At 42.7% G+C, this 144,179-nt stretch overlaps 1 protein-coding gene across 1 annotated transcript; it reads right to left on the bottom strand.

Annotated features, from left to right (window-relative positions):
• Positions 1 to 29,162: 29,162 nt before the first annotated feature.
• Positions 29,163 to 125,607, bottom strand: LOC126106832 (galactoside 2-alpha-L-fucosyltransferase Sec1-like). The gene is made up of 4 exons (XM_049913229.1): positions 125,456 to 125,607; positions 47,487 to 47,640; positions 44,538 to 44,762; positions 29,163 to 29,410 (listed from the first exon to the last, which is right to left on the bottom strand). Exons 1-4 carry the CDS (start codon positions 125,470 to 125,472, stop codon positions 29,174 to 29,176), a joined length of 633 nt encoding a protein of 210 aa, XP_049769186.1. The 5' UTR covers positions 125,473 to 125,607; the 3' UTR covers positions 29,163 to 29,173.
• Between the last annotated feature and the right edge of the window lie 18,572 nt (positions 125,608 to 144,179).

Here is a 144,179-nt window from a genome sequence, read left to right as displayed (position 1 = left end):
AACAATATTTTGAGTTTCAGTACAGTTTTTCAATATGAATGAACATTATAAAACAGAATTTTGTAGATCTATAAGTTTCAGTGTTTAATTTAGAACAAAACAGTGAAAATTTCAAGGCTCTAGCTTCAAAACTAATGATTTTGCTTCAAATTTGGTAAAAGCATGCATGCTTTAGTTACATCTTAATTGCCCTCGGAAATACAATTAGCCTAAACCTTTAAACGGTTATAACTCAGAAACTGCTTGTTAGAATTGGATGAAACTTGAAATATTTTCTTGTCTTTATACATACAATTCAAATATAAATATTCATTAATATCTGTGACAGGTGGATGTAAGGCCCTGGATGACTCAGTATGGAATGACCCTCCTCTGTTCATTATGCTTTTATATTATTTTTTTCTAAATCCTTTTTTTTACTTTACACATTCAACATGTTGTGACTTCTTATCCCACAAATATTTGAAAATCTGTTTGGGTAATCTGATGTTTTGTTATCGGTATAAATGTCCAAGAAACTCCAATCTTCTTTTTGTCATTTCTTCTGATCAGTTTTTATGTTTCAATAAATCTCATCATTGCTTTGTAATTTCCAACTTTCCATAGATTTTTATTTGCCTAATATTTTCTTAGTAATACACTTCTGTAGTATTTCTTTCTAACTAAATTATAGTTTACAGTTATCTTATTGTAATGACATATTTTGCATTTTTAGACACACATTTTTTATATTGTGATTCTTGAAGTTTTCCTGGTATACTGAATATTCTACGAGGTTTCAATATTGCAGCTGGATCATATTGACTTCTGTGGTGTGTGTACTGTAAGACCTTCAGTACACACACCATCAGATTATTTGACTTGTCGCTCTATGCAAGTGTCAGCAATATGTCTCGTGGTCTTATCTTCTGCCGTTAGGTCAGATGATAGAAATGCCACTTGCACACTTAAAGTAGCAGATTGACGGTGACCAACTTTAAACAGAACTTTAATTTTCACATACATTTATTAAAATAATAAAAAGGATAGATATTACGTAACTTGATTCTGGATGCTGTTTACAATTGACAATCTCAAGTTCCTTTGGTCTTGGTACATTAATCTTATTCTCACATATCTCTGACACTTGACAAAGTGTCTATACATTTATCTTCATGGCTATGTACAGGAATATGATTATCTTATTAGGCACAGACTGAAACTTGACTACAGACTAAAGCAGACTAATGCACACTGATGCAGACTGACTAATCGGAGGTCTGTACACTTGTTATAATACCTCGTACATTCAGGTATCGCTGTGTGATCCACGAGGAGAAAAGGTTCTACATTAACAGCAATCTCATTGGCTGCATTACATATTAATACGCGGATCGGCAGAAGCAGAATTTGGTCCTTCTCTGAGACAGCGCCATCTTGTAGTGCGGAGACGGACGAGCCCTGCGCCTGCGCTGTTGTGCTTAGCGGGGCGCGCTCTATTGGGAAAGTTGTGTAAGCGCTGACTACATGGAACTATGTACACAACAACTTCTTGCCACAGTATTTCAGCTGGCAACCGTTCAGCCATCTTCAGGTGTCCACCACTGGAGACTACTAGTTCACAGTGCCGGCTTTATAGCAAATATTGGCATGTACAAAACCATGCACATTGGTGACCCTCACAGGAGCGTCCTCTCTCAAAGTCCACACCATCTGCAAGTACTGTTCCATCTGTGGCACACAGCTGCATATGTAAAGGTGAAACTACATGTCTGCCCTCTGTCAGAATGCATATTTGTGGTACTAAAAACAAACATCAGATGTCGCCAGATGTGGCATTATGAATAAAATGTTTCCTCTCAGAAGAAATTAGAGAGATCAGTGGGTTCCAAACAATGTCCAGCAGAAAACCACCATCACGATGTACAAGATCTGATGCTAGTTGTAGGAAAGATCATATACACTCCTGGAAATGGAAAAAAGAACACATTGACACCGGTGTGTCAGACCCACCATATTTGCTCCGGACACTGCGAGAGGGCTGTACAAGCAATGATCACACGCACGGCACAGCGGACACACCAGGAACCACGGTGTTGGCCATCGAATGGCGCTAGCTGCGCAGCATTTGTGCACCGCCGCCGTCAGTGTCAGCCAGTTTGCCGTGGCATACGGAGCTCCATCGCAGTCTTTAACACTGGTAGCATGCCGCGACAGCGTGGACGTGAACCGTATGTGCAGTTGACGGACTTTGAGTGAGGGCGTATAGTGGGCATGCGGGAGGCCGGGTGGACGTACCGCCGAATTGCTCAACACGTGGGGCGTGAGGTCTCCACAGTACATAGATGTTGTCGCCAGTGGTCGGCGGAAGGTGAACGTGCCCGTCGACCTGGGACCGGACCGCAGCGATGCACGGATGCACGCCAAGACTGTAGGATCCTACGCAGTGCCGTAGGGGACTGCACCGCCACTTCCCAGCAAATTAGGGACACTGTTGCTCCTGGGGTATCGGCGAGGACCATTCGCAACCGTCTCCATGAAGCTGGGCTATGGTCCCGCACACCGTTAGGCCGTCTTCCGCTCACGCCCCAACATCGTGCAGCCCGCCTCCACTGGTGTTGCGACAGGCGTGAATGGAGGGACGAATGGAGACATGTTGTCTTCAGCGATGAGAGTTGCTTCTGCCTTGGTGCCAATGATGGTCGTATGCGTGTTTGGCGCCTTGCAGGTGAGCGCCACAATCAGGACTGCATACGACCGAGGCACACAGGGCCAACACCCGGCATCATGGTGTGGGGAGCGATCTCCTACACTGGCCGTACACCACTGGTGATCGTCGAGGGGACACTGAATAGTGCACGGTACATCCAAACCGTCATCGAACCCATCGTTCTACCATTCCTAGACCGGCAAGGGAACTTGCTGTTCCAACAGGACAATGCACGTCCGCATGTATCCCGTGCCACCCAACGTGCTCTAGAAGGTGTAAGTCAACTACCCTGGCCAGCAAGATCTCCGGATCTGTCCCCCATTGAGCATGTTTGGGACTGGATGAAGCGTCGCCTCACGCGGTCTGCACGTCCAGCACGAACGCTGGTCCAACTCAGGTGCCAGGTGGAAATGGCATGGCAAGCCGTTCCACAGGACTACATCCAGCATCTCTACGATCGTCTCCATGGGAGAATAGCAGCCTGCATTGCTGCGAAAGGTGGATATACACTGTACTAGTGCCGACATTGTGCATGCTCTGTTGCCTGTGTCTATGTGCCTGTGGTTCTGTCAGTGTGATCATGTGATGTATCTGACCCCAGGACACTGTGAATTAGCAGTCTCCAGTGGCAGAAACCTGAAGATGGCTGAACTGTTGCCAGTCAAAATATTGTGGTAAGAAGTCAACATGATCCGGCTGCAGTGCTCAAACCTCATAGAATAATTTTTATAATAAATGTCTTTAAGAATACTACATTCTCTTCCCAAGTTATGTAGCATTTCTTCTTCTGTGGCATTTTCCAAATCATTTTCTTGCATTGCCACCTCAAGTAATTTATTTTTTTAACCTTCTCTATTTGTGCCAATATCTGTTTTCAAAAATTTCAGTGCAATTTTAACGTTTGTTAAAAATATTGCTCATAAGCCAGTTCTACTATCTGTTTCTTCTAAAACATTAATTTGTATTATAGCAAATACCACATTTTCAGAAAGTATAGCAAAATTGTCTACAAATGTGGGGCAATTTATTCTAAGATTTTTGTTTACTCTTGAAAATCTTTTTGGTGAAACTGCATGTTTATTCAGTTTCTCCTTCCAGATTCTCACTATTATTTCTATAATACAATTAAAAAGAATTGGTGATAGACCACAACTTGTGTTCACACCTGTGTTTATTTCTCAGGCCTGAGAATTTTTCACATAAATCCACTTCAGATACTGTGTCTATATGTGTTTCACAAATGAAATTTGCTAATTCAGATTTTACATCAAACTCTCCGATTATTTTATCTGTAGTTTGTTTGTCAACATAATCAAAGGCCTTTTTTGAAACCAACAGACGTTACTAAAATATACATGGAATTCAGTAATCTTCAGTGAATGACTTACTAGATTAAATATTTGTTCAGAATATGTCAGCCTTTCCCAAAACCACCTTGACATTCACCTAAATTACTGTCCAGGGTTATCTATGTGTGGTAGACTCTTTGATATTTTGTATGAAACTGGTAGCAAAGAAATTACTATGTACTAGTTAAGCTCTTGTTTATCGTGTTTCTTATGTAGTGGGTGTATCAAGCTATCTTCCACCCTACTGGAATGTTTTTTTGTTTGCCAGAGTTTGTAGAAGATTAATTTTAGCCAAAGATGGTCTTCATTGGAATAGGTTGGCTTAAAAATATTCAGTAAGATGTTCAGCCAAAGCCAAAGATGGTCTACATCTGAATAGGTTGGGTTCAAAATTATTCAGTAAGATGTTCATAGATACTTGCCAGATAATAAAAAAATAAGGGAAACTTATAAGTAGTGATTAGGGTGAAAAAACTTGTGTAGCATTGAGAAAGACAGAACCAAACCATTATCTGGCAAGAAATCTGCTAAATCCTGTAAGTGATAGTCAAAGTAGGTATGTTATCCACTGGAATATAAATGGCTTAAACACTGATGCTTCTAACAATAAAAGCTCCAAAATATATTAATTGGAAATCATCCTGAGAGGATGTGCAAGTATTGAAGTTGTTTGTTTAAATGAGCACTGGTTTACTAAGGATACAATTAAAATTCTGAACAAAATAGGGAACTTCAGATTAGCAAGTAGCTTTTGCAGAAGAAACAAGTCATGTGGAGGCTCATGTATACTTCTACATGGTGACATAAATTATGGGACCAGAAACTGTTTTAATTATTTAAATGAAGAATGTGTGTTCGAGAGCTGTTGTATAGAAATAGAGGACTCACTAGCAAATGTTATAATAATCTCAATATACAGAATTCCAGGGACGTCAACAACAGAACTATTCTTATCTAAGCTTCAAATTATGCTAGAAGACCTTTGTAGAGAAAAAAGAAAAAAGTTATAACAGCTGCTGATTTTAATATTGATATCACATGTGATAGCAGACACACTTCAAGATTCACTGACTTAGTAAAGAAATATGGTAACAAATTGAATTTTTTTGAATCTACCAGAGATAATGTTCCAACTAATTATGTACATGAAGATGTTTTTAAATTTTGTCTAGATCTAGGTATTTCAGATCATTGTGCATTGTTCATTAAGCTGCCACAGACAGACAGGAACATTTCACGTATGAGAACCCATATGAGCAGGAACTTTAGCATAGAAAACTTGCTAACATTTAGTGAAAAGCTAAGAGATAAAATGTGGCCTTTTGATTATTGTAACTCAAGTGACGAAAAGTGTGAGAAATTCCTAAATAGTTTTCTTGGAGTCTTTAATGAAACATTTCCACCTAGACTCTGCAGCAGTAAAATAACAAATACAGTAAAGTGAATTACCCAGGGCATAAAAATTTCCAGTGTAAGGAAAAGGCAACTGCACAGAGAACTAAAATATGATAAAGATATTGATTTCATTAAATATATTAGACTCTACAAAACTATATTTAAAAGAGTTTTCAAGACAGCAAAACAACTAGCAAATAACAGGCTAATTTTAAAACATAAAAATAAGACAAAGACTGTGTGGTCAGTCATTAAATCTGAGTTAGGTGTTAAAGCCTGTAACCAAGAAATTTCAAAAATTGACATGGAAGGAAATACTATTGTAAATTCAACTGAAATACCAGTTTACTTTAATGAATTCCATATAAATGTAGCAAAATCTGATGTAGATGTAACAGATTATCACAACCAAGTAAATCCCTTTGGCCTAGGCGAAAACTCTGAAAACTTTACAAAATTTTCAAAAGTTTCTGTGGAGGATGTAGAAAATACTATTCTAACATTAAGAAACAGGTTGGGATGGAATACCCACCTAAGTTATTGAAGTGGTACACAATAGAATTTCAAATTCACTAACTCAGATAATAAATCAATGTTCTGAAGAGGGCTATTTCCCAGAGGTACTGAAATATACTGAAGTCAAACCATTCTTCAAGAAGGGATCAAGAGAGATCATGGGAAATTATCATCTGTATTAATTTATATATTTTCTTTTGTGCTTTACATAGTTCTGGTACAAAGTAGACTTAGAAAGTATTTTCGTTCATGTATATTATCTTCAATTTTTCTTAATATTTTACTTTTGTGCTTCCATAATGGCACTGAACTTTATCAATGCATAAAACACAATGTAATGCAAGTAATTGTTCACTTAAAATTTGTTATGCTGAATCTTGGAACATGAAAGCATATTTAGTTAGTGAGTTATTTATACAAAAATGTAGATTGCTTTTAAAAAAACTAGAGCTAAATGTTTATGAAGATGGTGATTTTGTATCATTTTATACTGAAATAAACAGAACTAACTCAAAATCATGCAATTTACACACTTTCACTTCAAATTTGTTGTTCAGCTTAATGTTTCTTCATAGTCAAGACACAGTGTTTTAAAGTCAAGCTGAATGTAGCACATGTGTATGGAAACAGTTGAATGTGAATCAAATAAATAAAAAAAATGCATTCTTATGATAAAATTGAAAACTCACTTTCAAAAATCTAGCTTAATGTGGATCTTATGTGCAAAGAACACGTTTTGTATGTTTTTCTATGCATGCCACTTCTGTGTTTCAGGCTTGTTCAAACTGGTTCAAATTTTGTAAGAAGGTAGACAAATACATATAATTAATTGCCGTTCTGTTGTTTTGTGAAATCTTTATCCACTGCCACAATATAAATAACATGATTCGAAAGACACTAAAGACGCCTGCACCGGGATCAGTCGTCACCTGAGACAATGAAAAACAACTTTAGTCGCCAAGGTATGATGGTCTAAAGTCAACATTATGGTAGAGTTAGGAACCAGAATGAAAAATGCTCCATCATAGCACAAAAAAGGTGAATATGTACTGGACAGAGGTATGGATGTCAAAGAAGGGAACTACCATTTTGTCTTATCTAGCATCTTCAAACACATTTAAATCAAAACATCTTGACGTATTCAGGCTTTATGAGTTAATCTTACTTCCCCAACACAGTGAGCTGTCTTAGCTTCAAGGTGTTGGCACACATGCATCTTGCTGAAGTCCCTAATCCTGTGCCCATAGCCCAGAAGATTCACCAGCCATAGTAAGCAATATACAAGGTGTTAGAAAAAGGTACGGCCAAACTTTCAGGAAACATTCCTCACACACAAATGAAGAAAAGATGTTATATGGACATGTGTCCAGAGATGCATAATTTCCATGTTAGAGATCATTTTAGTTTCGTCAGTATATACTGTACTTCCTCGATTCACCGCCAGTTGGCCCAATTGGAGGAAGGTAATGTTGACTTCGGTGCTTGTGTTGACATGCGACTCATTGCTCTACAGTACTAGCATCAAGCACATCAGTACGTAGCATCAACAGGTTAGTGTTCATCACGAACGTGGTTTTGCAGTCAGTGCAATGTTTACAAATGCAGAGTTGGCAGATGCCCATTTGATGTATGGATTAGCATGGGGCAATAGCCGTGGCGTGGTACGTTTGTATCGAGACAGATTTCCAGAACGAAGGTGTCCCAACAGGAAGACATTCAAAGCAATTGATCGGCGTCTTAGGGAACACGGAACATTCCAGCCTATGACTCATGACTGGGGAAGACCTAGAACGATGAGGACACCTGCAATGGAGGAGGCAATTCTTCGTGCAGTTGACAATAACTCTAATGTCAGTGTCAGAAAAGTTGCTGCTGTACAAGGTAACATTGACCACGTCACTGTATGGAGAGTGCTACGAGAGAACCAATTGTTACCGTACCATGTACAGCATGGGCAGGCACTATCAGCAGCTGATTGGCCTCCACGGGTACACTTCTGCGAATGGTTCATCCAACAATGTGTCAATCCTCATTTCAGTGCAAATGTTCAGTGCAAATGTTCTCTTTACGGATGAGACTTCATTCCAAGGTGATCAAATTGTAAATTTTCACAATCAACATGTGTGGGCTGACAAGAATCCGAATGCAATTGTGCAATCAGGTCATCAACACAGATTTTCTCTGAACGTTTGGGCAGGCATTTTTGGTGATGTCTTGATTGGGCCCCGTGTTCTTCCACCTATGCTCAATGGAGCATGTTATCATGATTTCATATGGGATACTCTACCTGTGCTGCTAGAACATGTGCCTTTACAAGTACGACACAACATGTGGTTCATGCATGATGGAGCTACTGCACATTTCAGTCGAAGTGTTCGTACACTTCTCAACAACAGATTCAGTGACCGATGGATTGGTAGAGGTGGACCAGTTCCATGGCCTCCGCGCTCTCCTGACCTCAACCCTCTTGACTTGCATTCGAAAGCTCTTGTCTACGCAACTCCGGTACCAAATGTAGAGACACTTCGTGCTCGTATTGTGGACAGCTGTGATACAATACGCCATTCTCCAAGGCTGTATCAGCGCATCAATGATTCCATGCAACGGAGGGTGGATGCATGCATCCTCGCTAACGGAGGACATTTTGAACATTTCCTGTAACAAAGTGTTTGAAGTCACGCTGGTACGTTCTGTTGCTGTGTGTTTCCATTCCATGATTAATGTGATTTGAAGAGAAGTAATAAAATGAGCTCTAACATGGAAAGTAAGCGTTTCCAGACACATGTCCACATAACATATTTTCCTTCTTTGTGTGTGAGGAATGTTTCCTGAAAGTTTGGCCGTACCTTTTTGTAACATCCTGTATAATATCATTTGGCTGAAGAGTAGACATATAATAGCTAAAAAAGTTTTCGAGAGGGGGGAGGGGGGGGGGGGGAGGGTAAAATTTCTGGGTTGGCGTAGGATTAAAAGTGTGATTAAGTCATGATGTTTGCATTTAAATGTCTTTGCAGCTACCAGATAAGTTGAAAAATTAGGTCCCTTCTTTCACATCCCTACTCTGCCTAGGATATACTTACCTGTTTTGTGCTATGATAGGAGCCTTTTTGATTCTGGTGGAAAGTCTGTCTGTATTAACAAGTGAGAGTTTTTGGTTCTTGCAATTTGTTGATAGGACAGATAGTCTTTCTGAAGCAGATTTAAATGACGTCCCATTCCTTACATTCTATATTATATTTTTATGAATATAAAAAATTGTACCAAATAATGACATCCCTTTCATAATACTGATTGCTTATTTGCCCTTATGAAGTCTGTAGTTGCAAGCATCAGTTACATTTTCTTTTGGGAGTCTAGCTGTTTGAACTGCTAGAAGTTTTTGATTTTCTTATTTTATTTGTAACTTTTCCTAGACAACATTACTTTGTTGCATTTTAGCCCCTCATTTTGGTGTTGATGATATTAAATAGATACATTTTGTTTGATATTCTTGTTATCATCATCATCATCACCATCACCATCACCACTATGCTGTCATAGCAGGGAGCATGTCCTAGGTGGTGCACAAAACGTTCCTCACTGACTTACCAGTGGACTTCAATGAAATAAAATAGCTCTTCAGGACCAAACACACACTCTGCAATTAACAACTGGAATTACAAATCTATGCTTGATCCAATTAAGGTAAACTACCTTGGAGGTAAAATATGGAAATGTTTGTTACGATAAAAATATCACTGTCCTGCCCAAAAAGGTATGTAAAGCCTGTGACAGATCAAGAGGATAGCCAACTAGAAGATAGCAATGAATTGAAGGGTTTGCAGTCTCCCAGATGCAAATTAATGCACAAAATGGAGATTAAACATAAAGAAAATAAACCATGTGGTGACATGCCAATAAATTCACTACTTAAGACTGGAAACCTCATAATTTTCCACAGATGATAAGATAAACAAAAAAACAAAAATTTAAAAGTGGGGCTCCAGGAAATGAGAAACACCATAAAAGACATGTGAACAACAAGGATACAGAATTTATAATGGAAAACTGGGGCATTAGGTCATGAAGCAATGTCCTCAATTTGAAACAAGATTTGTAGTAAATGTATATGTAGTAGCCACCAGAAAGATCGCGGGAGGCGCACATTGGCACGGCGCGTCACGAACGGTAGTCGCCGCCAGTAGAGTCCCGTCCACCAGAGGGCACGCGAGAATTCAGACGCGACCTCTGCCGGCGTAACAACAAGAACAACAACAACAACTCCAGCAGGACAGGCCGTGCGCAGTCAGTCAACATCGGGCATGCCTAGGACACAGTCCCAGTCTACGCTAAGTGAAGTGCGACGTAACGTGAACAGTGTTACTACACAATTGGCGATGAGTAGGGTCGTTCTTTCGCGTGTTGCGTCGTTGTTCCGGTTTCGCAGTTTCTCCACGGCATGGAGGATTTGGTGCGGGTTTTGGTTGCACAGAAGACGGAGCTCATGGCCACCATGAAACAAGTGCTTCCGGCGTTGCTCTCCGCGCCGTCTGCTCCGGCGCAGTTCCCTCCTCCCTTTCCCCCATATGATGAGACGGCAGAGGATTGGGACGCATATGAACATCGCCTTCGGCAGCATTTCCAGGCGTTTCATGTTGCCGATGCGGAGGTATGTCGTGCTCTCTTCTTGTCTTGGATATCTCCCTCGCTGTATCAAGTTTTGCGGCAGCTAGCGCCGTTGCAGGAACCCTCGTCCTTGTCGTTTGACGCATTGTGTTCATTGCTGTCTTCATATTATCGCCGCCGCACGCATGTTGTGGCGGCTAGGGTCGAGTTCTATCAATGCAAGAAACAGCCCCATCAGTCTTACCGGGCGTGGGCCGCTACCCTGCACGGTCTTAGTCGCAAGTGTCATTTTGTCACGGAGCAGTCGCGGGAGTCGTATGCCCATGTTATGGTCCGCGACGTCATTGTTCGTTCAGCCCCTGATCGGGAGGTCCGGCAACGGGCCCTGCAGTTAGAAGACCCTTCCCTCGAGGAAGTCCTGTCCATTGCTCAATCGTATGAAGTCTCTCACGCAGCAGGTCAACAGCTGGAGGCGTGGTGCAACGTCGCAGAGGTTCAGGGCGGCGCAGCCGCGTCCACTGTGTCCGGGGTGGACGACGTGCGAGCGGTACAATCCGGCCATTACGGCCGCTCCCGCGCGGCGCGTAAACAGAATTCCGGCCGCCGGCCCCTGTTGACGTCCTGTGCGTCGTGCTATATACATCACGATCGGTCAAAGTGCCCCCAGCGTTGGGCCATTTGTCGCAAATGTCATAAAAACGGTCACATTGCTAAAGTTTGCCGCTCCGCCTCAAAGGAATCGAAGGAAGCAAGTACAGAGGACATGGACGTTGACATTCAGGAAGTTTCATCGGGCCAGACTCCCGACGCATCGGCACGCAAACTCTTTATCGAGGTGTCGGTTCGGTCGCGCCGGTTACAACTGCAGGTAGATATGGGCGCGGCAGTTTCGTTGTTGAATGCACAAACGTATTCCGACCTTGGATCGCCCCCGTTGGCGCCAGTTTACCGGCGTCTACGCGGTTATGGTAAACAGTTCATTCCCCTCCTGGGTCAATTCACTACCGATGTGACTTACAAATCAGTCACTCGGCCTATTACTTTTATTGTTGTCAGTGATGCGAGCTCCGCTAACCTTTTTGGCCTGGATGCCTTTCAAGCTTTCGGTTTTTCTATCGCTGACACCATACAGTTGGTCTCCGAAGACGTTCCCTATCACTCATTGGAATCTTTGATCTCAGACTTTCCAGATATTTTTGAGGAGGGCCTGGGGCGTGTTTCAGATTTTGAAGCTCACTTAACGTTGAAGGCGTCTGCTCGCCCGCGTTTTCTACGCGCGAGGCAGATCCCCTTGGCTCTCCGCCCTCAGGTAAAGGAAGAGCTCGACCGGCTGACAGCCCTGGGGGTCGTTCTTCCCATTTCTTCCAGTGAGTGGGCTTCGCCCCTCGTTATTGTCAAGAAGCCCTCGGGAAAATTACGTCTTTGTGGCGATTTTAAGGCCACCATTAATTCCCAATTGGTGGTGGACACCTATCCTTTGCCTCGTGCTGATGAATTGTTCTCCGCCGTGGCGGGAGGCCACTATTTTTCGAAAATTTATCTGTCAGAGGCTTATCATCAGATACCACTTGATGAGGACTCCAAACGGCTGGCAGTCGTCAACACCCCGTTTGGCCTTTACCAATACCAGCGGTTGGCTTTTGGGATATCCAGTGCCCCGGCGATATTCCAGCGTTATCTTGAGCATGTCACGTCGACAATCCCTCATTGTATTAATTACCTGGATGACATCATTGTCACGGGCCGCAGCACGACGGACCACTTGCACAACCTTCGCACCCTCTTTCTCAAATTCAGGTCTGTGGGCTTGCGTTGCAACCTGCATAAGTCAACCTTCTTCCAACCGTCCATTGAGTATGTGGGCTACACCATATCTCGGCACGGCATCCAGCCACTAGGAAGTTTGGTCCAAGGTATCGTCAACCTTCCTCGGCCCACTTCGCTGAAGGAGTTACAAGCTTTTTTAGGCAAGATAGCCTATTACCACCGGTTCATTCCCAGGGCTTCCACTATAGCCCACCCCCTGTACTGCCTTCTGCACAAGGGTGTTCCTTTTGATTGGTCGCCTGCATGCGAGCGAGCGTTCACCTCGTTGAAGGGCCTCCTCACGTCAGCCCCTTGTTTGGCTACTTTTGATCCCCATAAGCCGTTGGTCCTGGCTACGGATGCTTCGCAGTATGGGGTGGGGGTGGTCCTGGCCCATCGCAACGCAGATGGTTCCGAGCAACCACTGGCGTTTGCGTCGAAAACGCTTAGTCCCGCGCAGGCCCATTACTCCCAGGTGGAAAAAGAGTCTTTGGCCATTGTCTACGCTGTTACCAAGTTTCACCCTTTCTTGTATGGCACGAAGTTTCAGTTAATCACTGACCATAAGCCGTTAATATCGTTATTTGGCCCCGCCTCTCAGATTCCGGATAGGGCAGCCCACCGACTCCAGCGCTGGGCCTTGTTCCTCTCTAAGTACCATTATGACATTCGTTTTCGCCCTACAGGCCAGCATGCCAACGCCGACGCTCTTTCCCGTCTTCCGGTGGGCCCCGACCCTACATTTGATCGAGAGGAGATTATGTGTTTTCATTTGGATGTTGCGTCCCGCCAAGCAGTTGATGGCTTCCCGATCACTAGTTCTCGAGTCGCCAGGGAAACGGCGGCTGACCCGGTTCTCCGGCAAGTAGTTCGCCTCATTCAGCAGGGGTGGTCGTCCCGCCCTCCGGGCCGGGCCTCGGACCCTCTTCGTAATTATTTTCTTCTACGAGACCGTCTCTCGGTCTTGGAAGGAGTTCTCCTTCTGGCTACCAATGATACAGCTCCTCGCGTGGTTGTTCCTGCAAGTTTACGAAGGGAGGTCCTCAAGTTATTACATGCGGGGCACTGGGGTGTTTCCCGTACTAAAACCTTGGCTCGCAGACATGTGTACTGGCCCGGTATTGACAGAGAAATTGAGCACTTGGTGGCCGCCTGTTCCCAGTGTGCGAGCCAACAAGCATCTCCCAGGGCAGCGTTCTCTTCATGGCCACCGGCAACCCAGGCATGGGAACGTGTTCACATCGATTTTGCGGGCCCGTTTCTCAATGGCTTTTGGCTCATTGTCCTTGATGCTTATTCCCGATTCCCATATGTGGTTCGCTGCTCCTCAACCACTTCAGAAGTTGCAATCCAGGCACTAGCAAAAATCTTTTCTGTGGAAGGTCTGCCAATCACCCTGGTCTCGGACAATGGACCGCAGTTTCTTTCGCAGACCTTCCAGGATTTTTGTAGGCGCTTCGGTATTCGGCACGTTTGCTCTCCCCCCTTCCATCCACAATCGAATGGGGAAGCTGAGCGCATGGTGCGCACCTTTAAGACACAGATGAAAAAGTATGTGCACGAATTTCCTGCAGAGGAAGCATTGACGTTTTTCTTGACGGCATACCGGACCACACCAATGGGAGACCGCAGCCCCGCAGAGCTCCTCCATGGGCGTCAACCTAGGACTCTGCTGCACCTCCTCCAGCCTGGTCCTCGCCAGTCTTCCCAAAACGGAGTACCTGGCTTTCCACTGGGTATGTCAGTCTGGGCCCGTGGGTTTGGTCGCAATCCACATTGGATACCGGCGGTGGTCCTGCACCGCCATGGCCGCCAGCTCTATACCTTGCAGGCGGGGGACCGGGTGGTACGTCGTCACCAAAATCAGCTCCGTCCATGTTCGGGCACCCACCCTCCGACCTCTCGGACACCGGCTTCCCCATTGCCGGCAACTGTATTGGTTTCACAGGGGACGTTACCTCCTCTCCCCGCTGTGACTCTGCCGCACTGCGATGGTTCTCAGCTTTGGCAGCCTCCAGTGGCTCCAGCACTGGCATCGCCGTCATTCGAGATGCCCCAGCAAGAGCCGGACCCCCTAGCCGGCCCGGTTTCGCAGGGGGCTAGTTCCCCTGTGGTCGTCCCTTCCCCTTCGTCCCCGCCACTAGGTCTTGCCCCTCCTGAGGTGGAACAGGATCCAGACTTTGACAGCTTGTCGCCTGTGCTGTCCCGGGCTCCGGTTGTGGGACGATGGGGGCCTCTTCGTGTGGGTCACTTCCAGCCGTATTCGAAGGTTCCGGCTCGAGGGTTGGCAGATCCCCTCGACTCCGGCCATCCAATGGATGTGGAGGTCATCGCTCCTGCCCGACGCTCCACCTTCCGACGCAGTGGATCACAGTGGCTTCACCCCCCGAAGGAGGAGGAGTGTAGTAGCCACCAGAAAGATCGCGGGAGGCGCACATTGGCACGGCGCGTCACGAACGGTAGTCGCCGCCAGTAGAGTCCCGTCCACCAGAGGGCACGCGAGAATTCGGACGCGACCTCTGCCGGCGTAACAACAAGAACAACAACAACAACTCCGGCAGGACAGGCCGTGCGCAGTCAGTCAACATCGGGCATGCCTAGGACACAGTCCCGGTCTACGCTAAGTGAAGTGCGACGTAACGTGAACAGTGTTACTACAGTATATGAGAAAAAGATTCAGTAATTGATTTTCAAGCAATGTCACAAAGAATTATTTTGCGACTTTAACTTTTAATGCAATAAATAGAACTTGATCATTAATAAATGTTCACGCTCCTGTAAACATTTTTCTAACAATAACATGGGAAGCGGTAGATAATTTTGAGACCCTCTTGAAGAAACAGTGGACAGAATAGGTAACAGAAATGTAAAAATGGTAGTGGGAGATTCAATGCCCATTTGGGAACAGAAATGAAATATGAAGATACAATTATTGTAAAATGGGGTGCCAAAAACTTGTAGAACTGTGCAGAGAACACAGCTTTATATCTGAATCAGCATACTTTGAGAGGAAGCTAAATAAGCTTAAAATGGGGGACATAAATTAAAATGAAATTTGCTCCATTTTAAAAAATTCAAAAAAACAATAAAACAAATATGAACTATGACACACATCAGCTAGATAAAAGTGATAGACATCAACAAAAAACAAACCACTAAATTAATTAGCTGAGATTCAATCTCCCATGAACCCACAAAGAAAACATGCATTCTGGACACCATAATGTCACAGATTCCATGAAGAAAGGCAAAGAAGCATGATTAAATGTTTTTAAACAAACAATAATGCTGTCATAGGCATAAATTAAACTAAAAAGGATTTCATAAAGGTGTAATAAATTAAACCAGATAATTACATCACCTGTTCCTGGAACTACAACAAAATCTTTGGGAAACAACTACAAAAAAATGGTCCCCTATGCTAATGCTGAAAAGTGATGTTGGAAGAATGACACACAGTAATGAAGAAAATTCTGAAATTATCACAAAATCATTTAATAAACTTTCAAACTGTGATTAACCCAAAGAATTCTTATACATAAATGTAAATACTAAAAAGAAAAATGACCAAACCCAATAAATCAGAACCCCACCCTCACCCACAACTTGCAAACAAGTAGAAACAGCACCCTAAAGAGAGAAAAAATGTAAGACAAGTAGAGATCAGGTTTTATTCAAATAAGCAGACATTTTTAAGTGACACAGTTAAGACCTGCTTACACATGGTGCTAATAAAAATTTGGGTAACTGAACAATTACCCAAACAGTGGACCATGGCGATCATCTACCCTACTATACAAGAAGAGGAATAAGAGCAATGCTGACGATTACGGAAGAATGTCTCTTCTGCACTGTACACAAAAGATTTTATTCGAGGAGGGTTTACACCATGGAGAAGCTACGCAGAGGACATCATTAGTTTAAAATTAATCATGTCTTCTTACAGGAAACAGAACAATAAATAACATTTGTAGACTCTGAGAAGTCGCAGAAGAGAATGTACAAGGAGGATAAACCAAACAACATAAGAATGGGAGTTCCCTGACATAATTTCAAACTGCTTAGGATTTACAGATGATCTTGCTCTCCTAGTCAACAATGTTCAAGAAATAAGATAAGAGGCTAAAACGCTACAAGAATTAGCACAAAAAATTGTCTGTAGAATATTGTTTCAAAAAACAGATATTATGCTAATTCATCAACCACTTGATAAATAAACTGCAATAGAAGAAATCAAAGGTTTTGATAAATTTAAATGTTTAGTTGATATAACAACATAAAATCTAAATGAGAAACTGACATTACAAAATAGAATAAAAACCAGAACAAAGCAAATTACATTACTGAAAGCACACACAATAAAAAAGCCTATTCTAGCTGCAAAATCATATCATTACAGAGTACTTTACTCATATAGAAATATCATATACAGATGATACATCTCCAAAACAACTAATACATCTATACTGTGCAAACCACAGTGAAGTGCATGGAAGAGGGTACATCCCATTGTACATGTTATTAGTATTTCTTCCTGTTTCATTCACATATGGAGTGCAGTGAGAATGAATGTTTGAACACCTCTGTGTATGCAGTAATTATTCTAATTTTATCCTCACAATCTCTATGTGAGTGATACATAGGGGGTTGTACTATATCTCTAGAGTAATAATTTAAAGCTGGTTCTGGGGTTGTAGTATACCCCTAGAGTAATCATTTGAAGCTGGTTCTTCAAACTTTGTTTGTGGGTATTTTTGTTGTCCTCATCATTTCATCATCATTCATGAAAGTGGTAAGACTGGACCGAGCAAAGGTTGGGAATTTGTAAGGGCACTGATAACCATGCAGGTGAGTGCCCCACAAACCAAATCATCATCATCAACATTATCAAACTTTGTTAATGGACTTTCTCAGGATAGTTTATGTCTGTCTTCAAAGAATCTGCCAGTTCAGTTCCTTCAGTATCTCTGTGACACTCTCCCATGGAGTAAACAAACCTGTTACCATTCATGCTGCCCTTCTCTGTATGTGTCCAATGTCCCTGTTAGTCCTATCTGGTATGGGTCCCACACACTTGAGCAATATTCTAGGATGGGATACATGAGTGATATGTAAGCAATCTCTTTTGCAGACTGATTACACTTCCCCAGTATTCTACCATGCAGACATATTCTTTAACCAATTAGAAATATTGCTTAACACTCTGTTCACTGATAGAGCCACTATAGTTGTGTGTGGTGACTTCAATATTAATCTTATGAGTGAAAGTAGGCTAAAAGACCAGTTCCTAAATCTGTTATGTAGTTTCAACCTGCTCCACACATACACACACCCACAAGAATAACAAATAATACAGTCAGTCTTACTGATAATATATTTTCAAATGTAGGACACACAGAAGTTGAAGTAACAAATACTGATTTGGGATTGTCAGACCACAATGCTCTTGCCCTCAAAATTCCTTCAAGGCCACTGAAAGCAAAAAAAAAACACACTTCATGTATAAAAGAAATTTTTCTACAGAAAACTGTGTAGAATTCATAAATATGATAACTAATGAGGCTTGGGCAGAGGTACTATCCCTGACAAATACAAATGATGCATATAACACATTTTCTTCCATTTTCATGGGATATTTTGAAATGTGTTTTCCGAGAAAGCTGTCAAAAATCAGGTCACATGGCAATACAAAGCCAAGTTCTTGGATCACAGCTGGCATCAAAACTTCCTGTGGAACTCTAAAGAGACTAATTTCTAAAATGAAAACATCCACAGACCCACAATTCATAGAATATGTCAGGATTTACAAGAGGGTATGTAGAAAAGTAATTGCTAAAGCAAAATTCATGAGTAATGATAGTTTTATAAGACAGTCTAAAAACAAATCAAAAGCCATATAGGGTATTGTGAAGACTGAAATGGGGAAGAGTTGGTGAAAACTAGGACATTAGCCTCAAAAATTTAAAAAATGTCAATATTAATAAACAAGATCTGCCAAATTATACTAACAATTATTTCATAAATGCAACAACTTCATTAAGCTTAAAATTTACAAACGAAGAAAAACCTGAATATCCAGAAACAGCTTGTAGGATGAGGGTAGAGCCAACAAATGAGGGGGAAGTGTTGAAAGTGATACAAAGCCTGAAACCCAAAATGTCGGCTGGCATAGATGAGGTGCCTGTGTCAATCATAACAAGGACAGCACCACAAATCGCAAAGCCCTTTGCACACATAGCCAATTTATCATTCAGTGAAGGAGCTTTTCCAGAAAGGCTGAAAATTTCAAAAGTGAAGCCTTTATTTAAAAACGGCGACAAATATAAGGTAAAAAACTATCGCCCAATATCTCTCCTCCCAGCATTTTCAAAAATATTAGAAAAATTGATGAAGAACCAAATCAACAAATATCTAAATGACCATAATTTACTAAACAGAAATCAGCATGACTTCCAAGCACGTAAAAATACCGAAACAGCAGTAATGTGCTAAACTGAACAAATAATCAAAAATCTAGAAAAAGATTACAGTGTAGTAGGAGTAAATTTAGACCTCTCCAAAGCTTTTGACACTGTGAACCAGGACATTCTTTTAGAAACATTTTGAAGCGTTGGGTGTACATGGGATAGGAAAAAAATGGTTTGAATCATACCTAAAAAACAGAACACAGGTTGTAGGACTGACATCACCTTACTCCAACCACAAAATAAATTCAGTATCAGAGGCAAAAAATATAGAAATAGGAGTACCACAAGGCAGCATCCTAGGGCCCATATTGTTTCTTGTCTATATAAATGATTTTCACACCTCAGATGATACAGCCAAAGCAGTAATATTTGCAGATGATACTAGTGTGATAATAAGTGCACCAATGCAATTGCTAAATTACATCCACTCTAAGTTCAATGCAAACAGGTTGACATTGAACGTAAATAAAACAAATTATATGCAGTTTGGGAAAAGATGTCAAAATGTAAATCTCGATCAGGTGTGGGGTGACAAAGCCTTAGACAGAGTGACATCCACAAAATTGCTGGGGATTCACTTGGATGAAATTTTAATGACCAAAAATAAAACTTGCACAGAAACTTAATTCAGCCTGTTTTGCCCTCAGAATTAATGCAAATGTTTGTACCTCAGAGGGTGCCAGAATGGCATATTTTGGCTATTTTCAATCTCTTGCCACATACGGAATAATATTTTGGGGTTCCACAACAGGGTGCCTAAAACAAATTTTTTTGTTGCAGAAGAGGGCCATCTGAATAATAACTCACAGTCATCCACAGACACACTGCAAACCCATATTCAAAAAGCTTAGAATACTTACTATACCATCATTATACATATACAAATGTGTATTGTATGTCAGGACCCACATTGCAGATTTTCAGACAGATGCCGACTTTCATAACTACAATACCTGTAATAGCACAGCACTCCATACTCAGTGAACAAAAAGAACGAACACACAAAGGCATCTGAGCCATATTGGTGCAAAACTGTACAACGCACTGACAGTCAACACCGGGCAGTTAGAAGATGATAACAAAATTAAAACAGAATTTAAAAAACTTCTATTAGAACAACATTTTTATTCTGTAAATGACTATGTAGGTCAATAAATTTTTTCTGATGATATTTATAAAGGCATAATGGAAAATACTCTATATGTACATAATCATTCATTACCTAATCAATCATTACATTTACTTACTTAAAGGACAGCTGTTGTGTGATGTAAATATATACTTAAGCAGTGTTGTGTATATAAGGACTTGCTGTTTAGGGATGACAAAACTAAAGCCTTATGAAAAACAGACTATGCATTTAAAATAACAAGCAGGGATGTATATAGGCTATATTAATTTTGCAGTATTATTATTAACTTCATTGTATTATTTTGTTTTGTACTTTTTTACGCATATATTGTTTGTGTCCCATTTCTTTGAAATGGCTTACATGTACCCTTGACAACATCCATACAATATTTATTGTCAACAGAGGGATAAATAAAATAAATAAATAAACCAAAGTCAAACACCTGCTTTACCCATGACTAAACCTATGTGATCATTCTGTTTCATCTCTCTACAAAGTGTTACACCCAGGTATTTGTATGAGTTGGCCAATTCCAACAGTGGCCCATTGATATTATAGTCCTAGGATACTATGTTTTATTTATTTTGTTAAGTGCAAAATTTTAATTTTCTGAACATTTAGAGCAAGTTGCCAGTCTTTGCACCATGTTGAATTCTTATCAAGATCTGAAAGAATATTTATCCAGCTTCTCTACGATCATCTGCAAAATTCCTAATTTTACTGTTAATATTGTCTGCAAGGTCATTAATATACAAAATGAACAGCAAGGATCCCAACACACTTCTCTGGGACACACCCGAAGCTACTTCTACAACCCAGTCACAAATTTCACTTGATACCCCATATGATTGTACTTTTGACAATAATCATAGGTGCAGTACTGAGTCAAATGCATTTCAGAAATTAAGGAACACTGCATCTGTCTGGTTGCCTTGATCCAAAGCTTTCAGTATGCCATGTGAGAAAATTGTGAGCTGTTTTTGAAATCTGTACTGGTTAGCTTTGAGGAGGTCATTCTGTTCAAGATACTGCATTATATTTGAACTAAAATATGTTCTAAAATTCTACAATAAACTGATATCAAGGATAGCAAATGGTAGTTTTGTGGATCACTTCTATTACTGTTCTTGTAGATGGGTGTGACCTGTGCCTTTTTCTGAGTAATGGGCACAGGTTGCAGTTTGAGGATCTATGATAGATTATAATTAGAAGAGGAACTAACTCAATTGCAAATTCAGTATAGAATCTGATGGATTCCATTGGGGCCTGGAGCTTTGTTCAGTTTCAACAATTTCAGCAGTTTCTCAACACCATTGACACAAATAATTGCTTCAATCTTCTTTTCAGTAGTATGAAGATTATATTGGGGCAATTCTCCTGGGTTTTCTTTTGTAAAGGAACATTTGAAAATGGAATTAAGCATTTCAGCTTTTGCTTTGCTATCCTCGATTTCAGTTCCTGTCTCATTCACTAGGGACTGGACGCTAATTTTGGTGCAATGAACAGCCTTTACACATGACCAGAATTTCATTGGATTTTATGAAATGTCATTTGACAATATTCTGCTACAGTAGTCACTGAAGGCATCACACATTGCTATCTTGACAGCCAAATGCATTAGATTTTTTGATTTTTATTTATTTATTTACATTTTTCGCGTGTAGGCCATCAAGCTGGTGCCTTTTTGCAAACGTCATACACAGGTGAGCAGATTACTATAAATAGCAATTATGTACAGTAATGGTACATACATTTGTCTTAGTATTCTAATTATATTATGTGTTATAAGAGAGGGCAAGTAGATTAGAATTCACTGAATGAATATAAACATTTATTTGCTAATAAGGCTTTCTTCAGAAGAATGATATACAAGTTATAGCAGTCCAGGAAACATGATTCTTAGCTGACAATGTAGTTGATACACAACATTAAAGACTTTATAAAGAAAAACCAGCAGTAAAGAATAATGGAAAACATACCGATGTTTTAAACAGCATTTTATCCTGTAGACAGTGTAACAGAATTTAGATCAAATTCAGAAAGTGTGTCCATGTTACCAATAAAGTGCAAGAATAAAAGTTACACCCTCATAACCTGTCATGCACCTATAAATGCAGACAACAAAGGAAATCTGGAGAAAGTAAATCAATTCTGGGATCTTTTAGAATCTGAAATTTCTATCATACCTAAAAAGAACGTTAAAATACTTCTTGGTGACTTCAAAGCACAAATTGGGAGGGAAAAGAAATATAGGACTATTGTAGATGAATATCCAGCTCACTCAAGAACAAACAGAAATGGTGAAAGACTGATCAATATGTGTAAAATGTTCCAGTTAAAACTCATGTCCACACATTTTCACAAACTACCAAGAAAAGTCAAAACTTGGAGACATCCAAATCCAAACCTAGGAGAATTTCAAGTGGATCACATAGCTATATTGAAAAGGTATATAATGCAGGGGATTGATGACCTTAGAAGTTAAGTCCAATAGTGCTCAGAGCTATTTGGACCATATATAATGTAAATTATGAATGTTAAAATAATCAGAAATGGGGAATGTGATTCAGATCATTCTCTCTCTAAGATTAAAATAAAATTTCACCCATCTAAAACAAAAAGGTAACCAAGAAAGTTATCAGATATAACACCACTAAGCTAATATTACAAAAGAAAATATAGACAAAATTTAGAGAAGAAATTGAGACAAATAACTCAAGCAGCAGAGAAAACTTTAGGATTAGCTAAGAATAAAAAGAAGACATGGTGGAATGATGAGGAGCTCAAAAATTGAGTAAATGGAGATGTTTGAAAACACAGGAAGACCTTGAACAATTCAGACAACAAAGAAAAGAAACATCAAAAATAATCTGGAAAATCAAAAGAAACTTAAAAAATTCTCAGTTTATGGAAATAGAAGAAAATTTCACCAAAAATATTTATTTATTTAGTGCCCGTATTATCACATTCATTATATTGGACTTGTCAAAGTACAAAATGGTATAAAATATTACATATTTAAATCTTATCATTGATATCAACACATCTTTATAACAAAAATATTATTCTGCTTATGTACATACAGATAGAAGAAAAGCTTGTGAAACCCCTTAGTTGATTTTCTCAAGCTATTAAATACCACTACTTTAGTTAACTAGGCATACTAACATACAGCACAAAAGCTAGGTGTATAATTACATACATATATGGATGAAAGAAGTTTGGTTTTATCTAGGTATGGTTGATAATTATGAACTTTTGTTTAGAGAGTTATGAAGTAGATCTACAGATTTGAGCAAAATTCCAGGTATTCGTTAATGCTGTAGAAGCTGTTGTTTATTAGTAGATTTTTTGGTTCTTTTTTGAATGTATTACTGTTTAGTATTTTTTGATGCTACCTGGCAATGCATTGTACAGAATGTTTGGTTTGTAAACAGCACTATCCTGATATATTGATTTTCTGTGCACATCCCTATGATAGTCGACCCTGTTCCTTGTTTGATAATGGTGGATCTCATAATTCAAAGGTGAAACTTTATGGTTTTTAACGAAGCATATGCTTTCAAATATAAATATAGATGGTAAAGTTATGATTTTTAATTCCTTAAAGATACCTCTACATGGTGCTCTGTAAGCAAAATCACTTATTAATCTTAAAGTTTTCTTTTAGAGCTTAAAAGACTGCTTTGCAAAAGAGGTATTTCGCCTGAACACTATTCCATACTTCAGCAGACTGTGCATGCATGTGTAATAAGCACTTAACACTGTTTCGTTATTGCACCAATCTTTAAGCACTCTTAACATCTAACAGTACTCGCTTAATGTTTTGTTAAGCAATTCTACATGTTTTTCCCATCTTAGATGCTCATCCACCCATAATCCTAAAAATTTTATCTGATTCTTTTGCTGGATTTGGCTATTCAATAATGTGAATTTTACATTATTCCTATTTTTGTTCCTTATATGGTTTAGTTCATCCATACAGTTTTCTTGTCATTGACAACTAGACAGTTATTTTTCAACCATTTATCTGCCAGTTCTGTTGTTTTGTCGATTTTTTGCTGCATCTCGTAATCATTCTTCCCTTTTATAATGAAGCTAGTATCATCAGCAAATAATATGGTATCAGGTGCTGAACACTGTTGAGGTAGGTCATTAATAAAAATCGAGAATAACAATGGTCCCAATACCAAGCCCTGGGGCACTCCATAATTAAATTTTTTACATTCAGAATTGTACACATTTCTATCCTGAGTAATTTGTACTCTTTGTTTCCTTTCAGTTAAATATAACTTGAACCACTCATAGTAAATACCACGGACACCGTAATTATTCAGTTTTAACATCAGTAGATTATGATTTATAAGGTCACCACTTTGGAAAGGTCGAAAAACAACCCACAGATCAGTTCCTTGTACTCAATAACTTTGTAAACAAGTTTTAGGAAACAGAAGACAGCTATCTGTGCAGACTTGCCTTTTGTGAAAACATTCTGTGCATTTACAAGAATTTTATTTTTGTTTAGGAAGTCTAGCAATCTGTCATACATTATTCGTTCAATTATTTTCAAAAATACAGATAATGAAGCATTGAAACTGGTACCGACAAAATAAAATAAAATCATAAGCACAGCTATATGTGTTTTTATTTATTTGTCACAATAATGATAGAGAGAGACATTTTTAATGTCAAACTTGTCACCATTTTTATAAACTGGTATTACTGTTGACTGCTTAAGTTTACTTGAAAAAGCACCAGTTTCAAAGGAGTCATTGATTATGTCCACAAGTTGAGAGACAACATTATCAGTACTATATTTAATAATTTTGTGAGGGATACCATCAAATCCTCAGGACATTTTATTCTTTAATTTGCTGATAGCCGATTGTACTCCTTTGGATGTTATGAGATATAGGTACATTGTCCTTTCATTTATTGGAGTTGTTACCTTTGTCTTTGGATTACATTTAGTGGTGATCAGGTTTTGGGCTACATTAATACAGTGGAGCTCCGTTAATTCGAACTAATTGGGACCGGACCTTGTTCGCATTACCGATTTGTTCGGATTAGCTGGAATTATGGTGACGAGTTTCTAGAATGAAGTATACCAAGCAGATAAGTAGGTACACCACGGTAACAAGTGTGGGAACAATGGCTCAATCTCATTCCCTGCCCATGTTGTTGTACATTTTTGAGACCTCCATAGTGTGTGCAGTCAGTGCACTGCCAGTGGGCTTGCAAAGCACTTGGTTACATTAATTATCGATCACTTGCACGCGTAACAGTTGAACTGTATTCGTTCAGGTGTAGTGGTGTATGTATTTTTGTCGTGAGTAAACGGAAACATACAACGTTAACTCTCAAAGAAAAACTGAATGCTTTGAAGCGGATGGACATTGGTGAGAATGTATCTAAACTGCAATGGAACTGGGTGTTGGTAAAGCAACCATCAGCGATTGGAAGAAGAACTGGGTGAAGCTTGAACAGAAGCAATCGCCATCCCCGAATTGCTCTTGAACAGTGAGAAGCAACAAGGTGCGTAAAACGCCAATGTAGGCCTTTGCTGCAATAGTGCCACGCAAAACAACAAGGCGTGCAAGCCCCCTCCATGAAAAATACGACCACACCACAACACCACCACCTCTGAATTTTACTGTTGGGATTACACAAGCTGGCAGACGTTCACCGGGCATTTGCCATACCCACACCCTGCCATCGGGTCGCCACATTGTGTACCGTGATTCGTCCCTCCACACAACGTTCTTCCACTGTTCAATCGTCCAATGTTTACGCTCGTTACACCAAGCGAGGCGTCATTCGGCATTTACCAGCGTGATGTGTGGCTTATGAGCAGTCGCTCGACTATGAAATCCAAGTTTTCACACCTACCGCCTAACTGTCATAGTACTTGCAGTGGATCCTGATGCAGTTTGTAATTCCTGTGTGATGGTCTGGATAGATGTCTGCCTATTACACATTACGACCCTCTTCAACTGTCGGCGGTCTCTGTCGGTCAACAGGCAAGGTCGGCCTCTACACTTTTGTGCTGTACTTGTCCCTTCACGTTTCCACTTTACTACCACATTGGAAACAGCGGACCTAGGGATGTTTAGGAGTGTGGAAATCTCGCGTACAGACGAGTGGCACAAATGACACTCAATCACCTGATCACGTTCGAAGTCCGGAAGTTCCGCTGAGCGCCCTATTCTGCTCTCTCACGATGTCTAGTCAGTACTGAGGTCGCTGATATGGAGTACCTGGCAGTGGGTGGCAGCACAATGCACCTAATATGAAAAACGTATGTTACTGGGGGTGTCAAAAATGGTTCAAATGGCTCTGAGCACTATGGGACTTAACATCTATGGTCATCAGTCCCCTAGAACTTAGAACTACTTAAACCTAACTAACCTAAGGACAGCACACAACACCCAGCCATCCGGATACTTTTGATCACATAGTGCAATTCTGTTCAGCACTATATGTAGACGAGAAGTTTATTTTAAGCTTACATAACAGCAGGAAAACATTATGTAACATTTCCAGTGCATCAAATAATACCACTTCTTGGCAACTAAGAGAGGAAAACGGTAATAGTAACAGGAATACTAAAAAAGTCAAAGCAAATTATTAAATTCATGGAACGCTCGTTGCAGCAAGGAGAAAGTTCCTCACAGCGCTCCTGGCAGTCAGAGCGCGAACCCTTCGATCTAAAAAGCAAATCAAAATTTAAATAAACTTAGTTACAGACCACTGTTGATGCTTTACCTCAATAAAGCGAAACGCGTGTGGTGAAAAAAATCATTCATTTTTGTAGTTGCAACGACGGATCAAAAACACCCTCATGAACTCTGTTAACACAAGCCGGTCGCTGGTTCGCTGGCATCTGTTTCGGCTGATGCCCGACCTCGCTACGAATTCTTTGATCAGCTGCAAAATTTCACAGAATTCATGCAAGAAAAAGAAGATGATTCCGGCTTCAAATAGCACTTGCCACATGCTTAATTTCATACCACAGCGTAATGAAGAATTTTACTAGGAGTAAATGCAACCAGCAGAATATTATTTTGCAATTCTCGTCTACAATTCCAACGTTGTAAGGTTGTTCTCTTTCGTAAATGCCCAGTGGACAAACAATAAAGCGCAAATCGACAGGATCGCAAAGATGATGTTGACGTTGTTGTGCAATTTAAAATTAGCCTGTCAAGAGTCCTAGAAAATGATTTCTAAGAAAAATAATGAGAAATATTAATACTTATAACAACATATTATTTTTATTTCTTTATAACTCTAATGGAAATGAACAAAGTCATTGAATATCTTTCGTCTTGTTCAAGTAATTGTTTGGTGAAGAATCTCCAGTTTATTTTGACAAAAATAACCTTAGAAAGAAGACAGAGCAATTAAGAAGGGTGTGAACTTAGTTATCATAATTGCCAAATCATAAGGCTGCTTACTGATTTATTCATTTACTAGCTGACGAGCCCGGCACTACCCGGGTATTCATGGGGCCAATTTTCTGTTAGATACGAAAACAAACTGTGAACTGTGTTTGAGCATAATATTAAAAAATTTCATTATCGTATTTTCGTGAAAAGACATTTAAAATTCTGGAACATTTTCTGTAAGCTGGTTGCAGCTGCTTCGCGTGTTTACAACATGATTTCGTGAAAGTCTGTGGCACTGTCTCTTCATAGCTCTATAGGCGACTGTTGTTTCGCGTACAGCCGTTCGCGCTTTGCAGTTGAAAGCTGTCAAAAGCCTTACCAGAAGTCAGGGATCTCCTAAACTTGACTCGATTGGGGACATGTCTTAGCAGTAAAGAAGAAATGCACTAAAACGTCTTACATTGACGTGGCATTTTTTCACACATCTCAGTGTTTATGACGTTATATGTCTCAAAACACGTCTCGTACAATGATAAATTTGTGTAGATGCATTCAGTAGCATTTATGGATACTTCTTGTGAAATATGTTGCGAATGGTGTTTATAGCAAAGAAGCAATAAATTTAAACGTCATGAATGACGCGCTAGCTTTTCACGTTTGTGATGTCATATCTTCTGAACTATGTGTGGTACCATGATATAAATTGTAGGTTCATTTAACGGCGTATGTGGATACTTTCAGCGAAATTTATTACGAATAATGTTAGAAGCACAGAAATAATAAATTTAAACATCGTGCTTGATGTGGCAGATTTTTAGGCATCTCATTGTTTATGAAGTGATATCTATGATAAGTAGACGGTTCTTACCACACAGCAACTATTTCCTGACAGTAAGTGATACGTGCACCAAGTTCGGCTGAAATCGGTTCAATGGTTTAGAAGGAGATGTAAAACAATTAAAATAGGTAGTATGAATTGTAGAGCAAAATTTATGGCTAGATATAATGCCGAGTCTCACTGGTCTGTTTGTGCGCATGGCACCTTTACACAAGCATCAAGGTGAGTGAGGGAACTTTTGGATCCACACTGTGCGGAAATCGAATTGTGGGGAACGAGTGCCTTTGCCACCTCTATTCCTCATTCACTATGGCTGGATAGTTAATTTCTTAATGGTGGGAAGCATATATTACTATAATCTCTGTTGAAATTCACTTATTCTTGCAGATCTCAACATTCGGACACTCCATTTACAAATATTACATTATTTTGTTAGAACTCTTACATTATCAAAATGTACATCCTGACCACAATGCTCCTTGTAATCCACTAGTGACGATTTAACCCTCTGTTTGAAACTTGAATGGCTTTCCTGTTTTTCACTGTGTTCTTTTATTGTTCCCATAGTTTTTTAAAGTCTGGAGAAGAAATGGAAGACGATTACAGCGCGGTCTAACCCTCAGAAGATTTTTTTATGTTTGATAACAGATTAGAAGTCCACTTACTTTAAGAAATTGGGGAACAAATAGAAGTTTTCACAGTGCTATGCAGTCCGCAGACAGGGGGCCCAACAGGTGACAAGCCATTGTGGGAACAACGACATCATCCTCCGTGATGATGCGGGTGGAGGCACCATAAGACGAATTCGTTAGTGCGGCACTAGTGATGTCACCTTCTGGGATAATGCAAACAATGGTCACTGGGAGATGAGGCACCAGTATACTATTAGTGATGTCATCCTTTGGGATGAGACAAACAGGAGCTGCTATGGGACAACGTACCAGTGTGAGGTCAGTGACTTCATCCTTTGGGATGGAGCGAGTAGCTGACTCTATGGAATGAGACGCCAGTGAGGGACCAGTGACGTCATCATCTGAGGGGCAGGCTGTGGGTGAGCGCCGTGTTGGGCTGTGTCGTACATGATGGTCCGGCCGCCGGAAAGGATGGCCGCGGTCATCCCGAAGGTGCCGTAGGCCATGATGAGGTGCTGGCACGAGGACAGAAGGCACAGGTCGTCCGCAGGCCTCTTCGATGACATCAAGAATCCCACGCTGGCGGCCGCATCTGCCTGGGACAGAACAATACCCGACTGCATAGATCACAACAGCAACTCAGACGAAGTAGAACTTCAGTTGCTGATTACCAACCTTAACCAAATAACTTATTTAACTCAATCTCAAACTTTACAAGAAGCGTACTGATATCTGTCTACAGTTCGTTGTTCGATATTTGTACAATGAGGTGACAAAAGTCACGGGATAGCTGTATGGACATATACAGATGGCGGTAGTATCGAGTACATAGACTGTAAGAGGGCAGTGCATTGGCGGAGCTGTCGTTTGTACTCAGGTGATTCATGTGAAAAAGTTCCCATCATGATCAGTTTAGGGAATTCAATATTCCGAGATCCACAGTGAAGAGTGTGTCGAGAAAGGAAACGTTAGCGACAGCCCCGGACATTTGCACAAGCCCCTCCCATTTACCCCCCTCCACACCTACCCCCCGCCACACCAACCAAGAGCACAGCAATACGATCTTTGGTAGTCCTCGTCGCTGTCGTGTTTTTGTTCGTCGTTTTTTGTTTTACCGCAGTTGTTCATACTAGCAGTGTTGTACTGTTAGTACTTCTTAGCAATTTGTGTAATACTGTCAAAATGAAACGTAGATATGCACTCTCAATAAAGTTATCATACACAAGGTACCTAATCTTGACTGTTGTGGCCAACTGCTGTCAAAACTGATATCTAACAGACATTAAAGTACGATAAGATGTGTTGGAATGACACTGACGAAATTATGTACATATGTTTAACAATAGGCAGCTCTAAAGCTCTCAAACACTGAAGAAGAACTCAAAGTAATCTCGTGTCTGCTATAAGCAAGCAGTCATAAGAGTTCACAAGTAAAAATTCACCCATTATACAGGCAAATATTAATGAAGAATGTCACTGTATAAATATCTGACAGCTTGCATTACGCATTTCTACATTATCCCACTCTTATATTCTTTAGTCTTAATGAGGTAATCAGAAACAAACCAAGACATCGACTTTGCATTTTTTATGCACAACATTGACTTTAGACAATCGAGATAATGGACAGCATCCTTGGCGATACTACCAATTAACATTTCCCAACAGAATTTCTTACACTACGCGAGGTGACGAATATTTGCGCTCACTGCAGTTAACAAATATCAGATTCTTTGATATAGTGCAGATGAAAGCTCATGAAATAAAAAAAGACAGTGTGGATACCATTTTCATTTTTCATTCTTATTGATGATTTTTCAACTCGCATATTCAATAAATATATTTCTAATTCTTTTCACAATGGCACCGGAAAAACTGTATTTCGTACTAACTACTGATTTTCTCTCTTCTTATGACTGCCATATCTGTGATACGAAAAACTTTGATATTGGAACATGCGGCAGACCATGGGCGGAGCTTAGGATATGGATTGGTGTGTGTGTGTGTGTGTGTGTGTGTGTGTGTGTGTGTGTGTGTGTGTGTGGGAGGGGGGGGGGGGAGGGGGGTGATTGGGCGAAACTTGTGCACCGTCCGGGGCTGTCGCTAACGTTACGTTGTCGAGTATACCAAATTTCAAACATTACCTCTCACCACGGACTTGACTTAACGACCGAGAGCAGCAGTGTTTGTGTAGAGTTGTTAGTGCTAACAGACAAGTAGAACTGCGTGAAACATGGCATCGCCTGCAGCAAATCTCCTCAACTCGTGACCATATCAGCTGGGCCCTAGAGGACCGGAAAGCAGTAACCTCATCAGATGAGTCTCAATTTCTGTTGGTTTGAGATGATGGTAGGGTTTGAGAGTGGCACAGAGCCCACGAAGCCAGGGACCCAAGTTGTCAACAAGGCACTGTACAAGCTGTGCTGGCTCCACAGTGGTGTGCACTGTGTTTATATTTGAATGGACTGGGTTCTCTGGTCCAACTGAACCGATAATTGACTGGAAACGGTTATGTTCGGCTATTTTGAGACCATTTTCAACCATTCAACGATGAAATTTTTATGGGTGACATTGTACCATGATACTGGGCCACAATTGATGGCGACTGGTTTGAAGAATATTCTGGACAGTTGGAGAGAATGTTTAGGCCACCAAGATTTGCCGACATGAATCCCATCGAAGTTTTATGGCACACAATCGAGAGGTCAGTTCGTGTACAAAATCATGCACTGCCAACACTTTCGGAACTATGGACGGTTATAGAGGCAACAAGGTTCAGTATTCTTTCTAGGGACTTCCAAGGAGTTGTTGAGTCCACCCCACGTCGAGCTGCTGCACCAATCTGGGCAAAAGGAGGTCCGATACGACATTAGGACAATGTCCCGCGGCCTTTGTCACCTCAATGTATGTGGCAGCCTGTAGTGGTTCGAATATTTCGGTTCACCACCAGAAAGCTGCATGCGTCATGTTGAAGAATTAATAGAGTTCTTTGTTAAAACTTGTTGCCAGAGGAACGGACAAGCGAATATTTGGCGTCACGTGACTCATGGTCCCATACAGAAGGGAATTTTGTACAATGACGGCTTCTTGGGAGAGAAAATAACATCTAGGCCATTAGGTTACAAGTTGAAAGAGATATTTTCAGTCCCATGCCTCGTGTGAAACCGATCTTGTCAGGAAACTTAACAGAGACAAGTTCTTCTGGTGAAACTGCGGAAGGAGCGAGTCTATGACACCAATTGTATGGAAAGCAGTTTCTCTGAAGTTATTTAATTTTCTTTTCAAATTTGTTTCGTTAATTGCATATTTAGGTGCCTTTTGCTTAGCATTAAAAAAAAGTTTTATATTTTGCAATTACTCCTTGTGCCAAGCAAATATTGGTTTCAGAAATAAAAAAAGTCAAATAACAGGTTACAAAGAAAAATTCAATCAGTTAACAGTAACGGAGGATGTTTGTTGATGCGGTGATGTCCTACAAGGCCTTTCTAAGGAAAGCTCACAGTGCCTGGAACTGGCTGTGAAGATGACGGGAAAGACAAAGATAAGCTGTAGATTACCACCACCAAAGGCTAGTGGAGTATTGGAGGACATCTCGGAAAGAGATCAAGCCATGCACCGATTGCTGGTTCTTGGTGTTACTATTCTGTTTGGCTATATACAATGTTCAGGTTTTACCTGTCACTGGTTAAGTACTAGGTGATTTGGACAAGGACTTCCCCATCATCATCATCTGTGCTGTCGTTTGAGCCTCTGAAGTGTCTATTACGTTGATTGTCTGTTGCGTCCTGGTTCTCATGTCAGGTCTATTTTGCCGTTGTTTTTTACTGGTGGTGCAGGGCCTTTCAGATCAAGTCTGTCGCACCGTCGACGTCTTTCCACGATATTTCGTTTCTAATCGCATTGTACCAGTACCCGACTGTGTGCTCTAGTCGTCTGGCCTTTGTGAGAAGTGTTTAACGTGTTACGAGTGTGCTCTGGGGAGCCTTTCTGCCCATAAGTAGGGCCTACATTATTCTCTTCCATTCTCACATATGGTGTAAATGCATTCGTTAAGGGTTATGTCCTCTCAGGAAGTACATCATGCCTTTGCTTGGGTCTTTGTAGATAGATATTTGGATTAGACTGAGAACGTACAGTAAGTACGTTGTGAAAGAAGGCCTCAGAATCACCATGTCCTAGAGAAAAAAAAAAGAAAAAAAAATTCTTCCCTCTTGACCTGAAAAAGAAACTTGTTCAAACAATTATACTCCAGTTATCTACCACATCGATGATATCCTACAAGGCCTTTCTAAGGAAAGCTCACAGCGCCTGGAACTGGCTGTGAATGCCTCTGTTCGTTATGTTTGTGATGTTTGACTATTTGATCACATTTCACCACCATATGCACAGCCGTCGTGAAGAGAGTTCCATACTCCAGGTCTTCTCTACTGTTCTATCAGTGAACACTGTCCCCATATCTCCCTCCGGCCTTAACGCTTTTGTCTGAACAAGATGGCAGAAACACCTGTTTACGTCAGAGCAAAATGTTTACTGTCCCACCCCATCGCACAGCTATTTTCTCGAAACCCTTCTCAGACACCAACTCTGGAATAATCTCCCGCATTATATAGGAGAAATTAGTAACATTCCCAACTTCAGAAGATAGTCAATGAGATACCTGCTATGACAATAGTAATGATTACCCACGTACATCCCTCTGTGGAACCTGATCTTCTTCACTTCTTAGAACTCTTAGTGGATGAAGTCTCTTAAATTTCCTTTTGTCGGAAGTCAATGCATCACAAAACATTTATTCGGTACACCTATAAATTCTTTTGATACCTGCAACGATCATCATTGTTATTACTATCGTACTTATTGTCACTATTATTATTGTTGTTGCTGTTATTACTACTATCACTATTAGTTGCAGCAGCTGCACTAGTAAAAGTACTACCACCATTAGCTTCGGCAACGGCTTTGCCGCAGTGGATGAGCGAAGTTAAGCGCTGTCGGACGTGGCCGGCACTTGGATGGGTGACCATCCTGCCGCCATGCGCTGTTGCCATTTTTTGGGGTGCACTGAGACTCGTGATGCCGACTGAGGAGCCATCATAACGACCGGGAGAGCGGTGTGCTCACCACACACCCCTCCTATCCGCATCCTCAACTGAGGATGACACGGCGGTCGGATGGTCCCGATAGTCCACTCGTGGCCTTAAGACGGAGTGGTCACTATTAACTTCATTAGTTCATAGTCAGTATTATTTACTCACGCTGCCATTTCAGACACTCAAATCATTTTAATACTAGTTATCATTCTACAATTGTTATTTCTTAGGTAACTACGATGTAAAAAAGGTACTGGTCCCATGTAATAGAACCTGACAGCCCTAATGATATTAGGTTAAATAAATAAGTAAATAAATAAACAAATATTTACTAACGGTGTAAACCCTTTTGCCCTTATTACTGCTGTAGCATTCCCGATGCCAGCTATCTGACAGCCCTCTCTTTAAGTGGCGTTTATCTCTTTATTTCTTCGCCTGTTGCAGCAGTTGTCTTGCGCAACCTTCCCTGCGGCCCAGTGTCTCATGGTATAGTCTACTGGGTACACTCCCAAGACCACACACAATGTGACCTCAAAAGCCCCTAAATGCCTGAGTAGCGCACTTCTTTGCCTTCATCAACTGTGGAAGAAATGCCAAAGGTTTTCTAGATGTAACCAGAGCCACTTGTAGATGAACAGTGTTAGAGAGGAGACGAGTTATTCGGTCATGTCCATACAGGATACGCCTCTGCCTCAGACTGCAGCATTGCAATTTAAGTTGCCCTCTTAGGGCCCTGCCTAACCACACCCTCAGAAATCGCGAAAATTCGGGAACAAACGGCCAAATATTTGTGACAAGCAGGGAATATAAATGCCATTCCTGCTCACCCGTGCGGCACTCCGGCCATTGTCGTCGAAGCAACGCAAATTTTCGACATGGATGTAAACCCTCCATGTGTAGCAAAATCCTGGCACAAACGGTCCTCCGTTTCCTCCAGCGCTTATTAACCCATCGTTATTGACTAGTGGATTATACCCTAACACTTTAGTATAGTTTGACCGCGTGCAATGGATAAAAGCTCTTCGGTTAATATTTGCACGGGAGTTGTTTCGTATCAAATCCAACAAAGCTAATTAGGATGTCAGGTGGCAATAATCGGTACATACTTTGTTGTTAAGTTTATATATATATATATTGTCTAAACAGCACTAATGAGGCAGTTACTCCCTTCTTCTGACAAAGTAATAATGGTTAACTCATCACAGGTCGCCTATTAATGGCGTCACACGCCAATATTCTTCTGAATGCACAGTCCTGACTGCGATTCAAATCGTGGGTGCACAACGCGGTTGTCGCATAATCACGTTGTACAAATTAACACTTAAACACATCAACAAATCGCTCAGTTAATGCCATTTACTTATTTGCTAGAGGTCAGGCGCACGGCTTTGGGTGACACAGCCGTTAAACAATTGTAAATGCGGTCGGCCGTCCTGCCGAAATCCGCCCTGCTCGCTTAGCAGCCAACAACTTACTTGCTCGGAGTCAACACTGACCACCTTCTGGTGCACCGGGCTCTCCACTATCGATAGTACCTGCTGCGACCTGCGTGAGGCAAAGATATATTGTTCAGCACACGTAAGGGGCGCTGACCCCTTACAATCTGATTTCTGTGCGTTTCTACCATTAAAAGTTGTGTATTCATGTGCATTAAGAATGTATGCAGGTTTCACCAGTAGTGCTGTGTTTATAAATTCTTTTGCATACTCAGTGAAAATCATAGATTCTGTGTTGCTACCCCACTCATTTTTCAGCTCTGGAACCCGTCCAAGGTCACAATACTGGTGTCTAACCCTTCAAACACAATCGAACAGCAGCTCTTTGATCCAGAGGATCTCTGATACGATTAAACTATGCCGTTTTTCTTGTAGAAGAATCGTGCAGTTACTTTAATCCGGCGACCGTGTTTTAATGAATTATTACAGGTACCAGGTATTGGCGCAATCAGTGCCATGAAATATTGACTGATCTCAGGCGGAGACCTAGAAAGCGTTCTACAACAACTCCTTTCATGTCCCATCTACATCTATAATGACCTCAGAGAGTTTAAGCCAAACTTTTTTTCCATTGAGATTTTCACATCCATTCTAGTGTTATGCCTCCCCATTCCCTTACATGACCTTCCAACCTGCTTCTAGAAGCTAGAGATGTGCTATGTCCACAGTATTTTTGTCAGCCAGTAAGTCTTATATCTATACTAAGTTTGATTGAAGTTAATCCACACCTACTAATGGTGGTGATGCATCTGTTATTGAGCTCAGTGTGCCAGATAAGGATTATATGTTCCCACTACATAAAATAAAAATGACTTGGGGTAACTTAAATAATGTATCACACAGAATGATGCACAGTCACATCAATTAATCTTTCCAGACAGGGGCAACAATATCGCGACATCAACTCAGTGGTTCATTTTTTGCTACATCTGCATTTTCGTAATCGACTTCTCAGTAATTTAAGGTGTCTACTGGGCGCGCAAAAACTCTTTACAAACAGACAGGGCAAATCAAATTAAAGAAAAAGTAATGGAAGATGGAGATGACAAGTGTAAATAATTAACAACAACGTAGGGAATCAGACAAGGATGTGATATGTCCCCAACTATTTTGAAGATCTACACTGGAGAACTGGACAGGGCTTGGGAACAAAATAGCACATACGGCATAAAGATCAACAGGGAGAACCGTTTTAAAACGGTATTCCACACTTATGACGCATGGTCAAGGGGTGCCGGCACGGTAGCTCAGAGTGTTCGGTCGGAGGGTTACCTGCCCTCTGTAATTAAAAAAAAACTGAGTTGATGGAGCAACGAACACGCATGAGGGACGTCCGCTCCAAACTAATACAACGACCATTAACGATCAAAATGAGATAAAAAAAGAGGGCAGCGTCAAATCAAATTGTCGTCGGTCGCAGATTACAACACTGCCACCGCTCAAATTTTGAATAAAAATTATCAAAATTGGCACCCAAAGAATTCCGGCATAAAAAGACACCCTCATTCTGACAACAGCTTTGTCAAAGAGGGCAGAGGAGCGGACAGAGGTTCAGGGCACTCTCTTGCCCTTGGGTTTAGAAACTGCTCCTAAAGACGGAAGAATCAACAATTGTTAACGACATGATGTTTCCAAAGGCGATGATATCAGGTTTTGGGGTGCTCAACTGCACGGTCATCAATACCCGTACGAAGTCGCAGTTTCTACACAGTCCAATTTTTTTGCACAGTCCAATCTAGCTACCGTCACGAATTACGATGATGATTACGATGATGAAGACAACACAAAAACCCAGTCCCTGGGCAGGGAAAAATCCCCAACCCGGCCGGGAATCGAACCCGAGACCCCGTGATCCAGAGACAGCAACGCTAGCCACCAGACCACGAACTGCGGAATTCAGAAGGCAATGGAAACCACTGCATTGAATATAAATAATGTGTATCCACAGGAAGTGTAGCCTGTAACTGGAAAAGTGTCATGACGATCTCCCCGTAGTCAAAAGATTCTGGAACAGTTCCCCATTCGGATCTCCGGGAGAAGACTGCCAAGGGGGATGGGGGAATAACCAAAGAAGGGATAACGTTCTATTGGTTGGGGCGTGGAAGGCCAGACGTTTGAACGTGGTAGGGAAGCTAGAAAATCTGAAAAGGGAAATGCTAAGCCTCGGTACAGATATAGTGAAGGTCAGTGAAGTGAAACGGAAAGAAGGCAAGGATTTATGATGAGGTACGTATAGGGTAATATCAACAGCAGCAGAAAATGGTATGACAGGAGTACATTCGGTATGAATAGGAATGTAGGGCAGAGAGTGAGTTACTGTGCAGAGTTCAGTGATAGGGTAGTTCTCATCAGAATCGACAGTAAATCAACGCCGATAACGATATTTCAGGTATGCATGCTGACGTCGCAAGCTGAAGATAAAGAGTCACAGAAAGTGTATGAGGACGCCGAAAGACTAATTCAGTACGTAACGGGAGACGAAAATCTAATAGCCACGGGGGATTGGAATGCAGTTGTATAGAAAGGGGTAGAAGGAAGGGTTACGGGAGAATATGGGCTTGGTACTAGGAGTGAGAGAGGATAATGGGTAATTAATTTCTGCAATAAATTTACTAACAGCAAAGACTTTGTTCAACAATCGCAAGAGGAGGAGGTATACTTGGTAAAGGCTGAGAGATACGGGAAGATTTTAGTTACATCACGATCAGGCAGAGATTCCAAAATCAGATACGTGTAAGACATTCCCAGGAGCAGATATAGACACAGCTCACAGTTTAGTAACGATGAAAAGTTGGCTGAAGTTTAAGAGACTAGTCAGAAAGAATCAATATGCAAAAAAGTGGGACACAGAAGTATTAAGTTCTCTACAGATATAGATACTGTGGCACAGAACAGTTCAGCAGGCAATTCAATTGAAGAGGAATGGACATCTCTAAAAAGGGCAATCTCTGAAGTTGGGAAGAGAAACGTAAGTACAAAGACGGTAACTGCGAAGAAACCATGTGTAACAGAAGAAATACTTCAGCTGGTCGATGACAGAATGAAATATAAAAATATTCAGCGAAATTCAGGAATGCAGAAATATAAGTTGGTTACAAGTGAAGTAAATAGGAAGTGCAGGGAATCTAAGACAAAATGGAAACATGAAAAACGTGAAGGAATGATTGTTGGAAGGACAGCATATAGAAAAGCAAGGGTGGTAACATTAAGAGTGCAACGGGAATTCCACTTTTAAATGCAGAGGAGAGAGCAGAGAGGTGGAAAGAGTACATTGAAAGCCTATATGAGGGGGAAGACTTTTCTCGTGTGATAAAAGAAGAAACAGGAGAAGATATAGAAGAGATAGGTGATCCAGTATTAGAACCAGCATTTAAAAGAGCTTTGGGAAATTTATCATCTGAGGTCATCAGTCCCCTAAAACTTAGAACTACTTAAACCTAACTAACCTAAGGACATCACATACATTCATGCCCGAGGCAAGATTCGAATCTGCTACCGTAGCAGTCGCGCGGTTCTGGACTGAAGCGCCTAGAACCGCTCGGCCACAACGGCCGGCTACACCAGGAGAGGAAAGAGAGCTCCACCGCTGTGCCTCGGGACCGTCCGACCGCCGTGTCAACCCCTGCTGCTGGTGTCGCCCACAGGGCCACGGGGTCAGCACAGCGCACCCAGCAGACCTTGGAACTGCTACTTCTCACTTAAGTAGGTCCGAAATGGCATCGTGAAGTTGAGTGTATTCCGTTCCAATCCTACCACCGAGGAAAATTCCCTGGCAGTATCGGGATAAGAACCCGGATCCTCTGCGTAGCTGTCAACTACTGAGTCAGACACCTACACTTGGAGGATTTTTCCGGTATTTATCTTGTTCAAGGTTTTTCATGACTTGACAACTTTAATTTGTATTGTAACTTTTTGTCCAAATGCTGTCATTCCAAACAGTCGTCAGTTGACTAAAAACAGAAGGCAGATAATGGTTCATACGGTAAAACAGCCTACAAAGTAGATTTCTTACAAAACACTGGTGCCACCCATCCTAGAATCTTGCTGAAGCGTACGAGATCCATATCAAGGGATACTGAATGTGCACAAAGAAGGGTAGCACAAATGGTCACAGTTTTGTTGGACCAATGGGAGAGCATCACGGAGATTCTCGAAGAACTGAATTGGCAAATGGAAGAAGATGGATGCAAACTATTCCACAAAATCCTCTTTAGTAAGTTTCAAGAACCAACTGTAGGTGACGAATCTACGAACATGCTACAACCTCCTACATAATTCTTCTATGGGAACATCAAGACTAGATTAGACTAGCTAAAGCGCGTACAGAGACAGTTTAGTAATCATTCTTCCTGTGCTCCATATAGGAAAGGAACGGGCACGTTTTCTAATTGCTGGCATATTGGGAACACCCTGTGTCACGGATGTCCAGTGCTTTTGCAGAGTACGGTTCTAGGGTGTAGGCGGAAGTAGTGTGAGTCATCTGTACGTGAATCACGTAAATTATGATCTGCATTTCATAGTATTTTTCGCTGTTTGTAGATGATATTTTCTTGGTCAGAGATTGGTGTACACCCCAACATTTACGTAAACGACCATGGAAAACCGCCTAAAAACTACATTAGACCATCCACTGTACCAGACAGATAATACTTAACCTAACACATGGCCCTAAACAGCCATGGAACAGCTCCCCATGTAACGAGCTAGCACTCTACATATTAAGCTATACAAGCGGGTTAGACCACTGAAAATAACAAACACTTGCAGCGAAAATTTTGGGAAAGAGACTTTTATAAATCGGACTTAATATACCCCAGTGTCATACTTGTTACGTGATATAAGAAACATGAAGAGCATCAATAATGAACTACGGCGTTTTATTGAACGACATTGCCCACAGTAAGCTTGTAGCCGCTATGTACACATACGGCTCTAAAATAGAAGAGCGACTGGGATGCGCCTTCTTCATCCCCTCTAATGACACGTATGATTGTGCTTCCACCTGAATCCTCTGCCTATATAGCGCAACTACTGGCCATAATAGAGGGCATTTGTTATGCATCACAGATATTTAAGTTCATATTGATACTAATGAACATTTTGCAGAAATTATACACTACTGGCCATTAAAATTGCTACACCAAGAAGAAATGCAGATGATAAACGGGTATTCATTGGACAAATATATTACACTAGAACTGACATGTGATTACATTTTCACGCAATTTGGGTGCATGGATCCTGAGAAATCAGTACCCAGAACAACCACCTCTGACCATAATAACGGCCTTGATACGCCTGGGCATTGAGTCAAACACAGCTTGGATGGCGTGTACATGTACATCTGCCCATGCAGCTTCAACACGATGCTCATAGAAAGACAAATACTCACAAAGAACGAAAAGCTATGTTTTCCGCAAATCTAAATAATCACTTTTGTGTTGTGCATGGTAATTCTTTGATCATGATCAAAATGGAAGAAGACAAACTCTTTTTATTATAACAAGGAGAGCTCTGCAATAGAGGTTATCTTGGATGTTGACTGGAAGACTGAAAGTTGGTGACAAAAGAGGAAAGGGCCAGGATTAGGGTTATGAAAGAACATGAACCACAAGAAAGCAGGGTATCAAGGCAGTACTCGAGAACTCTTTATTCAGTGTCAATTAAATAAAGAGTTCTCGAGTTTCCAACTGAGTCAAGCAATTAAAACTGCACGAGCTTTTTGCCCAGTACTTGTTGGGCATTGTTAAGTGATATGACAATAGCCAAGGTGTACTTGACCGAAAGCTCGTGCAATTTTAAGTGCTTGACGCAGCTGTCAAGAACTCTTTATTCAAGAAGTATGAAGAGTTATAACAGCTCAGAGTTTTTGGAAACTACTACTGATACGTCTGAAGAAACTGTTGAAGTGAGTGGTTCTGATGCTGCTGGGTTTTTTCAGAACTCTCCACGAGTCCGATCCAATAACATCGAAAGCAATTCAGAAAGAATAAGGCAGAAAGTATTAAGTATTCGTTTAAAGAGAGGAATCCTAGTTTTGTCACTGTTCATTGTAACAGAAAGCTGGTACCAGCATTAAACACGAGGGATTCAAGAACTGAAGGATAATTAGTCATCATAATTTAAGGAAATAGAGAACAATTAATTGGTGTGCCTGCATTACCGAATTATAGCAGGAAAGAACAAAAATGTAAAGTTTCGAATGCCATAAGAGTTTGAGGACTGGTAGAGAAAGTTCAGATTCTTTGTTGTGACACCACCGCATCCATCACAGGTTGATTCAGTGGGGACGCTATTACTTTCCTGGAACAGTTTGCAAGAAGAGAGCTACAGTTTTTCCGTTGTTGTCATCATATGTAGGAGCTAGCGTTATGGAGTGTGTTCGAAAATGAGTTATTCCAAATAGCACTCAGTCCCGATGTAACATCTTTAAAAAACTTAGGGAAAAATGGAATGTGATGGAAAAAGCAAATTATGAGACAGACATGAACATTTACTTGAGGGTTTCAGCGATGTAGGAAGTGATGAAAAGCTTAACTTATTCCGAAAACTTCTACAACAAGAACATATGAAAGATGATTACTGTGAACTTCTTGAATTCTGCAACAAATATGGACTTGAATCCATAAGCAAGCTTGCCTGGAGCTTTGTATCATGCAAGGTAGAGAATCAAAGGAATTATTAATTGAAGATGTTCTTCTTTATTTCTCAGCTATCCCTCAGTGTTAGTGAATTGGATGGCCTAAAGAACTGCGCTAAAAGTATAAGCAGAATAGTAGTTTCTGAGTTGACCATCAAATGGGGAACCTTATGAGGACTTCTATTTTTTAAAATAATTTAAACTGTAAAGAGTAAATAGCAAGGGTTACTTCAAATGTTCCAAGGAAGTTTTCTCAGCACTTATAGTATTTAAATGAAGGTCTTTGTCTGTTATCACTGTTTGATGACAACTTTAACAATGACACTAAAACGCTCTGGCTAGAAATCTGCAGTGGGGCAACTTTGGGGACCAAAAGGAGGTTCATTGTTATACCTATTGCAGTTACAAAGCTTTTCAGCAAGTTTTTCTTTTTGACCAAACATAATTGTATAAATACAAATGTAGTAGTTTTGCAACGGTTATTCAGAATCTATCAAAATATTTTCTAACTTGTAATCCTTTGAATCCCTTTATCATCACAGAGAAGGAAACTGATGAGTTCATTTTAGTTAAGAGTTTTCACATGTTGAAGAAGTTAAGCATTGATTTAGATTTGAAAAGACAGAGAGGAGTGAGGATGATGAAGAACAAAAAGCATTCATTTTGCGTGCAAGGTCACCGGAGATAATACCCTTATCCTGAAATAAATACACAGAAAAGAAAATTGTGCTAAAACTAGTATTGATTTGTGTTGCATTCACACATTTTGTACTTTTTGCTACTTAGTAATATTTCAATTTCTTCAATTTAAATACATTTAAGCATATTTGTGAAACATATATAGCTTTATTTCAATTGTTTGTGCCACACACACTGTTTTCAGTATTTAATTCTTTATCAGATCTTTAAGTCTGTTGTACCATGGGTTAATATTAATCAATTGTAATGAAATTGGACATGTTATAAAAAAAATGTCAAGAGTTAAAAACGTAAGAGATGCGCACTTAAATCACTTGATATTGTTATGTAATACCCATTTAAGGACCACCCTAATATACACTGAAGGGCCAAAGAAACTGGTACACCTGCCTAACATCGTGCAGAGCCACCGCGAGCTAGCAGAAGTGCCGCAACACGACGTGGCATGGACTCGACTAATATTTCAAGTAGTGCTGGAGGAACTGACACCATGAATCGTGCAGGCCTGTCAATAAATCCGTAAGAGTATGACAGGGTGGAGATCTGTTCTGAAAATCAAGTTGCAAGGCGTCACAGATATCCCAGATATGCTCAATATTGTTCATGTCTGGCAGTTTAGTGGCCGGCGAAAGTGTTTAAACTCAAAAGAGTGTTATTGGAGCCTCTCTGTAGCAATTCTGGACGTGTGGGGTGTATCATTGTTCTGCTGGAATTGCCAAAGTCCGTCGGACTGCACAATGAACATGAATGGGCCAGGTGATAAGTCAGGACGCTTACTTACATGTCACTTATCAGAGTCGTATCTAGACGTATCAGGGGTCCCATATCACTCCAACTGCTTACGCCTCACACCATTACAGAGCCTCCAACAGCTTCGACAGTCCCCTGCTGACATGCAGGGAGCATGGATTAATGAGGTTGTCTCCATAGCCGTACGCGTCCATCCACACGATACAATTTGAAACGAGACTCGTTTGACCAGGCAACATGTTTCCAGTCATCAACAGTCCAATGTCGGTGTTGACAGGCCCAGGCGAGGCGTAAAGGGTACACGAGTGCACCTTCGATTCCGAAAACCCATATCGATGATGTTTCGTTGAATGGTTCGCATGCTGACACTTGTTGATGGGGCAGCATTGAAATTTGCAGCAATTTGCGGAAGGTTTGCAGTTCTGTCGCGTTGAACAATTCTCTTCAGTCATCGCTGGTCCCATTCTTTCAAAATCCGGCCGCAGGGACGTCGGAGATTTGATGTTTTGCCGGATTCCTGATATTCACGGTACACTCCTGAAATGCATACGGGAAAATCCCCAATTCATCGCTACCTCGGAGATGCTATGTCCCATCGTTCGTGTGCCTACTATATCACCACGTTCAAACTCACTTAAATCTCGCTAACCTGCCGTTGTAGCAGCAGTAACCGACCTAACAACTGCGCCAGACACTTGTCTTATACAGGGGTTGCCGACTGTAGCGTCGTATCCTGCCTGTTTACATATATCTGTATTTAAATACGCATGCCTATAGCAGTTTCATTGGCACTTCAATGTATATCTGTCCGCTACTGTACATAGGCCTCCTCCATATGTTTCCACTGTTTTAAGTAAGATACTCCACACGCAGTCATTAAAAAAACCTTTCATATATTTCACTATTCACAATGTTGAATATATTCTGTCAGTTTCGTGTAACTCGAAGTTTTATGTTAACTCCCTACAGTTCTAACAACTGTGTAGTCAATGCATAAACTAATAAAATTTTATAAAGGTCTCATGAAGTGCACCACTCTGTAACTCACTGAGGCCTTCCTGGTGAGGGCAGGCAGCAGATGTTGTTGGCACCACTGGCTGTCATCGCTGGTGACTGCAAAGGCGACGGCGGCGCACTCGCTGTGCAGGTCTGCCAACATGGCTGCAGCTGCGGCCTCATAGTAGGCGGGGCCGGCCTCCTGTTGCAAGTGGAACCGCTCCCTCATGTATGGCCCGTAGTCCGTTCTGCGTACGTGAACCCCGACTGTGCACACCTGTGGGCAACATCTCCATCTCAGAAGTGAGAAGGTCTAAGTAAAGGCACTCGTCAAAGCGTATCGCCGGCCGCGGTGGTCTCGCGGTTCTAGGCGCGCATTCCGGAACCGCGGGACTGCTACGGTCGCAGGTTCGAATCCTGCCTCGGGCATGGGTGTGTGTGATGTTCTTAGGTTAGTTAGGTTTAAGTAGTTCTAAGTTCTAGGGGACTGATGACCACAGCAGTTAAGTCCCATAGTGCTCAGAGCCATTTGAACCAAAGCGTATCGTAGTCTCTGCTGTAGGAGGAAATAATTTGCTGACTGGCTTAGGCTGAGTGTGAACAAAATACGTTCCCTGACAAAAATAGTGAAGCACTCGGAAGACACCATCAGATGTAAATGTAACTTTGTACAGGTACACATCATCAGCGAGTACATAAATGATCAGATGAAATTCTCTGTGAGATGTAGAACGGCCATTACAGCGCATCAGTGTTGCTTGTGTTTAGTGCTGTTGCCAAACTTGATGGAATATACACTATGTGATCAAAAGTATCCGGACATCTGGCTGAAAATAACTTACAAGTTCGTGGCGCCCTCCATCGTTAATGCTGGAATTCAATACAGTGTTGGCCCGCCCTCAGCCTTGATGACAGCTTCCATTCTCGGAGGCATACGATGAGTATGGTGCTGGAAGGTTTCTTGGGGAATGGTTCAAATGGCTCTGAACTTCAGAGGTCATCAGTCGCCTAGAACTAATTAAACCTAAGGACAGCACACACATCCATGCCCGAGGCAGGATTCGAACCTGCGACCGTAGCGGTCGCCCAGTTCCAGACTGTAGCGCCTAGAACCGCACGGCCACTCTGGCCGGCTCTTGGGGAATGACAGCCCAGTCTTCACGGAGTGCTGCACTGAGGAGAGGTATCGATGTCGATGAGTGAGGCCCGGCACGAAGTCGGCGTTCCAAAACATCACAAAGGTGTACTATAGGATTCAGGTCAAGACTCTGTGCAGGCCAGTCCATTACAGGGATGTTATTGTCGTGCAACCACTCTGGTACAGGCCGTTCGTTATGAACAGGTGCTCGATCGTGTTGAAAGATGCAATCGCCATCCCCGAAATGGTTTTCAACAATGGGAAGCAAGAAGGCGCTTAGAACATCAATATAGGTCTGTGCTGCGATAGCGCCACGCAGAACAACAAGGGGTGCGAGCCTCCTACATGAAAAACACGACCATACCATAACACCAACGCCTCCGAATTTTACTGTTGGTACTACACATGCTGGCAGGTGACGTTCACCGGGCATTCGCCATACACACAACCTGCCATAGCATCGGCACATAGTGTATTGTGATTCGTCACTCCACACAACGTTTTTCTTCTGTTCAATCGTCCAACGTTTACGCTCCTTACACCAAGCGAGGCGTCGTTTGGCATTTACGAGCGTGTCCTAAGTGTCATAGTACTTGCAGTGGATCCTGATGCAGTTTGTAATTCCTGTGTGATGGTCTGGATAGAAGTCTGCCTATTACACATTACGACCCCCTTCATCTGCCAGCAGCCTCTGTCAGTCAACAGGCGAGATCGGCCTGTACGCTTTTGTGCTGTACGTGTCCCTTCAGTATGACATCGGAAATAGCGGGCCTAGGGATGTTTAGGAGTGTGGAAATCTCGCGTGAGCTAATTTATCAAGAGTTTCTTGACACCACCTTCTTCCTCACACGTCCGATTCTCAGGGATTTTTTTTTTTACAAGCTTGAGTAGCCACCCTGTCCTGCTTAATTTTGTTTATTCGTTTATTTACCAACTATTATTCATGAACACTTTGGTCGACGATACTCAATAATAGTGGAACAAAAGTATCGATACCAAAAGTACTGTAAGGTGTTGATGACTTTGTTACGAATTTTTAAGCCTTTATTTAAGACAGATGATCTTTTTAGAACACAAGGGGGTATACATCGACTGTCCTATATTTGAACGAAGCGCCTTGGGTATAAAAACAAATACAAACATAATAAATAAATGCCAACATTTGCAAGCAAAATAATTGTATGTTTTGCGATATGTTATTATTACAATGCATTATTACAAGCATGTCTTTCAGAGAAAGACATTCGCTCACGAAACACTTTTTCTTAAGACAAACGGGTGATCTCATATCAGGAGGTGATTAAAATCACAAATTCTTTATGTGAGTTGTATCATGATTGTAAATTAACTTTGTGCAAGAGGCTGATTAAACTAAAACGCCAATTTGCCCCTAGTATCATCACTATCCTCACGTCATAAGACGCAGCAACTTACAGCAGCATCTTTGATTTTTAAAGAAATTGGAACTTGCACATGAAAATGACTGTCCATTCTCACAGAGATGTTCTTGACAATTCTACGGTGATACTCTCACTACTATGTATAGGATAATCTTTGCCCCATGGAAGTGATCACTTAACCAAAAGTTCATATGTTAATAAAATTTTAGAGTAAATTAATGAATTTTTACTGTTCTGTACCTTATTTTTCCCAATAATATAAGAAAAATGTATTTTTTTTTTGCGTGCTGCCATCAGCTCTAATATACTGTCATCGCCGGGTGTGTGTTTTGTATGTACTTACCAAACTTTGTTTCAACTGTCAGATGTGTTTCTGGCTGTACGCTATGAGCCAGTACATTAAATGCTAACAAATAAATAAATAAATAAAATAGATTTTCAGAAAGTCACGTACTGCTGTTACCTGAGTCTTGTTGAAACCAGTTTTGCGGGCCGTTTCGCTTCTGATCTTATCCAGTTTTTTGTTGGCTGCGTATTGTATTATCGCCCGGAAACGGAGTTCCTGACGGAGGAACTCCAACGAGGAAGCGATGTAGTCTGTCAGAATGATCCAGCGACTGAAAAGTATAAGGAGAGCAGAAGGCCAGCTTAATAACAATGAAAAGTTTTGTTCAGGTACACGAGGAAAAGTCAAAAAGGAAAGTGTTGTGTACATAGTTCCGCATAGTCAGCACGTACACAACTGTCCCACTAGAGCGCGCCCCGCTAAGCACAACAGCGCAGGCGCAGCACTCGTCCGTCTCCGCACTACGAGATGGCGCTGTCTTAGAGACGGACCAAATTCTGCTTCCGCCGATGCACATATTAATATGTAACGCAGCCAATGCGATTGCTGCTAACATAGAACCTTTTCTCCTCGTGGATCACACTCACGCAGTGATACCTGAACGCACAAGGTATTATAATGAGTGTACAGACCTCCGATTAGTCAGTCTGCATTTCTCTGCACCAGTCTGTTCCAGTTTACATTAGTCTGTACCAGTATATAGTCAAGTTTCAGTCTGCGCCTAATAAGATTACCATATTCCTGTACATAGCCATGAAGATAAATGTATAGACACTTTGACAAGTATCAGAGATATGTGAGAATAAGATTAACGTACCAAGACCAAAGGAACTTCAGATTGTCAATTGTAAACATCATCCAGAATCAAGTTACGTAATGTCTACGCTTTTTATTATTTTAATAAATGTGTGTGAAAATTAATCAAGTTCTGTTTAAAGTTGGTCACCGTCAATCTGCTACTCTAAGCATGCAAGTGGCATTTCTATCATCTGACCTAACGGCAGAAGATAAACACGCCACGATAAGACCACGAGACATATTGCTGACACTCGCCTACTTCGTTAGAGCGACAAGTCAAATAATCTGATGGTGTGTGTACGGAAGGTCTTACAATATGCACACCACATAAAGGCAATTTTTTAACACCTTCAGCACTATGGCCGTACGCCAGTATGGTGCTCGTACACCCGTCGTGAGGACGGCACCCATAATCCGTACGGGCGTTGGTTTTTCATTCCCTGAAACGTGTTTTCCCGCCTGCTACACAACTGAGGGCTATAGGACAGTCGAAGTAGTTTACACTTTGTCCATCACATGCAGTGGGAGTTGGTATACACTGAGGTGAGTAAAGGCATGGGGTACTCCTAATGTCATATCGACTCTCCTTTGTTTCAGGAGTAGTGTAGCAACACGACGTCCCATGGACTCAACAGGTTGTTGGAAGTCTCCTGCAGAAATACTGAGCCATGCTGCCTCTGCAGAGGAAACGTTAGCGACAGCCCCGGGCATTTGCACAAGCCCCGCCCATTTACCCCCTCCACACCTACCCCCCCACCACACCAACCAAGAGCGCATCAATATTATCTTTGGTAGTCCTCGTCGCTGTCACGTTTTTGTTCGTGGTTTTTTGTTTTACCGCAGTTGTCCATACTAGCAGTGTTGTACTGTTAGTACTTCTTAGCAGTTTGTGTAATACTGTCAAAATGAAACGTAGATATGCACTCTCAATAAAGTTATCATACACAAGGTACCTAATCTTGACTGTTGTGGCCAACTGCTGTCAAATCTGATATTTAACAGTCATTAAAGTACGATAAGATTGTTGGAATAACACTGACGAAATTATGTACATATGTTTAACAATAGTCAGCTCTAAAGCTCTCAAACACTGAAGAAGAACTCACAGTAATTTCGTGTCTGCTATAAGCAAGCAGTCATAAGAGTTCACAAATAAAAATTCACCCATTATACAGGCAAATATTAATGAAGAATGGCACTGTATAAATATCTGACTGCTTGCATTACGCATTTCAACATTATCCCACTCTTATATTATTTAATCTTAATGAGGTAATCAGAAACAAACCAAGACATCGACTTTGCCTTTTTTATGCACAACATTGACTTTAGACAATCGAGATAATGGACAGTATCCTTTGCGATACTACCAATTAACATTTCCCAACAGAATTTCTTACACTATGCGAGGTGACGGATATTTTCGCTGACTGCAGTTAACAAATATCGGATTTTTTGCTATAGTGCAGATGAAACCTCATGAAATAAAAAAGACAGTGTGGATACAATTTTTATTTTTCTTTCTTATCGATGATTTTTCAACTCGCATATTCAATGAACATATTTCTAATTCTTTTCACAATGGTACCGGAAAAACTGTATTTCGTACTAACTACTGATTTTCTCCCTTGTTATGACTGGCATATCTGTGATACGAACAACTTTGACGTTGGAAGATGCGGCACACTGTGGGCGGAGCTTAGGATATGGATGGGTGAGGAGGGGGGTGATTGAGCGGGACTTGTGCACCGTCCGGGGCTGTCGCTAACGTTACGTCCTCTGCAGACTTCCACAGGCCCCATCATTGTAGAATGTGTTGCCACTGAAGGATTTTGGGCACGAACTGACCTCTCGATTATGTTCCGCAAACGTTTGGTGGGAATCACGTCGTGCAATCTAGGTGGCCAAATCATTCGCTCGAACTGTCCGGAGTTTTCTTCAAACCTGTCAGAAATAGCTGTGGCCCAGTGACACGGCGCGTTGTCATCCATAAAAATTCCATTGTGGTTGGGAATATGAAGTCCAAGTGTGGCTGCAAATGCTCTCCAAGTAGCCCCGAACATAACCAGGACCCAGTCCATTCCATTAAGGAGCGACCACCAGCTTGCACAGTGCCTTATTGACAACTTGGCTCCATGGTTTCGTGGGGTCTGTGCCTCAATCGAACCCTGCCATCAACTCTAACCAACTGAAAACGGGATTCAGTTGACCAGGCCGCGGTTTTCCAGTCGACCAGCGTCCGACCGATATGATTACGAGCCCAGGAGAGGAGGTGCATGTTAACAGCAAAGGTACTCGCATCGGTCGCCTCCTGCCACAGCCCATCAACACCAAAATTTCACCGCACTGTCCTAACGGATACGTTGGCCCTATGTCCCACATTGATTTCTGCGGTTATTTCTCTCAGTGCTACTTGTCTGCTAGCACTGACAACTCTATACAAACACTGCTCCTCTCGGGCGTTAAGGCAGCCAGCCATTGCGTTGTCCGTGAGACGTAATGCGTGAAATTTGGTATTCTCGGCACACTCTTGACACTGTTACTCGGAATATTCAATTCCCTAACGATTTCCGAAATGGAATGTCCCATGCGACTAGCTGCAACTACCACTCGCGTTCAAAGTCTGTTAATTCTTGTCGTGCGGCCATAATGACGTCGCAAACCTTTCCACATGGATCACCTGAGTACAGACGACAACTCTGCCAATGCACTGTCCTTTTATGCCCTGGTCCGCAGCTCGGGGTCGTGCGGTAGCGTTCTCGCTTCCCGCGCCCGGGTTCGATTCCCGGCGGGGTCAGAGATTTTCTCTGCCACGTAATGACTGAGTGTTGTGGGATGTCCTTAGGTTAGTTAGGTTTAAGTAGTTCTACGTTCTAGGAGACTGATGACCATAGCTGTTAAGTCCCATAGTGCTCAGAGCCATTTGAACCATTTTATATGCCCTGTGCACGCGGCACTACCGCCATCTGTATATTTGTATATCGCTTTTGTCACGTCAGGGTGTAACGGTGCCTTTACTGGCCAAGTTGTAGCAACTTCAGACACTAGCTATCGAAAGTGTGATAAAGAACAGAAGGTGCCTGACAATAAGCAAAGAAGCTAAAGCAAAATGCATTTTTGTCTGAGTAAGGGAACATCTTTTTTGAGGCTGGGATCGTGGTGTGTATTGTCTCTCCACAAAACATCAGGCTACCACGAAACAGGTTTCTGTACGTCCAAAAGGTGCTTTTTCAAGAACTGTAAAGACAGACATTGTCATAGGTTATAACAGGAACATGACTGGTATAGATTATGTCAAATAGCTCTACAGCTACTACCCATTCGCAAGCAAAACAATGAAGTAGTGGAAAAACTTTTCTTTCACGTTTTTCTAATGGCTAACGCGAATGGTTTTTTTTTTTTGTACCTTGATGTCATTAAGCAAAAAAATCTCTAATCGAATTTATGAAAAAAAAGTTGGCCTGTACATGATAACTGCAGGACGGAACATTCGATAGTTGGAACCAAGAAATTTTTATCGGCATTTTCCAGAAAATGTACCACCCACTCCCAATAAAGTGGACTCCACGTGCTATTGCAAAGTTTGCTCTGAAAAAGGAAAGAAAGAAACTGGCAAGCGGATAAGGTAAGAAAGCAGGTGATGGTTCAAAGACTCCATTGTCGGTTTTCGTGTAAGACAACATTTTGAAGACTGCTATACCAAAATGTATCATTTTTATCATAAAATATGAAATAAAAATGCACGTGCGGAGTTTTTTTGTTTGCACTTGAATTCTTCCTGAGAAAATGTAAACTTCTTCCGGAGGAGAGTTTTTTCAAGTTTTTGGCATCGCTGATAACACCAGTACCGATGCGAACATATACAGGATGGACCGGTTTAATCTATAATGGGAATAACTCGGGATAGAGACGAGATACAGTAAAACGTTCTAGATAAAAGTTATAGATAGCAAAGAGGGTCACGTGTTGCTTGTAATGTCCACGACCTTGAACGTGATTCTCAAGGTTATTTGGAGGCTAAAGTGATGTTTTTAAATGGGATATTTAAGATCTGAAAATAGCAGCACATTACTCAAGGACATGGGAAAGCTTATCGAAGGTCAAATAAGCAAATATGTTTTTGGTTATGGCACAGATTAAGTCGGAATAGAGGAGGGATACAGCAAAATACAATGTTAGATACAAATTCGAGGGGGTATAAGGAATCAGGTATCATTGCCAGTAACCATGATCTTGAAGATAATTATCGAAGGTCATTCGAAGATTGAGTTTTGTGTCATGGAATCCCCTATTTGTGAAGTCGGATTTGGAAAGAGTAGAAAGAGAATTAAACTTCAAGTTTCAGTTAACGTGTTTACTGGCAAAAATAAATATATCGCAACGTATAAATGTTATTTCGACATTATCAAGCAAGAACAAAAATAAACATGAACTGTCCCCTTAGAAAAATTAATGAATTACTGTGCTGATAAACCTCTTACGTTATTTGATTTTCAAACAGCTGAGCAGAACTGAACTTACTCAGACATTTCTCTCTTTACCTATTCTGATCAACACTAAACTGACACACAATATTTTTAGCGCAACGCAATCTGACTTTCAATAATCCCTACAAAAGAATGGCCCTGACTGACAATACCTATACCTTTCATGAATCACTTACCTCACAAAAATCTTCGTTACTCGAACTACTGCAATACAGCGAGCGCCAATACTGCCAGCTAAATAAAAGCTTCTAACTGCTGAAGGCATAGTTAGCAAATGAAAGATTTTGATAGAAAGATTTTGATAGAGAGCAAACAATGTGTTTACCTTAATAGTGTTCAAAAGTCATTATATATATATATATATATATATATATATATATATATATATATATATATCAGTTCATGACACCCAATCTTACAAATTTACTCTCTCTGATGGACACATGTCCAGATCATCCGCTCTCAAAACTCCGCCATCTCAATCCCCACATCCACCACTGCTAGCGGCTCACCTCCAACTGCGCAACGCTACGTGCTGTTCACATCCAACTGCCCAACACTACAATAGCGACTGTTCCAACAATGCCAACCACCTACAGACTTCACACAGCACAGTCAGTGATTTTCATATAGAGCGCTACGCGGCGTTACCAACATAAAAACCTAAACAGCCTACTTACAGAGCTATTATTGAATAACAAGTCGCTGAGTGTGCCCCCTCGCCTCTCATTCCTCGGGATGCCCCTTCCAACTAGAATTAACACTGTTGTTTGCTGTATCCCACCTCTATTTCGAGTTCGTTCGTAATATAACTAAAAACATATTTCACGATAAAGGATGACAGCCAAAAACAGTTGCAGGATAAAAATTTATTAAAATTCTTGACCAAGGTTTCGGTACATGTAAATATACAGAAGTAAAAAATCTAAAATTACATCATACAATGGAGATTATTAAAACAATTGTGCCAAAGGCGTCGTCAATAATTAATGTCAATGTTTTTGGCTGTCATCCTTTATCGTGAAGAATTTCAACAGTTGCTGTTGCAGCCATGTTTAAAATCTTGAAAAACATATTTGCTTATTTGGCCTCTCCATGACTTTGAATAATGTATCAGTTTATATGTAAAATTTGCCGCTCTTTTCAAATCTTAAATTAAATAATTAGGGTCGTCATTTAAAAATTAAAAAAAAACCTATTTAACCTCCTAACCACCATGTAAATCACTTTCAAAGCCACAGCCATTAGTAGCAATGTGTGATCCACCTTGGCGCCTACAACTTTTACATAAAACATTTTATCGTATCTCATATCTAGCCCGAATTATTCTCTATTATGGATTAAAATGGTCCACCCTTGTGTATAAGAAAGCATACTTACTCGTCTATAAAGTATGACATTCAAAATGATGCTAAATGTGTAGCTCCAAGGTGCTTAACTACTATCTAATTATTCTTTAAATTTAACGACTGAAAATTCTCTAATTATTCTTTAAATTTAACAATTAAAAATTGCCAGTTCACCTACGCAGTAGAAAAGGAAAGGTAGCAATGTTAAAAATGGTTCAAATGGTTGTGAGCACTATGGGACTTAACTTCAGTCCCCGAGAACTTAGAACTACTTAAACGTAACTAACCTAAGGACATCACACACATCCATGCCCGAGGCAGGATTCGAACCTGCGACCGTAGCGGTTGCGCGGTTCCAGACTGTAGCGCCTAGTACCGGCGCAATCTTAAATGTGCAATAAAGTTGTTTTTGATGGAAAATTTGCGAGGCATTTCTCCGCATAATTACTCTTGACCTCCCAGGAAAACTTGTACCCACGCAAGTGCTCCTTCGTAGGACCATGAAAGGCAAAAATCACTTGGAGCTGGGTTAGAACTGTACCGTTGGTATTCCAGCAATTCAGAACCAAGATTCAAATCCATTGGATTGTTTTCCCAGGTGAGTGAGGGCAGGTATTTTTGTGAACCAAGATCACACCTTTTGATGCTTCTCTCTGCTTAAAATTTAGATTTTGCATTCAGATATCGCAGTAGCTAACAAAAATGGTTCAAATGGCTCTGAGCACTATGGGACTCAACATCTTAGGTCATACGTCCCCTAGAACTTAGAACTACTTAAACGTAACTAACCTAAGGACATCACACACACCCATGCCCGAGGCAGGATTCGAACCTGCGACCGTAGCAGTCCCGCGGTTCCGGACTGCAGCGCCAGAACCGCTAGACCACCGCGGCCGGCGCAGTAGCTAACAACTTTCACTGTTCGACCGTTAGGAGTGCAGTACAGTCAACTTTCGCATCCCAGGATACTGTCATCATCTGCTCTCCTGCAAATTTTTGTGTGGTGTGCGTACTGTAAGACCTTCAGTACACACACCATCAGATTATTTGACTTATCGCTCTAACGAAGGAGCCGATTGTCAGCAATGTGTCTCGTGGTCTTATCGTGGCGTGTTTATCTTCTGCCATTAGGTCAGACGATATAAATGCCACTTGCACGCGTAGAGTAGCAGATAGACGGTGACCAACTTTAAACAGAACTTGATTAATTTTCACACACATTTATTAAAATAATAACAATCATAAACTTTACTTAACTTGATTCTGGATGCTATTTACAATTGACAATCTGAAGTTCCTTTGGTCTTGGTACGTTAATCTTATTCTCACATATCTCTGATGCTTGACAAAGTGTCTATTCATTTATCTTCATGGCTATGTGCAGGAATATGATAATCTTATTAGGCATAGACTGAAACTTGACTATAGACTAATGCAGACTGATGCAGACTTATTGCTGACTGGTACAGACAGGTGCAGATAAATGCAGACTGACTAATTGGAGGTCTGTACACTTGTTATAATACCTCGCGCGTTCAGGTATCACTACGCGAGTGTGAACCGCGAGGAGAAAAGGTTCTACGTTAGCAGCAATCTCATTGGCTGCGTTACATATTAATACGCAGATCGGCGGAGGCAGAATTTGGTCTGTCTCTATACAGCGCCATCTCATAGTGCGGAGACGGACGAGTGCTGCGCCTGCGGTCTAGAGGGAAAGTTGTGAACGCGCTGACTACGCGGAACTATGTACACAACAGTTAGGCACCTGAACATTTTCACTGTAAGTGAAGACGCATGATTCTGCGTCATGCTCTTCCTCTTAGGCTGCGGTTACAGTGGGACCCATCTCGTTGGCTTCCGCCGACTACCGACATCGGCCGACGACGTTCGATCTTTTCAAATCAGCGTGCCACAACGTGCACGGTGTTAATGTAGGAGATCTCATCGCCCGAACGTACAGACTTCGGACGACAATCGGTGAAATTCAAATCGGTTTGGTTTCTTCTGTCTTGGCCGTCACAACACGAAAGATGGACTGTGAGAAACTGACAAGTTCGGTCAAAGAAGGAGTTGGTGGCATTCTGAGGATGAAAAATATAATCAGGATATGGTTCGTAATCTATGAACTGTAACCGCAGGTTTATTGCAAATCACAAGTAGACAAAATATATACCGGAAATTTTAGATGTAAATTATAACCTCATTAAATTTGTTCCTCTGACAAATGGCTCTGAGCACTATGGGACTTAACATCTGAGGTCATCAGTCCCCTAGAACTGAGAACTACTTAAACCTAACTAACCTAAGGACATCACACACATCCATGCCCGAGGCAGGATTCCAACCTGCGACCGTAGCAGTCGCGCCGTTCCGGACTGCGCGCCTAGAACCGCTAGACCACCGCGGCCGGCCCTCTGACAAGGATGGTGTATTTTGTGCTTAAAGCTACTGTAGTGGACCTTTTTTGGGTTGTGGTAGATTGACATTAGGTTCAAATGGTTCAAATGGCTCTGAGCACTATGGGACTCAACTGCTGTGGTCATAAGTCCCCTAGAACTTAGAACTACTTAAATCTAACTAACCTAAGGACAGCACACAACACCCAGCCATCACGAGGCAGAGAAAATCCCTGACCCCGCCGGGAATCGAACCCGGGAACCCGGGCGTGGGAAGCGAGAACGCTACCGCACGACCACGAGATGCGGGCTGATTGACATTAGCTGTGTACATATATTTGTTACTGCTTGCTGGCTTCGTTGTGCCAGTAGGTTGGTGACTCTTACACGAAGTTGTTTGCACATAAGGTGTCTTTTTATTTTTACATTTTTCAGTGCTCTAGGTGTTCATAGTACCTTATTCTATACCTCATGTTCGTCTTCCACAGCCGCCGCGGTGGCCGTGCGGTTCTAGGCGCTACAGTCTGGAACCAAGTGACCGCTACGGTCGCAGGTTCGAATCCTGCCTCGGGCATGGATGTGTGTGATGTCCTTAGGTTAGTTAGGTTTAAGTAGTTCTGAATTCTAGGGGACTGATGACCTCAGAAGTTAAGTCCCATAGTGCTCAGAGCCGTTTGAACCATTTTGTCTTCCACACGTATGCTGAATAATGGTCATTGAAGATTAACTGACGTATGTCTGGACAACTTCAGATAAACTGAGTAAAACAGTGTCCGTAATCTTGCTTTGCAAGCTTGGTAAGAAAGTAACAGAACGTTTCTCCCTTCGTCTCATACAATCTTAAGACTTGTCTGGTATGCGTAATTTCGATAACTGAGGACATACAGTACCCGCCGCGTTCTTTTCGAGACAGATACGGCTCACTCATGTGCGTTCGGTGTCTTTTTAATAGCAAAAGCCGCATCACGATTAATGAAATATTCCGGGGTATTATGCCGTGGTCCAAGGGACCCGACGCTTCGTCCCCATCTGCGGAGGATTTTCAAGGGGGATCGTAGGTTTGTTGAACGTCCGATTCACACCCTGGCTCGCTACTGACTTCAGCAAAATTACGCTTCCGCGGAACATCGCGGCAATTTACACACCCAAACGGAAGATACAAGATCATCTAAAATCGGCCAAGGACGCCCGCCAACCGCTGGAGAAAGCTGGAATTTTTAGGATTCCGTGTAGGTGTGGGGAGGTGTACGTGGGTACTACAAAAAGAACTGTCAGAAAACGACTCGAAGAGCACGTGGGCAAATGCAGCACAGTGGAGAGTTTCAGATGAGCTGTTGTGGAATGTGCTTTACAGCCAGGAGACCACCACATTCGTTTTGACCGGACTCAAGTACTGGCAGCCACAAACGGGTACGACCAAATGATATACGGAGAGGCCATAGAGACTGTGAAACACCCCAGGAATTTCAATAGGAGGGAGGAGGGCGTGAAATTGAATGAAATTTGTATTCCGGTGCTGAGGAACATGTGTACCTGTCTTCCATCGTGGGATGATTGTAACAGCAGACGATGGCAGTCAACAACGGCCAGTTGTGCTCGAGTATTCAAAACGTGTGACGTCACGCCAATACGCGGAAGCCCGCAGAAGCGGGATTTTACTGTAGTCAGTTGCGAGCCAGGCTGTGAATCAGACATCCGACAAAGCTACGATCCCCCTTGAAAATGTCCTCCGCAGATGGGGACGAAACGTCGGGTTTTGAAGTGAAATCCCTTAAGAATTTTTAACATTGTGTAGCCCTGTCAGCAACTGTGATAATTGAACATGTCAGCCTCAGTTGGAAATAGAAACCAAACTTTACCCAGGTTTCAGCCAAAATAATTTGGCCTTCTTCAGAAGCGAGTGACACTAAACAACTGGATGCCAAAGTTTGACCATGTCAGTAAAAAACTGGGTAAAGTTTGGTTTCTATTTGCAACTGAGGCTGACGTGTTACATGTAGAAATCCCTTAGACCACGGCATTATAGCCCAGAATATTATATTAATTCTGACAATTCCGGCCATGAAAGTTTACATTTTACAAAAGCCGCATCGCAGCATTCGTCTCCGAGCACAGAGGCGCCGTAGTGTGGACCCCACACCTGGAGGTGAAAACCAAACCCATTTCGTACCTTCTTGACCCCGCCAAAAACTGACGAGGGAGGTCGGACGCACTGTGGCCAAGCCGTCAGCCGATGTGTTGTGTACATAGTTCCGCGTAGTCAGCGCGTACACAACTTTCCCACTAGAGCGCGCCCCGCTAAGCACAACAGCGCAGGCGCAGCGCTCGTCCGTCCCCGCACTACGAGATGGTGCTGCCTTAGAGACGGACCAAATTCTGCTTCCGCCGATCCGCGTATTAATATGTAACGCAGCCAATGAGATTGCTGCTAATGTAGAACCTTTTCTCCTCGCGGATCACACTCGCGCCGTGATACCTGAACGCGCGAGGTATTATAACGAGTGTACAGACCTCCAATTAGTCAGTCTGCATTTGTCTGCACCAGTCTGTACCAGTCTGCATTAGTCTGTACCAGTCTACAGTCAAGTTTCAGTCTGCGCCTAATAAGATTACCATATTCCTGTACATAGCCATGAAGATAAATATATAGACACTTTGTCAAGTATCAGAGATATGTGTGAATAAGATTAACGTACCAAGACCAAAGGAACTTCAGATTGTCAGTTGTAAACAGCATCCAGAATCAAGTTACGTAATGTCTACGCTTTTTATTATTTTAATAAATGTGTGTGAAAATTAATCAAGTTCTGTTTACTGTTGGTCCCCATCAATCTGCTACTCTAAGCGTGCAAGTGGCATTTCTATCGTCTGACCTAAAGACAGAAGATAAACACGCCACGATAAGACCACGAGACATATTGCTGACACTTGCCTACTTCGTTAGAGCGACAAGTCAAATAATCTGATGGTGTGTGTACCGAAGGTCTTACAGTACGCACACCACACGATGTTACGGGGCGGTCTCTGGCGACGGCGTCCGACGACCGTCGTCTGTACCACCGTGAACGCAGCCTTATTCTGTGCATTGTAGTAACGGAACCACCTGTCGTTAAAATTACTTCAACTACCTCTCGAAACGTCTCCAATGTGATGTAGCCATTTCCAAACGTTACTTTTCGTATGTCAGTTGGTGTTGGTATCCAACGAACACAAAGTTTGGCATAGTTCAGAACACGGGTAGGCAACCGCCAACTTGCGGGCCACATCCAACACGTTGTTGCTGGATGGATGCTGGTGGGACAGAGAGCGAGGCGTTTACTTCGTACTCCGCCCGGCTCGCGACGCATTTCCGGATATTCGCGTCTATTGTTCGCATTTTTCCGCGTTGGCTTCTGTACAATACAGCCGATTTATGTCAAGTTCAAGAGCTTCCAAGTTTAAACATTTTAAAACCAACAAAGACGTGATGGCTTACTTTACTTACAAGGAAACCTCCCCATCGACCCCCCTCAGATTAAGTTATAAGTTGGCACAGTGGATAGGCCCTGAAAAACTGAACACAGATCAATCGAGAAAACAGGAAGAAGTTGTGTGAAACTATGAAAAAATAAGCAAAATATACAAACTGAGTAGTCCATGCGATGATAGGCAACATCAAGGATACTCTAAGCTCAGGAGCGCCGTGGTTCCGTGGTTAGCGTGAGCAGCAGCGGAACGAGAGGGCCTTGGTTCAAGTCTTCCCTCGAGTGAAAAGTTTTTCTTTATTTTCGCAAAGTTATGATCTGTCCGTTCGTTCATTGACGTCTCTGTTCACTGTATTAACTTTAGTGTCTGTGTTTTGAGACCGCACCGCAAAACCGTGCGATTAGTAGACGAAAGGACGTACCTCTCCAATGGGAACCGAAAACATTTGATCGCAAGGTCATAGGTCAATCGATTTCTCCACAGGAAAACACATCTGATATATTCTATACGACACTGGTGACGGCATGTGCGTCACATGACAGGAATATGTTGTCGACCCATCTAACTTATACACTTAGCGAATGGGTAAAAAGATTCTTCTACCTTGCTCGATTTAGGTTTTCTTGTGGATGTGATAATCACTCTCAAAAAAGTGATGAAAACATAAAAGTTTGTCACATAAACTGCAACAAATGAATGCAACAGTTTCACAGTCGCACAGTTTTCCCTGTACTTTGTCAAAACATATGTTTTTAATGTTTTCAAATTTTTCCGTGTGTAGACCGTCAAATCCTGCATATGTACAAGCAAATCTGAACATGTCCTGGAATTTTGGAGAGTGAAGTTGATTATGTGTGAGTGCCTGGACTTTGACAATTGTCTGAAAATAAAACATTAAACTTCTCGCCCGAGGGAAGACTTCAACCAAGGACCTTTCGTTCCGCAGCTGCTCACGCTAACCACAGGACCACGGAGCTCCTGAGCTCACGCGATCCTTTACGTTGCCTATGTATCGCATGGACTACTCAGTTTGTATATTTTGCTTATTTTTTTCATAGTTCCACACAACTTCTTCCTGTTTTCTCTATTGATCTGTGTTCAGTTTTTCAAGGCCTATCCACTGTGCCAACTTATAACTAAATCTGAGGGGGGTGCGATGGGGAGGTTCCCTTGTTAGTATTACAAAAACAACTCACGCCTATGCCACAAGTCATCATAAGTATTTTTGAAAATAAGTGCTTGCCAACAATGTTTGCGGATATTAACACAGTACATTTCAAACACACAATGACCTGGCTCTGGCCAAAAATCGCACAGTTACTCATAATTGCTCGTCGACTGCGATTGCCATATTTAGTTTTTCTGTTCAATCTTGTATCAGCATTAGTAAATAATTCTTGTCCATTGTGCCGTATTTCTTTTTAATTCATGTCTTCTGACAGGTTTGATGCAGCCTGCCAAAAATTCCTCCCCTCTGCCAACCTTTTCCTCCCAGAGCAGCACTTGCAGCCTATATCCGCAGTTATTTACTGGATGTATCCCAATCTCTGTCTTCTCTACACTTTTTACCTTCTACCATTCCCTCTAGTACCCTGAAGTCTCAACAGATGTACTTCTCCTTATCAGTGTTTGCCACACATTCCTTTCCTCTCCGATTCTGCGCAGAAAACCCTCATTCCTTACCTTATAAGTCCACCTTATTTTCAACATTCTTCTGTAGCACCACGTATCAAATGCTTCTACTCTCTTCTGTTCCGGTTTTCAGACACTCCAGTTTTCATTATGGGCCAATGCTGGCTGCAGACGCACATCCTCAGAAATTTCTTCCTCAGATGAAGACCTATGTTAGATAGTAGTAGACTTCTCTTGGCCAGGAATGACCTTTTTGCCACTCTGCTTTTTATGTCCTCCTTCCCACGTCTGTCATGGATTTCTGGCTGCCTAAGAAGCAGAATTCCTTAACGTCATCTACTTCGTGATCACCAATTCTGATGCTAAGTTTCTCACTGTTCTCGTTTCTGGTACTTCTCATTACTTATATTTTTCTTCGATTTACTCTCAATCCATTTTCTATACTCATTAGACTGTTCATTCCATTCAGCAGACGCAGTAGTTATTCTTCGCTTTCACTTTCACTGGGGTTAGCAATGTCATCAACGATGCTTAATATTGATATCCTTTCACATTGAATTTTAATCCCACTCTTGACACTTTGTTTTATTTCAGTCATTGCTTCTTCGACGTATAGATTGAATAATGCGTGTGAAAGACTATACCCTTTTTAATCCGACCACTTCGTTCTCGGTCTTCCATTCTTATTACTCTCTCTTGGTTCTTGTACGTATATAACTCGTCTTTCCCAATAGCTCTGTCCTATTTTTCCACAGGATTTCGAATACCTTGCACGATTTTTATATTGTCGAACGCTTTTTTCCCATGTCGATAAGTCCTATAAACGCGTCTTGATTTTTCTTCAGTCTTGCTTCCATTACCAACCGAAACTTGTCTCTGGCGCCTTTACCTTTTCTAAAGCCAAACTGATCGTCATGTAACAGAACATCAATTTTCTTTTTCGTTGTTCTGTATGTTATTATTGTCAGCAACGTGGATGCATGAGCTGTTAAGCTGATAGTGCGATAATTCTCGCACTCGTCGGCTCTTGCTATTCGGAATTGTATCGAAGATGTTTTTCTGTGAGTCTAATGGTATATCGCTATACATTCTACACACCAACTTGAATAGTCGTTTGTTGTGTCTTCTCTCAATTATTTTAGAAATTCCAATTAAATATTATATATTCCTTGTGCCTTCTTTGATTTTAAGTTTTTCAAAGCTCTTCTAAATTCTGATCCTAATACTTGATCCCTTATCTCTTCCCTATCCACTCCTGTTCCTTCTTCTATCACGTCATCAAATAAGTTCCACCCCCCCCCCCCCCCCTGACAGAGGCCTTCAGTGTACTCTTTCCACCTATCTGTTCTCTCCTCTGTGTTTAACAGTATAATTCCCGTTGCACCCTTAAACATACTGGACGTATTAGAACACTGAAACTGTTGAAAATGAAGTTCATTTATGATGAATCAGCTGCAGCATGGTACTTTTATAGACATCTATTTTTCCATGATGACAATGCAAGATGCCTATCTTCAGATGTTTACATTTGTTTACGTGTCGTAAACATTGTTTCTTTACTAACGGCGTTGCAAAATTTTTCAGAGGACGTTTTTAAAACAGATATTGTAAAATGTAGTAGGTAAAGAAATAATGTTCACGATACATAAATAAATGAAAACATCTGAAGATGAGGTAAATGTACAAGGGCTGTTCAATAAATAATGATCATAATTTTTAATGGTCATAATTTGTCGCGCTAAAATTTAATCTTATGATATTCTGTTAGCTTAATGTGCAACAAACGCGCCGTAGTAGTTTCATTGTTGGGACTCCTGGTTCCCGCCTGTGAGAGGCAGGCAAGGTCAGAAATGTTCAGTATCGCCTACCGCTGCAGTGGAGGTAACACGCGAGGAACAATGTGCGGCTTTGAAATTCTAATTCGTCTCAACAATCTTCAGCTGAGGCCTGTACAATGTTACTGGAGGCCTATGGAGAGTCTGTTCTTCCCTACAGCACAGCTCGAAGGTGGTTTAAAATGTTCAAAGAGAGGAGGTTCAAATGGGTCAAATGGCTCTGAGCACTATGCGACTTAACTTCTGAGGTCATCAGTCGCCTAGAACTTAGAACTTATTAAACCTAACTAACCTAAAGACATCACACACGTCCATGCCCGAGGCAGGATTCGAACCTGCGACCGTAGCGGTCGCTCGTCTCCAGACTGTAGCGCCTAGAACCGCACGGTCACTCCGGCCGGCAAAGAGGGGAGACAATCAATTTCGAAGGGAGGTGGACCCGGTGCTCCAGTTACTTCTCTTACGGAAGAAAACATCAACACTGCTGTTGTCATTGTGAGAGAGAATCGACGAATTACCTTAAGATCACTTTCTGAAATACTGAACATTTCGTTGGGTGCCACCCACGTTGGTCACAGAGAAATTACACATGACACGTGTTTCTGCGCAATGGGTTCCAAGACTGTTGATTCCAGAACAAAAGGACATTCGCCTTCAGGTCTGCATGCAGTGAAAGTTGATGTTAGGGGAAGATCCGGAGTTTGTTTCAAATGTAATCACTGCTGATGAAACTCGGCTACAACATTTTGATCCTGAGGGCAAACAGCAAAGCTCAGTGTGGAAATCTCCATCACCAACGCCGAAAAAAAGCAAAAGTGGTTGCTACTGCTGAGAAAGTTATGGTCATCTCATTCTTTGATATTCATTGAATAGTTCATCAGCATGTTGTACCTACACACATATCAGTAACTGGACAATATATTGAAAACATTGAAAGTCCATAACAGGTGCAAAAGACCACATTTCCGTGAAGCTGACTGGATGCTGCACCACGATAATGCGCGGCCGCATATTGCCAATGTTGTTGCTGGATATCTTGCAAAAATCAACGTGAAGTGCATCCTTCACCCTCCCTATAGTCTGGATTAGCCCCATGTGAATTTTTTTCTATTCCCTAACATGAACAAACGCCTTTGTGGGAGGCATTTTCGATCACCAGAAGCAATGCTGAAGGCAGCGGAGGCGATTTTGAAGGACCTCTCAAAAAATGGTTTCCAACATGTATTTGAAGACTGGCAGAAACGCTGGGACAAGTGCATCGCATTCATGGGACACTACTTTGAGAAGGACCATCAAAATTATGGGGTTGAGCAAAAGTATGTTGTCACAAACAAATTATGAGCATTCTTTATTGAACAGGCCTCGTATAATAAATGCATTTTCAAAAAAGGAAGTTTTGAGACATGAATTCGTTGGCGTCGCACGATACCAACATAGGAAAGCAGTGGGCTAGGAAACAGTGTCATTCACTGATCAATTAGAATTTCAAATATTTGGATCTAAACGCCGCCAATTCGTACGCCGTTTGGCCTATGAACGCTTGAATCCTCACTGCATAATTTCAACTGTGCATCATGGAGATGATTCTGTGATGGTACGGGATTCTTTTGGAGGTCTAGTGAAAGTAGATGGAAAAATGAACCGAAAGGATTATCACGTAATACTCCGGCGACCTGCCAAGACGTGGGATATGCTCCTGATTGGGAAAGGGTTTGTCTTGCAGTAAAGCAACGTCCAAAAACATACATCCTGCTTGTGTCAGAACTATGTTAAACCTCTAGAGGTTCAGAAAATTTTGAAAAACATGGAATGACTTCCCCAGTCCCCTGATTGTAACCCAACTGAGCTACTGTAGGTTGAGTTGGACAGGACGATCCGAAAACGGGAGAAGACGAGTGTGGACTCGCTTGTGGGCGGTCTCGCTGCAAGAGTGGAGACTCATTCCAACAGAAACACTGGCAAAATTTACCTATCGTACGTCCAGAGTATGCAAGGCTGTGATTAAAGCAAGGGATGGCTATTCTGAAGAATCTAAAATTTAAAAATTGCATTTATCTCTGTATTGTTTGAGCTTAATAAAATTTAGAAAATCATTAAAATGTAATTTTGTAATATATTTCCTTTCCTTTGGTGTTTCCCATCTTATGGAGAGCAAAGTACTTCAAAGCTAAGTGAAGTCGAACGTGGGCAAGTTGTTGGTGTTCGTATGGTGGGTAATTCCATAATCAAGGTAGCCGAAGAGTTTCAAGAGGGACCGTACGCAGGGGAAGCAGAGGTACCTCATCAGGAGAGTCACCCCACAGACCAAAGCTGTGTTGACTGATCGTGACAGGTCACTGGAGAGGATTGTGATGGTAACTAACAGGACAACAGCTGCAAAAATCAATGCAGAACTGAATTTCATACTCGCGAAACCTGTCGGCACCAAAACAACGGGAAGGCAGTTCCATGACCAGGGAATTATAGGACGAGATGGAAATCCAGAACCACTCACCAGCAGTGCAAGTGCTCTTAACTGGAAAACGTGGTGCCACAGGCATGAAACCTGGACTATGGTGGAAGAAAGGCATTTGCTCTGATGAGTTGTTTCATGCTGTTTCCATCTTCTGGCCGAGTTCACGTGCCAAGAGTGAAACATGTCGCTGATTCGGTGGTGTTTTGGGCAGCCATATCGTGTTGTTCCATGACTACTCTGCATGGCCGCGTTACTACCAAGGATTTTGTGACCATTTTGGGTGATCAGTCCCATCCCATTGTACAGTATTTGTTTCCCAGTGGTTCAAAATGGTTCAAATGGCTCTGAGCACTATGGGACTTAACATCTGAGGTCATCAGTCTCCTACAACTTTGAGCTACTTAAACCTAACTAACCTAAGGACATCACACACATCCATGCCCGAGGCAGGATTCGATCCTTCGACCGTAGCTGTCGCGCGGTTCCAGACTGAAGCGCCTAGAACCACTCGGCCACAGCGGCCGGCCGTTTCCCAGTGGTAATGGTGTTTACAAAGATGGCGGGGCCCCTGTTCACACAACTAGCATCGTCTACAACTGGTTTTGTGAGCCAGAGGATGAACTGTCGCAGCTACCCTTGCCCCGGCAGTCAGCGGATCTCAATATTATTGAGCGTTTGTGGTCTATTTTGGAGAGAGGGGAGCGTGATCGCTATCATCTCCATCGTCGTTACCTAAACTTACCACTATTTTACAGGAAAAAATGGCATAAGATTCCCTGAAAAATAATCTATGACCTATATTTATCCATTCAGAGACTACTGGAAGCTGTTTTGAATGCTAACGGGTTGTCTATCCCGTATTAAGCGTGCTACTGTATTGTGCTTTTTGGTGTTTCCACTTTTTCGTCCACTCCCTGTGTATCTTTGTTATAATCAGAACTGAACAGTGCTGGCAGTGAGAACACTGTTGACTTGAAGCTGTGACTGCTCTGTTGGCTTTCGTGCGTGAGAACACGGATGTATGTGCATCGCATTGGTGTGAACTGCAGAGGTACAGTGATTAATATTGAGTAATCTGTGCGCCCTGCTCTGATGTGTGGGTGAACTAAGACACTCTTCACACGTGGAGTACACACAAATCTGTGGGTTATGTTTGAAACAATGCGTGTGCACGGTATGAGGTTTCCATCATTTCCACGACTGTGCTTGGATGGGAATAAGCCTCTAAGTGTCTCGTATCAATCAGTAAACTCAAAGTAGGAGACTGTACATAGGTATATACTCTGTCAATATGTCAATGCGCAATATTTCGAATGGTGCACACTCTGGAACTTCATTCCCGCGACATTAAGCTCACGACGACAGGTGCGATGGTACAGGCGCCCTTCCATTACCTTCAACGGATGTACAGTGGACTTTCTCTTCTTTTTTTTCTCTATTGTTATTACATCACCCGGCCCCATATGGGCAGGGATGGGCTGTCAGGGGATACAATTTTCCGCTCTTCGGTCACATAAAAGGAAAATTTTAAAGAACACAATATAAAAATCGGACACCGCTTTGATAAAAATAAACATTTGGACAGTAAAAAGAAAGATCGTCAGTTGCGTAAGTCAAAATATAAAAGGTTGATTCAGTGATGAATTACAATATAGACACAGATGAATGGAAAATGACTGTCGCAAACGAAGGTAAAAAAGCAGGTTGACAGTTCGACAGATGCATCAAGTAAAACGGAAAGGCCAATGTGTGACTTATTAAAAGAGATGCATGGATGGGTGAAGAGATGAGTGTAAATAGACCGCGAGGGAGAAAGATATCAGGGGAACATAGTATTTAAAGGTAGTGTGTAGGAGGGGGTTTGTAAGTGAATGTTTGGAGAAAGGTCGGGAGAAGAGTGGAGGGAGATGTAGTTTCGAACCAAGACTCAGGAAGTGAGTGGAGAGAACTGGAGGGAAAGGGAGCCCTGATGATAGATCTGATAGCGCGGGAATATATCAGGCCGGAATTCACGATGGTGTAAGGGAAGGTGGTTAAAATTTCGTTGTTAGAGGATGCGGAGATTGTGGAGGTGTAGTGTTGGGGTAATCTGGTGGTAGTGGAGTTGCAGAGTACCAGGAGCCGTGAGCACTGGGGAACTGGGGGGTGTGTAGTGTCGGGTTTACAGGTAATGTAGGATATTCAGAGGTGTTCAGGATGGATGCGGCTCGCATTGGTGTTGTTTGTAGGTTTCTGCCCTCCGTTGGAGGCCAGACGGTACCGTTTAGTTGGCATGGTTGCGGTTGTTTGTCTTCTTGTGTTGACTGGCGCCACTCGGTTTCGCAAGCATTGCCTAACCACTAGTGGCAGCAGCGGTGGTTATCGATATGTAGTAACTGTTGCCCTATCTTTGGAGCGACGTTGTTTTTCCGGATCGTGTGAGTAGGCCAGTTAGGTTGCGAACTCAGGAGGAGCCAGGTCCGCAAAGTGCGGGAACACGCCGGGAGTGCTGGCGGCATGCGTGGATTGCTGGGTGGAAGGGCTGTGGTCACGAGGCTGTACGACCTCGTCGTAAACCGGATCCAGCAAGCTTTAAGACGAGTGCATTTCAGTCCAAGTAGAGAAACCTCCACCATTGTGATATCCCGCGATTCTCCAGTGGCTTGGGTTCGTGTTGCTGCTCGTTGTGCCGCCGAGGCGAAGAGCAGCGAGTGGAGTGCTTGGGGAAGGCGGATATGATTAGCTTTCCTGGACTTCTTATTATTATTTACTGCGTTCAACTTGTTACAACCTGTTAAGTTCAACCTGCGGTAATTTTTCTTGCCTCGTGGCCGCTAAAGCCCCAATTACCTGCCCTGGGGGTAAGTGTATACAGGGTGTTACAAAAAGGCACGGCCAAACTTTCAGGAAACATTCCTCACACACAAATAAAGAAAAGATGTTATGTGGACATGTGTCCGGAAACGCTTAATTTCCATGTTAGGGCTCATTTTAGTTTCTTCCACCTACGCTCAATGGAGCACGTTATCATGATTTCATACGGGATACTCTACCTGTACTGCTAGAACATGTGCCTTTACAAGTACGACACAACATATGTTTCATGCACGATGGAGCTCCTGCACCTTTCAGCCTAAGTGTTCGTACGCTTCTCAATAACAGATTCGGTGACCGATGGATTGGTAGAGGCGGACCAATTCCATGGCCTCCACGCTCTCCTGACCTCAACCCTCTTGACTTTCATTTATGGGGGCATTTCAAAGCTCTTGTCTACGCAACCCCGGTACCAAATGTAGGGACTCTTCGAGCTCGTATTGTGGACGGCTGTGATACAATACGCCATTCTCCAGGGCTGCATCAGCGCATCACGGATTCCATGCGACGGAGGGTGGGAGCATGTATCCACGCTAACGGAGGACATTTTGAACATTTCCTGTAATAAAGCGTTTGAAGTCACGCTGGTACGTTCTGTTGCTGTGTGTTTCCATTGCATGATTAATGTGATTTGAAGAGAAGTAATAAAATGAGCTCTAACATGGCAAGTGAGCGTTTCCGGACCATGTCCACATAACATATTTTCTTTCTTTGTGTGTGAGGAATGTTTCCTGAAAGTTTGGCCGTACCTTTTTGTAACATCCTGTATAATGGCAGTGTACGTTTCCTCGCCTTGCCGCTGCTGTCCGGTAAGGCCTGTAGTTTTGACAAATTTCTTGATCGTAGGCCGGTTGGTGATTCTTCTACTCCAGTGGTAGTGATTCCTTTCTCGTTCTGGGCGCTCTAAACACAGTATTCTAGGGACGTAGTGCAGACCCCCGGTTCTGGCCTTGGTGTATTGTTCCCTCGTTTTATTTGGTTTATCGGACGTTAGGTAACTTCAGAAAGATTATCATTAGTCTGAGTTACCATCTTGTGAAGTGAATGCAACTCTTGGCTGCCTATCTCATCGCTTGCGAAAGTGTTTGTTGCCGGACCTTCTCAGAGGTCGAGTCGGGGAGCACCGTCTGTGGACCCTTGGTTCTTGTATTATATTATTGTACTATTTATTACAATACCTTTTAAGGGAAGTAGGACGTCAAACGGGCCGACTTGGAGCAGGAGAGGCACCACACGACGTTTTAATTTCTACTGTCTATACTTTTACAAATAAATTCATAAAACTTTGAAAGCATGATCAGGAAGGATTCAGGATTCATACTCATAGTAGCGGAAGCTCAAAAACGTAACAAAATACATTTTTTTACATGTGGAATTTCATCATTTTTTCACTTACTACTTTCTGCATTTGTTGCTATAGGTACACTTTTCTTCCTAAGTAAGAGAGATTCTTCGATGACTTTTGCACAGCATACAAACTATAGTTACATGTGTTACACTCAAGAGTTTATTTAATTTATGAAAAAATGAATGCACTGCTACATTTTAAACTTCTTGTTCAGAAAAAACTCAAATTTTATAGTTAGTTATCTCAATTTTTACCACAGTTTTTAATAGATTTGGAAAATTCTAGAGTTGCATACACCTGTAAGTACTGCTTGTATGCTGTGCAAAATTCATCGAAGAATCTCTCTTACTTAGGAAGAAAAGTGTACCTACAGAAACAAATGCAGAAAGTAGTAAGTGAAAAAATGATGAAATTTCACATGTAAAAAAAGGTATTTCGCTACGTTTTTGAACTTCCACTGCTATGAGTGTGAGTCCACAATCCTTCCTGGTCATGCTGACAAAGTTTTATGAATTTATTTATAAAAGTATAGACAGTAGAAACTAAAATGTCCTGTGGTCCCTCTCCTGCTCCAAGTCGGCCCGTTTGACGTCCTATCCCCCTTAATGCCTACATTAAAGGTTGTATTTGCCTAGTTAATAGGTCTGGTCGGCTTGTGGAATAAATCTACCAGTTTAGTGTTCAGTGGATGTTAGGGGTTGTGTTACAAAGTTTACCATAATCTTATTTCACGCATTTGGTGATGAGTTGCTTGTTTTTTTAATTAACCTTTTCTATTATATTTGCTCTTTTACAGCAGGTTTCTTAATTTTTTATATTTTTGCCGTTCCTGGCGTGTAAGGCCTTCTGCCCAGATCACAGTGGCTTGCTTTTAAACCATTATCTGCTGTATCTGTATTTAATGGTTGTTGTTGTTGTTGTTGTTGTTGTTGTTGTTGTGGTCTTCAGTCCTGAGACCGGTTTGATGCAGCTCTCCATTCCACTCTATCCTGTGCAAGCTTCTTCATCTCCCAGTACCTACTGCATCCTACATCCTTCTGAATCTGCTTAGTGTATTCATCTCTTCGTCTCCCTCTACGATTTTTACCCTCCAAGCTGCCCTCCAGTACTAAATTAGTGATCTCTTGATGCCTCAGAACATGTCCTACCTTCTTCTGGTCAAGTTGTGCCACAAACTCCTCTTCTCCCCAATTCTCTTCAATAACTCCTCATTAGTTATGTGATCTACCCATCTAATCTTCAGCATTCTTCTGTAGCACCACATTTCGAAAGCTTCTATTCTCTTCTTGTCTAAACTATTTATTGCCCATGTTTCACTTCCATACAAATACTTTCAGAAACGACTTCCTGATACTTAAATCTATACTCGATGTTAACAAATTTCTCTTCTTCAGAAACGCTTTCCTTGCCATTACCAGTCTACATTTTATATCCTCTCTACTTTGACCATCATCAGTTATTTTGCTCCCCAAATAGCAAAACTCATTTACTACTTTAAGTGTCTCATTTCCTAATCTAATTCCCTCAGCATCACCCGACTCCATTCGACTACATTCCATTATCCTCGTTTTGCTTTTGTTGATGTTCATCTTATATCCTCCTTACAAGACACTGTCCATTCCGTTCGACTGCTCTTCCAAGTCCTTTGCTGTCTCTGACAGAATTACAATGTCATCGGCGAACCTCAAAGTTTTTATTTCTTCTCCATGGATTTTAATACCTACTCCGAATTTTTCTTTTGTTTCCTTTACTGCTTGCTAAATATACAGATTGAATAGCATCGGGGAGAGTCTACAACCTTGTCGCACCCCCTTCCCTACCACTGCTTCCCTTTCATGTCCCTCGACTCTTATAACTGTCATCTGCTTTCTGTACAAATTGTAAATAGCCTTTCACTCCCTGTATTGTACCCCTGACACCTTGAGAATTTGAAAGGGAGTATTCCAGTCAACATTGTTAAAAGCTTTCTCAAAGTCTACAAATGCTAGAAACGTAGGTTTGCTTTTCCTTAATCTAGCTTCTAAGATATGTCGTAGGGTCAGTATTGCCTCACGTGTTCCAACATTTCTACGGGATCCAAACTAATCTTCCACGAGGTCGACTTCTACCAGTTTTTCCATTCTTCTGTAAAGAATTCGTGTTAGTATTTTGCAGCTGTGACTAATCAAACTGATAGTTCGGTAATTTTCACATCTGTCAACACTTGCTTTCTTTGGTATTGGAATTATTATATTCTTCTTGAAGTCTGAGGGTATTTCGCCTGTCTCATACATCTTGCTCACCAGATGGTAGAGTTTTGTCAGGACTGGCTCTCCCAAGGCTGTCAGTAGTTCTAATGGAATGTTGTCTACTCCCCAGGGCCTTGTTTCGACTCACGTCTTTCAGTGCCCTGTCAAACTCTTCACGCAGTATCATATCTCCCATTTCATCTTCATCTACCTCCTCTTCCATTTCCATAATATTGTCCTCAAGAACATCGCCCCTGTATAGACCCTCTATATACTCCTTCCACCTTTCTGCTTTCCCTTCTTTGCTTAGAACTGGGTTTCCATCTGACTCTTGATATTCATGCAAGTGGTTCTCTTTTCTCCAAACGTCTCTTTAATTTTCCTGTAGGCAGTATCTATCTTAACCCTCGTGAGATAAGCCTCTACATCCTTGCATTTGTCCTCTAGCTATCCCTGCTTAGCCATTTTTCACTTCCTGTCGATCTCATTTTTCAGACGTCTGTATTCCTTTTTGCCTGCTTCATTTACTGCATTTTTATATTTTCTCCTTTTATCAACTAAGTTCAACATTTCTTCTGTTACGCAAGGAGTTCTACTAGCCCTCATCTTTTTATCTACTTGATCCTCTGCTGCCTTCACTACTTCATCCCTCAGAGCTACCCATTCTTCTTCTACTGTACTTCTTTCCCCCATTCCTGTCAATTGTTCCCTTATGCTCTCCCTGAAACTCTGTACAACCTCTGGTTCTTTCAGTTTATCCAGATCCCATCTCCTTAAATTTCCACCTTTTTGCAGTTTCTTCAGTTTTAATCTACAGTTCATAACCAATAGGTTGTGGTCAGAGTCCACATCTGCCCCTGGAAATGTCTTACAATTTAAAACCTGGTTCCTAAATCTCTGTGTTACCATTATATAATCTATCTGAACTCTTCTAGTATCTCCAGGGTTCTTCCATGTATACAACCTTCTTACATGATTCTTGAACCAAGTGTTAGCTATGATTAAGTTATGCTCTGTGCAAAATTCTACCAAGCGGCTTCCTCTTGTATTTCTTAGCCCCAATCCATATTCACCTACTACGTTTCCTTCTCTTCCTTTTCCTACTGTCGAATTCAAGTCACCCATGACTATTAAATTTTCCTCTCCCTTCACTACCTGAATAATTTCTTTTATCTCATCATATATTTCATCAATTTCTTCATCATCTGCAGAGCTAGTTGGCATAAAACGTGTACCACGGTAGTAGGCATGGGCTTCGTGTCTATCTTGGCCACAATAATGCGTTCACTATGCTGTTTGTAGTAGCTTACCCGCACTCCTATCTCTTTATTCATTATTAAACCTACTCCTGCAGTACCCCTATTTGATTTTGTATTTATACCCCCGTATTGACCTGACCAAAAGTCTTGTTCCTCCTGCCACCGAACATCACTAATTCCCACTATATCTAACTTTAACCTATCCATTTCCCTTTTTAAATTTTCTAACCTACCTGCCCGATTAAGGGATCTGACATTCCACGCTCCGATCCGTAGAATGCCAGTTTTCTTTCTCTTGATAACGACATCCTCTTGAGTAGTCCCCGCCCGGAGATCCGAATGGGGGACTATTTTACCTCCGGAATATTTTACCCAAGAGGATGCCATCATTATTTAATCATACAGTAAAGCTGCATGCCCTCGGGAAAAATTACGGCTGTAGTTTCCCCTTGCTTTCAGCCGTTCGCAGTACCAGCACGGCAAGGCCGTTTTGGTTAGTGTTACAAGGCGAGATCAGTCAATCATCCAGACTGTTGCCCCTGCAACTACTGAAAAGGCTTCTGCCCCTCTTCAGGAACCACACATTTGTCGGGCCTCTCAACCGATACCCCTCCGTTGTGGTTGCACCTATGGTACGGCTATCTGTATCGTTGAGGGACGCAAGCCTCCCCACCAACGGCAAGGTCTATGTTCATGGGGGGGAGGGGGTATTTAATGGTGATTTGGTAAATTGTAACTCACTGAAAACACTATTATTTACAAAATGTTTATTCCTTCATTAATAACGTGTGGTATTGTTATTTATTGTTGAATCTGGTATTACTGGTTTGAAATAAATTGTGTGTAACTGTAAAAGGCAACCAATGGTAACTGCTTACGGCCCCGTCCACAATCTTAAGCGAATCCTGCCTTCCCTTGACTACCAGGTTTCAGAAGAGTGGGCTGGGGAATTTGATAAGCATATCCGAAAGACTAGGCGGAGAGCTTCGCGCTCCAGGGTTTGTAGGGAGTGATAAGAGAAGGAAAAAGCGGAAGCCAACGCCCACATTGTCATAACAGAGAGTGGGTCGGAGTAGAGCTTTATAGGTGTGGAAGATTGTGGGAGGGTGCAATTTCCACGTTCGGCCGCATCGTGGTTTTAGTAACTCTAGTCTATTGTGGGCTTCCTATTGAATGGTTAGTAGTTGAGGTTTCCATGTTAGTCAGCGATCAGGTGTTAGTTCGAGTTATTTTAGTGTGTTAGTTAAGTCGATATGACGGTCGTAAATGGCAAGGTAAAAGTAATGGGGAGTATGACGGAGTTCGTCCACAAATGGGGCACCATGTCCTTCAGCAAGACAACGCCAGACCACACACGAGTGCTGCAACATCTGCAGCAATCCGGTTCACTGTCATCGATCAGTTCCGACTTGGCCTCATTCGATTTTCATCTGTTTCCAAAACTTAAAGAACACCTTCGAGGTCTTCACTTTGACAGTGATGAAGCGGTGAAAGCACAGGTAAGGTTGTGGCTCCGTCAAGAACGTCAAACATTCTACAGTGACGGTATCAACAAATTGGTCTTTTGTTGGGACAAATATATTTGTCGAAAGAGAAACTATGTTGATAAATAAATATGTGGACCTGAAGAATAAAGATGCAGAATGTTAATAATGTTTGTTTTATTCGAAAAGCTCAGAGTTTCCCACAAAAATTTTGGAGGCATTACTTTTCAGCAGGCCTAATATTTGTAAAAGTACTTATGTATTCTGCCATTCATTCAGTACGTTAATCAGGTTTCGCAGATTCTGATTCCTCACGTAATAAACACATAATTTTCCCAAGTGATCGGATTTGTAACTCGCCATTAATTAGTACGATGTGTGCGTGAACCTATCATAAATGTGCTTTCTCCTGATTGATCGAGAATCGCAGCCCTTGCAGTATTTGGAATTGGCAGATGATGCGCACGTGTGTGGGGCTGGTCTGTTTACGATATTACGCGAGTTGCGAGGGTTAGGCTCATCAATGTATTTCGAGTAACTATGTACTCAAATGGTTCAAATGGCTCTGAGCACTATGGGACTCAACTGCTGTGGTCATCAGTCCCCTAGAAGTTAAAACTACTTAAACCTAACCAACCTAAGGACATCACACACATCCATGCCCGAGGCAGGATTCGAACCTGCGACCATAGCGGTCACGCGCTTCCAGACTGTAGCGCCTAGAACCGCACGGCCACTCCGGCCGGCAACTATGTACTCGTCGGAACTGTATTCAGGGTCACGGGTGCAACTTTTGGCATGCAAGTAAAAGTTCAGAGCGAGTATATAAGTGCAGCTTTACTGATTTTGAATTGAACAGTAAATTTAATTCAATTGGTTTCACCTCAGAATCCCACAAGTTAAACAAATGGTTCCTGACTGATACAGCAATGTAACAAACCTCATTAGGCCACCACTTGATTACTCGGTCATTATTCGGACCTATATCATTGACGCCGGTTTGTAGTAGGGTTTTGGAGCATATACTGTATTCAAACATTATGAATCACCTCGAAGGGAACGATCTATTGATACGTATTCAGCATGGTTTCAGAAAACATCGTTCTTGTGCAACGCAGCTAGCTCTTTATTCGCAAGAAGTAATGGCCGCTATCGACAGGGGATCTCAAGTTGATTCCGTATTTCTAGATTTCCGGAAAGCTACTGACACCGTTCCTCACAAGTGAATTCTAATCAAGCTGCAGGCCTATGGGGTATCGTCTCAGTTGTTCGACTGGATTCGTGATTTCTTGTCAGGAAGGTCGCAGTTCGTAGTAATAGACGGCAAATCATCGAGTAAAACTGAAGTGATATCAGGTGTTCCCCAGGGAAGCGTCCTGGGACCTCTGCTGTTCCTGATATACGAGGTGCATTCAAGTTCTAAGGCCTCCGATTTTTTTTCTCCGGACTGGAAAGAGAAAGAAACATGCACATTGTTTTAAAATGAGGCCGCGTTCATTGTCAATATGTCCCAGAGATGGCAGCACCGTACGGCAGATGGAATTTTACCGCCAGCAGCGAGAATGAGAACTGTTTTAAATACTTAAAATGGCGACGTTTTCCTTACTTGAACAGCGTGCAATCATTCGTTTGCTGAATTTGCGTGGTGTGAAACAAATTGAAATTCATCGACAGTTGAAGGAGACATGTGGTGATGGAGTTATGGATGTGTCGAAAGTGCGTTCGTGGGTGCGACAGTTTAATGAAGGCAGAACATCGTGTGACAACAAACCAAAACAATCTCGGGCTCACACAAGCCAGTCTGACGACATGATCGAGAAAGTGGAGAGAATTGTTTTGGGGGATCGCCGAATGACTGTTGAACAGATCGCCTCCAGAGTTGGCATTTCTGTGGGTTCTGTGCACACAATCCTGCATGACGACCTGAAAATGCGAAAAGTGTCATCCAGGTGGGTGCCACGAATGCTGACGGACGACCACATGGCTGCTCGTGTGGCATGTTGCCAAGCAATGTTGACGCGCAACGACAGCATGAATGGGACTTTCTTTTCGTCGGTTGTGACAATGGATGAGACGTGGATGCCATTTTTTAATCCAGAAACAAAGCGCCAGTCAGCTCAATGGAAGTACACAGATTCACCCCCGCCAAAAAAATTTCGGGTAACCGCCAGTGCTGAAAAAATGATGATGTCCATGTTCTGGGACAGCGAGGGCGTAATCCTTACCCATTGCGTTCCAAAGGGCACTACGGTAACAGGTGCATCCTACGAAAATTTTTTGAAGAACAAATTCCTTCCTGCACTGCAACAAAAAAGTCCAGGAAGGGCTGCGCGTGTGCTGTTTCACCAAGACAACGCACCCGCACTTCGAGCTAACGTTACGCAACAGTTTCTTCGTGATAACAACTTTGAAGTGATTCCTCATGCTCCCTACTCACCTGAACTGGCTCCTAGTGACTTTTGGCTTTTTCCAACAATGAAAGACACTCTCCGTGGCCGCACATTCACCAGCCGTGCTGCTATTGCCTCAGCGATTTTCCAGTGGTCAAAACCTAAAGAAGCCTTCGCCGCTGCCGTGGAATCATGGCGTCAGCGTTGTGAAAAATGTGTACGTCTGCAGGGCAATTACGTCGAGACGTAACGCCAGTTTCATCGATTTCGGGTGAGTAGTTAATTAGAAAAAAAAATCGGAGGCCTTAGAACTTGAATGCACCTCGTATATAAATGACCTGGGTGACAATCTGAGCTGTTCTCTTAGGTTGTTCGCAGATGATGCTGTAATGTACCGTCTAGTAAGGTCATCCGAAGACCAGTATCAGTTGGAAAGCGATTTAGAAAAGATTGCTGTATGGTGTGGCAGGTGGCAGTTGACGCTAAATAACGAAACGTGTGAGGTGATCCACATGAGTTCCAAAATAAATCCATTGGAATTCGATTACTCGATAAATAGTACAATTCTCAAGGCTGTCAATTCAACTAAGTACCTGGGTGTTAAAATTACGAACACCTTCAGTTGGAAAGACCACGTAGATAATATTGTGGGGAAGGTGAGCCAAAGGTTGTATTTCATTGGCAGGACACTCAGAAGATGCAACAAGTCTACTAAAGAGACAGCTTACACTACACTCGTTCGTCCTCTGTTAGAATATTGCTGCGCGGTGTGGGATCCTTACCAGGTGGGATTGACGGAGGACATCGAAAGGGTGCAAAAAAGGGCAGCTCGTTTTGTATTATCACGTAATAGGGGAAAGAGTGTGACAGATATGATACGCGAGTTGGGATGGAAGTCATTAAAGCAAAGACGTTTTTCGTCGCGGCGAGATCTATTTTTCGAAATTTCAGTCACCAACTTTCTCTTCCGAATGCTAAAATATTTTGTTGATCCCAACCTACATAGGTAGAAATGATCATCAAAATAAAATAAGAGAAATCAGAGCCTGAACAGAAAGGTTTAGGTGTTCGTTTTTCCCGCACGCTGTTCGGGAGTGGAATGGTAGAGAGATAGTATGATTGTGGTTCGATGAACTCTCTGCCAAGCACTTAAATGTGAATTGCAGAGTAATCATGTAGATATAGATGTAGATATAACACGATTTAAATACAAGTCGACCATTTCCACTATGTAATATACACAGAGGTGGTAAAAGTCATAGGCTAGTGGTATACACATACAGATGTCGGTAGTACCGCGTACAGAAGGTGCAAAACTGCAGTGCATTGTCGAAACTGCAGTGCATTTACTCAGGTGATTAATTCGAGCGAACTTGAATCGCATGGAACATTAATGGGAGGTAATCGAGAGGTCAGTTCGTGCAGAAAATACTGCACCGGCAACAGTTTAGCAATTAAGGACAGCTATAGAGGCAGCGGGGCTCAATACTTCTGCAGGGAACTTCTGCATACTTGCTGAGTCCACGCCACATCGAGTCTCTGCACTTACCCTGGGCAAAACGACGTCTAACACGGTGTTAGTTGGCATCCCACGAGTTTTGTCACCTCAGTCTATTGTCATGTTGAGCAGAGAATTTCTGTGTTATTCACCTCAATCTATTCAATTGCTGCGGAGAGTCTCCTACATCTGCGTCATCTACGTCTATACTCCAAAAGTCGCCTTACGGTGAATGGACACTTCATGTACTACTTTCAGTTATCCCTTTTCCTGTTGACTTCACAAACGGTTCGTGAAAGGAACACAGCCTAAGCCCGCCCGCTTGGCCGTGCGGTCTAACGCACGGATTTCCAGGCTGGAAGGAGCGCATGGTCCCCGGCACGAATCCGCCCGGCGGATTTGTGTCGAGGTGTGGTGAACGGGCCAGTCTGTGGATGGTTTTTAGGCGGTTTTCCATCTGCCACGGCGAATGCGGGCTGGTTCCCCTTATTCATGTGTCATGGCGGCTGCAGTGTAACACGTGTTAAGTTCGGCTCGCGAAATTTAGTTGATTTCGAAGGTGTTCTCGCAGGTGGTGTTGTCTAGTACAAGTGGAAATCGTGTAAACAACAGTGTTCTGTGCAGTAGTGCTATTTTGTTTTCTGTGCTCCGCCAATATCTTCGAGAAAATGGTAAACAGAAGAGTCAACAGCAGCGCGTCCAGCAGCGGGGAAGCAGCAGGTGCGGCGGGTCTGCTCTTGGCGGAAGGTGCGGCCGCGGCTCCCGGTATAGCGGAGCTGGTCCGCTCTGAGGTAAACGCTGCGCTTCGCGATAAAAACAATCTCGATCTGATAGCAGGCACTATATCAGATACTGTAACGGCAGCAGTATTGGCCAAAATGCGTGAAACTGTTGAGGCCAATACTGCCGAAATTACAGCACTAAAAAAGTCTGTGTCTGAATACGAGAAAAAGGCACGAGAGTTGGAAGTGAAACTATCTGCCGCAACAGACGAGCTAGAACAGTACCAAAGGCGAAATAGTCTACGACTGTTTGGAGTAGTAGAAAATAAGGAAGAAGACACAGACAACCTGCTTATAGAGGTTGCGCGTGAAAAATTAGGTGTTGAAGTGACCAAGGCAGACATTGACAGGAGCCATCGGGTGGGACGAAAACTACCAGGTGCTACCAAACCTCGTCCAATAATAATTAAATTTCTCTCGTACCGAAAAAGGGCAGAGATCTTTACCCAGAAGAAGAAGTTAGCAAGGACAGGGCTTACAATAAGGGAAGATCTGACACACGAACGGCTAAAGATTTTAAACAGTGCCATATCCCATTTCGGTCTTCAGAATGTGTGGACTCAGGATGGCAGAGTAATCATTAAGACAGCAGCTGGAAAGAAGACAGTCACAAACATGACAGAACTGAATAGTATTAAGTGAAGCTACTCGAGCCAAAAGTGCAAACTTAACACCATTTGCAAATTGTAACAGCCCTATACTCAGATATAGTCTTGTAATTGTATTAACTTTTCAATTATACCCATATTTGTACCTTCAACTAATTGTTTTTGTAACTGTATTAACTTTTCACTATTTTTTGTGTCTGTAGCTCTAACCATTACTTAATTTTAGTTACTGCTAATACTTTTTTCATTTTCTCAGTTTATTCTCTTCCATTCTGTAATAGTTCTATTGCAACTATTACTCTCTCGTTTAGCTCAGTAATCATCCATCTCTTCGGTTTAGATTGTTCATAACAAAAATCACCATCAGTATCACTTTGGCAAATTTCATTCTAATTGTAGCTTCCTACGATAATCACTACCAGTATCACTTTAGTAAATTTCAGTTTAATTCTAGCTTCCTACGATAATCTATTAATTATTAAGCTTACTTCTCTCTGCTGGCAGCATCGGCCTATTAAATCACTCCCCTTTTCCTTATTTCCACCCTAACCTGTTTCAAATACGCTAATTACATTTCTCCTCTTACGACATAGGATACACACTGACACACAGCCGTCACTATTTTGGTCATATTCTCCTTGCACCGAATACCACTAATCCATTTTCTATACTCCCGCAACCCCAGGAAATCTCTTGCAGTCGCCTTTCTTTCGGCACTCGCGGAGTCACAAACAGGGCGCGCAAAATCTCGGACACCCCTGTGTTATGTCACTTAGCGGAAGCACCGGCCAGTGCCCCTCGCGGCAGGTAGTGCCCAACAAAGGGACAAACCAGTCTGCCACCCTGCTCCAGGCCGCCCAGCGGAACGCGTCAGAGCTTTTAGCAGCTCACTGCAACATCCAGTCTTTACCTGCACATTACGAGGAACTTAGCCTCGTCTTCAACCAACTAAACTACCACGTAATCCTCTTATCCGAAACGTGGTTGAAACCACACATATCCTCTGCATCTATTCATCTCCCAGGGTACACATTTCTTAGGGCAGACAGATCAAAAAAGCGAGGTGGCGGGGTCGGCGCGTATATACGAACAGATCTCAAAGCGAAAGTCTTATGTACGTCAAATCCTGCTGAAGAAAAAGAGGCTGAATTCATGTTCATTGAAATAAATATACAAAGTCGGAAATTCTTGACTGGCGTCGTGTACAAGCCGCCAAAAATAAACTTAATGAGTTCCTTCCAGTCGGAATTACATTCACTTCAGTGTCAATACGAACATGTCGTCGTAATGGGTGACTTGAACATAGACCTGCTAAGAGACACTCCCTCCGCAACAAACCTAAGAAGACTGTTTAGTTGCAATAGCATGAACATTCTTCCATTACAACCTACACACCATACGGCGCACAGTCATACTCTTATAGACGTAATCGCAACGAAACAGACTGACAAAGTAAGAGATGTTGGTCAAACATCGGCCCCTGGCCTCTCAGCACATGATGTAATATTCCTGGCCTACTCTGTGCAACCCCCAAGGATCAAATCGCGTTACATAACTTGTAGGAATATGAAACGCATTGACCCTGACGCTCTAACAGCCGATTGCTCAGAAATCTCATGGCATCAAATAATCAGAGAACCTACAATCGACGGCAAAATTAATGAACTTGGTGATAAACTCACTGCCCTCTATGACAAACATGCACCTGTGCGGACAATCCGTGTAAGAAAATCTCCTGCTCCATGGCTGACAGCTGAATTACGTCAAATGATGACTAATAGGGATGCTGCCCACAGGCGTTTCAAGGCAGATCCGAAACCCGAGCGTTTTGAAGAATACAGAAAGCTACGGAACAGAGTGAAACAATGCATTCGCAATGCTAAAATCAGGCACGCTCGCTCCCTTGTATGCAGCGATCTGACGCCCACGACTATGGAAGAATCTCCGTAGCTTGGGGGTCGGAAAGGCAAAATCGGAAACTACTTTTCATGTGTCAGCTAACGAATTAAATGAATTCTTCTCTGCACCTCTGAATACCAGCACGGCTGATAATTACCGTCCACAAGAATCCCCAAACATGATAACTAAAAACGATACCTTCCATTTAAAACATGTAACAACAAATACGGTAAGAAAAGCAATAATGAGAATCTCTTCTGATGCAATAGGCAACGACAGTATCGGTATAACCATGATTAAGAATGTTGCCGATATCTTAGTACCTGTCTTAACTGACATATTTAATTTTTCCCTCGTGAACGGAATATACCCCACTGCATGGAAAAGAAGCATAATTCGACCTATCCCTAAGATCGAAAACCCGCAACTGCCTAGTGATTACCGACCAATTAGCATACTGCCTGCTGTTTCCAAAGCACTTGAATATATTGTTCATGACCAAATCACTGAACACTTGCATGAATTCAGCCTATATGACAAATTTCAATCCGGTTTCCGTAAACATCACAGCACAAACACTGCTCTAATTAAAGTAACTGATGACCTGAAACGTGCCATCGACAATCGAAAGGCAACAGTATTGACGCTACTGGACTTCAGCAAAGCTTTTGACACTGTTAACTTTGACATATTGCTCAGAAAAATGCAACAGCTTAATTTCTCTGATAGTGCAATGAGATGGTTTGAAAGCTACTTAAAAGACAGACAGCAATGTGTTGTCTGCCTAAATGAAAAATCTTCCTGGAAACATGTTTCCTCGGGAGTGCCACAAGGATCAGTCTTAGGACCACTTTTGTTTTCTTTATATGTCAACGATATTTCGTCGGTTCTGTCCTCCTGTAAATATCATTTCTATGCCGACGACCTCCAACTCTACCTAAGCGTCAGACCTGAAGACGTAAACACTGCAATCGCTCAGATGAATGATGATCTGTCTTCAGTAGTGACATGGGCGAAAAACCTGGGACTTAAACTAAATGCAAAAAAGACGCAAGTAATCTTAATAGCCCATCAGAAACTAATAAGTTCAGATTTCCGCGAACGGCTACCTCCTATTCTGCTCGACGGTGCTCCAATACCATATCAGAAAACAGTGAATAACTTGGGTGTAACTTTGGATGAGCATCTCAACTGGGCGGAGAATACAGTCGCAGTGTGCCGAAAGACGTCTGCTTGTCTCTATGCTCTCAAAAAGTTTCGGAACGTATTTCCACAGGACTTGAAACGCCAGCTCGTGCAAGCACTCGTTCTACCGAACCTCCACTATTGTGATGTGATTCAGCAAGGCACGAGTAGTGAAAACAAAAGACGGCTAGAGCTAACCATGAATGCCTGTGTGCGTTACACCTGCAACATTCGCCAATATGATCATGTTAGTGCTTCATACTCCGAACTAGGGTGGCTGCGGCCGGACAAATTGCGTGACTACCACACTCTATGTCTACTTCACAGACTCCTCGTCGCGCAAGCACCCCAATACCTTGCTTCAGAGATTAAAAACCTGTCATGCCATCATAATCGAAACACGAGGTCACTCTTATTTGGTATCCTAGCTGTGCCCACTCACAAAACAAAAACTTTTGCAAACTCCTTCTCAGTTGCCGCTGTCCGCCTCTGGAACAAACTGCCCCTTACCTTGCGCAAAATTCAATCTCCTGCTGCTTTTAAGAAGAAGTTGAAGCATTTCCTACTATCATCTTCATAAAGTTCTCCACAAAATTAATGTACCAGGCCAATCCTCTGATCTGTCAAATAGCAAAGCTAGCGTCTCCTATCTTGCTCCTGAGATGCCTTCCTCTTCATCTATCTCTATTAGCCACGCAATCTTCTTTTCCTTTATATTTCCCTAATTATGTTTCATCATGTCTCTCTATTCTTCTGCTCCCTTCACCATGAGTCTCCCTCATACTCCCTGATGCCAGCACTCCTATCTAAAATCTGTCTGTTCAATAATGTCTAATTATAACAGTACTTATGATCTACGAATATAAACTCTATATGTATGTATTTCTAATTGTTTATTTCACTTTTTGTACTAGATGTAGTTTAACATGCCTACTAAAACGTATGAATGTAAAATAAGTAGAATTCCTGGTTAGATGTAAGAGAGGGCCTGATGGCCCTAATCTTGCCAGGTTAAATAAATCAATAAATAAATAAATAAATAAATAAATAAATAAATATTCCGCCTCAGTTATACTATGTCGGCGGTTGCTGCGCAAACAAGTTCTGCACGTACGCGTACACCACCATTACTCTACCACGCAAACATAGGGGTTACACTCGTCTGGTGTGAGACGTTCCCTGGGGGGTCCACCGGGGGCCGAACAGCACAATAACCCTGGGTTCGGTGTGGGGCGGCGGAGGGGTGAAGTGGACTGCGGTAGTCGTCGTGGGGTTGTGGACCACTGCGGCTGCGGCGGGGACGGAGCCTGTCCATCGTTTCTAAGTCCCCGGTTAACATACAACAGACAGCACAGCCTATATACACACACATCAAAAAAAGTTTTGCATCAACTCGGTTGCGAGAGTTCCGGAACCTGTACAGAAAATTGGAAAAGAGATCACCATAAACATCATTTCCGTCCTTTTTATTATGAATACCACACATTGTATGTTATACCACCATACAGCGAGACCTTCAGAGGCGGTGGTCCAGATTGCTGTACACACCAGTACCTGTAATACCCAGTAGCACGTCCTCTTGCATTCTTGCATGCCTGTATTTGTTGTAGCATACTATCCACAGCTTCATCAAGGCACTGTTGGTCCAGATTGTCCCACTCCTCAACGGCGATTCGGCTCACACCCCTCAGAGTCGTTGGTGGGTCACGTCGTCCATAAACAGCCCTTTTCAATCAATCCCACGCATGTTCGATAGGGTTTATGTCTGGAGAACATGCTGGCCACTCTAGTCGAGCGATGTCGTCATCCTGAAGGAAGTCATACACAAGATGTGCACTATGGAGGCGTGAATTGTCGTCCACGTAGACGAATGCCTCGCCAATGTGCTGCTGATACGGTTGCACTATCGGTCGTAGGATGGCATTCACGTACAGCCGTTACGGCGCCTTCCATGACCACCAGCGGCGTACGTCGGCCCCACATAATGCCACCCCAAAACAGCAGAGAGCCTCCACCTTGCTGGACTCACTGGACAGTGTGTTCTAGGCGTTCAGGCTGACCACATTGCCTCCAAACACGTCTCCGACGATTGTCTAGTTGAAGGTATATACGACACTCATGGATGAAGAGAACGTGATGCCAGTCCTGAGCCGTCCATTAGGTATGTTGTTGGGCCCATCTGTACTGCGCTGCATGGTCTGGTGGTTGCAAAGATGGACGTTGGGAGTGAAGTTGCGCACCATGTAGCCTAGTGAGCACAGTTCGAGCCGTAACACGACGTCCTGTGGCTGCACGAAAAGCATTATCCAACATGGTGGCATTGCTGCCGGGATTCCTCCGAGCCATAATCCGTAGGTAGTGATCATCCACTGCAGTAGTAGCCCTTGGGCGGCCTGAGCGAGGCATGTTATCGACAGATCCTCTCTATCTCCTCCACGTCCGAACAGCATCGCTTTGGTTCACTCCGAGACGCCTGGACACTTTCCTTGTTGAGAGCCCTTCCTGGCACAAAGTTACAATGTGGACGCGATCGAACCGCGGTATTGACCGTCTAGGCATGGTTGAACTACAAACAACTTGGGCCGTGTACCTCCTTCCTGGTGGAATGACTGGAACTGATCGGCTGTCGGACTTGTCTAATAGGCGCGTTTACGTGTTTGCGCGGGTTTAGTGACATCTCTGAACAGTCAAAGGGACTGTGTCTGTGATACAATCACAGTCAACGTCTGTCTTCAGGAGTTCTGGGAATCAGGATGACGCAAAAGTTTTTTTGACGTGTGTATGATGTCTAATTTCTGTGATTTTGTCACAGTGGGATGTTAATGTGGCAGGAAGTACCACGTATCACGATCGTTCTTGAAACATTTCCTCTCCATATTTTAAAAGTAGTGTAAAGCCGCTTTAATTCTACCACTCTCAACATTTTTTCTGATTTTTACTGAAATCTAATACACATTATCTATGTTTAATACTAATTACGTGTAGCCTATTCTCTGAGACACATATGCCGAAAGTTTATGAAACAAATTTTCTGTAGTTTACATTATATAATACCAGGGGCGTTCAATAAGTAATGCAACACATCTTTTTCGGAAAGCAGGCTGGTTTTATTCAGGATTCCGATACACATATTATTCCCCACCATTTTGACTACAAAACCCTATTTTTCAACATATCCTCCGTCCAGTGTAGCAGACTTACTCCACCTTATTGGCAGGGACTGTATGCCCACAAGGTACCACTCTTCTGGTCGACGTTTGAGCCAACATCCTGCTGCATTAATAACCTCCCCATCTTTCGTGTACTGCTTCCCACGGAGTACATTCTTCTTTGGGCCAAACAGATGGTAGTCGGAAGGTGCTTCATGTTGGATCTGCCAACAGATACCTCCAGCTGAGCAGCGAGGTGTTTGATTGTAATTCGGCGATCACCACGATGAGAGTGTCCGCACGTTCCAACCCTGCAGGTCCCACGGCTGTGTGCAGCCGGCCTGCGTGCCAGAGATCGGCCAGGCTTCCACGCGATGATGGCAGGCGTCTCGCCCAACGACTCACCAAGCTTTTATTCACCGCTAGATCTCCGTGGACATTCTGCAAGTCCCTAAGAAAATGTGTAATGTAGACTCAATGACAGCTTTCGGCTTTGAACGCATCTCCGTTACAGACGCCGTTCTGATGGTTCTGTATAGCGCCGCCGCCTATCGGAACTTCCTGAAACTATATAGACTGCAACGGGAACATTTCACGATGTCCTACAAGAAACACTGATTTTTGAAACCGAAAATGGCCGAGAACAAAATGTGTTACATTACTTATTGAACATCCCTCGTGTTATATAACCTAAACTACAGAAAATTTGTTTTAGAAACTTTCGGCATATGCATATGCACAGTGGTACCGTCTATAAATAGATTTTCTAGACTGTACCACTGGTATTATAAATTGTACCATTAAAAAATTTCTCAACTTCGCAAGAAACAGAGAAGTTCGGTGACTACCGTTAATATTTATTTTAATTTGAACCCTACATTACTAAACTCTCTAAAATTTACAATTGCAGTTGGTAACAAATCACGCTTTCTGCTCAACTGCTAGCCGGCCGGAGTGGCCCAGCGGTTCTAGGCGCTACAGTATGGAACCGTGCGACCGCTACGGTCGCAGGTTCGAATCCTGCCTCGGGCATGGATGTGTGTGATGTCCTTAGGTTAGTTAGGTTTAAGTAGTTCTAAGTTCTAGGGGACTGTTGACCTCAGAAGTTAAGTCCCATAGTGCTCAGAGGCATTTGAACCATTGTTTTGCTCACCTGCTATTGTAAGTTCAGGTCGTAAACAGGGCAGTTTGTACTTCTACATCTGCATCTACATCCATGCTCCGCAAGCCACCTGACAATGTGTGGTGGAGGGTACCTTGAGTACCTCTATCGGTTCGCCCTTCTATTCCAGTCTCGTATTGTTCGTGGAAAGAAGGATTGTCGGTATGCCTCTGTGTGGGCTCTAATCTCTCTGATTTTATCCTCATGGTCTCTTCGCGAGATATACGTAGGAGGGAAGCAATATACTGCTTGAGACTTCGGTGAAGGTATGTTCTCGAAACTTTGACAAAAGCCCGTACCGAGCTACTGAGCGTCTCTCCTGCAGAGTCTTCCACTGGAGTTTATCTACGTAACGCTTTCGCGATTACTAAATGATCCTGTAACGAAGCGCGCTGCTCTCCGTTGGATCTTCTCTATATCTTCTATCAACCCTATCTGGTACGGATCCCACACTGCTGAGCAGTATTCAAGCAGTGGGCGAACAAGTGTACTGTAACCTACTTCCTTTGTTTTCGGATTGCATTTCCTTATGATTCTTCCAATGAATCTCAGTCTGGCATCTGCTTTACCGACGATCAACATTATATGATCATTCCATTTTAAATCACTCCTAATGCGTACTCCCAGATAATTTATGATATTAACCGCTTCCAGTTGCTGACCTGCTATTTTGTAGCTAAATGATAAAGTATCTATCTTTCTGTGTATTCGCAGCACATTACACTTGTCTATATTGAGATTCAATTGCCATTCCCTGCACCATGCGTCAATCCGCTGCAGATCCTCTTGCATTTCAGTACAATTTTCCATTTTTGTGTATAAGATACCATTGGAGACCTTATAATTGTATGAGGGTTTCCCAGACAGTAATGTACCGGTTTTTTTTTCTTCAACAATTCTTTATTGGACGTAATGAGAATTACACACACGAAAGAATGATGTTTTATCTACACACCCTATTTTTCCACCTAATCTCCATCCCGTTCTATGGTCTTCCTCCAGCGCGAAACAAGTGTGTGCCCTGTCGGTACCAATCCTTGCCCTGGTGGCGGAGCCGGTGCTTCACTGTGCGTATCACCTCCTCATCGTCCTCAAAATGTCTTCCGCAAATGGCATCCTTTAAAGTGTCTGTCGTCGCGAATGACAATATCAGCTCGCTGCAATATGTCACGTGTGACAGCCGTGGATGGTTTCCCAGACCGCTGCAAATCGTGGAGCTCCGTCGAGCCGCATTCTGATGACCTCACTCACCCTCCGAGCCCGGCGACTTACTGTACTTCTGTCGACAGCAGATTCTCCATAGACTTCCCACAAGCCTTTATGAATGTTCCCCACAGTTTCTTTCTCTACAGTGAGAAGTTCAATGACGGCACCTTGTTTGTAACCTACATCAGCTACAGACGCCATTTTGAAACTGCCCTGCAGCTACGCTATCTGTCGGAAATGGCGGAAACTTGGCACGCTCACTCAGGAGACTTCAAATAATACATACGTAACGTTTCGCATTCGTAGCATTGTTTTCGGCTGAGAAAAAAAAAATGCCGTGCTTTACTTTCTGGGCAACCCACGTAATTAACTACTGTATAAAATATGGATTATGACTTCTTTTGGATAAAATTGTAGTAAAATTTACGGTGGTTTAGTTATAATGTAACATTTTCGCCCTTCGCTGTTCTTGGTTTAAAGGTCTAAGCAAACAAATTTGAACCCTTAATTCATCTTCGCTATCTGAAATATTAGGCTCCTTTTAGACATAAACTGTTTCAATATTTGGTACCCATTCAGGTATGCAGGTATATCAATAAAGTACTTTCTGCTCTGCAGTTGTTTTCGCATAGCAGGTACAGAGCCGTACACAGCATTTGAGGAATTTAATCATATACAGGGTGGTGCAGTTAAAAATAGCCCGCCTCCCCTTTGAAAGCCAATAAAATATCGAGATCTGAAATAGAGTAAACAACAACAACAAGAGACAGTGTTATGCAAAAATCGATTGTTAGCATTCTTCTGTCAGCATTTCAGTTTATTTCATCAGTGAAGTTAGACGGTTCTCCTTGCATTCTGCAAAATGACAATCTCGATAGAAGAAAGAATTAAAATTTGGGAGCATGTGTGAAAAGAGGTTCGATTACAGAAACTCGTGAAATTTTCGGGATCAAGTGTACGGACAGAGGACTATCAGCAAAGGGATCAATGCGGATTCTATATGAAAACTGCCGCACCTACGGATCTGTGCAAAATGTTGAACGACAAAGAACTCCTTCAGTTCGGACACCAGAAGTTATTGCAGACATTCGCTGAATTATTCTTAGCCCAAGGAAGTTTAAACGTAAACCGGCCCAACAGGTGCATGTAAGTATTAGAAGTTGCCAGCAGACATTAATCTGAAGCCATATCGTGTGCTGTTGTGCAGCAATTATTGGACGATGGCAGTCAGTAACGTGTAGATTATTGCACGTGGCTTTTGAGCAAAATCAACGGTACTTTGTTAGGCCCTTTCCATTGGATCATGTGTGATGAAGCATGGTTTCATTTTTCTGATCATCTGTATCTGAATATACAGTTGTCTATTGACGTTGTAGGGGATCACTTTCAACGTATTCTATAAATTTATTTTTCACAGTATTTTTCACTGTAAGTAAGTGGTAAGTCCATTTGAGCACCTCGTTTCTGTAATTTCATTGCACTTCTTTTATCCTTACATCGGCTGCTTTTATTTGCACCACATACCCACGTATATATAGACATATACCACTGGCCATTAAAATTGCTACACCACGAAGATGACGTGCTACAAACGCGACATTTAACCGACAGGAAGAGGATCCTCCTGTGATATGTTGCAGGTCCTGTACGGGCCTTTCTGGATACAGAAAATGTTCGACTGCTGTCCTGGTCAGCGCATTCTCCAGATCTCTCACCAATTGGAAACTTCTGGTCAATGGTGGCCGAGCAACTGGCTCGTCACAACACGCCAGTCACTACTCTTGATGAACTGTGGTATCGTTGAAGCTGCATGGGCATCTGTACCTGTACACACCACCCAAGCTCTGTTTGACTCAGTGCCCAGGCGTATCAAGGCCGTTATTATGGCCAGAGGTGGTTGTTCTGGGTACTGATTTCTCAGGATATATGCACCGAAATTGCGAGAAAATGTAATCACATGGCAGTTCTAGTATAATATATTTGTCCAACGAATACCTGTTTATCATCTGCATTTCTTCTTGGTGTAGCAATTTTAATGGCCAGTAGTATATATATATATATATATATATATATATATATATATATATAAACCTGGGTCCATCTGGCTCCGGATGGTAGCACCCTGTGAGGGCCCCTGCCTAGGGTTACGGGTGAAAACCGGTCAACGGTCTCATAGGCGGATGAGGAATTTTTAACTCCCAACGGCTGAGAGAGCGGAGGAACCAAAAATCTGTAACTGCAAGCGTCTGTACCCAGATTGGGCGGCTTGTGGGCAGCGTCTGTTCCTCATGTTAGAGGCGGCTGTTTCAAGATAACCTTCTAACGCTAACAACGTTAGTCGTATTCCTGGTAGGTTACGCAAGTAATCTCCCCAACTTTGAAGAATTTCAACAGTTACAATCTTAACGCATGATGGAAATGTCTTTCAATAACGAAACTACCCCAGGTGGCCAATCCACCGTCGGCAACGACGCAAGCAGACCCATGGATTCTGGGGAGTCTGCAACACCATGCAAATCCAACAAGATTAAACCCAGAAAAATCTTCAACATAGCGACTCTCAACATAAACTCCCTTCTCAAAGTGAGAAAACTTAAGCACCTTACAGACCAGTTACACACGGAAGGCATACAAATTGTGGCGCTACAAGAAACTCGCTTCACTGATGAAAACACATTTGAATGAAACAAATTCAGAATATTTAAAGGAAAACCTGGAAAAATTGTAATGAAGAAATGCCCTCAGCTTGGCACAGCTTTTGCTGTAAACACAAAAATTCTGAACTCTGTCGAACATTTTTGGTCAACATCATCGAGAACATCTTTCCTCACTTTTCGATGTGCAAATAAAAAATACACATTAATTAATGTTCACGCTCCCACAAATGACAAAAATAATGCTAAAAATAGGGAAGAAACAGATGAATTCTGGGAAAACCTTAAGGATCATATATCAGAAATCCCAGAAAACAATGCAAAAATACTTCTAGGAGATTTTAACGCTCAGATTGGAAAAGAAAAGAAATTCCGCGATATTGTCGGCAACTTTCCCGCACACAAACGAACCAACAAAAATGGAGGAAGGTTAATTATGCTCTGTAAGCAGTTTAAACTCAAGCTATGTCAACACGTTTTAAACATCTTCCCAGAAAACAAAAAACCTGGGTATCTCCGATAAAGAGTATCGGAGAATTTCAAATAGATCACGTTGCCATCTCCTCCAAATGTGAAAAAGAAATATTGAACACACGTGTCCCAAAATCTCTAAACCTCGACTCCGATCACTATCTCACGAAAATAAAAACTAAACTGATCCCACAAAACAAACAGAAAAGCAGAAACGGTGAATATAAAAACAGAAATAAAATAAATTTTGATCTTACAACCCTGAGAAATTACAATCTTAAGTCCAACTCTAACCTCAAGGATTTTCAGAAAAAACTAAAGACATTCTCCCCTTCACAAAACCTCCAAGAATTTCAGAACAACTTGATTGAGGCAACAGAAACAACCTTTCCAAAAAAGAGCAAACCGAGACACCCGTGGTGGGACAGCAACTGTAATGAAGTTCTGCATGAAAGACTTAAAGCCTGGAAAAAGTGGAACTTACATAAAACTGAAAACAACCTTGATGAATTTAAGCAAGCCAGAAAGAATGCCTCGAAAACTATTCGCAACACCAAGAGACAATATGAAAAACAACAACTGGACTCAATCGAAGAGAATTTCAAGAAATGCAACACGGCAGCTTGGTACAAAACATTCAACCAGAAACTCCGAGGATACCAGTCCCCTTGCCTAAACCTTATGAGAAATAATAAGACTCTCGCCACCAACAATACTGAATACTGTGAAATCCTGGCTGAATATTTTGAGACACTCCTAAACTGCCAAACAGCCATCCAGACTCTCAGTTTCACGCAACCAGAAACATTACCAACACATTCAACACCTCCGACACGAGAGGAAATCACAAACATAATCAAAAATCTCAAAAACAGGAAAGCATGTGGAGAAGACACAATTACAGCAGAAATGCTCAAGCTTGGGGGAGAAACATCAGTAGAAGCACTACACAAAGAACTTGAACAAGTATGGGAAACCAAGAAAATCCCAAGTCACTGGAAAACTGCCCTAATTCACCCTTTGTTTAAAAAAGGTGACAAAAGGGATGTTAACAACTATCGTGGAATATCGCTTCTCCCAGTCCCATACAAAATTCTATCAAAAGCCCTGCTCAATCGTGTATCACCAATTATAGAGGGAAAACTTGGAGAATATCAAGCTGGCCTCAGACCAGGAAGATCCTGCGCCGAACAAATTTTTAACCTCAAAACAACAATGAACTATTTATCTACAAGGAGCAAGAAATATTTCATAACATTCATTGATTTCAAAAAAGCTTATGACTCAATGGATAGGGACACACTCATCAAAACACTTCGAGAATATGAAACAGATGAAACAACAATCACCATAATCAAAGAAACATTAACAAATACAACATCGAAAGTAAAATTCCAAGGAGAAATTTCACGGCATTTCGAGGTCAAAACCGGCGTCAGACAAGGAGATGCGCTGTCCCCGGTACTCTTCAACTGTGTTCTGGATAAAGTCATAGCGGAATGGAGAAAACTCACGCAAAAACATGGAGTTGAGAAAGTCCAAATTGAAGAGAAGTGCTACAAAGCCATTGAAACCAACTGTTTTGCCTTCGCTGACGATCTCGCCTGCTTAGCTTACACACAAAAAGACACAATAAAACAAATAGAATTACTTAAAGAAACTGCTGAAAAAGCAGGCTTGCAAATTTCATTTGAAAAGACAGAAATCATTACAAATATCAAAAATCCACCAAAGAAAATAACTACGAAATACGGGAAAATACAGGTATCTAAACATTTTAAATATCTTGGTGAACTAATTCAGCCTGTGGCAAAAGGTCATCCAGCCTGCAGGGCTAGAATACAAAAACTAGAGACAGCAACTCACTACTGCAGACAAATGTATTCAAAAAAATGTATATCCAAAAACATTAAACTCAGACACTACCAGACTGTCATTAGACCGCAGATACTATATGCATCAGAAACACTGGCAAATTTTACATACGCAGAACAGATAGAAAATCGTGAAAGAAGAATTGTGAGGACAATTCTTGGACACAGGAAAATAACAGATGATCAAGGCAAGCCTGTATACAGACTAAAAAGCAACAAAGAAGTGTATACGAAGTGCAGCAAAATTACAGACGAAATTAGAAAAAGAAGATGCCCCTTTTATGCTCACATCATGAGGATGAACCCGAATAGGCTTACAAAACAAATATTTTCGTACATCTCAAATCTAAAATATAAAAATTTATGGTTTATCAACACAGAAAGAGATCTAAAAGAAATGGACATAGATCAGGAAACAATATTTAACAGAAACCTCTGTAGAAAAAAACTGAATTCATTCACGGGTTTCGGTGTGAAAATTAAGAAGACTTGTGGAACTAAATGGTCTGAAGAGAGAAAAGCCGCCTTCAGCGCAAGAATGAAAGAAGTGTGGACTGAGAGAAAGAAGACTTCCCAGAAGCGCAAGAAATAACTTTTCACGGTCTTTAACGGCCAAATTTGTATAATATATATATATATATATATGCTTATAGGGCTCTGTATCATATATATATATATATATATATATATATATATATATATATATATATATATATATATATATATGCTTATAGGGCTCTGTAATATATATATATATATATATATACTCGGCGCAGCGGCGTGCGGGGCTCGCCGCGAGTGGGGCGCGTCGTCGGCCGTGTTTCGCCGTGGCTTGTGAGTACGACACAGCCACCCTGTTATGGAAGCTCAGATTCGGAAGTGTACGTTGAAATTTTCGTTCCCCTTTGGATATGAAAGGCCGAAAGTTTATGAAACCGACGTTTGCTTGTTCGAAACGATAGGTTTACAAGATCATGACGTTCACGGTTTGGCACATAATTTCCTCGGTAACACAGTATATGTTAAAGCGCGAGACGTTGAAACATGTACCCGGATTGTGACAAAAACGGGTGGTGTGGCGAACATTCTTTATTCCAATGGTGAAACTAGTTAAATTGCTATCAGTTACGATCTGCGCTCATATTCAACCTCCCATTTGAACTAAGTTCGATCTCATTAAAGAAGCGTTAACGCCCTATGGAACGGCTTCGCAGGCTACTGGTGAGAAACTGACGGGCAGCAAACATTTCTTTGTTGACAATGGTGTGCTAAATGTTAGAATTGATCGTCGTAAGCATATCCCGTCGTATATTATGGTTCAAGGCTTCAAAGCCTTAGTTGTTTATGATGGCCAACCAAGGAATTACGTAGTATGTGGATCCACAGATCATCTTAAGGCAGCCTGTCCCCATGTCAAATCTTTACGGAGGAAAAACCAGGCACTCACCTCCGTGGGCGATGTGCGACATCAACAGAAACTGTCGTATTCGGAGACCTTGTCAGCCCCATCACAGGAAAATGGGAATGGGTAGGGCCCTTACATATCACGTCAGGGAGAAAATAAGGGAAATCAGGATTCAACTGCACGAAGCGTATTGACAAATAAAGAGTTCAGCGGTTACCCTGCCAAAAAGTTCTAATCAGGCCTCTCCAGGAGAGACTAATACCCAGACCTTAGAGGGTAGCAAGACACCTAAATTACTATGCTTGTTATACATCGCGAGGTACCACTGGGTTCCAACTCCGATGGTGTTCCAGTGTCACCAGGAGGTTTCCGGAAAATTTAATGTCTGATGAATGATCATAAAGCAAACATAACAAACAGAAAATAATAAAGACTCATTATGCGAAACAGGGTTGACAATTTCTAGGTGATCCGTTAACTACCAACAGGTGCATATCATACAAAGCACATTATTTTAAAATATCATTGCAGATTATTATATTTCTGAATCACCTTGTGTCTCTTTATCCTTGTGATATACACAATAGGTAGAACTAAATAGGTCTAGTACCTCAGCCATCATGTCATGCATATCCGGTAAAAATATGGTCTTCAAGTTTATAAATTTGGATTAAATGATACCTCAATTTGAGGAAGCATTTTGGGAAAAATATTGCATTAATTTCTTTGTATTTTTTAATAACCCTGAGCAGGTTCAAAAATATTCAAAATACTTCAGATGTATTTAGAAGTGTGTTGCATTACCTGATATCAACAAAAAATCTCTAAAACATATACACTCATAAACACTGCCTGAAAGAAGTAGGTGTTGATTTTTACATAATACTGAGCCAGAAAAGTACCCTGTATCCTTAATGTAGCACATATATGTGCCAGCCTAGATTATGTCCGATCAGAGTTATATAAGACTTCCACCACCACAAACCAACACTAGAAGCTTCTATGACTATATTACCAGAAATCGTCTTCACAATCCAATTCAGGTACAATATCCTGCTGAAAACTAGGTGAACATTTGGAAAAATATCAGTGCAGTAAAATTCTACCAACTAGAGTCAGTGCCGTATGGTATGACGTCATAAACAAAACCATACCCACAGTGGAATGATTATGGAAAATCAAATTGAGACAATCTCCATACTGTGACAAATGTCAGCTTGTATAAACGATAGCTCATGTATTCTTATGTCGAAATAAAATCATAATTTGGAACTGGAGAAGCAAAAAATTAGCACTTATCAACATAACCACAGAAAGTCACTGAAGCTTTGCAACCTGACTGAAAATTTTACCCATCCGCAAAGAATAACAGTTATTCATGGCTTCTGGGACAGTTTGTGTTTTATGTGTTGACAAACAAAACTTCGAACTTAGAACCATACATGTTTTATATTAAAAAAAATTTAACTTGAAGAAGAATAACAAAAATAAGGAGTGGTTTCTAAAGTTTTATCTATTGCTTTATGTGCACTACAAAGAGGGGGACAGTTTTATTGATTAGAAGCAGAATACTTATTCTTTCTTTTCTATTATTCCTAGATTCTTTTTTTTTTTGGTTCTAAAATGTTCTGATTTGGCAAAACCACCCCGACTCTGAATTTACTTTCATTTGCTGAAAAATATATGGCTTCCTTGCAGACATCATATGTCTCCAGTGCAGAATAACTTAAATTGTGAAATGTTTTTGAATGAATGTTTGTTATGGATTTTGCCATCACCTTTCTGCCAGTTATGAGCTATGTCCTACAAGGTGCTCACGCCATTAGAAGTGGCAACCTGTTATTTATTTTACCATAATTACTGCTTCAGTTTTGTTCTACCGTTTGAGGCAGGTATGGGAATACATGGGAATAATGGAGCTACTCAGGTGTGGGGGAGGCTTTGTGGCGGGGCGTCGGATCTTCGACCCCTTCCCTCTTTGCCTCCGCCTGCCAGGTGCTTAAAAAAAAAAAAAGTTGCCGCAGTAGTCTGCACACACAAAAGAAGGCTCAGTCGAAAAAAAAAATAAAAAAAGAGTGGTCTTGTGTTTGGAGACGTCAAGTTGTAGGAAGAATGTTCACATCCAGCTACATTCAATTATATTTTCTTTTTAATCTCTGCGTTTGTAACAGATTCTGTGATCAGCATCGTATTTATATTATTTTTGTTGTCTGGCCATTTTTTCCGGGTGTGTTTCGTGATTTATGAAGATGTGGTTATGCATAATGCTAAGAAGATAGTTTAAATATTCATGTGCTTGTTTGTCACAAATATGTGGCTGCTTATTTCCAGATATGTCGCACTTTCCGAGGATGTGCTAATTCTAAAAACAGATAAAAATAAATAAAACATAGAAAATAGCTCAGTCGGATAGAGCGTCTGTCATGTAACCAGGAGGAAAAACTGAAACGTCCCCTTAGAACAATTATACACGACTGTGCTTAAACTGACACACAATATTTTTAGTGCAACGCAATCTGACTTAATAATCACTACAAAAGAATGGCCCTGACTAACATTAACCTATACCTTTCACAAATCACTTACCTCACAAAAATATTCGTTACTCGAACTACTGCAATATGGCGAGCGCCACTACTGCCAGCTAAATAAAAGATTCAAACTACTGAAGGCACTAACTACTGATAGGCATAGTTAGCAAATGAAAGATTTTAATAGAGAACAAACACTGTATTTACCTTAATAGTCATAATATATATAGCAGTTCATGACATCCATTCGTACAAATGTACTGTTTCTGATGGACACACTTCCAGATTGTTGTTGTTGTTGTGGTCTTCAGTCCTGAGACTGGTTTGATGCAGCTCTCCATGCTACTCTATCCTGTGCAAGCTTCTTCATCTCCCAGTATCTACTGCAACCTACATCCTTCTGAATCTGCTTAGTGTATTCATCTCTTGGTCTCCCCTTACGATTTTTACCCTCCACGCTGCCCTCCAATACTAAATTGGTGATCCCTTGATGCCTCAGAACATGTCCTACAAACCGATCCCTTCTTCTGGTCAAGTTGTGCCACAAACTTCTCTTCTCCACAATCCTATTCAATACTTCCTCATTAGTTATGTGGTCGACCTATCTAATCTTCAGCATTCTTCTGTAGCACCACATTTCGAAAGCTTCTATTCTCGTCTTGTCCAAACTATTTACCGTCCATGTTTCACTTCCATACATGGCTACATTCCATACAAATACTTTCAGAAATGACTTCCTGACACTTAAATCTATACTCTATGTTAACAAATTTCTCTTCTTCAGAAACGCTTTCCTTGCCATCGCCAGTCTACATTTTATATCCTCTCTACTTCGACCATCATCAGTTATTTTGCTCCCCAAATAGCAAAACTCTTTTACTACTTTAAGTGTCTCATTTCCTAATCTAATACCCTCAACATCACCCGACTTAATTCGACTACATTCCATTATCCTCGTTTTGCTTTTGTTGATGTTCATCTTATATTCTCCCTTCAAGACACCATCCATTCCATTCAACTGCTCTTCCAAGTCCTTTGCTGTCTCTGACAGAATTACAATGTCATCGGCGAACCTCAAAGTTTTTATTTCTTCTCCATGGATTTTAATACCTACTCCGAATTTTTCTTTTGTTTCCTTTACTGCTTGCTCAATATACAGATTGAATAACATCGGGGAGAGGCTACAACCCTGTCTCACTCCCTTCCCAACCACTGCTTCCCTTTCATGTCCCTCGACTCTTATAACTGCCATCTGGTTTCTGTACAAATTGTAAATAGCCTTTCGCTCCCTGTATTTTACCCCTGCCACCTTCAGAATTTGAAAGAGCGTATTCCAGTCAACATTGTCAAAAGCTTTCTCTAAGTCTACAAATGCTAGAAATGTAGGTTTGCCTTTCCTTAATCTTTCTTCTAAGATAAGTCGTAAGGTCAGTATTGCCTCACGTGTTCCAGTATTTCTACGGAATCCAAACTGATCTTCCCCGAGGTCGGCTTCTACTAGTTTTTCCATTCGTCTGTAAAGAATTCGTGTTAGTATTTTGCAGCTGTGGCTTATTAAACTGATTGTTCGGTAATTTTCACATGTGTCAACACCCGCTTTCTTTGGGATTGGAATTATTATATTCTTCTTGAAGTCTGAGGGTATTTCGCCTGTTTCATACATCTTGCTCACCAGATGGTAAAGTTTTGTCAGGACTGGCTCTCCCAAGGCCGTCAGTAGTTCCAATGGAATGTTGTCTACTCCGGGGGCCTTGTTTCGACTCAGGTCTTTCAGTGCTCTGTCAAACTCTTCACGCAGTATCGTATCTCCCATTTCATCTTCATCTACATCCTCTTCCATTTCCATAATATTGTCCTCAAGTACATCACCCTTGTATAGACCCTCTATATACTCCTTCCACCTTTCTGCTTTCCCGTCTTTGCTTAGAACTGGGTTTCCATCTGAGCTCTTGATGTTCATACATGTGGTTCTCTTATCTCCAAAGGTCTCTTTAATTTTCCTGTAGGCAGTATCTATCTTACCCCTAGTGAGATAAGCCTCTACATCCTTACATTTGTCCTCTAGCCATCCCTGCTTAGCCATTTTGCACTTCCTGTCAATCTCATTTTTGAGACGTTTGTATTCCTTTTTGCCTGCTTCATTTACTGCATTTTTATATTTTCTCCTTTCATCAATTAAATTCAATATTTCTTCTGTTACCCAAGGATTTCTACTAGCCCTCGTCTTTTTACCTACTTGATCCTCTGCTGCCTTTACTACTACATCCCTACTTCCAGATTATCCATTCTCAAAAATCCGCCATCTCACTTCCCCACATCCACCACTGCTGGCGGCCCGCCTCCAACTGCGCAACGCTACGCGCTGTTCACATCCAGCTGCCGCTGCCCAACACTACAATGGCAGACAACAATGCAAACTAGCCACAGACTGCACACAGCACAGCCAGTGATTTTCATACAGAGCGCTACGTGGCGTTACCAATAAGAAAACCTAACCAGCCTACTTACAAAACGTTAACATGGAGGAGGTCGAGAGTTCGGTTCTAGGTAGAGGCTTATTTTTCTTTATTTACTGAAAGTAGTCTAGGTTTTATGGCGTCTGGCGTTGTATTGGATTGCAGTTGCGTACTACGAACATAGGAATGGAAATACAATCGTTTCTAAAGAAACATTTTGCACATCGTGGATGAGAATTGTTTCAAATCACTGCATCTACTATATTCCAAACTTTTTTTGAGTGTACTCTTCCCCAATGGTCCTGTCGATTAATACGAACTATTATTCTGTCACGTTCAGATCTTTAACATTTCGTTAAGGCCTTACATCACGAATAGGGCTAGCAAAGTACTTTACAAATAATTTAGATGGACTTACTCAGGGAGGGTACATATAAAACAGGTTTGGAAGTTACTAGATGCAGTGACACGAAATAATTCGCTTCCAAAAATTTCAAAAGGTTTTTTAAAAGCTGACCAATGAAAATGATTGTACTTTCATTTCTGTGTTCATAATACATAACTGCAAAGGTTTCATAGAAGTCCCACTGTAATCCTAAACAACAATTAAATTGCCAGATACCACACCACACAGACTAATTTTAGCAAATAAGAACAAATAAGCCTCGACTCAGAATCGAACCCTCGACCTCCTGCGTGCTAACCAAAAATGCTGTCCATTGCACCAAGTGCACAGCACTGATCTGTTTGCTGACAGAGGTAGTTACCGTCCATGTGATTACAGTGTTGCCTGACTGCTAATCTTTAATGTCCATTTACTGCCCGAAATACACTGAAGAACAAAATGGTTCAAGTGGCTCTGAGCACTATGGGACTTAACATCTGTTGTCATCAGTCCCCTAGAACTTAGAACTACTTAAACTAACTAACCTAAGGACATCACACACATCCATGCCCGAGGCAGGATTCGAACCTGCGACCGCAGCGGTCGCGCGGTTCCAGACTGTAGCGCCTAGAACCGCTCGGCCACCCTGGCCTGCTACACTGAAGAGCCAAAGAAACTGGTACACATGTCTAATATTGTGAAGGGACCCGCGAGCATTCGGAAGTTCCGCAACACGACGTGGCATGGACTCGACTAACGTCTGAAGTAGTGCTGGAGCGAATTGACACCATGAATCGTGCAGGGCTGTCCATAAATCACTACGAGTACGAGGGGGTGGAGATCTCTTCTGAACAGCACATTGCAAGCATCCCAGATATGCTTAATAATGTTTACGTCTGGGGAGTTTGTCAGCCAGCGAAAACGTTTAAACTCAGTGTTCCTGTAAGCCACTCTGTAGCAATTCTGGACGTGTGGAGTGTTCGCATTGTCCTGCTGGAATTCTGGAATTGCCCAAGTGCGTCGGAATGCACAATGGACATGAATGGATGCAGGTGATCAGGCAGGATGCTTATGTACGTGTCACCTGTCAGAGTCGTATCTAGACGTATCAGGGGACCCATATAACTCCAACTGCACAAGCCCCACACCATTACAGTGCCACAGATCCCCCACCAGCTTGAACAGTCCCCCGCTGAAATGCAGGGTCCATGGATTCATGAGGTTGTCTCCATACCTGTACGCGTCCATCTGATCGCTACAATTTGGAACGAGTCTCGGCTGACAAGGCAACATGTTTCCAGATCAACACTCCAGTGTCGGGGTTTATGGGCCAAGGCGAGGCGAGCTTTGTATCGCGCAGTCATCGAGGCTACACACACGAGTGGGCCTTCGGCTCGGAAAGCCCGTATCGATGGTATTTCGTTGAATGGTTCGCACGCTGACTCTTGCTGATGGTCTGGCATTGAATCTGAAGTAATTTGCAGAAGGGCTGCACTTCGGTCACGTTGAACAATTCTCTTCGATCGTAGTTGGTCCCTTTCTTGCAGGATCTTTGTCCGGCCACAGCAGTATCGGAGATTTGATGTTTTACCGGATTCCTGATATTCACGGTACACTCGTGAAGTGGTCGCACGGGAAAATCCCACTTCATCGCTACCTCGGAGATGCTGTGTACCATCGCCCTTGCGCCGACTATAACATGACGCTCAAACTCACTTAAATCTTGATAACCTGCCATTGTAGCAGCAGTAACAAATCTGACAACTGTGCCAGGCATTTTTTTGTCTTATACAGGCGTTGCTGACCACCTCGCCGTATTCTTCCAGTTTTTATACCTCTGTATTTGAATACGCATGCCTGTACCAGTTTCTTTGTCGCTTCAATGTATAAACTGGAGGAAATTTTGTGACAGACATTTTTGTATTGCCAGTATGTGAGGAAGTCCGAGTGCACGAATTTTTCACTGACATTAGCCACATTAGAGCATTAGAATGAACTGGTACGCGGATATTGCTCACAATAGGAAGTATTGGATATATTAAAAAACTAAAAACCCACCTCGATTGCGAAAAAAGCACCTAGTGTTAAGTGTTAACCCAGGTTTCGGCGTAGATAACTACATCTTCTTCAGACCAACAATGAAACCCACAAGTGCCTAAGAAGACCTTTGTCAATGATTAAAAGAACACCATAGCTATACATTTATAAACGAAAAAGAAAAGCAAAACCCAAACAGTACATATGTACAAAGTCAAAACCACTACTTAACTTAATGGTGTATGCTCCACCTCCCACCGGCCTATGTTCGATGGGCCATGAACCGCCATAAACTGCAGTTATAAACGGTCGCTCACTTACAAGCCTGACCCGCCATCTATGCACATGCGCAAGACAAGGGAAGTTCTTGAATGCGCCTGCGCCTACGAATACGAGAAAGTTTATACATGGGTCGGGGCTAAATAGCCCATATATTCCCAACCGTGAATCAACGTATATCAAAAAATGAAATGGATAGAACAAGAGACGAGCTAAATAGGAGATGAAACCAAAAAATAACCGTACACAGTTGCTTATGCTAGTAAAGAAACTCATACAGGGTGTTACAAAAAGGTACGGCCAAACTTTCAGGAAACATTCCTAACACACAAAGAAAGAAAATATGTTATGTGGACATGTGTCCGGAAACGCTTACTTTCCATGTTAGAGCTCATTTTATTACTTCTCTTCAAATCACATTAATCATGGAATGGAAACACGCAGCAACAGAACGTACCAGCGTGACTTCAAACACTTTATTACAGGAAATGTTCAAAATGTCCTCCGTTAGCGAGGATACATGCATCCACCGTCCGTCGCACGGAATCCCTGATGCGCTGATGCAGCCTTGGAGAATGGCGTATTGTATCACAGCCGTCCACAATACGAGCACGAAGAGTCTCCACATTTGGTACTGGGGTTGCGTAGACACGAGCTTTCAAATGCCCCCATAAATGAAAGTCAAGAGGGTTGAGGTCAGGAGAGCGTGGAGGCCATGGAATTGGTCCGCCTCTACCAATCCATCGGTGACCGAATCTGTTGTTGAGAAGCGTACGAACACTTCGACTGAAATGTGCAGGAGCTCCATCGTGCATGAACGACATGTTATGTCGTACTCTAGCAGCACAGGTAGAGTATCCCGTATGAAATCATGATAACGTGCTCAACTGAGCGTGGGTGGAAGAACATGGGGCCCAATGAAGACATCACCAACAATGCCTGCCCAAACGTTCACAGAAAATCTTTGTTGATTGCACAATTGCGTGCGGATTCTCGTCAGCCCACACATGTTGATTGTGAAAATTTACAATTTGATCACGTAGGAATGAAGCCTCATCCGTAAAGAGAACATTTACACTGAAATGAGGATTGACACATTGTTGGATGAACCATTCGCAGAAGCGTACCCGTGGAGGGCAATCAGCTGCTGATAGTGCCTGCACACGCTGTACACGGTGCGGGAACAACTGGTTCTCCCGTAGCACTCTCCATACAGTGACGTGGTCAACATTACCTTGTACAGCAGCAACTTCTCTGACGCTGACATTAGGGTTATCGTCAACTGCACCAAGAATTGCCTCGTCCATTGCAGGTGTCCTCGTCGTTCTAGGTCTTTCCTAGTCGCGAGTCATAGGTTGGAATGTTCCGTGCTCCCTAAGACGCCGATCAATTGCCTCGAACGTCTTCCTGTCGGGACACCTTCGTTCTGGAAATCTGTCTCGATACAAACGCACCGCGCCACGTCTATTGCCCCTTGCTAATCCATACATCAAATGGGCATCTGCCAACTCCGCATTTGTAATCATTGCGCTGACTGCAAAACCACGTTCGTGATGAACACTAACCTGTTGATGCTACGTACTGATGTGCTTGATGCTAGTTCTGTAGAGCAACAAGTCGCATGTCAACACAAGCACCGAAGTCAACATTACCTTCCTTCAAATGGACGAACTGGCGGTGAATCGAGAGTGTACAGTACATACTGACGAAACTAAAATGAGCTCTAACATGGAAATTAAGCGTTTCCGCACACATGCCCACATAACATCTTTTCTTTATTTGTGTGTGAGGAATGTTTCCTGAAAGTTTGGCCGTACCTTTTTCTAACACCCTGTATATTGCTTACTATGGCTGGTGAATCTTCTGGGCTATGGGCACAGGATTAGGGACTTCAGCAAGATGCATGTGTGCCAACACCTTGCAGCTAAGAAAGCTCACTGTGTTGGGGAAGTAAGATTAACTCATAAAAAAGCCTGAATACGTCAAGATGTTGCGCAACTGACATGACACGTCCAACTTGTGTGGAAATTCTCCGAAAGGATGATCCCATTGATCCCATCACTCGTAAGGCCACAATTTGACCTCTTCCAAACTCGCTCAGTTGGCTGCAGCAAGCAGGAATGCGCCGCCAAGGCATGGCTGCCTGCTTGTTTCACACGTCTGCATCATATTGAGCCTTTTGGCTGTGAGCGTTCCCTGTTAATATGAAAGCCTTCTACTTACGTTTCAAATCTAGACTTTAATAATAAAATGGGAAGGTACTGTTAATCAGGAAGAAGTTGTGATGTAAATGACAATAGATTTATTCATCCTTAAGATCACAAGGCAACAATAATGACTACAGAAACGTCACACAAACATTTTTATTTGACAAATGCTGTCGCTAACATGGGGTTTATGGTGGACACAGTTATCAGCTAGGGATCAACACACGACACAAAACGGAACACTAATCGCCATAGCAACGAATACCTTATCCTCCTGCTGGTCAAGGTGGCACACCATGACGTGTTCAGCGACTGAAGTCATGGACGGCCGGAATCTGTTATTAATGGCGCGCGCCCGAAAACTGCAACTACGTGGTCTCGCGTTCCGTTAATTCGGAATGTAGGTACTTTCCTATGAGCTTCTGAAACCCCGGTGGATTCCAGTGTGCACATGAACCCATTTGCTGGTCTGCCAAACCAATTTGACTATGTGCCACAACTATGCGTGACGGAATATGTTTGATCGCCAACTCAAGACAAATAACTACACCCACGCATCACTCGTTGTGTGCGTGGTGCTAGAAGCAGTACCTCTGACTGTTCAGAAGGTGACTGCTAGAGGCTCTAAGTGGCACACTAGCAGGGGACACAAGTCTCACCGTTTAGGTAGAAACCTGCAGTTCTTTACTGGCGAAGCGCCAGTACAAGAGTGATCTGTTTCTGTCCGCTTCCTCTTCAGCTCGGTAGCAAAAGCCCATTTACATCTTAGACTTCCCCCCACTTTAGCAATGGCCAATCACGAGCTGGAGCGCGGCATTCGAAGCTGAGAGAGCGCCCTTTGCCATGCATACACCGATTTGACCAATCAGAGACTTTAAAGTAAAGTAGAAAAGAAGGAAAAAGATTCAGCTTCATGGCCTCTTTCCCACACGTTTACGCTGTGTCTTTTCTAACAACATGAGCAGAATGGAACCACACCCCTCCATAAAAATCTTGTTATCTCCCCTGTTGCATCCATTCCAAAGTCTCCAAATAACGGCCATAAACTCGCTAAAAGCCTCGTGCTTTCACAAATATGTTTTGTAACAGAGTCTTGACGTCTGGGCGCCAGTGTCCTGACCCACGGAAATTTGCAGACTGCTCACAGTTGTTTTGTCGGCTTCCTTCCTAACAAGGGCCCATCCTCTGCTTTATTGCCAGTCTACAATGCGCTGGCCATTGCAGTGGCGACTTCTCGGCGCTAGTCAATCTACATGGATGCGCCTGCCTCCCGACCGGCGCCTACCAAAGTGCCTGCACAATGCCGTACTCATTTACTGCAATCGTTTAAATCGGCACCCTATTCCTTTGAACGCAGGTAAAGCTTACTGTTACTCCTTCCCTAGAGCACGCAAGCAAGAGCATTAAGTGCTGCCCACCATTTCTTCATGATGTATGAAGTCAACTGCAATAAAGATCATATTCCCTAAGAACATGAAGCGGCATAACACCGAATCAGAAGTGAGAGTGTGGTGTCACCACCAGACACCACACTTGCTAGGTGGTAGCCTTTAAATCGGCCGCGGTCCGTTACTATACGTCGGACCCGCGTGTCGCCACTGTCAGTGATTGCAGACCGAGCGCCGCCACACGACAGGTCTAGTCTAGAGTGACTCCCTAGCACTCGCCCAGTTGGACAGCCGACTTTGCTAGCGATGGTTCACTGTCTACATACGCTCTCATTTGCCGAGACGACAGTTTAGCATAGCCTTCAGCTACGTCATTTGCTACGACCTAGCAAGGCGCCATATTCAGTTACTATGTATCCTGAACAGATAATATTGTGAATCATGTAGCGTCAAGAGCGACGTTCATCATTAATGGATTAAAGTTAAGTATGAAACTAATTACGTCCGCTTTATGTATTCTAATTCCTTGCCATGTTCCAGACCTCACGTCAGTATAGCTCTTCCCTCCTCACGCCAGCCTGCGTGATCTAAAACGCGTGCATTCCGGCATCCTCTAGTAACACGGTATTGGCTCTTCTGCCAACACTATGAAACGGCCCCCTAGAAAAATTATACAGGACTGTGCTTAAACTGACACACAATATTTTTAGCGCAACGCAATCTGACTTTAAAAAATCCCTACAAAGGAATGGCCCTGACTAACATTAACCTATACCTTTCACAAATCACTTACCTCACCAAAAATCTTCGAATCTTCGTTACTCGAACTACTGCAATACAGCGAGCGCCACTACTGCCAGCTAAATAAAAGATTCAAACTACGGAAGGCAGTAACTACTGATAGGGATAGTTAGCAAATGAAAGATTTTAATAGAGAACAAACAATGTATTTACCTTAATATCCTCACAAGTCATAATATATGTAATGTCAAAACTCCGCTGCACACAGCACAGCCAGTGATTTTCATACAGAGCGCTAAGTAACGTTGCCAATAACAAAATATAAACAGCCTTGTAACGTTGCCAATAAGAAAATATAAACAGCCTACTTACAACACAACAGAGAGTGCCCTGCAATCTCTCAAAAGGATGGACACAAGTGGCGCTCTGGTAGCTATCCCACTACGCTACCTGTTGGGGAATGATGTTGAAACCATTATCAGCACATCTACTATCCCCCAAATGGCGTCTCCGTTCTACAACCTTTCATTTCAGATGTTTAACTCATCCACTTCTGCTTGAGGAACCGAATTAGGCGTGATGCAGTACAGTTATTAGGTAACAATTCGAAAGGAAACATAATGAAACACCCATTCATTACTTAAGCAAATTTGTTTGTATTAACACTTAAACATAACGTATTCCAAAACAAAACAAAAACCGGTGTACTCAGAATGAGATTTTTACTCTGCAGCAGAGTGTGCGCTGATATGAAACTTCCTGGCAGATTAAAACTGCGTGCCCGACCGAGACTCGAACTCGGGACTTTGCCTTTCGCGGGCAACTGCTCTACCAACTGAGCTACCCAAGCACGACTCACGCCCAGTCCTCACAGCTTTACTTCTGCCAGTACCTCGTCTCCTACCTTCCAAACTTTACAGAAGCTCTCCTGCGAACCTTGCAGAACTAGCACTCCTGAAAGAAAGGATATTGCGGAGACATGGCTTAGCCACAGCATGGTGGATGTTTCCAGAATGAGATTTTCACTCTGCAGCGGAGTGTGCGTTGATATGATATAGGAAGTTTCATATCAGCGCACACTCCGCTGCAGAGTGAAAATCTCATTCTGGAAACATCCACCATGCTGTGGCTAAGCCATGTCTCCGCAATATCCTTTCTTTCAGGAGTGCTAGTTCTGCAAGGTTCGCAGGAGAGCTTCTGTAAAGTTTGGAAGGTAGGAGACGAGGTACTGGCAGAAGTAAAGCTGTGAGGACCTGGCGTGAGTCGTGCTTGGGTAGCTCAGCTGGTAGAGCAGTTGCCCGCGAAAGGCATAGGTCCCGAGTTCGAATCTCGGTCGGGCACACAGTTTTAATCTGCCAGGAAGTTTCAGCCGGTGTACTGTATATACAGAACAGTACTGATGCATTACATAAGCTGGTCACTGTGTGAAGCTCCACCGTTTTTACAGACATTATACCTGAGAAGCATGTTCTGGTACACACTCTCTATCCCATCTGACGCCTCATCAGTTTCTAGTGCAGCAGCCCGAACTCGTGCCAGAAGATCTTCTTCTGCCTCTACAGGAGTCTTGTAAATTAAACTTTACATACAACACCACAAGAAGAGGCACATAGAAGCTAAATTCGGCGATTGCGATGGCCACGAGGTTCGACCACCTCGGGCCACGCTTCACCATATTCTCTGTTGAGGTGCCGCCAAACCGCACTTGAGAAGGTAGGTAGGTGGTGCACCATTCCAGAGAGGACATTCAATGGCACAGCTTCCAAGAACAGGTCAAATACATCTTGTAGGAAGATCAAGTACACAGGTTGACTGGATTTTGGGCACGTTACACATCTGAAGTGCAGTTGTCGTAGAACAGAAATGATAGTTCTGGACATGGATTCTTATTCAAAATATTATGTACTCACTCCGCTCTACAAGTCGTAGAAGTTTGTAACGCGAACATCTGAACACCCTGTATGTAGTGTCTGTTCTTTCAGACATGTCCGTGATGACGAGTGAAAGGTTCATGGGTAGGTGGCGCTCGCCAGTAATGTGTAACACGCTGGCAATTTGGATCGGATGGGTGAGGCGGGTAAGGTGAGTGTTCACATTATGTGGGAGATCCGGGCTCGAGCCCTGGTCCTAGCTCAAAATTTCACCTGTTATCATCGATTCGTTTCGATGCCCAAATGCGGCTAGCGTCGTTGGAAACCTTTGAATTAAACATTTATTCCTTTTGGTTAACGTCACAGACGTTGCAGAATCAGCTTGAAGACGTTTTGTCACATTTGGTTTTGCCAATTTCAGTCTTTCTAGGCTTACTTTTTTTCTCAGAGTCACTGTCAAGGAGGAGCCTACATCTACATCTACATGATTACTCTGCAATTCACATTTAAGTGCTTGGCAGAGGGTTCATCGAACCACAATCATACTATCTCTCTACCATTCCACTCCCGAACAGCGCGCGGGTAAAACGAACACCTAAAACTTTCTGTTCAGGCTCTAATTTCTCTTATTTTATTTTGATGATCATTCCTACCTATGTAGGTTGGGCTCAACAAAATATTCGGAAGAGAAAGTTGGTGACCGAAATTTCGTAAATAGATCTCGCCGCGACGAAACCCGTCTTTGCTTTAATGACTTCCATCCCAACTCGCGTATCATATCTGCCACACTCTTTCCCCTATTACGTGATAAAAAAAAGAGTTGCCCTTTTTTGCACCCTTTCGATGTCCTCTGTCAATCCCACCTGGTAAGGATCCCACACCGCGCAGCAATATTCTAACAGAGGACGAACGAGTGTAGTGTAAGCTGTCTCTTTAGTAGACTTGTTGCATCTTCTGAGTGTCCTGCCAATGAAACGCAACCTTTGGCTCGCCTTCCCCACAATATTATCTATGTGGTCTTTCCGACTGAAAGTGTTAGTAATTTTAACACCCAGGTACTTAGTTGAATTGACAGCCTTGAGAATTGTACTATTTATCGAGTAATCGAATTCCAACGGATTTCTTTTCGAACTCATGTGGATCACCTCATACTTCTCGTTATTTAGCGTCAACTGCCACCTGCCGCACCATACAGAAATCTTTTCTAAATCGCTTTGCAACTGATACTGGTCTTCGGATGACCTTACTAGACGGTAAATTACAGCACCATCTGCGAACAACCTAAGAGAACTTCTCAGAATGTCACCCAGGTCATTTACATAGATTAGGAACAGCAGAGGTCTCAGGACACTTCCCTGGGGAACACCTGTTATCACTTCAGTTTTACTCGATGATTTGCCGTCTATTACTACGAACTGCGACCTTCCTGACAGGAAAGGACTACCAGTGATCTCAACAGCAGATGATATTGCTCTGCTTCTAAATCCTCTTTGTGACCTTAGAATAAGGGAGATATGTTGTGGGACTACAGGTTTGTTTTATGGAAATTGAATGATGCAGGAGGATATAATTCTCATTTGTTTGTCTCGATTTTGCTAGGAGCTCTTGTCTATTCTCTCATTTCCTCTTCCTCATTTCAAGCTTCTGATTACGGATTGGATTTAGTCTCTACGAAGTCCGAGACCCGAAAAATGTATGGATCCAATGGCCAGATTCCAGTTTGGTAAAGTCACTCACAGCATTTTGTGTGGTTGCAAACCCGATGTATGCTATTCACAATATACATAAATGACATCGGAAGTTTACTGAGGCTTTTTGCAGATGATGCTGTGGTATATCGAGAGGTTGTAACAATGGAAAATTGTACTGAAATGCAGGAGGATCTGCAGCGAATTGATGCATGGTGCAGGGAATGGCAATTAAATCTCAATGCAGACAAGTGTGTGCTGCGAATACATAGAAAGAAAGATCCCATAGAATTTAGCTACAGTATAGCAGGTCAGCAACTGGAAGCAGTTAATTCCATAAATTATCTGGGAGTACGCATTAGGAGTGATTTAAAATGGAATAATCATACAAAGTTGATCGTCGGAAAGGTAGATGCCAGACTGAGATTCATTGGAAGAATCCTAAGGAAGTGCAAACCGAAAACGAAGGAAGTAGGTTACAGTACGCTTGTTCGCCCACTGCTTGAATACTGCTCAGCAGTGTGGAATCCGTACCAGATAGGGTTGATAGAAGACATAGAGAAGATCCAAGGGAGAGCAGCGCGCTTCGTTACAGGATCATTTAGCAATCGCGAAAGCGTTACGGAGATGATAGATAAACTCCAGTGGAAGACTCTGCAGGAGAGACGCTCAGTAGCTCGGTACGAGCTTTTGTTGAAGTTTCGAGAACATACCTTCACCGAGGAGCCAAGCACTATGTTGCTCCCTCCTACGTATATCTCTCGAAGAGACCACGAGCATAAAATCAGAGAGATTAGAGCCCACACAGAAGCATACCGACAATCCTTCTTTCCACGAACAATACGAGACTGGAATAGAAGGGAGAGCCGATAGAGGTGCTCAAGGTACCCTCCGCCACACACCGTCAAGTGGTTTACGGAATATGGATGTAGATGTAGATGTAGATATGTCTCTCCTGACACGAGAACAGCCGGCCGCGGTGGTCTAGCGGTTCTCGCGCTGCAGTCCGGAACCGCGGGACTGCTACGGTCGCAGGTTCGAATCCTGCCTCGGGCATGGGTGTGTGTGATGTCCTTAGGTTAGTTAGGTTTAAGTAGTTCTAAGTTTCCCCCCCATGAACCATGGACCTTGCCGCTGGTGGGGAGGCTTGCGTGCCTCAGCGATACAGATGGCCGTACCGTAGGTGCAACCGCAACGGAGGGGTATCTGTTGAGAGGCCAGACAAACATGTGGTTCCTGAAGAGGGGCAGCAGCCTTTTCAGTAGTTGCAGGGGCAACAGTCTGGATGATTGACTGATCTGGCCTTGTAACATTAACCAAAACGGCCTTGCTGTGCTGGTACTGCGAACGGCTGAAAGCAAGGGGAAACTACAGCCGTAATTTTTCCCGAGGACATGCAGCTCTACTGTATGATTAAATGATGATGGCGTCCTCTTGGGTAAAATATTCCGGAGGTAAAATAGTCCCCCATTCGGATCTCCGGGCGGGGACTACTCAGGAGGACGTCGTTATCAGGAGAAAGAAAACTGGCGTTCTACGGATCGGAGCGTGGAATGTCAGATCCCTTAATCGGGCAGGTAGGTTAGAAAATTTAAAAAGGGAAATGGATAGGTTAAAGTTAGATATAGTGGGAATTAGTGAAGTTCGGTGGCAGGAGGAACAAGACTTTTGGTCAGGTGATTACAGGGTTATAAATACAAAATCAAATAGGGGTAATGCAGGAGTAGGTTTAATAATGAATAAAAAAATAGGAGTGCGGGTTAGCTACTACAAACAGCATAGTGAACGCATTATTGTGGCCAAGATAGACACAAAGCCCATGCCTACTACAGTAGTACAAGTTTATATGCCAACTACCTCTGCAGATGATGAAGAAATGGATGAAATGTATGACGAGATAAAAGAAATTATTCAGGTAGTGAAAGGAGACGAAAATTTAATAGTCATGGGTGACTGGAATTCGTCAGTAGGAAAACGGAGAGAAGGAAACATAGTAGGTGAATATGGATTGGGGGGAAGGAATGAAAGAGGAAGCCGCCTTGTAGAATTTTGCACAGAGCATAACTTAATCATAGCCAACACTTGGTTCAAGAATCATAAAAGAAGGTTGTATACCTGGAAGAATCCTGGAGATACTAGTAGGTATCAGATAGATTATATAATGGTAAGACAGAGATTTAGGAACCAGGTTTTAAATTGTAAGACATTTCCTGGGGCAGATGTGGATTCTGACCACAATCTATTGGTTATGAACTGCAGATTGAAACTGAAGAAACTGCAAAAAGGTGGGAATTTAAGGAGATGGGACCTGGATAAACTGAAAGAACCAGAGGTTGTAGAGAGTTTCAGGGAGAGCATAAGGGAACAATTGACAGGAATGGGGGAAAGAAATACAGTAGAAGAAGAATGGGTAGCTCTGAGAGATGAAGTAGTGAAGGCAGCAGAGGATCAAGTAGGTAAAAAGACGAGGGCTAATAGAAATCCTTGGGTAACAGAAGAAATATTGAATTTAATTGATGAAAGGAGAAAATACAAAAATGCAGTAAATGAAGCAGGCAAAAAGGAATACAGACGTCTCAAAAATGATATCGACAGGAAGTGCAAAATGGCTAAGCAGGGATGGCTAGAGGACAAATGTAAGGATGTAGAGGCTTGTCTCACTAGGGGTAAGATAGATACTGCCTACAGGAAAATTAAAGAGACCTTTGGAGAGAAGAGAACCACTTGTATGAATATCAAGAGCTCAGATGGCAACCCAGTTCTAAGCAAAGAAGGGAAGGCAGAAAGGTGGAAGGAGTATATAGAGGGTTTATACAAGGGCGATGTACTTGAGGACAATATTATGGAAATGGAAGAGGATGTAGATGAAGACGAAATGGGAGATAAGATACTGCGTGAAGAGTTTGACAGAGCACTGAAAGACCTGAGTCGAAACAAGGCCCCGGGAGTAGACAACATTCCATTTGAACTACTGATGGCCTCGGGAGAGCCAGTCATGACAAAACTCTACCATCTGGTGAGCACGATGTATGAGACAGGCGAAATACCCTCAGACTACAAGAAGAATATAATAATTCCAATCCCAAAGAAAGCAGGTGTTGACAGATGTGAAAATTACCGAACTATCAGTTTAATAAGTCACAGCTGCAAAATACTAACGCGAATTCTTTACAGACGAATGGAAAAACTGGTAGAAGCCGACCTCGGGGAAGATCAGTTTGGATTCCGTAGAAATGTTGGAACACGTGAGGCAATACTGACCTTACGACTTATCTTGGAAGAAAGATTAAGAAAAGGCAAACCTACGTTTCTAGCATTTGTAGACTTAGAGAAAGCTTTTGACAATGTTAACTGGAATACTCTCTTTCAAATTCTGAAGGTGGCAGGGGTAAAATACAGGGAGCGAAAGGCTATTTACAGTTTGTACAGAAACCAGGTGGCAGTTATAAGAGTCGAGGGGCATGAAAGGGAAGCAGTGGTTGGGAAAGGAGTAAGACAGGGTTGTAGCCTCTCCCCGATGTTATTCAATTTGTATATTGAGCAAGCAGTAAAGGAAACAAAAGAAAAATTCGGAGTAGGTATTAAAATTCATGGAGAAGAAGTAAAAACTTTGAGGTTCGCCGATGACATTGTAATTCTGTCAGAGACAGCAAAGGACTTGGAAGAGCAGTTGAACGGAATGGACAGTGTCTTGAAAGGAGGATATAAGATGAACATCAACAAAAGCAAAACGAGGATAATGGAATGTAGTCAAATTAAGTCGGGTGATGCTGAGGGAATTAGATTAGGAAATGAGACACTTAAAGTAGTAAAGGAGTTTTGCTATTTAGGGAGTAAAATAACCGATGATGGTCGAAGTAGAGAGGATATAAAATGTAGACTGGCAATGGCAAGGAAAGCGTTTCTCAAGAAGAGGAATTTGTTAACATCGAGTATAGATTTAAGTGTCAGGAAGTCGTTTCTGAAAGTATTTGTATGGAGTGTAGCCATGTATGGAAGTGAAACATGGACGATAACTAGTTTGGACAAGAAGAGAATAGAAGCTTTTGAAATGTGGTGCTACAGAAGAATGCTGAAGATAAGGTGGGTAGATCACGTAACTAATGAGGAGGTATTGAATAGGATTGGGGAGAAGAGAAGTTTGTGGCACAACTTGACTAGAAGAAGGGATCGGTTGGTAGGACATGTTTTGAGGCATCAAGGGATCACAAATTTAGCATTGGAAGGCAGTGTGGAGGGTAAAAATCGTAGAGGGAGACCAAGAGATGAATACACTAAGCAGATTCAGAAGGATGTAGGTTGCAGTAGATACTGGGAGATGAAGAAGCTTGCACAGGATAGAGTAGCATGGAGAGCTGCATCAAACCAGTCTCAGGACTGAAGACCACAACAACAACAACAGTTCTAAGTTCTAGGGGACTTATGACATAAGATGTTGAGTCCCATAGTGCTCAGAGCCATTTTGAACATGAGAGCAATCTTTGTATGACTAACGTTGATGTCAGGTTTGTTCAAAGGCGTTTCTCAGCTACTGGGTTGTAATGAGCTGGAAAGTGACTAAAAAATCTAGTGTCTGCAGCCTGTGAGTGGTTTGTGGAGGCAGGCAAATCATAATTATACCATTATCAATAGCTAAAGTCATAGCAAATAATACAAGTAGTACAACTGTTAGATCAATTAGAACACCATATTAATTACTACAACAAGTCTTCTACTTTCTTACTCTGTCCAAACAGAAGGCCTGATGGTACTGACTGATCGCCGTATCTTTCTCAGCGAGTACGTGCTACTTGATGTGGATACGGAGGGCCATGTGGTCAGTACCATGCTGTCACAGTCATTTCAGTTTTCATGACTGGAGGCGCTACTGCTGTCAAGCAGCTCCTCGATAGGCCTCACAACGGCTGAGCTCACCCCACTTGGCAACAGCGCTCGGCAGACGGACGACCACCCATCTGAGAGCTAGCTGAGCCCGCCATCACTTAACTTCTGCTATCCGATGGGCACTGATGTTACCAATGTGGCAAGGCCGTTGGCACAACAAGTGCAGTGAACATTATTTTAAACTGTGCCGGTACAATATCCAGAGTGGTTCAACTGCCACTGCTGAACGGTTATGTGCAATTTTCGGTGCCATCAAATACCACACACAAGATTTTCATATTCCCTCACTCGCTACATACAAAGTATTAGTTGTTCCATTTATTTTCGGGTGCGCAGCCGCAAGAAAACTCCTCCTTCTAATATTTCGGCTGTATACCGTCCAGCCATCTTCAGAGTCAGCCGTACGACTGCCGCTACAGTTTTTTTTTTCTTTATTGATTTTCAATTCCCCCTGAAGGGGGCGGGCTGGCAGCAGCTTAGTAAGCTGCTCAACAGCCTACAGACTTCTATTTTAAAAAATGGAAGAAGAAAAGAAACAAGAAAAACACGCGACAAAACAGTGACGTCAAGTGTAAAATGGTAGAAAAATGCGGAAAGTTAAAACAGAAAGCAAAAGGGGTTGGCAACGATAATAAAAGACACAGGAATCAGACAAGTAAGCCGGCCGGTGTGGCCGTGCGGTTAAAGGCGCTTCAGTCTGGAACCGCATGACCGCTACGGTCGCAGGTTCGAATCCTGCCTCGGGCATGGATGTGTGTGATGTCCTTAGGTTAGTTAGGTTTAATTAGTTCTAAGTTCTAGGCGACTGATGACCTCAGCAGTTGAGTCGCATAGTGCTCAGAGCCATTTGAACCAATCAGACAAGTAACATAGTACACACACAATTAAAAAAAACACGGCGACAGTCTGGTTTCTGTTCGCAAGAGATAAAATGCACACCCAGCGACAGTATGATGGCCGTTCGCAACACATCTCAAAAAAACACAACACTCACTGTAAAACACTCACTGTAGAGCACTCACTGTAGAGCACTCACTGTAGAGCACTCACTGTAGAGCACTCACTGTAGAGCACTCAATGTAGAACACTGCACGAAAGTGGCGGCACAAAGATGACACTCCCGGGCCAAAGGTAGATGATAGGGGGGGGGGGACCTGGAGGAGGGGGAAGAACAAGGAGGGAGGAAGGAAAACCAACGAAAAAGGGGGAGGGACCAAGGAGGGAGATGACTAATAAAGGGGGAGAAGGGCAGACGCGAGAGGGAATGAGAAGAGTCAGAGGAGGGAAATGTAAAAGGACTCGGGGGAGAGAAGGGGGTAAAGAGAGGGGAGGTGGGCAAGAAAGAGGATGGAAGGGGGGGGAGAGGGAGCCCAGGAAAAGGACAGAGGAAAGGAGGGGGAGTAAGGATCAGAGTTGAGCCGCTCCAGTGCTCGCTTCGTCCCTTTATACTGTTGTACCACGCGACTGCGCATGCGGCCACAGATGCAAATGCGCCAGAGACGTTGGTCGGCGGCAGAAATGTGCGTAATGCGCGAGTTGTATCTATGACTCCGCAGTCGATCTGTGTTGGCACATCGATATATCATTGTGAGCTGCGCTGTGACGACGTCTTTGTGAGTTTATTATAGCAAGTGCCGGATTCCATGATTTATCAAGTTTGAAACCACTATCTCTATTAATTAAATTCGTCGTCAAGCGAATTTCAATTGCCTCCTTCACTATCGAGTCCCAAAAGGATGATGTAGTTGCCAAAATTTCGACGTTGTCATACAACATACTGTGACCATTATCAATACAGTGCTCTGCCACTGCCGACTTGTTAGGTTGTAAAAGTCGTGTGTACCTCCAGTGTTCTGTACATCTTTCTTGGGCAGTACGAGTTTTTTGTCCGATGTAAGAAAGGCCACATTAGGATGGAATTTTGTAAACTCCAGATTTTCGGAGCAGCAAATCATCTTTGACGGAGCCCACGAGTGCAGCTGTCTTGGGTGGAGGGCGAAAAATCGCTTTTACTTTGTGTCTGCCGAGAATCCGTCCTATTTTTGATGAAAGGCTACCCACATATGGCAGGAAGGCCATCGATTTAAAGGTTTCTTCATCTTCTTCTGCGTTCTTTGTGGCCCCATGGTGAAGACAACTTGCAAGTCTTCTTAAGACATCTGAACTCCCTCCACGATCAAACAAAGTTCACAATGGGAATTGAATAGGAGGGCTGCCTTCCATTCCTGGATTTTTTTAGTTCGGCGCAGAGAGGATGGCACTTTGGGACATGTAGTGTATAGGAAGCCGACGCACACTGATCTGTAGTTACGTGCAAATAGCTGCCATCATCCTGAGTGTTCTCCGAACTTTGACCCACAGAACGCATATTATTTCTGACGAAAGCAGTCTGCAAGATGAACTTTCCCACTTACAAAGAGTGTTTGAGGACAATGGGTACTCACCAAAGCAAATACAGAGGGCACTGAAAATGAAACCGAAAGAGGCCACAAAGAAAGCAGAAGATGAATAAACCTTTAAATCGATGGTCTTCCTGCCACATGTGGGTAGCCTATCATCAAAAATAGGACGAATTCTCGGCAGACAGTAAGGAAAAGTGATTTTTCGTCCTCCACCCAAGATAGCTGCACTCGTGGGCTCCGTCAAAGATGATTTGTTGCTCCGAAAATCTGGAGTTTACAAAATTCCATCCTAATGTGCTCTTTCTTACATCGGACAAACAACTCGTACTGTCCAAGAAAGATGCGCAGAACACCGGAGGTACACACGGCTTTTACAACCTAACAAGTCGCCAGTGGCAGAGCACAGTATGTTGTATGACGACGTCGAAATTTTGGCAACTACATCATCCTTTTGGGACTCGATAGTGAAGGAGGCAATTGAAATTCGCTTGACGATGAATTTAGTTAATAGAGATAGTGGTTTCAATCTTGATAAATCATGGAATCCGGCACTTGCTGTAATAAACTCACAAAGACGTCGTCACAGCGCAGCTCACAATGATATATCGATATGCCAACAAAGATCGACTGCAGAGTCAGATACAACTCGCGCATTACGCACGTCTCTGCCGCCGACCAACGTCTCTGGCGCATTTGCATCTGTAGCCGCATGCGCAGTTGCGCGGTACACGAGTATAAAGGGATGAAGCGAGCACTGGAGCGGCCCAAAGCCCACAACCGCCTCCGCCTCCTCAAACTCCTCTCTGGCCGGACATGGGGGTTGCACCCCTCTACCATCCTCCACACCTACAAATCCTTAATCCGTCCCATCTTCTGTTATGCCAGTCCTGCCTGGATATCTGCCCCCCTCCAGATCCTTGAGCGTCATGCACTCCGCCTCGCCTTCCGTATCTGCCTCCCGTCCCCCACGCGGATCCTCTATGATCTCATTCCTTTCCCCCATCTGCTCCTCTTCCTCGAACATATCCGCATCCTCTACACCTCCTGCCGTCTTGAACCCCCTCACCCCCTGGTTGCTCCTCTCCTCTCCCATCCTCGCCCCCTGCCACGTCTTCACTGTTGTGTCCCCCCTACCCTCCATCTCCTTTCCCAAGGTGGCTTCCGTCAACTCCCCCTCCCGGATGATGCCCTCTCTCCCTCCATTTATCCTTCCTATCAACTCTGATCCTCCCTCCCCCTCCTTTCCTCTGTCCTTTCCCTGGGCTCCCTCTTCCCCCCCCCCTTCCATCCTGTTTCCTCCCCACTAAACCTCTCCCTACCTCCCTTCTCCCCCCCAGTCCTTTTGTATTCCCCTCCTCCTCCTACCCCCCTCCCTGTCGCGTTTGCCCCCCACCCCTCTTATGGGTCCTCATCCTCCATCAGCTCCTTTCCCGGTTCCCCCCCCCCCCTTCGCTTTTACTCTCCTTTCCCCCCTTTTTTGTTTTCCCATCTCCTGTCCAGTTTCCCCCCATCTGCTCTCGACTGTGGTGTCACCTTTGCCGACTTTTTCGTGCTGTGTTCTAGTGACTATTTAGTGTTGTTTGTCTTCCACGTGTTGCAAACAGAAACCATGCTGTCGCTGGGTGTGAATTTTATATACTTTGCGTACAGAATCCCGACTGTCACCGTGTTTTTTTTTAATTGTCTATTGTTTTCCCTGTCTGCTCCGTATGTATTTTTATTCGCTTCATCATCCCTCTGTTGCTTGTTTTAATTTCCCCGTTTTCTTTTCACCTTGTTACTCACTAAGTCCCCGATTTTATCGCCTGTTTTTTATTATTATTTATTCTCCTGTTCTTTGTCAGAAAATCTGTAGGCTGCAGAGTGGCGTCCTAAGCTGCTGCCAGCCCGCCCCCTTCGGGGGAATTGAAATTCAATAAAGGAAAAAAAAAAAAAAACTGGAGCGGCAGTCTTGCGACTCACTCTGAAGATGGCTGGACGGTATACAGCCGAAATATTAGAAGAAGAAGAAGATTTCTTGCGGCTGCACACCCGAAACTTAATGGAACAGTCTTTGCGCCGCCAAAACCTGAAGATTCACATAAAGTATTAGTTCTACAGAAAAAAATGAACGTGATCCTTTTGTAGGAAATGTAATGTAGTTAAATTTTGGACGTGAACGCGTTTTGATAGAGGCTGTAGTTATCGAATTATTCGAGAAAAACGTACAAAACTGACCTTCAATAACGTTTTTCTTGAATAACTCGAAAACTGTCTCCTCCAGCGAAAACGTACCCATTACATAATTTAGGTACACTAAATTTGCTACTAAAAGGACCTGTTAATTTTTTCTGTAGGGCTAGTAGTTTGTGTGCAGCGAGCAAGAAAATATGAAAATCTCATACGTGGTATTTGATGGCGTTGCAGGCTGCATAAAACCCAGTGGTAGGGGCAGCTGAATCATCCTGTATAACAGTGATCGTCAATCTGCGGCCCACAGGAAGCAAGCGGCCTGAAACGAGTATTCAAGTGGCCTGTGGCCAATGCTGGCAACTCACGAGGGTGCAAGTCAGTATTTTTTTTTTAATATATTTCTTGTGTTGTGGATTAAAAGGCTGTTTTCATTTTGGGGCAAATGGTTTGGTTCTTTCAGTCTACTGCTAAGCAAATTTTAAAGGGGCTGTTGGTTTGTGTCATTTATAGTATGTGGTAGTTATGTGGCTTCAACGTGAGTGGGAGCTAAATAAATCCTTTAGCTTTGTAATTAATATATGCTTTGTATATCCTGCATTTCCACTAGCCTTTTATGTTAAGATGCATGTGTCTTAAAGGGTGTTTTATTGTGTGTCGTACAGGTGGGAGCCGCAAGTTCTTCGAGGTTGCCCATGTTGTAAGGAGTCCGAAAATTTTCCAGTGACATCGGACTGGTACCTCTAGTCCTGAGCATTTCCTTATTTGTCATATTTACCTGTATTATTGGTGATTTTTTTGTGTTAGCAGAAGAGCCAACAACGTGTTACGAGTGGAAGCCGAAATGCACGCGTTTTAGCTCAAGCAGGCTATCGTGAGGAGGGAAGAACTATACTGACGTGAGGTCTGGAACATGACAAGGAATGAAAATTCAGAAGGCGGACGTAATTAGTTTGATACTTAAGTTTAATCCATTAATGATGAACGTCGCTCTTGACGGTACATGAGTCACAATATTATCTGTTCAGAAGACATTCTTGAAGATAGTAATTATAGTAACTGAATATGACGTCTTGCTAGGTCGTAGCAAATGACGTAACTGAAGGCTATACTAAACTGTCGTCTCTGCAAATGAGAGCGTATGTAGACTGTGAACTAACGCTAGCAAAGTCGGCTGTACAACTGAGGCGAGTGCTAGGGAGTCTCTAGACTAGACCTGCCGTGTGTCGGCGCTCGGTCTGCAATCACTGATAGTGGCGACACGCGGGTCCGACGTATACTAACGGACCGCGGCCCATTTAAAGGCTACCACCTAGCAAGTGTGGTGTCTGGCGGTGACACCACAGATTTGATTCATAGTGTCATGTTCGTTGTAAATTTTGTGATGAATTAATTTCAGTACATCAACTGATATTCCGAAAGATTGCAAAATTTCTGTTTAATTTCACTTTATGCTAGCTGTTTTTTTTTTCATTATATAGAGAAGGGAAGAAGCGGCTTGAAGGAAGCTACTCTTTTGCTTTGGTTTAAAAAATTGCTTCGTTGATTGATTAAAATTTGTGTTAAGATTTTGCTTAAACATATTCTCAAGTCAGGCAGCTGTAAGGCAATAAGAAAATTGTGATGATATTGATAAATGTGTATCTGTATAATCATTACGAATGATGTTCAGTTTCTTAAGGCCCAGTCCTTCCTGTAAGGTCAACCCACAACAAAGTTTCCAGAATGAGATTTTCACTCTGCAGCGGAGTGTGCACTAATATGAAACTGTATATTTTGGAAGGTAGGAGACTAGGTACTGACAGAAGTAAAACTGCGAGGACGGGGCGTGAGTCAGGCTTGGGTAGCTCAGTTGGTAGATCATTTGCCCGCGAAAGGCAAAGTTCCCAAGTTCGAGTCTCGGTCCGGCACACAGTTTTAATCTGCCAGGATGTTTCACAATAAAGTTGTGCATTATAGTGCTGTGTTTATGGTGGCACCCCACATCATCACACTAATAAAAAATGCTGATAAGTACTGCAGTGTGTCGCAACGATGACTGCAATCTGGCCTTGCTCATTATTGCCAAAGCCTCCACACACCCAGGGACACTTCCTCCACGGTGCTGTGGCTAGTAAGCAGAGTAGCCTCACTGCTGCCACCACTGGCAGCACACACTTCTCTCTGCTGCCGCATCGAAGGAAGCCCCGATGGTGACCACCGTGCCAACAGTCTGTGGTGGCCCAGACATCGTGTGAGTACTTCCCCCTCTACAGACACATCTCATCTCTATTTCCTGACTCAGGACAGTTGAGCGAAAAATATGTCTGTCCTCATGTGCGCCCCTGACGAACAGCATCATCAGGGGATGATTAACCACATTCTCGGCAGATCCAATCCTGCTGCTTTCCAATTTCGACACATGCTGGTATACGATTCTTGTTGTGTACATAGTTCCACGTAGTCGGCGCATACACAACTTTCCCACTAGAGCGCGCCCTGCTAAGCACAACAGCGCAGGCACAGCTCTCGTCCGTCTCCGCACTACGAGATGGCACTGCCTTAGAGACGGACCGAATTCTGCTTCTGCCAATCCGCGTTTTAATATGTAACGCAGCCAATGAGATTGCTGCTAACTTAGAACCTTTTATCCTCGCGGATCACACTCGCGCAGTGATACCTGAACGCACGAGGTATTATAACGTGTGTACAGACCTCCAATTAGTCAGTCTGCATTAGTCTGTAGTCAAGTTTCAGTCTGCGCCTAATAAGATTATCATATTCCTGTACATAGCCATGAAGATAAATGAACAGACACTTTGTCAAGTATCAGAGATATGTGAGAATAAGGTTAACGTACCAAGACCAAAGGAACTTCAGATTGTCAATTGTAAACAGCATCCAGAATCAAGTTACATAATGTCTACGCTTTTTATTATTTTAATAGATGTGTGTGAAAATTAATCAAGTTCTGTTTAAAGTTGGTCACCCTCAATCTGCTACTCTAAGCGTGCAAGTGGCATTTCTATTGTCTGACCTCACGGGAGAAGATAAACACGCCACGATAAGACCACGAGACATATTGCTGACACTCGCCTACTTCATTAGAGCGACAAGTCAAATAATCTGATGGTGTGTGTACCACAGGTCTTACAGTACGCACACCACAATTCTCCTTCTTAATGGAGGTAGAACGTGACCTTCTCACAAACAACAGACATTCAATTGAAATTTTTGAACCGGAAATCGTTTTCCTAATTTTCATGTACATATAGGGTGTTGGGAAATTCGCATTACAGTCTTCTAGGACTTGTAGAGAAGAGTGAGTACGCAATATTTTGAATAGGAACCCATATACAGAAACATACCGTTTACGTTTTACGACGGTTTCAGTTCAGATGTTTATCTCATTCACTTCTGCCTGAGCAATTGTATTATGCATAATACCGTACAATTATTGGGTAACAGTTCAAAAGGAAACATAACCAAATTTGTTTTTATTAAAACTTAAACATTGCATATTTATATTATTCCAAAACAAAAGAATCCAGCATGCTGTATGTTCAGTACAGTGCTGGTGGATTACAACAGCAGCTCGATGTGGCGACCACCAGAGTTTTACAGACTATGTACCTGCAAAGCATGTTCTTGCACAGACTGTTCATCCCACATGATGTCTCTCCAGTTTATAGTGAAGCAGCCAGGCCTCATGCCAGCAGATCTTTCTCTGCCTCTACAGAAGACTCACAAATTAAACTTTTCATACGACCCCTCAGGACATAAGTCCGGCGATTGTGACGCCCACATGGTTGGAGCACCTCAGCCTCTCCGTCTTCCACCATATCGCCTGTTGAGATGCTTCCGAACTGCATGTTAGAAGTGAGGTCGTGCACCATCTTGCTGAAGCCACATTTCCTGACGGACATGCAGGGGCACTGCTCCGAAGAACGCTTCCTATACCTTTTGCAGGAAGGTCAAGTACGCAGGACCAGTTAGCTTGACTGGAAGTAGGTATGGCCCAATCAGGTGATCGTCCAGAATACCTGTACATACATTAATTACCAAACCAGAGCTGATATCCCTGAAGATACATGGCACAGCGGTTTTTGTTTGCCTGGATGTGCCTGTTTTGTGAATTCCAAACACATTCCTTACAGAACATGCACTCATCTGGGAACAGAACTTGATGTCGAAACAGAGGAATGTCGATGCAGTGGTGCAGCAACCATGTGCAGTACGGAACACTTTGTGGAAAATCGGCTGGAACCTTAGTGTGTACCCTTAGTACGTGGTATGGAAGTAATTGTTGCTCACACATAATGTCCCAGCCTGTACTGTGACTAACACTCATTGCACACACAGTTGTTCGAGAACTCGATGATGGGTTCTCTTCAGGCATGCAGCATTGCCGTGGAGCAACAGGTTCCTGCCTCCTCACGGTGAAGGCAGCTATTTCTCAGAGCCACTGGGTATCTTGGTTAAATGTTTGTGTTCTGGCACGCTACATTGTGGAAAACGTTCTTGATATAACCAACTAGCAGTTCTTCCGTTATCTCGAGCTTCGCCATGTTCAAGAGCACGTCTCTGTGCTCCAGAAATGTGGACCGAACAGTGTTTACTGTATTGGAGATGGACAGGTATTGAGCAGGTTCCGCAGCAAGGCATACATTAAGTGACATCAGGTGATTGTCTGACGTGGTACATGTCATACAGTCTACCCTACTGCACACCAGAACAAGCAATTTTCAGACGTTCCTCTTTCTTTAAGCAGACGTGGACGCATTACACATCTGAACTGAAACCGACGTAGGAATGGTACGTTTTTGGAAAAAGAGTTTCTGCTCAAAATATTAAGTACTCACTCTCCTATACTAGTTGTAGAAGTTTGAATGGGAATTTCCGAACACTTCGAGTGTATTGTAGATGGTGGTGTTATTCGATTAAACTTTGTGATGCCTAAAATACTAAATCACCTGCATATCCAAGCCAATTATTTATTTGTTATGAGCCACTTTCATGGTGCTTCTGTTTTAATGGCCAGTAGTGTATATGGATCTTCTGCTAAGATTCGCTATAAGCTGTTATTCTCAATAATTTCATGATTTTTACTCTTCAGAGTGATTTTTTTTGGTACTTACATAATTCAAATGGATCTTATTGACTATTTATGTTCATAATGTTACATTTCTTTACCTACCTGAGAATGACAGGCATGTGCCTACTCCGTGCCCACCTCACCGTTTGCTCTACAGTGAGTGGATGTGGAGGCTGTCTCTGTAGGTCTTCCAGTACATTTAACTCAGTAAGATTATCTCCATGGCACGGAGGCTGCTGCAGAAGAACAGACAAAGGGTCTGCACTGAGGTTGGCGAAGACTGTGGACAGTAACTTGCACATGACCAACGGGACAGCTAGTCGAAGATGGTGGCGCCGCGCCACGGCAGCTGCAGAAGCGTACTCTAGCACGAGGTTCCCCAGTCTGCCACCAGGTTGCACTGTCACTACGCCCTCCAGGCAGGCTGCAACTGGTCCCAGTTCTGCTACTGTCTGCACACAATTCACAACAGCTTCTCAAGACTCGTCTTTGTTTGCAGGCCACTCTCTCCATGTACACAACCTGTTGACTGTCAAAAGCCTGTAGCAAGTGGAAGTGGGGGTGGAGAGTTTGTTACGTCTCGAAAATATAACTCGATGTCACCATCAGTTTTAAGATGCCACAGATGTGTTCAGTTCTAATAGTAACAGTAATGAAATACAGTACATAAAAATTTTAATATAACAATAATAAATTGTTTCATTATCTTAAAGTGTATCAAATACATTACAATAAAAATAAAAATAATAATAATAATAATTTGTTTAAATCGGTGATAATTCATTGCTTTACCAAGACATCCAAGTAATTACTACTCAGAAAACTACAGTCTTTGAAAAGAATACATCCAAAAATTGAACACATGTGTAGGAGAGCAAATTACTCATTTTATCATATTGATGTGACTAGCACCCAGTAGGATTCAGCAGCTCCCCCCATTCCTTCTCTCCCCCCTCTTCTTCCCCCTTCCTTCTCTCCATCCAATACTCTCCCCTCCCACCTTCCTAAGCCACACCCCCATTCCTAAGCTGTAGCCATATTTTGCAAAGAGGCCAGTCAGAGAGATATTAAGCAAATACACATATTTAGCTCTTCCACTTGCAGCTCAGTATTTTATTGTCCAACTTCATTTTCAACTGCTCCTTAAACCACATCTCTTTCTTGGCAATAGTCAAATCAGAGGGTTTCCTATGGCAAGTGTGTTTGCAAGTGTGTTTGTGCGGGGGGGGGGGGGGGGGGGGGTTGGGAGAAATAACATCATTCTAGTCCCAAGTTGTTTGCCATTGCTTATCATCTACATGACATCACACATATTCATGTCATTGCCAAAGATCAGTTCATTTTCTACACGCCTAAAATTATGAAACGTTATACTATAAGTGGTTTGAGAGGGCATATTGGCTTATTTTTCTAGATTTCCTGTTTTCTATATAAATCTTGTGTGTAGTATGTGTTAAGCATGCATGTTGATGTTGTGGGCGGCAGAAACAGATGGTAGCTTTATTTTTTGTTTTAACTGTTACCAAGAAAAAAAGAGTTGTAGTCATAGCTACTTCCACAACAAAATAAATGGCCTGTGTCTGTTTTACTGTATTTGAATGTATTTAAGACAGCAATAAAAAATAGTTTGTCTACTACTAATATGGAAAATACCTGGAGGACTGTGTACCTAGGAGCACAGGGTCTTTCCTGGACAGTGTTTCAGTCTAGTGACAGATTTTATAACCACATGGGGGAATGTATACTTGAGACCACCATAACCAGTTTCAAGCATTTTCTACTGTTTTTGTTATCCTGAGACATGAGGTTGTGTTTTGCGCAGCGTTTGTAAACATTGCAATGTCTAAATATTTAAGGACTGCGCAATACATGTCAAAGCTATTTGGACAATACTGTTAATTCTTGAGTTACAGAGTTTTATGGTTAGTAAAATTCTATATATTTTTAAAGTAGGTTACATGACGTATGAGCAGTTAAGCTATACCTCGACAGTTGACCACCATACTGCAACAGAAACAGGATCTACAGCCACTTGAAAATGACCTGAGTTTCTTTAATGTTTCCACAGTTTTCCTTGTGTGGAAATTGGGAATTCATGTTAGTTGCTAATAGCTTCTGTTTCAAAATGTTTTTAACTTGTTATTGATTTTTTTTTGCCTTGAAACGTGACTTTAAGGAAGTCATATGAGAAAAGTATGAGTTGGGTTTCACTGAGCTATGCTTCGCAATGTAGTGCTACAGAAGAATGCTGATGATTAGATGGGTAGATCACATAACTAATGAGTAGGTATTAAATAGAATTGGGGAGAAGAGAAATTTGTGGCAAAACTTGACTACAAGAAGGGATCGGTTGCTCCATTCACCGAAACAAGAGACGTACTGTCAACACGGCAAGGCTCGTGACCACAGCGCTGCTGTCGAGGGGTGTACAAGGCAGGGGCGTCACAAATTAAAAAATGAAAGTCGTGTTTTTGATAATTTGGCACCTGAACATGATAAAGTGATCCGAGAACTACCTTCCGACACCTTTCTTTCATTACATTAAAATTTATTGTCACTTAAAAAGAGAAATATTTAAGCTTTCAGGAAAAGTTGTTTTTCGCGTTACTCTATATTTATCACGCCATAACTCCTAAACTGTGTGTCGCACAGCAAAATGATTTTATAATTGCCTTCAATACTATATGTTGATGACGTCTGCAAATTTTCTACCCAGTAGAGTCAGTAATAGTGAAGTAATAAATTAAAATCTCACGTCTGATGCAGAACTTTTACCAAATCATCATCCGAAATATAGTAAGCGACAAACTTTTACCCTTTGAATTTTTTTGTGGGGGTGTAAGCGAGAAAAGTTTCAGAAAGGTTTGAATTTAATTTTGTAGTTTGTTCAAATGCGATGGGTGAAACCGTTTGTCCTTTATGAGGGGTGCATTGTGCGGTTCGCAGGCGCGGCGCTCAGTCAGTGTGGCCGTCTCAGTTGCAGGTGTGAGCTCGTTAGTGGGTGTTGCACAGCGGCGATTTCACGATATCTTAAGTTAATCTGTAAAGACGCTTGAAAGACTAGTTGTTGATTATTAGAGTAAGTATATGTGTTTGTAGTTACGCTGAGCATTCACTGTTAATGTGCGCATCCAATAGCATCGCATGATTTCTTATTTTATATATTCACTTATTTCATTAGCATCACATACGGCTGTGTCATCCACGGATTCAGCGATCGAGGTCGACGTGTTAGTTCTGAGTTCATCGAAGAAGCGAGCAAAGAAGAAATCATTAAGTTCTTCTGAGAAGCACATTGTGCTTAATGTGTATACAACGGAACTGTTACATCCAGAGCAGTCGATGAGTGACATTCTTTCGAAAAGAGCTGCTGCTACAGGTGTTGGACGTTCTTCAGTGTATCGTGTGATAAGTGAGTACAAGGCGACACACTCTTTGAAGTTTCCCAAGAAAGGAATATTACGACAGAAACTTTCTGAAAGTGTTGATGACTTCGATAGAAATGCGATACGAAGGAAAGTACACGACTTTTTTTTCGTAACGAATTGCCAACAATTGACAAAGTGCTTACAGTCGTGAACGAAGATGCAGATCTGGGCAATTTTCGGAGAACTACATTTTATAAGTTATTGAGAGAAATGAATTTCAAATATGTCCAGCGTTGGCGCGATAGCATGCTAATAGACAGGGATGACATCGTTTTATGGAGGCGGTGTTATCTTCGAACCATTAAACGGTTGAGAGATAAAGGCAGACCCATTTACTATTTGGACGAGACGTGGGTGAACGCAGGACATACCCGAAGTTACGTCTGGGTAAACGACTATAAATTCCTCAAAACAAGCGTTTCTGTACGGATTATCCACCAGAAGCAAGGGCCCATCAGGTAAAGGGAAACGTCTGATTATCGCACACATTGGCAGAAAAGCAGGGTTCGTTGAAGGATGTTTGTGGACTTTCGAATCCAAGAAAAGTGGAGATTATCATGAGGAGATGTGCGCCGAAACCTTCGAGAAGTGGTTTCAAGATGTTCTTCCTCGGCTTCAGGAAAATACAGTTATTCTTCTTGATAACGCACCGTACCATTCCCAGAGAAAAGAAAAAGTTCCCAATGCGAATTCCAATAAGCACGAAATATCAGAGTGGCTAAAATTTAAAAACATTGATTTCGAAGACGGTATGTCGAAGAAAGAACTTTAAGATATAGTTAAAAATCACAGAACAGCGCACAACGAATACGCAATAAATGTAATGGCGAAGAATGCAGAGAAAACTGTTCTCAGAATTCCTCCGTACCACTGTAAATTAAACGCCATCGAGTTAGTGTCGGCCAGAATCAAAGGCTATGTTGCAGCGAAAAACAAAACATACAAAATGCCGGAAGTACTGCGAGAAGAAGCAGTAAGAACAGTGACTGCAGAGGATTGGAACAAGTGCGTCCTCCACGTCGTAGAAAAAGTGGAAACTCAAATGTGGAAATTAGACTGCATTATAGAGGAGAGGAGCGGTTTGTTATAAATCTCAATGAAAACAGTTCAAGTTCGACAGAGTGAACCTTGTTTCGTCCTTTATCATTATTATTATTACTGGTATTATTGTTAAAATTAACAATTAATTATGTTTGAATGGAGCGTTTTGTTAGCAACCTGAATGAAAGAAATCTGCTTCGACAGAATGAACTCAGTTTAACGTTATTGTTAAATTTATTTCGTACATTGTTGCCCAGGTTTCTCACGGTCCGCTGTGACAGCTCGGCAGCCAGCCGAACGCCGCCAGCTGCAAAACGTGCGCCAAGGATTTTCCACACCCCTACGTATCACGTGAACACCGAATGCTTTCTCTGGAAACGAGCGTAGTCGCTCACGTGACACTGTTTATGTTTCGTCCCAGCTCTCGGTGAATAGACTATAGGTTGCTGTAGGTACTTTTGCGAGGTGCCGGGGTGCAGAAGTGTTGGTACCTCTTTAATTCAGACGAATTTTGCATGAGAACAAGACATGCAGTCGACCCCCTCTTTATCTACCACCTAATTAACTATGCGCCCAATGACAACGGAAGAAAGTGATGGTGGACCCTGCTATCTGGTAAAATAAGGAGTGCACACTCACTATAATTTAATAGAAAATCGTAATCAACTCAGAAAAAAGAGAATTTTATCATAATAAACAACAGGAAATGGGATTCTGGATATATCTATGAAATGATACGCGGGTTAAATATTACAATGAGATTTATTATATATCAGAACAAAATGCACATGATTGTCGACGCCGGCCGCGGTGGCCGAGCGGTTCTAAGCACTTCAGTTCGGAACCGCGCGACTGCTACGGTCGCAGGTTCGAATCCTGCCTCGGGCATGGATGTGTGTGATGTCTTTAGGTTTAAGTAGTTCTAAGTCTAGGGGACTGATGACCTCAGATGTTAAGTCCCATAGTGCTCAGAACCATTTGAACCATTTTGATTGTCGACACACACAGTAGGTTAAAGGATAGGGTATACAGAAATATTATGAAAATAAGAGTTGGCTTGAGAAGAAGGGGCTCCTACTCTCTGTGATGCAATAGATTGACGATAATGACTGGAGGTCCTAATGAATCGAATATTAATCTCCCGACTATATAGCAGTATCGCAATTAGTAGTGAGAGCTCAAATGGGATCACATGGAGAAGCAAGCAAGGTGGACTTGCAGCAAAGTGAGCGCGAGTGCTGCTGAGGGGTTCAGTATTAAATTGATAAGGTCCTACACTGCCGGAGCTGCAAAATACTGTACCAGTACTGAAATCTGCGTCACGTCGTCGGTAGGCAGCGTCATGATGATGTAGGCGCCGACTTCTGCCGTCCAGCAACTCTGTGTCAACCCCTGGCCGCGAAGGCTGTCTGAGAATTCTAAGTTCTTCCGAAAAAGAGCGGCCAAGTCACAAGACTGTCTGACTCCGACGAAGATCAGATCCCGAATCCCCCTCTCTGATGCGATGCAAGCAGCGAAGCCAGCATTGCTCAACTCCCTACTCTCCCCGAAAACCGCGAATCAGCATTCAGTGCTGATTCAAAAATTCCCCACACTGTCTCATAACGTCATTTGCACCAATAGCGACCGTTCCCTCCAATTTCGAGCAGGGCTTTATGATGTCAACTAGCCTCAGTTTAAATTGACCAATCATGCCTCTGCTATTCAGCTGAGGGCACTGAACTTGCCATTTGATCGGCTGCCTAGACCACTGGCCAACTGGTGCCAGACACTCACACTCAGCAGGGCACAGTCCACAAGTTTTCTCTGAATCAAATGGTTCAAATTGCTCTGAGCACTATGGGATTCAACATCTGTGGTCGTAAGTCCCCTAGAACTTAGAACTACTTAAACCTAACTAACCTAAGGACATCACACACATCCATGCCCGAGGCAGGATTCGAACCTGCGACCTTAGCGGTCTCGTGGTTCCAGACTGACGCACCTAGAACCGCACGGCCACACCGGCCGGCTCTCTCAATCAAGAGGACAATGCAGTCAGTTGGTGCCAGGAATCTTCGTTCCGCAAGTGCCGGAACAGTTAACACATAAACTGCGGCGAAACTCAGACGTCTCACAGGTCATTTCCCCCTGCATACAACAGGCGAAACTCGAGCGACGTCAGTCGTTCCGCCAGGCGCTTAAGCCTATTGTACGAATCCTACAGAATTCAGGGAAGTGCAGCCCCCAACCGGAAATGCAGTGTGCCGCGTCCTCCGATGCTTGCCTCGCACAGGCCACTCATGGAACTAAACCAACATGCATGGGAATCAAGTGAAAAGTAGTTTTTGAGTTCTCAGTACAAATACTCTCATTACAATTACCTTATTCGGTCTGTTACTACCGTGCAATGACATAGAACATTAATAAAATTGATGAAAATGAGAGGAGACATGCAAAAGAGGGCATGGAACCTCTCACTTTGAGATGAAGAAGCTTGCCGGCCGCCCCAAAGATAAGACAACTGTTACTACATATCGACAACCGCCGCTGCTGCCACTAGCGGACAGGCGACGCTTGCGAAACCGTTGGCGCCAGTCAACACGAGAAGAAGACAAACAACCACCACCATGCCAATTAAACGATACCGTCTGGCCTCCAAATGAGGGCGGAACCTACAGACAGCACCAACGCGAGCCGCTGCACGGCTCACATGCGTCGACTATAACGCCACGTTCAGACTCACTTAAATCTTGATAACCTGGTATTGTAGCAGCAGTAACCGACCTAACTGCGTCAGACACTTGTCTTATATAGGCTTCGACGACCGCAGCGCCGTATTCTGCCTGTTTACACATCTCGATATTTGAATATACCGGGTGATCAAAAAGCCAGTATAAATTTGAAAACTTAATAAACCACGGAATAATGTAGATAGATAGGTAAAAATGACACACATGCTTGGAATGACATGGAGTTTTATTAGAACAAAAAAAAAAAAAAAAACAAAGTTCACAAAATGTCAGGCAGATGGCGCTGGACAGCAAAACTGCTACCGTGACGGGTGAGAGGTACGCCGATTTGTTAAAGAATCGCAACTTCCCCAGCCTGGCTGATAAACACCTGATGGAACGTACGATGTTTATGCAGGATGGCGCTCCACCCCATATTGCTAGACGCGTGAAAGATCACTTGCGCGCGTCGTTTGGTGATGATCGTGTGCTCAGCCGCCACTTTAGTCACGCTTGGCCTCCCAGGTCCCCAGACCTCAGTCCGTGCGATTATTGGCTTTGGGGTTACCTGAAGTCGCTAGTGTATCGTGATCGACCGACATCTCTAGGGATGCTGAAGGACAACATCCGACGCCAATGCCTCACCATAACTCTGCACATGCTTTACAGTGCTCTTCACAACATTATTCCTCCACTACAGCTATTGTTGGGGAATGATGGCGGACATATTGAGCATTTCCTGTAAAAGAACATCATCTTTGGTTTGTCTTACTTTGTTATGCTAGTTATTGCTTTTCTGATCAGATGAAGCGCCAATTGTCGGACTTTTTTTGAACTTTTGTATTTTTTTGGTTCTAGTAAAACCCCATGTCATTCCAAGCACGTGTGTCAATTTGTACCTCTCTATCTACGTTATTCCGTGATTTATTCAGTTTTCAAAATTTATACTGACCTTTTGATCACCCGGTACATGCCTGTACCAGTTTCTTTCGCGCTTCAGTGTAGATGGAAGTGCGGATGAGAAGTGCAAACCAGGTTATGCGGCGATGTTGGGCTCTGTGGTCTGAAGCGAAGCTAACGTTGTGACTCATCCTACAGGTGCTCCATTGGATTCAGGTAGGGAATCTGGGCGGCCAGTCCAGTGTGGGATTGTTATTGTCCACAAATCATCGTCTAACAGATGCTGCTTTATGACAGTGTGCTCCGTCATGGTGGTACAAACAACTCTTGTCTCCAAAATGTTCCCTTACTGTATGCTGTACTGAATGCAGCCAAATGTGTTTACATCTTTTCGCATTTACCTTTTTTTTACGTGCAATAAGGGGACCATACAGTACCCGCGAAAAACACCCCCGTACCATAACACCACATCCTTTGTTCAGTCGGCACGACACACCATGCCAGGTAACGTTGTCCAGGCATTCGCCAAGACCAGGACTGCCACAGTGTATATCGTGATACATTACTCAAAAATCACTCATTTATAGTCATCCACTCCCCAGTGGCGTTGTTCTTTACATCATCTCAACCTTCGTTTAGCATGTACTACAATAATGTTTGGCTCATGTTCATCGACCATTATATTCCATTGTTTTGAAATCTGTATAAACCATTACTGTGCTAGTCGCACTGCTGGTAGCACTCACGAGTGTTGTTTCCGCTTATTTAGCGCGATTTTTTGCAACCATCCTCCACACTGCTGGACGATCCCTGTCCTTTACATCTGGTCTGCTTGGTCTTAGTTTAGCTGTGCTTCTTCCTTCACTTTTCCACCTCACAGTCACATTGCCAACAGTCGACTTGGGCAGCCTAAGAAGGCTCAGGTCACGCCCAATGACCAGTGCACGTTGGAAGACACTGATCTCTCGGACCGTTAAGTTACTGACAACACAACACTGGCGAATCCGACACCAGGACCATGTAGTGGTCGAGTCCACGGTGCACTTTGGTGCCCAGATAACTCTGAAGAGATAGTGTGTGGTGAGATGTACAGAGAGGCTATAGAAACTCGTAAGCACAAGAACAACTTCAATAGAAAAGTAGGAAGTTTGTAATAAGGCAACTTGTTGGTTTGGCATAAATAAAGTAAACAGCGGAAACTCTCCCCCACCAGAAGCTCCACAAAAAATGTCGGCGCGATTCTCTGGTATAGGCATGCGTATTCAAATACAGAGGTATGTAAACAGGTAGAATACGGCTCTGCGATCGGCTACGCCTTTACAAGACAAACAAGTGTCTGGCGCAGTTGTTAGATCAGTTACTGCTGCTACAACGCCAGGTTATCAAGATTTAAGTGAGTTTGAACGCGTTGTTATTGTGGACGCAAGAGGCCTGGGCCGCAACATCTCCGAGGTAGCGATTTATTGGGGATTTTCTCGAGTGACCATTTCTCGAGTGTACTGTGAACATCAGGAATTCGGAAAACATCAGATCTCCGACATCGCTGCAGCTGGAAAAGATGCTGCAAGAACGGGACCGACGACGGCTGAAGAGAATCGTTCAAAGTGACAGAAGTGGAACGCTTCCGTAGATTGCTGCAGATTTCAATAATGGGCCATCAACAAGTGTCAGCGTGCGAAGCATTCAACGAAACTTTATCGATATGGGGTTTTGGAGCCGAAGGCCCACTCTTCTACCAGTGATGACTGTACGACATAAAGCTTTACACCTCGCCTGGGCCTGTCAACATCGACATTGGTCTGTTTATAACTGGAAACATGTAATTCTTCACGCAGGACACTCAGGGATTCTACAAGAAATAGAAGTGGAGACCGAGAGAACAGCCGTGAGACAAGGTGTCTGACATTGGAGACCAGATCTGACACACCCTAGATCATGAACTGGACTTCAGAAGACGGCCAGGCCGGGCGCGGACGACGGAGGGAACACCAGCGACCAGAGAGGGACAATGTAGCCGCGTCTGGCGGGCGCGTACCTCAGACGGAACACACGACGCGGTGCGGACCGATTAGGGAGCGCCCAGCACGAAACAGAAGTGGAAATCATAGTAACGGTCAGAAGCTAGAGTACCCAACATCTCAGACCAGGTCTGACACACCTCAGATGATAACCACATCCGTTGAGGACGGCCAGAACGGGCGCCGACGGCAGTCGGAACATCTGCGACTGGAGGGGTCCACTGAAGCCGAGTCTGGCGGGCGCGGACCACAGATGGAACACTCGACCCGGCGCGGACCGATTAGGGAACGCCCAGCTCCTCCCAGGCATAAATACTGGACTCGATCGACCCAAGGACCAGTCTCAGGTAGCACCTGAAGAAAACAGCGAGGCACGCTGTTGAAATATCGTGCGAGAACGACGCTAACATCCTGCTGGATTCCCGAATATCCAAGATGGAAACATGTTGCCTGCTCGGACGTGTCTTGTTTCAAATTGTATTGAGGGGATGGAAGACATCCTCATGAATCCATGGACCATGCATGTCAGCAGGGGACTGCTCAAGCTGCTGGAGGCTCAGTAATGGTGTGGGGTATGTGCAGTTGGAGTGATATGGGCCCCCTGATAGGTCTAGATAGGACTCTGACAGGTGACACGTGTGTAAGCATCCTGATCACCGGCACCCATTCATGTCCATTGTGCATTCCGACGGACTTGGGCAATTCCAGTAGGACAATGCGACCCCCCCCCCACCTCCAGAATTGCTACACAGTTTCTCCAGGAACACTCTTCAGAGTTTAAACACTTCCGCTGGGCACCAAACTCGCCAGGCACGAATATTATTGAGCATATCTGGAATGCCTTGCAACGTGCTGTTCGGAAGAGGTCTCCAACCCCTCGTATTCTTACGGATTTATGGACAGGATTCACGGTGTCAGTTCCATCCAGTACTACTTCCGACACTATTCGAGTCCGTAAAAGACGTGTTGCAGCACTTCTGCGTATTCGCGGCGGCCCTACGCGATATTAGGCAGGTGTACCAGTTTCTTTGGTTCTCCAGTGTGTGTGTGTGTGTGTGTGTGTGTGTGTGTGTGTGTGTGTGTGTGTGTGTGTGTGTGTGTGTGTGTGTGTGTGTGTGTGTGTATGTGTGTGTGTGTGTGTGTGTCTGGGGGCGTATTTGTCTAACCTGTGCCTGTTGCGTGCCCACAATGACAGTATCGAGCAGGGACGACTCCTCCTGGTACCACCTGTATGCCAGCAACAACGACACTGACGTCACCAGCGCCCAGACAATTGCTGCGCGTCGGGCCGTCACCAGTGACGCCACCATGGATGGAAAACTCCTGTAAAACGAGACAGATTGTCAACTTTAGAATCACATCACGGGTTAATGCATGGAAAGCTTTGTCACACACATATAGAGGTACTAACGTATACTGGGGTGACGAAAGTCATGGGAAAGCGATATGTACATCTGTAGAGGACGTTAGTATCGTGTACACAAGGTATAAAAGGGCAGTGCATTGGAGGAGCTGTCATTTGTGCTGAGTCAATTAATGTGAAAAGGATACAGACGTGATTATGACCTCACGACGGGTATTACCAGACCGTAAAAGTGGAAAGGTAGGTGGAGCTTGAAACACTCCCTTAGTTAACCGCCGTTATTGACTAGTTGATTATAGCCTAACAGTTTAGAATAGTTTGACCATATGCAACAGATAAGGGCTGATCGGTTAATATTTGCGTGGGAGTGGTTGCGGCCGGCCGGTGTGGCCGTGCGGTTAAAGGCGCTTCAGTCTGGAACCGCGTGACCGCTGCGGTCGCAGGTTCGAATCCTGCCTCGGGCATGGATGTGTGTGATGTCCTTAGGTTAGTTAGGTTTAATTAGTTCTAAGTTCTAGGCGACTGATGACCTCAGAAGTTAAGTCGCATAGTGCTCAGAGCCATTTCAACCATTTGAGTGGTTGCGTATCAAATCCAACACAGCTAATTAGGATATCAGGTAACAATAATTGGTACATACTTTGCTGTTAATGTTCAATATCTATTGTCTAAACATCACAGATTAGGTACTTACTCCTTTCATTTGACAAAATAATAACAGTGTTGTGGACTGGCAAGACAGCCAATCCACTATGACAGGAAGCCGAAAGGCACGCGTTTAAGCTCACGCAGGCTGGCGTGAGGTCGAACAGGTCAAGTAATTGAGACTAGCAAATAAAGTACGTAGCTCATGGAATACTTAACTTTAATCCATAATTGGCGAACATCGCTCTTGACGGTACATGTTTTACAGCATCAATAGTAACTGGTAATGGCGCCTTGCTAGGTCGTAGCAAATGACGTAGCTGAAGGCTACGCTAACTATCGTCTCGGCAAATGAGAGCGTAATTTGTCAGCGAACCATCGCTAGCAAAGTCGGCTGTACAACTGGGGCGAGTGCTAGGTAGTGTCTCTAGACCTGCCGTGTGGCGGCGCTCGGTCTACAATCACTGATAGTGGCGACACGCGGGTCCGACGTATACTAACGGATCGCGGCCGATTTAAAGGCTACCACCTAGCAAGTGTGGTGTCTGGCGGTGACACCACAGTTAGCTCACCACATGTCGCCTGTTAATATCGTCACACGCGAGTATTCTTCATGTGGCTCTGAATGCACAATCCACACTCCAATCCAAATCATGGGTGCCAGTGCGGTTGTCGAGTAATCACATTGCACAAATGAACACTTAAACACATCAACAAATCACTCAGTTGATGTCATTTCCGTACTTGCTGGAGGTCAGGCCCACGGCGTTGGGTGACGCACACAGCAGTTAAACAATTATAAGTGCGGTCGGCCGTCCTGCCGAAATCCGCCCTGCTCGCTTGGCAGCCAACAACTTATTGAGGGTTGAATAACACTTAGGCTGTTTTTTGTTTTACTGATTTTTATTTGTATGAACTAGTTTTCGGCTTATTATTACTGAGGGGTTCATTTTCTAGGAACTGTTTTTCGAAATTGTCCATGAATATTTCAGCTAAGAGGGGACTGAGACGGGACCCCATTGTCAATCCTTCTAGCTGTTTGTAAATTTGGAAATAATTTTGTTTCAGACATGTTTGGGTGGCAAAATTTATGTCTTCTACTTGTACTGGGATGACAACTGCTCTGTATAATAGTTCTGTCAGAATATCAAGGCATTATTGTGTAGGTATGTTTCTAAAGAAGCTGCTTACATCAAAGGATACTAGTTTTACAGTACTTGGTATTGGAAGGTTTTTAATTTTGTTGACAAGTCCACTGAGTTTACAATTCCAAACTTAGATTTGAATTTTGTTTTGGTTTTCATACAGGAATGTAATTCTTTGGTAATTTTGTAGTTTGTGCAACCTTGAACACAAATCCGAAACAAAACTTTTCTGAATGAGTGGTAAATTTATCAGAAACAGTCCTTTCCAAAAAGGAAAACCAAGTGTTAGCAGGAGGTTTCAAATATGTACCCTTCCACTAAGAAGTTAGATGTATTAAAAGTTGATATAGAATACAGTATAAATAACGACATTGCAACCAAACACATAGCAAGGCGGAAATACAAAAATGGCTCGAGTGTAACAACTACAACTCAATCTAGAGACCACAACACACTGAATAATCTACAGAAGGAAATCACTCAAAACAAAACAATCATTATGAGAGCAGATAACGGTAATACCTTGGTCCTCATGGACAAACGTAAATCAGTTGCAAAAGTGAAACAATTACTCACACCCAGTACCTACAGTGTCCTTAACAAAGACCCCACAAAAATTTTCAACGAAGAAATTAAAAACTTAACCGAGTCCTGCAAAAGTATGATAGACGATTAAGAAGCTAAATATTTGCTGTGTGGACTCCCAAACCAAAAAGACCATCCTCTATCACCACTTGTCCCAACCTACAATGCACCAAACTTCAAAATTGTCAAAGAATTACATTCCTGTATGAAAACCAAAACAAAATTCAGATCTAAGTTTGGAATTGTAAACTCAGTGGACTTGTCAACAAAATTAAAGACCTTCCAATACCAAGTACTGCAAAACTAGTATCCTTTGACGTAAGCAGCTTATTTACAAACATACCTACACAAGAATGCCTTGATATTCTGACAGAACTATTATACAGAGCAGGTGTCAACCCAGTGCAAGTAGAAGACATAAATTTTGCAACCCAAACAAGTCTGAAACAAAATTATTTCCAAATTGAAAGTACCCTTTACAAACAGCTAGAAGGATTGGCAGTGGGGTCCCCTCTCAGTCCCCTCTTAGCTGAAATATTCATTAACAATTTTGAAAAACAGTTCCTAGAAAATGAACCCCTCAGTAATAATATCAAATACTGGTACAGATATGTAGATGACGTACTGTGTATGCGGACAGGTACCAACAGACAACTGAACACATTCCTAGAACATCTAAATTCACAACGCAAAAACATACAATTCATCATGGAGCTAGTTGAAAAATCCATTAACTTTTTAGACCTTAACATAGATATCACCATAAACACACATACTTCCAAAATTAACAGAAAACCCACAACAATAGACGCAGTAATACCCTCAAGCTCACAACACCCAATAACACACAAACATGCAGCCTTCCATTCCATGGTACATCGCTTCACATCCATACCAATGTCTAAAGAGAATTTCCAAACAGAAGTAGACTCCATTAATATATTGCATATAACAATATAACCCAGAATTATTTGACAAAATCCTGCACAAGAAACAAAGAAGGAAAACCTTGCCCTACATTTATGCCCCCTCTGCAATAACAACCACACCTAGCGGTTCTAGGCGCTCAGTCCGGAACCGCGCGACTGCTACGGTCGCAGGTTCGAATCCTGCCTCGGGCATGGATGTGTGTGATGTCCTTAGGTTAGTTAGGTTTAAGTAGTTCTAAGTTCTAGGGGACTGATGACAACAGATGTTAAGTCCCCTAGTGCTCAGAGCCATTTGAACAACCACACCAAAAACCAACTGGTGTACTATTCCATATGTAGGCAAGCTGTCACACAAACCAGCCAAAACACTGAAGCCCCAAAACTATAAAACATTTTATGTAAGAGGCACTGCAGATGATCTGTTCAATAGCAAGGACAAAACAGATAAACTAAGCAACAGTCGGGTCTACAAAACAACTGCACTGACTGCAGTAAACTGTACATTGGTCAAACGGGCCAGGCCATATCAGCAAGGCTGACTGAACATGAACGCAGCAGGAGATTAAATAAATCAGACTCCACCTTTGCTGAACATGTGCTCAAAGAAGGATACAAATATCTAACACACACAGGAGTGCTACATATAGCCAACAAAGGCAGAAAACTCAGCCTACTTGAAATTACCAAACACTTAGCCCAAAATCCCCAGCTGATTCTAAGTGACCAATTGCAACTGAGCACTTCACCACAAAGTAAATCTGCTACTAACCACAAAGTGTTCCAATAGTAAACAAATTCACACCCCAATATTATGTAAGATCCCTTATGTGTTTACATTCCCAACTGCAACTCAACTGTAATAATGTAATATTTGGTATACATTAATGCACAATTTTTCTAATTAGAAACTGTAACCTCCAAAGAAAACATCGCTGTTGTACAACCAACAATTAGTGTCCAGTGCAACTGTTCACAACAAATGCAAAAAAAAATTGTAATTTTGTAATAATGTGTATTCTAAATAATTCTAATTGTTGTCATACATGGTACTCACAAACCATAAAATGTGATTTACTAAGTTAAAGAACAGTTTTACAGAACAAAAAGTCAAAAGACCCGTTTTACAATTCCAAAGCCAATACCACGACTAAAGATCGTATGTAAGTGCGTTATATCTTAGCCCAGAATGTTTGGTTCGTATGAACACAAGCGTCTTGTAAACAATAGCCAGTAGCTATCTGAAGATGGCCTAATAAGCCGAAAACTAGTTTATACAAAGAAATATCAGTAGAACATAAAACAGCCTAAGATTTAACCGCCAATATGGAATTGTTCTATCAACAAGCGTCGGAAAAGTCCATTAATAAGACAACAACTTACTTGCTCGGACTCTCAACACTGCTACCTTGTGGCGCGCTCGGCGCTCGACTATCGACAGTACCTACTGTGACCTGCATGAGGCAAAGATATATGGTACTCAATACGTCGGTTAACGCATTACAAACTAGACTCATGAGAATTCCATTTCGGAAATCGTTAGGCAATTCAGAGCTCAACATTGTCAAGAGCGTGCCGAGAATACCAAATTTGAAGAATTCCTCTCGCCATGCACAACGCCAGCTAAAGGTGGCAGGGGAAAATACAGGGAGCGAAAGGCTATTTACAATTTGTAAAGAAACCAGATGGCAGTTATAAGAGTCAAGGGACATGAAAGGGAAGCAGTGGTTGGGAAGGGAGTGAGACAGGGTTGTAGCCTCTCCCCGATGTTATTCTGTTGTGCCGGCAGATTAGCCAACACAACGCACACTAATTTAGAGGAGGCCGAAATGCACGCGTCAACTCACGCAGGCTGGCGTTAGGTCTGAAACAGGATACGTAATGAATGCTATAAAGAAAAGTACGTAGCTGCTGGAATACTTAACTTTAATCCATCATTTGTATACAGCGTTCTTGATGATACAAGTGAGACTCTCTCTAGAAATGGTTAATGGCGCCTTGCTAGGTCGTAGCCATGGACTTAGCTGAAGGCTATTCTAACTATCTCTCGGCAAATGAGAGGAAGGCTTCGTCAGTGTAGTCGCTAGCAAAGTCGTCTGTAAAACTGGGGCGAGTGCTAGTAAGTCTCTCTAGACCTGCCGTGTGGTGGCGCTCGGTCTGCGATCACTGACAGTGGTGACACGCGGGTCCGACATGTACTAATGGACCGCGGCCGATTTAAAGCTACCACCTAGCAAGTGTGGTGTCTGGCGGTGACACCACATATTCAATCTCTATATTGAGCAAGCAGTAAAGGAAACAAAAGAAAAATTTAGAGTAGGTATTAAAATCCAGAAAGAAGATATAAAAACTTTGAGGTTCACCGATGACATTGTTATTCTGTCAGAGACAGCAAGGGATTTGGAAGAGCAGTTGAACGGAATGGACAGTGTCTTGAAAGGAGGATATAAGATGAACATCAACAAAAGCAAAACGAGGATAATGGAATGTAGTCGAAATAAGTCGGGTGATGCTGAGGGAATTAGATTAGGAAATGAGGCACTTAAAGTAGTAAAGGAGTTTTGCTATTCGGGGAGCAAAATAACTGATGATGGTCGAAGAAGAGAAGATATAAGATGTGGACTGGCAATGGCAAGGAAAGCGTTTCTGAAGAAGCGAAATTTGTTAACATCAAGTATAGATTTAAATGTCAGGAAGTCGTTTCTGAAAGTATTTGTATGGAGTGTAGCCTTGTATGGAAGTGAAACATGAACGATAAATAGTTTGGACAAGAAGAGAATATAAGCTTTCGAAATGTGGTGCTACAAAAGAATGCTGAAGATTAGATGGGTAGAACACATAACTAATGATGAAGAATAGAATTGGGGAGAAGAGAAGTATGTGGCACAACTTGACAAAAAGAAGGGGCCGGTTAGTAAGACATGTTCTGAGGCATCAGGGGATCACAAATTTAGCATTGGAGGGCACGGTGGAGGGTAAAAACCGTAGAGGGAGACCAAGAGATGAATACACTAAGCAGATTCAGAAGGATGTGGGTTGCAGTAAGTACTGAGAGATGAAGAAGCTTGCACAGGATAGGGTAGCATGGAGAGCTGCATCAAACCAGTATCAGGACTGAAGACCACAACAACAACAACAACAACAACAACATGGACAACGCAATGGTGGATTGCCTTCACTTAACGCTCGCGAACAGCTGTTTCTGCATACAGTTGTCAGTGCTAAGAGACAAGCAACTGTGCGTGAAATAACTGCAGAAATCAATGTGGGAAATACGACGAACGTTTCTGTTAGAACAGTGCGGTGAAATGTGCCGTTAATGCACTGTGGCAGAAGACTACTAACGCGATTGCCTTTGCTAACAGGACGGCGTCGGCTGCTGCTTATCTCCGAGGGTCGTGACCATATCGGTTGGACCCAACACGACTGGAAAAACGTGGCCTGATCAGAAGAGTCACGCTTTCAGTTCGTAAATAACCGCTTCTAGAAGAGCGTAGCGTTCCAAGGGATTGGAAAAGGGCACAGGTCATCCCCGTTTTCAAGAAGGGACGTCGAATAGATGTGCAGAACTATAGACCTATATCTCTAACGTCGATCAGTTGTAGAATTTTGGAACACGTATTATGTTCGAGTATAATGACTTTTCTGGAGACTAGAAATCTACTCTGTATGAATCAGCATGGGTTTCGAAAAAGACGGTCGTATGAAACCCAGCTCGCGCTATTCGTCCACGAGACTCAGAGGGCCATAGACACGGGTTCACAGGTAGATGCCGTGTTTCTTGACATCCGCAAGGCGTTCGATACAGTTCCTCACAGTCGTTTAATGAACATACGGACTATCAGACCAATGGTGTGATTGGATTGAAGAGTTCCTAGGTAACAGAACGCAGCGTGTCATTCTCAATGGAGAGAAGTTTTCCGAAGTAAGAGTGATTTCAGCTGTGCCGCAGGGGAGTGTCGTAGGATCGTTGCTGTTCACAATATACATAAATGACCTTGTGGATGACATCGGAAGTTCACTGAGGCTTTTTGCGGATGATGCTGAGGTGTATCGAGAGGTTG

Source organism: Schistocerca cancellata, chromosome 10 (genome assembly GCF_023864275.1).
Source record: "Schistocerca cancellata isolate TAMUIC-IGC-003103 chromosome 10, iqSchCanc2.1, whole genome shotgun sequence".
Lineage (NCBI taxonomy): Eukaryota > Metazoa > Arthropoda > Insecta > Orthoptera > Acrididae > Schistocerca > Schistocerca cancellata.
The sequence above is the reverse complement of the archived record's forward strand: the minus strand, read 5'-3'. Positions and strand labels throughout refer to the sequence as shown.

Bases quoted from the DNA above. Each gene is read 5' to 3' on its own strand.
- LOC126106832 (XM_049913229.1), bottom strand. The intron at 44,763-47,486 runs GTAACAGCAGTA...TGTTGCCCACAG, and splicing joins CTGGTTTCAACAAGACTCAG to GTGTGCACAGTCGGGGTTCA. The intron at 29,411-44,537 runs GTGAGTTACAGA...GTTCTGTCCCAG, and splicing joins CCCTCACCAGGAAGGCCTCA to GCAGATGCGGCCGCCAGCGT.